At 40.6% G+C, this 108,065-nt stretch overlaps 1 protein-coding gene and 1 long non-coding RNA gene across 16 annotated transcripts; one reads left to right on the forward strand and one right to left on the reverse strand.

Moving 5' to 3' along the window:
• The first annotated feature begins 4,777 nt into the window (after positions 1–4,777).
• TRAF3 (TNF receptor associated factor 3) lies at positions 4,778–92,581 on the forward strand. Of its 15 annotated transcripts, none has more exons than XM_037900991.2 (13): positions 4,819–4,952; positions 38,554–38,667; positions 45,040–45,134; positions 46,244–46,499; positions 48,873–48,924; positions 53,370–53,474; positions 54,311–54,478; positions 60,501–60,581; positions 63,875–63,949; positions 65,846–65,938; positions 71,626–71,766; positions 83,266–83,440; positions 84,846–92,581. In XM_037900991.2, the coding sequence occupies exons 3-13, from the start codon at positions 45,131–45,133 to the stop codon at positions 85,415–85,417; spliced, it is 1,722 nt and encodes a 573-aa protein (XP_037756919.1). In that variant the 5' UTR covers positions 4,819–4,952; positions 38,554–38,667; positions 45,040–45,130; the 3' UTR covers positions 85,418–92,581. The 15 variants fall into 15 exon arrangements, with proteins under 15 accessions (XP_037756923.1, XP_037756919.1, XP_043404132.1 ...); XM_043548193.1 differs by lacking the exons at positions 4,819–4,952; positions 38,554–38,667; positions 45,040–45,134 and adding exons at positions 5,362–5,473; positions 24,949–25,011; positions 25,949–26,162; XM_043548195.1 differs by lacking the exon at positions 4,819–4,952 and adding an exon at positions 5,408–5,473.
• LOC119566471 lies at positions 78,445–94,842 on the reverse strand. The gene is made up of 3 exons (XR_005225617.1): positions 94,699–94,842; positions 78,809–78,910; positions 78,445–78,678 (listed from the first exon to the last, which is right to left on the reverse strand). It is a non-coding gene; the product is annotated as an uncharacterized LOC119566471 (long non-coding RNA).
• Between the last annotated feature and the right edge of the window lie 13,223 nt (positions 94,843–108,065).

A 108,065-nucleotide genomic window follows, 5' to 3' on the forward strand; every position in this document is an offset into this window, starting at 1 on the left:
TATGCTCCTTTCTATTTTCTTCACTAGGATTTAACTTCCACTTTTTAAAGGATGCCTTTTTGCCTTTCACTGCTTCTTTTACTTTGTTGTTTACCCACAGTGGCATTTTTTTGGTTCTCTGTGTTTTTTTAATTTGGGGTATACATTTAAATTGAGCCTCTAGTATGGTGTCTTTAAAGTTTCCATGCAGCTTGCAAGGATTTCACTTTTGGTGCTGTATCTTTTTAATTTCTGTTGAACTAATCTCCTCATTTTTGTGTAGTTCCCCTTTTTGAAATTAACTGCTACAGTGTTGGGCTGCTGTGGTGTTTCCCCTGCCACAGGGATGTTAAATTTAATTATATTATGGTGACTCTTACCAAGCAGGCCACCTTTTGGACCAGATCCTGTGCTCCACTTAGGACTAAATCAAAAATTGCCTCTCCTCTTGTGGGTTCCAGGACTAGCTGCTCCAAGAAGCAGTCATTTAAGGTGTCAAGAAACTTTATCTCTGCATCCCATCCTGAGGTGACATGTACCCAGTCAATATGGGGATAGTTGAAATCCCCCATTACTATTGAGTTTTTCATTTTAATTGCCTGTCTAATCTCCCTGAGCATTTCACAGTCACTATCACCATCCTTGTCAGGTGGCCGGTAATATATCCCTACTGCTATACTCTTATTATTAGAGCATGGAATTACTGTCCACAGAGATTGTATGGTACAGTTTGGTTCATTTAAGATTTTTACTTCATTTGGTTCTATGCTTTCTTTCACATATAGTGCCACTCCCCCAACAGCATGACCCGTTCTGTCCTTCCGATATATTTTGTACCCTGGTATTACTCTGTCCTGTTGATTATCTGTGATGCCTATTATATCAATATCCTCATTTAAAACAAGGCACTCTAGTTCACCCATCTTATTATTTAGACTTCTAGCATCGGTATATAAGCACTTTAAAAACTTGTCACTTTTTAGCTGTCTGCCATTACGTGATGTAATTGAATGGAACTTTTTTTCATTTGACGGTTTCTCATCAGATCCTACTTGTATTTTATCATCTTCCATCCTCTCCTCCTTACTAGGACACAGAAAATCTCCATTAAGAGATCCTCCCCTAAAGGATGTCGCTGTCTGAACCACATGCTCCTCCGCACCTGTTGGCTTTCCCCCAGACCTTAGTTTAAAAACTGCTCTATGACCTTTTAAATTTTAAGTGCCAGCAACCTGGTTCCATTGTGGTTTAGGTGGAGCCCATCCCTCCTGTATAGGCTCCCCCTTTCCCAAAAGTTTCCCCAGTTTCTAATAAATGTAAACCCCTCCTCCATACACCATCATCTCATCCATATATTGAGACACGGCAGTTCTGCCTGTCTAACTGGCCCTGTGCATGGAGCTAGAAGCATTTCAGAGAATGCTACCATGGAGGTCCTGGACTTCAATCTCTTACCTAGCAGCCTAAATTTGGCCTCCAGGACCTCTCTCCTATGCTTCCCATTGTCACTGGTACCTACATGTACCACAACCACCAGCTCCTCCCCAGCACTACACATAAGTCTATCTAGATGTCTCAAGAGATCCTCAACCTTTGCACCAGGCAGGAATGTCACCATGCAGTTCTCCTGGTCATAGCAAACCCAGCTATGTTTCTAATGATCAAATCCTCCATAACTATTACCTGTCTCTTCCTAATAACTGGAGTTCCCGATCCCGGAGAGGTATCCTCAGTGCGAGAGGATACCACGACATCATCTGAAATGAGAGTCCCAACTATGGGATCATTTCCCTCTGCTTCAGTTGGCTGTTCTCCTTCCCTGAGACTTTCATTCTCCTCAAGAGCACAGAGGTTGTCAGACCAGGGGTGGGACTGTTCTACTGTGCCCTGGAAAGTCTCATCTATATAGCTCTCTCTGCCCATAAGGCAGGTAATCATACATGCTGCAATGGATACAATAAACTGGATAGCCCCCACTCTGTTGCTGGATTTCTGCCTGCATTATCTTTTTACTCCTTAAGCTCATTCCTTTGTTGTTTTGTTTTTTTATCAGGGGGTGTTTGGCTTTAAGTTTAAAGAATGTTCAGTGTATCTAGCCCCCCCCTCCTCGTAAAACTTCCCTGTTAGCCACTCCTGTTCACTAGCTCCTCTGGTTACTTAGGAGCAGGCTTTTTAAAGCCCTGGTCTTCCTGAGTAGCCTCACCCCCTGGTTAAGGGTTGATGGGTGCTAAAGGGCTTAGGGATCAAAGCCTTGTTAAGAAACTCTCAGCCTTGCCTAGCAGGCCCCTAGGTTCAGCACGCACACAGTCAGCATACGGTCCCCCAAACAAACAGACCGCATGGTATATTTCAGGCAAGCAGCAAGCACACCACAAACACACACACACACACACTACAGACAACAAACTTACCCCAAGGATCACATAATCACTCCTCCTTCACCTGGAGAACTCCCTTGCAAAACCCTCCTGTTAGCCACTCCTGGTTGCTAGGACATCTATTTAATGTTCCATCTAATTAATGTTCAGCAGTTCTAAATAATGTGTCAAAACCGTTGGTGGCTAGTTTACAGCAATACTGCCACCATTTCTCTCGTTGGAGGGGCTGCACTGTTAGTAGTGAAACAGAGAGACAGTTCTCAGAAAAGTCTAGTGTAGACAAAGGCCACAGAACCTCTTCTCCATGGGCAGAGGAACAGCCAGAGCTGCTGCACAGGGGGCAAAGTACCTTAGCAGGCCCTGGGGGGTGTGCAAGTTTGAATCATTATTAAGGCTCCAGGTTTGTCATTACATGAAAAGTCACAGATAACATCTATCCGTGACTTTTTTCTATGTCCATGACTCGCCCCCCAGTGATGGCTCCTGTGAACTGTGGGGCTAGGCCTGGCAGCCTGTTCTATGCATTGCAACCTGATGTGTAGGGTCACAATGCTCCTCAGATTTGGCCCACCCGACCCTCCATCATATGAGGTTGGGTGGGCCAAACCTGAGTGGCACTGTGACCTTGCACAACATGTTGCAATGCATGGAGCACGGTGCCAGGCCCAGCTCCGTGGACACACGAACCACAGCAGCCATCATTGCAGGGTGAGAGCAGGTGCTGGGCTCAGCCTCACGGGACACAGGAGCTGTTGGAGCTGCTGCTGCAGGGTAAGTGTGGGGGAGGCTCGCTCTCCAGTTCTCTCTGCACCCCTGAGCTGAGTTGGGATTAGGGGTGGCATTGCTGTGGGAGGGGGTCCACAATAAAAACCTGCACTGGGCCTCAACTGTCTGTTCCTCTGCCACGCCGCCCCCCCCCCCCACTCACTTCCTCTCAGTTCAACGCTATGTTTTACTGACATGACAAACTATACAAAAGTTGTCCATGTGTAAAAGAGAATCTTCTATCTGTCACCAGTATATTCAGTACATAAAGCATGTGCCCAAGACAGGGTTTAACATTTTATGTTGGGGGTTAAACCCCCTGTGTTTAGTTAACATTATCGACTGCTGATTCAGTAGCAGTTTGCTCTAAATAACGTGATATTATTGCTGCCATCTCTTTCCTTTTTCCCCGTTATGTATCGTTTCCCACCCCCCCCGCTGTTTAATGTGATGTCTCTTATTTCTGATAATTGAGTAAATACATTTCTCGTACTTCCTTTTCTTTTGGACACTACAGTAGAAAATATCTTTCTCTTTCAATCTGTTCTCTGTCACAGTGGTTGCACACTCTTTCTGGGTTTGCACAGCCGTGTGACTCTGTGTTGCTACCTCTAGTTTATTGTTTACTGTCTGTATTTGGTGAGAGCAGGTTTTAGTTTTGCACTTTCCACTGCACTGAAGCAATTTGATAGTTTTGTGCAGAGAACTAGCAGTCTAGCTTGTTTTTATGATCTGTCCTAGTGATTCGTATACTGGTATTTTAGGGTTTGGTCTAGTCACTCTCTCCTGAAGCTCATTCAATTTTGGGTGGGGTTCTTTGGTCCATACTGGTTAGAAGTTTAGTACAGCTGAGGATGGAGTGATTTTATGTAAAAATGGATTGTATTTTCATTTGTGATAATCCATTTCCTTCCTTTCTATGCTTCTTCTTCCCATTCTAGTCCTCCCCATGATTTTCTCCCTCTTCACACTCCATCTCCTCTTTCCCTCACCCCCTCTTTTCACTTTTTCTTGGGACACCATTTCTGAGGGGATGGGAAAATGTGACAGCATACAGAACTTTATATGTGAGTCTATGACATCTTGTAAAGTCGGCGAGGGAGCAAAAAGTGGAAGACCTAATGGAGCAGCCAGACTTAGGAAAAATCTAAGGGCAGGGACAAAGTAAGGTCTGGGTGTGGGGGCAACTGCACCTCTTGCTCCTTCAGCCGCGCTCTCCCTGACCGTCTACTCCTGCTCGACTCCTCCAGCCGGGGCGCATGTGCATTTGTGCGGGCGGGAGCAGCCTGCGAGGGACCCCCGCGGCAACGCCGCGCGTTACAACGCCCAGCCGTCCGCGGAGGAGCTCGTGGGGCCGGCCGCTGAGCCGTGCTAGCAGCAACAGCGGCGGCCACATTGCTCGGCGCCATCGCTGCGCCTTGCGGGGCCGCCCCCGTCGCCTCCTCACCCCTCCCCTAGCTCGCCCGGGCGGCGGGTTGCTGGGCGGGCGGCGGCCCCCCCTCCTTCCCCGGCCGGGGTCTGGGCCGGGGCCCGGCAGCGAGCTCCCCCAGGGGGGCGGCGGCATCAGGTGCAGCCGGGGCGGGCTGCAGGCCTGGCCCGGCCCCCTCTCGCCTGCGCGCTAAGGCGCCCGGCTGGAGGGAGCCGCCCCTCGGTGTGCGAGGGCTCGAGGCAGGCAGAGCAGCGCGCCGCGCCGCGCCGGGGATTTCCAGCCTGGGCGGGCGGGAGAGGAAGTGCGGGGCGGGGGGAGCCGGGGCAGAGCACCAGGGACTTTCCAGCCGGGCAGCGGCCGCCTCTGCCGGGCTGCAGTGGGTCCCCCTCACACGCTGGCAGGTAGGGGCGGCGGGGGGCTCTGCGCACCCGCACGGGAAGGGGCTTCAGCGAGCCCGGCGGCGGCGGCGGCTGCCCGGGCTCAGGCTCGGTGTCAGGGGCAGGGCTGCGGCCACCCGCGCTGCTGCCCCTGCTCCCACCTAGGGACGCGCTGCGGCTCGGCTCCTGCTCTGGGTCGGGCTGCTGGGGGAAAGGCGGCGGGACTGGGACGGGCTTAGGCGGCTGCTGCTGCCTAGCTCATGTGCGGGGACACGGCTTCAGCCACCCGCCAGGGACAGACACATCGGACTCAGCCTGTTGCCCAGGAGCTGGCTGCTGCTGCCCAGGGATTGATTCAGCCTCGGGCTGCGCCTGCTGCTGCCGGGGCTCAGATTCGTACTCAGGGCTGCTGCTCAGACCTCAGACCCTGCCCAGACACATTCATACTCCGGGCTGTTGCTTGATTTTCATTTTTTTGAGGTGGGGGAGACGTACTTGTAAGGCTAAAACTCGCCTGACATCTCCCTGCCTGGAGGAGCCGATCAGTAAGTGTTCCATGTAAAAACCCCCTTCCACTTGTCGCTCTGCTAGGCGATGTGCTTAAGGGTTCTTGCATGCATTTGATGTGTTGTTTGAATGCAGAAAGCTCTCTCAATTTCTGGCTCTCTCATAGGCAGTGTGGGCGGGCCATATGCTTTTAAAGGGGCAGTGTCTGTGTGTGTTGAGCTGTTCTTTTCACTTGTGGCAAACGCTTATTTTGCTAACTTTACACCCCCAAAGACCGCTTTACTTTGTTAACAGTTAACCGTAGAATATCTGTGTTGAGCAGGTTTTTAGCAAACCGTTACCATATTGGATGTGTGTATGTGTTGTGGGCAAGGAGGGGTTCTCTAGTGAAGGATGTAAAATAAATTCAGTTTAATATGGGTTTCATCTGCCCCTCTTGGGGAATATCCTCTCTCGGTATTTAAGGAGAAATAGCTATCCATACTCACCGCAAAATGAGCTGTATTTTTGTAATGCATATGTAGTAAGGCCTTATTTTACAAGATGATCTTCCTAGTGTAAACAACAGCTGCTTTAATTTTACATGATTTTAATATTTAGTAAATGTGTGCACTATTTACTGCTTAGTGTTTTAATTGTTTCATTTGATAGTTTAGTGGAAAATAACTATTGTTTAAAAGTTTATACTGAGTCACTCTTCTGCAGATGAACCTATGACTGACTCATAATCAGAGAACTGCAGTGGCTTGTAAGATAGACAGGCAAGACATTTACATCTGTGTGATTTATTTTTATCTTCAGATAATATCAAGGGTCTAAATAAACTTCAGAAAAGCAAAAAAATCATAATTATGTCTACCATTCTAGTGTGCAGTCATGTTGTGCCACGCTATTGCTCATGTATGGTTTGGAAGATTATATAGACTCCTATATCTGGCCGCTCAGCATCTATTTGAACATTGTTGTGTCATCTCCTGTGTTTCTGTAGTAGTAAGATGTGGGTAGTGCCAAGGATATGCTTTGAAATGAGAGATCTCTTGGGGTCAGTTGTTTCTCTAGATTGTCAAGATTTATCTGAATCTTGTATATATTGTATGTTTTAATCAAAAGAAGCTTACTGAATATAGTGCTATGCATTTTGCATGATAGATCTGTTATTTAGAGAATGTATTTAGAATTGTTGTGTACTAATCTTAATTCACATTCATATGCCAGAAAAAGGTGTTTTATTTTTCAGTGTACGCTGTGACTGCATATGAGCAGTGCTAAGCCTGGGCACATCATGTATCATAATGCTGCATATTTAGTAAAAATCCATATTTAAAATACTACTGTCTATACACAGAAGCTGTATTTTAATCACTATAACAAATCTTTTTTCAAACTACAGTATATTTGGAATGACATACAATATTTTATTTTATAAAATGAGCCATTTTTAACTTACAGGAGTCTAAAAGTGTCCAAGCGTGGCAATTTATGTGCAGTTCTATTTACAGTTTGGAATGTAAAAATGGCACTGAGTGCAGAACACATTTAATGTGTTTACAGAAAGAAGGTTCCCAGCTTGAGACAAAATATTCCATGTTTCAGCCTGAGTTTTTATGGTCAGGTTGGGAAACCCCTTATAATACAGGTTGATAATGGAGACACTGACATATCATGAGCTTGGGCAGCACAAGCGGACACCAATACAATGTTATAAATGGTGTCTTGTTTTTACTTTAAAATGTAAGGTGTGTCACTGAAATGCAACCTGGTTGGAAGCTTCAGTTGGCACTGGATTTGGAACATAGAAAAGCAACTATACATGTAACAGCAAAGCAGTTAATCCTAATTAAAAGTGGGTGTTAAAGGTCTCAGTCCCTATGCTTTTCTGAAGACCTGAAATTAAGTTTGGTATTCATATTGGTTTGAAAAACAGAGTTCCAGTGCAAATAGATAGGGAAATAGACTAACAGTTTGGGTTATCTTCATAACAATATTCTAAGCATCTCTGCTATTGTTAATATCTTGAAATAATATATAAAATTTTACTAGTTCAATTCCTGTTGCTGCTATTATATCCTTTAGTATGAGTGTTGAGATTCCATAGATAGAAATAGTTGCTTTGGCTTTCAAAATGGCTTTGAAATCCTGCCGCATTTTTGATCTTCTCCTGATGGATGTGAAAATTGTGATTAAAATACTAAAAGCCAAAAATCTTAATTCACTTACTGGGTTATTGTTAAATTACCAGAGAAAATACATCCCTCTCCTCCCCCAAGCTTTGGAAATGTGAATTAAACCAATAAAACAGAGGAATGAGATAAGCTGATCCACTGTCCTTATTTGCCCTTTTGTGAATAGACGTTGCAGGTATATCAGGACATTGTGATCTCAAACATCCTATGTGATGCAATAGCTGAATTTCTCAGAGTTTTGTTGATTTATTAGAGCTTCTTAATTCAAGGTCTTGAGTCTTATGATGTCTGAAGATGACTCAGTTTTGGAGGTCAATATCCCTCTGGACACTCCTTCGGAAGAATTGCAAAGGTTTTAAATTCTTTTTCATGCCCAGGGATGGGTACTTTTTGAACTGGGTACCTATGTTTGAAACCTCCTGGCATTTTTTTGGCCTCTGAAATATAGCAACATCTCTGCTATAGTTAAGGTTGAGAACACCTTTCTATTTTAAAGGTTGATTCTTCTAAGTATTCTAAAATCCATGTTTGCTCATGTTGCTTTTGAAATTTGGTATGCTTCATGGGGATGAAGAAAAGGAGTACTTGTGGCACCTTAGAGACTAACAAATTTATTTGAGCATAAGCTTTTGTGAGCTACAGCTCACTTCAAGGTGCCACAAGTACTCCTTTTCTTTTTGCGAAGACAGATTAACACGGCTGCTACTCTGAAACCTGTCTTCATGGGGATGCGTGTCCAAGGGAGTTGCTAGCCTGCCATGACCAACAGGACCTGTGTGGCTCAAGAGGACATGTTAAGGTCGTTGAACATGTCTGAGCAGCCCCCAGGCATTGTAGATTTCAACCCCACCCTTGGCAGAAAGCTGAAGTGTAACGTATGCATGTTGCTGCAATCTGCCTTTCTCAAAGCTTTTTTTATTTTGGAGAAATGTAATCTGAGTATGGCAGAAAATTCAGAAGGTGTTCAGTTTATTTTCAGGAAGAAAATATATTACATGCTGGGAGGGGTTGAGGGAGAGGAATTTAGGGTTGCAGTGAGGGGAGGGGCATAAACGGAGATGGGTGATAGCATAGGGGAAAGGGTCTGGGGGAGAGGGTGGGGATTAGGGAGAGTGGGAGGGGAGGGGTGGGGCACTGAGGCATGACATGAAAGTGGGTGCCAGGCGAATGGGGAGGATTAGGGGTAGGGGTGCCTATCCTACTTTCTCCCATCCTCTGTGTTTGTTGATATCTGGGAGGTGGGGCACTGACCCTCTGGGGGGGGGGCATCTTAACCTCTGTCCCTGTCCCCCATGTGGGAGCTCAGATTTTGGTGGGTCCTGCCCTCAGGGGTTTCTGAGCCCCCCCCTTCCCCCCCCCCCCCCCATGTGAGAGCTGAGATTTGGAGGGCTGAGCCTCTCTCCCGGCTCCCTCATATTGGCTGGGGTCTGGAGAAGCCCTGCCCTTTTGGGTGGGGAGTTGAGAACAAGCATGCTGGTAGCATGAACCAAGAACACACTGCTGAGACTGGAGTGAGTTCACAACAGACTGTCAGTTACTGGCGGTGGGGTGAGAACACTGCCTGAGATGAATGGAGCAGTTCTCAGGCCTTAGAGCTGTTGTTTCAGACTGTATACATCTCATTGGGGTGTTCTCATTCAGTTGTGAATGAGATGAATGGGCAACTTCACATGTCTCTGTGGCTCAGTTTCCCCATCTGTACAGTGGGAATAATGATGCTTCCTTCCTTGGTGTACAGTGCTTTGAGGTCTGCTGATGAAGTGCTATGTAAGAGGTAGGTATTATTATCATTACTTGGCTACAGTAGCATCTAAGCTGCAACCCTACATAACTACAATTGCTTAAATGACCACTGTCTCCTACCAAGAACATTTCAGTGGAAAAAAACCTAGGAAATTCACTGGCAAAAAAACTTGTTAATGTAGAATTAAGGTTGCCTGGTGGTATCTCATGGTCTTCTAGAATGTTGAATTCTGCAAAACTCATCCTTAACTCAGAAGCTTCTTGTCAGTGAATATGGATAAAGAAGACGAAGAAGGGAGAGGGAAAAATGGGGATGTCAAGAGGAGAGAGAGAGAACACAAAAGTTGGAGAGTGAGAGAGAAGCCAAGAGAGAAAACTAATAAGGGAAAGTGAAGGAGGTAGAAAGAAAGGTGGAGACAGGAAGTGGGGAGAAGGAGTAGCAGAAAGGGATTAACTACAAGTAATGAAGGAGGGGACCCACAAAACAGGAAGATGATGTTGTGCTGGCCTTTAGAAGTAGGGGGGAGAGGAAAAACATGGGAAAAAGAGGAAGAGTAGAAAAAAAAAAACAGAAGGGAGAAAAAAACCGAAACAGATGACAGTATAGACAGAAAATGGAGGGAGACAAGAAAATAGAAGCAGGAAAACAAAGGCAAGAAAAGACATCTCATTATTGAGCCTGTTAATTTTTTTTTCTAAGTTCCTTAATGCCTTTGTATTTTTCTGAGAATGCATTCCACTACACTGTCAACTTGGACAGATGTGGAGGGGAGCACTGATGGTAGAATATTTTTGCACTTGTGATTTGGGTTGAATTGCTGCTTATTGTTGGATTTGTAACTAGGTTAGCAGGGCAAGTATCTTCATTTATATACCACAACAGTAGGTCCTTAATCCTCTCCACCCCTCCGCCAAAAATGGTAAGCCTTAGATTTCCATTTTGTTGTTCTTGCCTGCTGCTATACACTGTGTGTGTGCGTGTGTAGTAAAAAATGTGTATTTACTAGAATCCTTAACTCTGAAGCATAAGGATGGGAAGGAAATAATAATATCGGAAGAAATATAGTGAGTGGCAGCAAAGGAAAGGCAAAACCTTTAACATGTTTCTGGAGACCTACATTTTATATGGGAGGTATATAATTACTTTCCTCCTTTACACTGTGTCCCTGGGACATCTTTCGTGCTTTATTCTGTAACATTCATTTTACAGACCACCATACCATGAGGCTTAAAATCTTAGAAATGTAGGGCTGGAAGGGATGTCAAGAGGTCATTGAGTTCAACCCTCTGCACTAAGCCAGGACCAAGTAAACCTAATCCATCCTTGTCAAGTGTTTGTCTGACCTGTTCTTAAAAACCTCCAAAGACAGGGATTGCACAACCTCCCTTGGAAGGCTGTCCCAGCGCTTAACTACCTTTATAGTTAGAAAGTTTTTCCTAATATCTATCCTAAATCTCTCTTGCTGCAGATTACTACTTGTCCTACGTTCAGTGGATCTGGAAGAAAATTGATCACCGTTCTCTTTATAACAGCTCTTAACATATTTGAAGACTGTTATCCATCTTCTGCCCCTTCTTCTTTTCTCAAGGCTAAACATGTCCCATTTTTTAACCTTTCTTCATAGGTCAGGTTTTCTAAACTTTTTATCACTTTTGTTGCTCTCCTCTGGACTCTCTAATTTGTTCACATCTTAAAGTGGGGTGCCCAGAACTGGAAACAGTAATATAGCTGAGGTCTGAACAGTGCTGAATGGAGCAGTACAGTTACCTCTTGTGTCTTACATATACCACTCCTGATGGTACACCCCAGAATGATATTAACCATATTCAGTTTGTGAGCCACTACAACCCGTAGATCCTTTTCAGCAGTACTAGTGCCTAGGCAATTTCTGTTTGTGCATTTGATTTTTTCCATCCTAAGTATAATACTTGGCACTTGTCTTTATTTAATTTCATCTTGTTTATGTCAGACTAGTTCTCCAATTTGTCAAAGTTGTTTTGAGTTCTAATCCTGTCCTCCACAATGCTTGCAACCTCTTCAGCAGTTTGGTGTCATCCTCAAATTTTATAAGCGTACTCTCTACTCCTTTATCCAAGTCATTAATGAAGCTCTTATTTAAGTTAGAATTTTAACTTTAGTGTAATGTTTTTTTTTAGTTAATCTCATTTAAGAAACAGATTTCTTTGTAATGTATTGGGATAACCGATCCGTTAGACCACGTGCAATGAGAACAAAACTTTGATGATCCTGTGACATAGTGTATGAATTCTAAAGTGAATGGATCCATTCACGTATAATCTGCACACCAGGTGCTCCAGACCAAATACTCATGATTGCAAGCTTTATGGTTCTTTTCACTGCCGTGATGATAGCTATACTGAGACTTCTTGTCATAACCATACAAGTTCAGCGTTCAGAATCATATTGAACATGTGTCTCTTCACAGTATCTTCATTAATATGAAAAGCAAAGCATAGTGAATACTGTAAGAAAAGTAGGACATGACCAGTAGATGTGTTTTAAAATTAACATTGTTATTCTCAACAGTATTCTTAGGCAGTTAGCAAAATAGTTGCTTCGCTTTGTTCTGTCTTAACTAACATATTGTGGGCAGTATCGTAATACAAATACGTTCGTCCATGCTGCCACTTTATGCCTACAATAATTTCCTAGTTAGCATATGCAGAACTCCTTGATAATCCATCATGAGAGAAAGGAGGATCCAGTCGTTAGGGTGCTAGCCTAAAAACCTGGGAGACCAGGATTCAATTTCTTGCTCCGTTAGACCTCTGTGTGATCTTGGGCAAGTCATTTAGGCCTAAACTACACTTAACATGTTTAGGTCCACGTAGCTATGGCACGATGGGGGTGTGAAAAATCCACATGCCCGAGAGCAGAAGCAATGCTGACCTAGCCCCAGTGTAGACTCAGCTAGGTTATTAAAAAAATGTTTCTGTTGACCTACCTTCCGTTGCTCAGGGAGGAGGTGTTCTTACATCAATGGAAAAACCATTCAGTTACTGTAGGTTATGTCCACATTACAAGGTTATGCTGACATATCCACAGTGCTGTAGCTATATCTCTGTAGTCCTCATAGTATAGATGTGGCCTGAGTGTCTGTGTTTCAGTTCCCCATCTGTAAAATGGGAATAATAGAACCTCTACTTCACAGAGGTGTTATGAGGATAAATATGTTGAAGATGTGCAAGGTGCTCTGATAATATGGCGGCCATCTAAATGCCTTAGATACGTACACAGAGCTGCTTTGTTATTCATTCAGTTTATAGTAACCTCCTGCCACACTTTGTTTATGGTGCTATGCCAGACTATGCCTTGAAATGGTAAGCCCTGTGGGGCAGGAAACCTGTTGTTTGTCGCAATTCTTCTGCTGTTCTTTACAGTGAATATGCAGTGCTATATAAACAATATGTAACTGCTTGTATATGTCAAAATGCTATCTGTTTGGGCTTTTAAACTGTGAATTTTCAACTTGTTTTCTGTTTTGGACTTTAGAGTGATAATAAATTTCCTAAAATGAATTTTAACAACCCCCCCCCTCCCCCCCCCCCAAAAAAAAAAAAAAAAAGTTGGCAGCATGAAGGGTCTTGGTTTTATGCGTGCAGTCATTTGCATGGGGAAATGGGTAGTTAAGAATGCAATCATATATGATACAATGAATATTTTAATCATCGAAATTGGGTGTACCCTGTACCAAATAGTGACCCTCTGAAAACTTAGTCCTGCAGAATCTTTTCTGTCCCCTGCCATTGCAGGAGTTTCCCATACAGTAGGTTCTCTTTAATGAAGGGGCTTCTTAGATTGAGTTCTACAGCTTAATAGATCTCATCATTGGTATTTTTTTCTTGCTTTTAATCCTATGTTTTCTCTTATTTCATTCAGTTATTATTATTCTCCCTTGAACCATTTTAAATAACTTCTCTCTGGTGTAATTGTTCACGCTTTTCAGAAAAATGCATCTCCCTCATCTCCCTTAATTGTAATTTGGCCAAGCAGTATAAAGTACATCTAATTTCTCATGTTGATTCCTATACCCTTTTAAGCAATTTTTACAGATTTTTCTCTAAATTTCTGCCTATCAGTCAACATCTCTTTGGTTTTGAGGTATTAATTGTTGAATGTGGTGTTATAAGAGTAGTCAGTCTCCTCTTTACTGTCTAGAAAGAGGTCTGTGTACTACAGTACTTTGGATTGTTCTTTTCTGTCTAATTGCATGGATACTGAATTAGCTGTTCTTATCCAACATTACCCATTTGGTGTCTCTTGGCGTCACTGCTCTCCAAGTGTTTCCCTTCCATTTAATTTCTGTATATTGGCTTATTTCCCCCCGATATGCTTGCTTTTCCAGAATTATACTCATTTGTGTACCACCTGCTGATATTTCTAACCTCTAAATCCATTTTTCTCTAACCTCACTCGTATTCACAGTGGCTACTTATTTACTATCATTTTCAAAGTTAATTAACATACTTTGATCTAGCCTCTTCTAGATCATTAAACATTTAACTAAAGTCTGAATCCAGCATCAGTCCCTACTCACTCCTTGGACATTGCTCTCTAAATATTGTACACTTGCTGTCTTTCCCTCAAACACCCTTTCTTGTCTCTTTCTTCTCTTTGATGCTTATCCCAACATCCTTAGAAGAGGAGCATTTTGCCTTTATTATGCCTGCTTTGGTTGCAATTGATTAGGGTTCCCAACACTAGTCTCAGTAGGGGCCAAGAGCAAGGGTGGCTTTATCTGGGGTCCATGGGTGGAATTGCACCCGCAGAAATCAGGCCAGCTCAGGTCAAACTGAGTGGCACCACAACCTGGCGATCAGGGTCACAATGCCACTTGCTCAAATTTAGCCCGGCCATCCCTCCATCATGAGATGTGCATGTGTGTGATTGCGTGTGAATGGAGTGGTGGCTAGGCCAAATTTGAGTGATTGGTATTGTGGTCTGGTGCTCACGGTTGCAGTGACAATCAGGTTTTGTGCCTGCCATTGATTGGTCTCTTGCCCTGACAGATGTGCACTGAGGCAGGAGTAGGGTTGGGGATGCTTCTCCCACTTGTAAAGGGGCTGGAGCTCAGGGAGAGGCAGGACTACGCGTGGCCCGCTGGATACACACAGGGCAGAATCCCCACAGGAAGGACAGCAACCCCATGGGCGTGGGCTGCCCCCAGCCCTGCAGGGAGGGCAGTGACACCACAGGCTTGGGCCCTCTCTGACACCTCCTTCCTCGTTACTTCCCCTGCCTCCTGTGTCCACACCAATTGAATTGGAAGGTTACTTTTGCCCCTGCCCAAGAATAAAGAGCTTGAGTACAGGATTGCAAAATATTCTTATTCTCAAGCTGTCAGGAGTTGGGTGTTAATTCAGGGCTGTAAAGATACAGTCAGCCTTCACCTAGTTAAGTAGCTATGGCATCTTCTAACTCGCATCTGTCTCTCTAGTAGTCTCTGAACTACTGCTGCAGTAATATCTCAACAATTTGGTGTTTTTTGCACATCTCTCTAAGTCAAAGAATATCCACAGTGATTCGCGTAAAGGTTAGTAGTAGTCTTTCCATTGGCTTCTGTGTGAATTGGATCATGCTCCACCTATCTAGAGAACCTGGTTTTGCTAAACATCAGCACAGTGCCGTGTGATTGATAAAAATGCCCTGTTTTTCATTAAAGGTATGGATTTATAATGGAAATACCAATAGACCCTTTTCTGTAATTCTGCTAGTGGATGTTGCTACAATGCTGCTGTTACTATTTAGCGGTTCCTTTTATCTGTGCTACATGGACACATTATGAGGTATTTTGAACTTTTCTTTTGGAACATATGTAGAAGAATGCTCTCGGCAATCTCTGTGATAAACTCTATATTTTCCCCAATCAGCTTCTTTAGTAAATTATACATGGGGATTTATGTCAACTGTTCTTTGATATCAGGGATCTGGGACTATAAACTACCTCTGTGTGGACTTTTCCTTTTTCCAAATGCATGAAACCTTCACTTTCATTTTGAAAAGCACAGTGGAATTTATGTATTTCCCTTCCAGTATTTTACATGAGGATGTTTAAGGTAGTTTCTGGGGCTTTAATTCATTTAGTGGGCTTGAGTGTCCAAAGTTTGTTTGTTCTTCTAAATACACATACCATGTTCTTGCTGGTTTCCCTGAAGGGATTCTCTAAAATGATTAGGAAGAAAAGGAATAGGTACTCTGGGATGTGTGTGTGCCTGCACATGCACGCACAACTATATGCGTACATAACCTGAGGTTATTCTGCAGTCATTTGCAGGACTGTATATGATCTAATTTTTATAAGCACTCTGAAGTATATTGGTTGACTGTATTGAGAGCAAACCAGGTAAATATACTGTTTATGTTACAGTAGTACTAATCGGGCTTGATTGCCATTGTGCTGGGTACTGTATACAAAATAGCAGGACAATTCCTGCCCCAAAGATCTTACTGTCTCAAGTGCCAGTCCTTATGCTTGGGTGTGACTTCACTCACATGAGCATGTTCAGTGGGATAGGACTTGTGTGAGTAAAATTACCTAAGTATATGCTTAAATGTCTGTAGGATCAGGCTTAAATTTGTCACAACAATGGACGTAAAACAATAGGAACGAGCAGGGGAGGTAACGAGCAGGGGAGTGGGAAAAGCAATAGGAAAATGTGTGGAGGTAGGTCAGTTACACAATTATATGGCTTCAAACCAGGCTTGTTTGTTGTTATAAGATAAAAACATGTAAGGAAGATAGCTGACAGTGACTTCCAATAGTTCTCTTGCCACATATTGCACTGCTCTTCTTGAGAGCTTGTGTGCTGCTATTTACCTTATCTGGTATGTACTGTAGCAGGAGAGCAAATTTAAGTTATATGTTTTGTTAACTTTTTGTTTTAAGTGAAAATAAGACAGTGGTTAGTGATCTGTATTGCCATGGATAAGATCCAGGTTTCTGGATCTTCTGTTCCTGGCTGGGATTGTTACAGTTTAAAAATACTTGGACTTCAGTCAGAGGTATGAATGCCCCTCTCTGGTTGCTTGTGGAGGAGGGAGTAAGCACAATTCAAGCAACTTAACTTCGCTGTTCTTTTAAATTTGGCTTTTCTATATTTAAAACTTAAGAAAGCAGTTTCAGCTAAAGCCTCATTATTCATCTTTCATGCAAATAAATCCGCACATGAATGTAAAGTTCATGAACTATTCATAGAGAAATGTAGACTACAATCTACCATGTAGAAAGAAGAAAAGGAGTACTTGTGGCACCTTAGAAACGAACAAATTTATTTGAGCATAAGCTTTCGTGAGCTACAGCTCACTTCATCGAGCCTGCCTTGTATTAAAGAAAGATTAGCAGCAAGACATGGTGTATTGAATCAGTTATATAGAATGTTATCTGTTGCTGGTGCCTCTGCAGTAATACATTGTCACATGCAGGAGAAAAAAATTGGTGAGCTCTCCATTAGATGGTGCTGCTGGGATTAAAATAGTTGCACAAGTGAATGGAAATGGGCCACTTCCTGTGACTTTATTGGTATGTATTTATAGGCAATGGCATTTTTATGACGTACTATACTTTTATTTATTAAATAGTCTTCATAGGTAGGCAGACGTGTAAGGATTTTTGTGTCACGTTTGGAGAAAATGTTTAAAAAATGAATAGGTCGGATACTAAATAGCCAGAGTTTTTAGGAGAAATAGTAAATCAGCTGTTCCACACATGGGTGATCTTAGGTCTTAGCAGCTATAGCTAGGGCCCTACCAAATTCACGGTCCATTTTGGTGAATTTCATGGTCATAGGATTTTAAAAATCATAAATTTCATGATTTCAGCTATTTAAATCTGAAATTTCATGGTGTGGTAATTGTAGGGGTCCTGACCCAAAAAGGGGGGGGTGTGTGTGTGTGTGTGTGGGGTGTTGCAAGGTTATTGGGGCTGGTGGGTGTGTGTTGTGGTATTGCCGCCCTTACTTCTGCGCTGCTGCTGGCAGGGCGCTGCCTTCAGTGCTGGGCAGCTGGCCAACAGCCACTGCTTTCTGGCTGCCCAGCTCTGAAGGCAGCACAGAAGTAAGGGTGGAAATACTATGATTTCCCCTCCCCCCCCGCCCCCCCAAACAACCTGGCGACCTCCCTGCAACTTCTTTTTGTGTCAGAACCCCCAATTCAAGAAACGCTGATCTCCCCCGTGAAATCTGGTCTTGTGTGTGCTTTTACTCTGTACCATACAGATTTCATGGGGGTAGACCAGATTTCACTATCCATGACGCGTTTTTCATAGCCGTGAATTTGGTAGGGCCCTAGCTATAGCTCTTATCTAAATAATGATTTGGTGTGTTACTTGGATACAGTCCTATCGTGAACTTGGAAGAAGTACTGCAACATTGGAGGAGTTCCGCTGTGGATAAATCCTTGATTAAATGCCCTTAGGTAATGGTCAGTCTAGTTTATCTAAATACTTAATGCCCCATTAATGAGCCCTTGTCTAGACTACTGAAAAAAGGCATATTTAAAAAAAAAGTGTTGCCTCATTTGTTTTAACTTGCATTTTTTAAATACCACTTAGTATCTAGTGTAGTCTAGGTCTAGTACATTTTAAAACATATAACTGACCTAAACTGTCCCCTAGAGTGGACTGTGAAAACCTAATACTTTTTAAAACACTCTATCTATGCTAGTTGCGAAGTGATGCTCAAAAATATATTAATACGTGTTAGCAATACATTTGCTAAACACACCTGATTTTCCAATTCTAGATGTGAGCCCCTCTCTGTGTCTGAAGACAACAAGATGGAAGTGTCTGACTAGTAGCATCCTTGAATATTCCTAAACCATAGAGGCCCTGTTTAGAAGAGGGGGGGGGGAAAGGTGTTTTTAAAAGGTGTTTGTGTAGGAAGAAAGGATGAGGTTAGGTCAGGGATAACTAACCCTGACTGAACCATGATCTTTACCACAGTGCAGACGTTAACTGCCCTGTGGTAACTTGAAATAGTCATTGAAATGGTTATAGAATTTGTCTGTTTGGTAAATGGCTTATCAACTCCCATTTTTTGGTAGGCAAACGGTTTCAATGACTTCAGATAAATTTGGATGAAGTTGTGAAAGAGAGGTGGAGTTTAAAATCATATTGTTTAACTATTTTAAAAAAGCACCTTTTCCCCTTGTTTGTAGCCATGTAACATGTTTGGCGAGAGGTCTTGTGAAAGTGAGCTGAGACTATGACTGATAGAACTCTGGATTCAGCACCAAATGAGGACACTCCTCGGAAGCCAAATCCAGAGGCTGCATTGGATGGCTGATCTGCTAAAGTCTGTGTTTATTGTACAGGAGTGGGTGGGTGAGATTCTGTGTCCTGCAATGTACAGGAGGTCAGACGAGGTAATCACAATGGTCCCTTCTGGCTGTAAAGTATATGAGTCTACAATCTAACCAATGGCCTTTAGCGGACAAAACTTTCTGCTTAGCTGGAAATCTCTCAGCCCTTCTCAATTCTGCTGACTTTGCCAGCAATAAAGCAGGGCAGTTTCACTTGGTTTAACGAGAACTCTAAGGTGACAAACTGGTTAGAAGAATTCACCAAAATTTGCTGCAGAACTAGTTTCATCTTTGATTTTGCAAAAATATGTTGCATGCAGAATAATCAGACTGAGATTTATTGAGAGACCATCCTTGTGGATGACTTTTTTTTAACTCTCCATATTGGTATGGGCACACCACATGCAGTAAGTAAAATGATAATATCTCTCAGGAGTGGGAGCCATTTTGTTATGGCTATTAAGTAGTGTGACAAAGTCAGGCCCGACTGCTGCAAAAGGGTCCTGGAAGGCTGATATATTAGCTCTAGAATGTTAAAGGCCCTTTTTCCTACAAGTTGAGAAGGGGTTACCTCAGGTCAATTAGGGACACCTGAATCCAATTAAGCGCTGCCTGAGGCCTTTAAAAACCCCTCCTGGGGAGAGCAGGGGAGAGCGAGGTAGAAAGACAAGCTGCTGTTAGGCTAGTGGCAGCAGGGAAATAGGCTGTTCCAGGCTGAGAGGCTGTGCTCCTTAGCATAGGGGAAACAGCCAAACCTGAGTTCCTGCGAGGGGAAGGACTGACACCCCAGGGCAACCAACTGAATGACACCTTGCCCCAGGGAGGGAGGCAGCGAAAGGTACCCCTCGGGATTTTTTGTTTGAGGCTGTTTGCTTTTTGTTTGGTGGAGGATCACCCCTTAGGCCGACCCTCAGGCCTACCCTGAAAATATAACCAAGGGAGCACAGAAGTGGAAAGGCAAACCCTGCCTGAGTGGGACTGCTTACCCCAGGCCCGCCATCACTGGCGGGGGAAACGCTAAGACTGGTGAGAGAAAAGAGGTGCCCTGCCACAGAAGGAAGGAGAGGGGTTTACTCAGGTAAAACCAATGGGATTACCAATTTGTCAATATTCTCCAGAGAGCATTACCTCCTATTTCTAGAGCCATAGTTATCCAGCAGATATTCAGAAACTGATATGAACAATCTCTTACTCTATCCCCTGATGTCTGATTTTCCATTCTTGAATAGACAAATGGAGACGCTAGCGAAAAGCCACGTACATCTAACTTCCAGTCTCCTGTATCCTCCCCAACCTACTTTAGAGTGGGAATGTGGCATGGAAACAGCGGTAGCACTGTTGGAGGACCACCTCCCAGACATGGACAGCTGTGTATTCATCCTCATCCTTGATTATGTGGTGCTGCAGGTTCTCCTCTGAGATCTAGCAGACCAAGCATTGACCAGGTACTGGGATCGTTCTTTTCCTTCCTCACAAACTTGTGTACAAAGGACTGTGGAAGTGCTGCTGCCTGTTGCTCTCAGATATCGCCTGTGATATTTCACGAGCTTTCATTCTCTCCCTCATTCTGTTCACATCTGCATAAACCCCTGAAGGGATTAAATGCCAACAATATGCTGACAACACCCAGCTGTCTGTGAACTTGCCATTCCTCAGCTATCTGAGTTTGAATTCCTTACTGAGGTCGACTCTTGGATAACCACAAGGTGGAAGTGATGCTAGTGGAAGGAAGGAAATATTTAGGCCAGGTCTATCCAAAAAAAGTTAGGTCAACCCAGCTTTGTCGCTCAGGGGTTTGAAAAAGCCATACCCCTAAGCTATGTAGGTAAGCCAGCCTAACCCCCAGTGTAGGCAGCTGTATGCTGATGGAAGAATTCTTCCAACCTCCTGCCTCTCATGGAGATGAATTAATTACAGTGATGGGAGAACTCCTCCCCTCTTTGTAGTGAGTGTCCACGCTGCAGTGCTTCTAGTGAAGACATAGCCTTAGAAGTAGCCAACATCTTATCACCTTGCATTGCAAGCACTGATTGTAATGTTGTCAAAGTGGTGGTGAGAGGGTGGTAGGAGGTAGTGCTGTTTAACTCCCTGTTGTTGCTAGATACCCAATTAATAACAGTAGCAAAACCCACCCTTTTTCTTCCACCAGGGGACTATTTCCCATCCTGACAGACTGAGGCTTGGCCATATCATTTGTAGCTTCTAGGATTTATCGCTGCATTGCACTAGACTTGGCGTTTCGTCAGCTTTTTGCCAAGTGGTGCAACAGTTCAGTCTTCTGATCAAAATGGCAATGAAAGTACATCGCTCTGGTGCCCCAGCTCACTGGCCACCTGTCTAATACTGACTTTGAACTTCAGAGCTCAATGTGTTGAGCTCTGGGCTACTTATAAGGCAGCTCCTTGCTCCAAAATGAAGACCAGGTATAACACCAGTGAGTCACAGTTGCAAGGCAAGCTGCACTTCTGTCTCCTTTCTGGTGTGTTTCAGTGCACCCCTTTCAAGTGTCAGATATAGTGCTTTTGCCTATCCTGGGGTGGAATTCTGCAATTCTTTCCTCTTAGACTGGATCCTAGGCTACAATACCCTGTGTATATCAATTGGGTTTACACAGCAAGTCCATCTGGGTTTGGCGCCTGTGGTTCTTCTCTTTGAGAGTGTGAGACCAGCCATGTAGACAGCCTTCTTGAAACCAAAGTATTATTTATTTGAACAAAGCATTTAGAGAAAAGGATCTTAAAACAACACAATTGACATGTTTCTGTCTCACCTTAGGTTTACCATGCCTCGATGGTAAGTCAGACAAACATAGCTCCTTCATATACCCCAGTGGGTGCCTGTGTTTTAATGTGGCCCCTCCTGAACAGCTCCTGCTCCTCTTGAGAGAGACTTTTTAAACAACTGTCAGCCTTTTGATCTTCTGGTTCCCAAGCCTTTTCCTGTAATGACATTGTCTCTTTACAACCCCCAAGTGTTCGTGCAGAACTGTTTAGTCTTGAAACATTCTATTTCCTTCCTGTTTGATTTCCTTATATATTATTATATTATTCCTATTATACTAAACCAGTATGTTTGTACTGTAAATATTGCAATAACCAGGTCAACATATCATACTCAAATTATTACAGAGCAGCTCCACTGCCATCACACTAAGATCCTCAGTAACGATGAATAAGATTACTTTGAGCTGGAGACAGACATTTCAGTGGTTGGCCCTGGCTATCAAACTCCCTGCCACCAATGGTAAGAATGAACATGAGCCTTGGTGCTTTCAGATGGTCTGTAAGGTTCATCAGTCATAGGCCTTGTCTACACTGAAGGGAAAAGTCGATCTAAGCTACGCAATTTGAGTTATGTGAATAACGTAACTTAAATCGACATAGCTTAGATCTACTTACTGCAGGGTCCATACTTCGCGACATCTATGGGAGACGCTCTCCCCTCGACTCCCCTGGCTCTTCTCAGTCAGATGGAGTACAGGAGTTGATGGGAGAGTGATTGGCAGTCGATTTAGCGGGTCTTCACTAGACATGCTAACATGACCGCTGATGCATCGATTGCCGCAGCATCAATCCTCCGGTAAGTGTAGACAAGTCCATAGTTTCCCATAATGGTGGCAATTGTGAATTAAAAAAACAAATCAAAATCACTTCTTTTGTTTTTGGAAATTGATGGGGGAGAGAATCTACATCAGACTGATCACCCCTTTGGATTTATGTACATTTGTAAGACTCTTCATATGCTACCAGTAATGGTAATACATAAGTGGATTGAGAGGAGAGCAGACCCTGGAATATGAAATGTCTAATGGTGGAAATTCCTGTGTCAAAAATTTTAGGGCCCCAGTCTGGCCTCAGATATGCACATTGAAGTAAATGATTGTTTGAGGTGAAGAGGAAGAATTCACCCAAATACAATGAATTTTGGTGCTTATTTAAGCCCCAAAGGCTGCAAGAACATCTCCAGCTCCTTTACCCAAAAGCCGAAGTGTACGACTAGATGTGTGCTATCTGGGAATTATAGGCTAGTAGGCAGCTCCAGGCTCTCATCTGTGGCATGGAGGCTTTTGTCCATTATCTTACTCTGTCCACAGGCACAGCCGTGCATCCGGATGCTGGAAGGGGGTGGGGGAGCCTTCATTTTAGAAGAAAAGGGAATTTTTCTTTCTCCTCCTTTCACCCTCACCCCAGAGAATTAGATCAAGTGGGTGTGTCTGCTACTCTGCTCCTTCCTTAGCCTTTGCTTTGGTTTGGGCTACACCAGTGAATAGCAGCATCTCTGTTGGCGTCTGATAGGTTTCCCAAGCAGCGGAAGAGTGAAGGTGATGTGATTCTTGTCAGTTTCACTGCGGCCCAACCTTCTGAATAGCATCAGTGAGAACTGATTAGATTGGTGTGCTAATTTTCAAATATTACTTTACCTGCTTTTATATTAATAGCACTATTTGTCTGAACTTCTTAATTTTTCTTTTTGAAGACTAATTTAAAATAGAGCTCAATATTTCAGTCATTTTTGACTCTCCATGAATTCCTTCCATTTTATCACAGATCTACTTTTTTCTAGTATTCTTTTCTCCTTTTCATTTCCTGCTCTTTTTGGTGGGTTACTACTTCAAGGCCCTGTCATGGACTTAATGGAACTACTGTATTAGGCAGGAGCTACTGGTAGTCATGAAATCTGTGAAACACTTAAACCCTCTTTGGGTGGGTGAAAGTTGCTTATATGGACCGACGATGTTTTACTACAGTATCTCAGATGGTTCAGATCTTTGCAAGACCATCTTGCCAAGTGGGTGAATAAACTGTACAAGTATGATTTCTGACACTGACCAGGGAAGATCTGTGCACATCTATGTGGGTTGAGGTGCAGCTCTTGCCAGTGGCAAGTGGAAAATCCAAGGCAGCCCACACACAAATCCAATATCATACTGGCTGCAGTATTTCAAAAGGAGTGCAGTGTGCTGGTTCAGAGAAAAGAATAGGTCATTATATCCTTTGGTTGATGAAGAGTTAGTACCTTCAATGAGCAAATGGAGGCACAGTGAGACATTTTAGAACTAAGAGGAAGTGTGCTTTATTGCAGGTGGTAATCTAGATGTGATGGAGAGAGATGGTAACTGATTTTCCCCAGAGGATAGAGGAAAGCTCTGACACAATCTGCCTGTTACCCCAAAATGAATAACAGTTGTGTATTAAAGGCCATAAAACAGTTAAAAAAGGCTCTCTTGGCCCTGTTACCGGAGGGATGTTACACTCTGGAGATGCCACTGAGTTTGCTCAACCAGGAATGGTCCCTGGTTTCAGTCCTAAACCCCACTGCTGGGATAGAATGCTGATGCTTCCGTGAAATGTGTGATTGTAAGCATTTTTGGACTACTTCCAGCTGTAGAAGCAGGTTGTGTGTGTGTGTGTGGTTTTTGTTGTTGTTTTTTAAAGGGCATAGACTGTTTTACAGATGGCCAGGTGGATGCTCTTCCAGAGTGGAGGAGGCTATCACTTAAAGGATCTCGTAATAGATTTAGGATTTTTATCAGAAATCGACAGTGACCATTGAAGATGGCCAAAGATGTCTTTTATCTGTGGTGCTGTGATAATCCTTAATACAAATATAATTCATGTACATAGCAATATTGGCTTTCATTGAAAAAAGTGTAGAGCTGTGTTAACAGGCAACACAGTTAGGTAAGAATGTAAGGGTAAATAAGCTTTTATAAAGGGGATGTGGTGGGAGGAGTAAGGGGCAGCATGAACTTCACTACACCCTATAGTACCACGTGTGCTGCAGAATGTAGTCCAAATAGAGGGAGATTAGGGTGACAGGATAGGTTTAACTCTGTTTTCTTGAAATTGTGAGTGGAACCTTCTGTATATGTGTATTTTAATGCTTTAAGGTATGCTAGGAACCTCAGCTAGCACGAAAATGGTGGCAGCATTGTATTTCATTCTTCAGTATGAAAATAATTTTGGCCTATGTTCTTTTGAAACTATGCATAATAGAGTGTAGTTTCATGTTGAAACTTGACCTGATTAAAAAAATTTTAGGTTTAATTTTAAAGTTGGTTTGATTTAAGGCTCACTGCTTGAGAATTAGTGACCCACAGCATTGAGACAAAATGTATCTTCATTTCCTAGAGCTGCTATTTAAAAAAAAAAAAAAATCATCCAAATGAGCTCAATGCACAGTAAAAATAAGTATTTATTTTAGAGGAATCATTAAAATATACACTGTATCCTTAACCATCAATATTCCTAAATCCCTGTATTTGTAGCAGAAGAAGGTGACATGAGACATATCTTCATCTGGGCAAGATTCCTGTAAAATGGGGTTGCGGGTGAGCACTGAAATAAGAACATATCTTCCATTGTTTCATTTTTTCAGTTGTCTGCTTCTCACTATAATCCTAACGTGATAGTCAATCCTCTAAAAGAAATGAGGACTGACTCCGTAATTGTGTCTGTCTTATTTAGTTTGAGCTAACTGTTTTTTTCTCTAACTATGTATTACATTTTTTTTGGCTGAAGAAAAGAAATACCCCATTCAATTTCTTACTAACTATCCGTAGGGATTCATGGTTCTTTTCCTTGCTGTTTTTTTCACTGTGCTTTCTGGTAATATTGAAAAATCCATTCCATATGTTTCACTCAGACTGATGTTTTGTAAGAACAGAAATGTTAATTCAGCTACTTCAGATTTCAACGTTGTCATAGGGAAATGTCCCCATCATGCTGGCCACTATGTGCTAATACCATTTCCCAAATGCTGTTAAAATTACCTGTATTTTCAAAATTAATGTTTCCTCCCTTTGGAATTTCCTACTCTGGATAAGTTAAAGTACAGTAGCTAGTATAAAATTAGATCTGCTGTGCTATGAAACAGAGCTTCTATCACAAATAGTTTCTTTTCTTGGTCTTGGTTCAGGTTAACATTATGTATCTCTACATCTGCCATTTCTGGAAACTTAATAAGAACATTCTGAACCTTTTGGCCAATACAAATTTTCCCATTATGTAAAACATCTTACAGATTGGCTTGACTCACTAAGTGGTGGCAGGCAGGAGTCTCTTCCTGCAGGAAGTAGATCTATTTTTTTTACAAGGAAGTTTTTAGTGAATTAGTAAATCTTCATGTAGCCTGTTATATTGGTACGTTGACATGATTTAGTGCAATCTCAGTTTCCTATTGATCCTTTCTGCCTTCAGGCTTGTGAGAATTATTTAAGTATATTAATAGAAGACACTTAAAACCAGCTTCATTTGTTTGTTTCCCAGCAGGGGGACTGGAGTGCTTAGACTTCAGCAGACTCAAGACCAGCTTTCAGCAGTGGGAGATAATGTATTAATCCATTGGAAGCACAGAGTGGAGTCTTGCATATCACTTTGTGGTTTGTGTTGTGAAAGGTGTTTTTCATGTTGGCAGGTTCTAATAGAACTCTAAGTGTGCATGATGTTTTCACCTTGTGTGTATTTAGGAACCTCATGACAGGTATACCATGCTTTTATTATTATTATTTGTATCAGTTTTCTACTTTGATGCTGCTTTGCTTTTGCATTGTTGGAAATAATTTTCCTAATAGGTTTATTAAGGTTTACCATGACTCAGTTTCCACACAAGTGTTCCTTTATTAGTCCAAAGGCTGCTTTGTGTTGGTTACATCCAAAATACGCACATTCACCCTTATATTTTATACCCAAACAATAATATAGTTATAAACATTGGCCAAATGCTCACAACCAGATCAGGCCCAGGAGACACTCCCATCATGGCTGCAGTGGGGCAAGGAAAATCTTTGATGAAAACCTTGCTCTTTATACACTATAACAAACAAGTGATGTCATTTCTGGTTATTGGACCTTAGCTAATATTAACTGAAATGATTTAGGGCTGCACTCTTTCTTCAAGATTTTTCCCCTTGTCTCACTTCCCACTATTTTCCCCTAGCTATTGGACTAAACATTTTTAACTAGTTAATTACTTCACCTGGTACCCAATTAACATGATTTCTTTATTTCTATTTCTTAGCCCAAGCCTTTAAATAAGATAACATGGGTATTTTCAGGATTGCTACAAGTTTAATGCAGACAGTAGCTACTCATGATCTCATTCTTCTTGGTCACATGCTTCAGGCTTATCACTCATGTCAAGATTCAGACTCAATTTTAAACCAGAGTTCAGTGAGGCCTAATATGGGTTTATATTCCTACAAGCATGAAGCTTGATAAAATGAGATTACATGCAACTTTCTCAATTTTCTTTCCTTGCATGTAGACTGAATTATTTTAGGGATCATTAACATAATGCTCTGGCTCACAGGTTACTGAAGTTGGTGGCTTCAAAGCTCTAGCTGGGCCAATTTGTAGATCTGACCCTGTTTATTTTCCACCTAATCTTACCAGGGGTATTTAGCAAGTATATCGTCTTTCGCTTGCTTGCATTGGTTAGCAACCAAGGCTATTCCTTCCTGAAAGTAGATGGAGATATAATAGTTTTGTTTCTAAATAAACTCTTTGATGCCTTTTATCTGTGTTTTTTTTAGTTTGTTTGTCTCTTTTTAGACAGCTGAAAAGGAAAGTTAGTTTGCAGATGTGATTTTAAAGTTGGTTGTAAACATCCAAGCCATAACTAGTTTACAAAGCCATAGTGATGACCAATTTAGAAAACTATATAATACCTCAATTAGACTGCAGGAGGAGGTATGATTTTTCTGAAGGGTATGCATGGGCAGACCTGTTCATTGTAACTTCTCTCCCCTTTCTTTTCTGAGACCCTGCTTTCTTGAGTTTATTGAACAACCATTTTCTGTCTAGAGTCAGTGGTACTATTTGGCTGTTGTGAAAGTTCAAGCATAGGGTTTGACAGTGGAAGTGGAACTTTGAATCAGCATTGCTTGAGATTCCTGTCCATTTTATGCATGGTTTAAAGAGTCTCCAGGCCCTGTGCCTACCTGGATGGTAGCAGCAGGAGAGCAGACTAATTAACTTGAGGTTCCAAGGCATGAACCTCAGAAGCAGATAAAACTCTTACAAACCCAGCAGAGGAGCAGAAAAACCCTTGTAAAAAGTAATTAAAAATAAATTATATTAATTAAAGGTACTATAGCAAAAAAACTGAATCTTTTGAAAGTAGTGAACGTCTTAAAAATGCAAGATTTGGCCAGCATGCAGGATTCATACTTCTGTCATAGAAGAAGCCTTTCTGCAGATTCAAACACCTAATGTTATGCTAAGTCCTTTGGAGATCACAGTCTAGGTCTGGCATTGGAAGTGCGGGGCTGGGGGTGGCAAGCACTGTCATCTGTTGGAATGGTTAATTACTATCATGCACTATATGTTTCCTAGAGAGTGTTCAGGGGATCTTGAACTCTTCCATTTTGCTAAGCATTTTCTGAGAGTGAGATTCAATCATGGTCCCACCTTCCTTTCTACGCCCTTCTGCTTCTTTCTCAAAACGTTTGTGTGCCATTGGTGGTCCATGGGCCACAGCTTGGGAACCACTAATGTCACATATTTGCACAACTATTTTTCTGAGTCATCCATCTTTAAAGTGTCTTTTTAAAAGTCAAAACCATCATTTTAAAATAGTTTCCATGAAGTATGAAGAGCATTAGAAACAATTTTTAAAATAATTCTGTTGTTGCGTAAACATTACAGTACTGTGTTGGTGCGTGAGAACTGAGGGACCCTATTAAAAAGGAAAACACTCCAGTCCCTCCAGACTTTTAACATGTTGTTATGGGATTCGCTAGTCACCACTGTGGCACTTTCTTGCAGGATTAACTCTGAACCAGTCGGCTGCCCCTCCTTGTGTTTCTCACCCCATGGTCTCACTCTCTCTGGAGTCAGGGGGCTCCCTCTTTGTAGCTTGGCCCTCCAGCTGGATCACTGCTGTCCTTGTCTGCTCCAGATGGTCTTCCAGTCCAAGGCAGGTCCTGTGCCATTTTCCAAGTGGCCGATAGGGGAACCTAGACCCACCCATTACTCCAGGTTCCTGTCCAGGGACCCTGTGTCCATCAACCTGTGTCTCCTTGTTCCCAGACCCTGTTGCTATTTTCCTAGACTCCTTCTTAGTTCTCTGCTCTATCTTCTGGCTCCCCAACTCTCTGGGGTTACCAGCTCAAACTTCCCTCTCCCAGGGAGTAACTGCAGACTACTTAACTCTGAAACCCTAAACATGCCTTGCTTCTTCCAGGGAGTGACTGCAGACTCCCCCCAGACAAAACAAAAAGTCCTCATTGATGTTAGTGTAACACACTAGCAAAGTATGGATCATGTCTCCCTCTAATCTCTGTTTAATGGGAGGATGATAGCCTACTGGCTCTGCCAACTAGAGGGGTTACTCTTTTCGCTTAGTTGGGTAGAGGTATATGCTGAAGTGCTGGTTTTGATCCCCGTTGATGTGGTAGAGACAGGAGGGAGTTACAGTCGTATTAACTAGCTGCCAATTGACTTTTTTTACATTAGTGCTTACACTGTTGCTGACACCTGTGCACCACTGTGGAATCTAAAGAAACAAGGCTAGTGTAGGTGAGGCCTGGTAGGTGCTTAAGCTAAAACATAGTTCTCTAACATTGCTTTACCATGTGCTGTTAGGGGAAAAAACAACAACGATGTACAGTCAAGTTATATATTTTATTGTAATATTAGAATATGCATTTGCCACAGCCATGCTTCACACCCATGTTTAAGCATGATTATTTCTTTAGTGTAGGTGAGGATCTAGTTACGCAACCAGTTAGTCTACATTTTTGCATCTCCTGATTCAGACAAAATAAACAAGCATGACTAAAGAAAAGTAGATTTCACCTGAAAATCTTCTATTAATCTAAATATTAGAATAAAAAAGGATACACATTTTTAAAGACTTTTAACTTGACTAATTTTTAAAGCTTTTGTTCTGACTATTGCTTGTTTTCATTTTCAATACATGTAACTAATTTTGAAATTAGCCCCTGTGCTATTTGTGATGTTAATGTTATTCCTCAGCATGCCACTTACTGCTGCTTATTGTAATTAAAAACTATTTTGCAAACTAGATTTTGCCATTCGTGTGGTAAGAATTGCTTATGTGAAGTTTCACCATGTTTTTAGCGCAAAAAAAAAAAGTGGAAGTTTTGTAAAAACAAAAGACATTGCTATAAACAAATCAATGTGATTTCACATTTATTTATTTTAAAATAACCATTTTATGTTAAAACCTAAAACAAAACCAACAACTTTGAATTCAATCAACATTTCCCCTCCCCCTCCAAAAAAAACACTCTTAAACATGGGGGTGGAGATGTTGAGCCCTGGAAGGAAGAGGAGGAGGCAGAATCATGGAGATTCTACTGAACTTATGTGCAGCATTCCATTAAGTCATTTCTCTTTAGATGGGTCTTGAACAGAAAGTTTACTGTAACCTTGTGATTCTTTCTTGAGTTCTTTCATTTACACTCTCCGTTGTATAGCCTTCAGAAAGACTGCAGTGCAGTAATTGGTAAGGGCTGTTATTAGCAGAGAAAACCAAGCTGTGGTAATTCTTCCCCCCACCATTTACGCAATTGTTGACTGAGGTCTGCATTTTAGAGAAGGAGATAATGAAGTGATGCCTCCAGGTTCAAAGTTTCGAGGTTTGGCTGCTTACCAAAAAGAACCTAAATAGTTTTCTGTAAACTGTTGCTAGTGTGTGCATGTCATGCAGCATATCTGATGGTGCTGGGATATCCCCTTTATATGAAAACTCTTGCAATTTGTGCCTAACAATATTTTGTTTTTAATTCTCTGTGCTCAGATGGTGGAGAATAAGGTAAAGTACTATTTTTGTTTTGTACAATTTATAACAGGAATGGAAGTATGAATGCATCTGATGAAGTGAGCTGTAGCTCATGAAAGCTTATGCTCAAAAAAATTTGTTAATCTCTAAGGTGCCACAAGTACTCCTTTTCTTTTTGCGGATACAGACGAACACAGCTGCTACTCTGAAACCTGTCAGTAATGGAAGTAACTTTCAATATCTTATAACATGCTACAAAAACTTACCTTCAGTTGTTTTGTAATTACTAGCCAAAGTTTTATGTTACATACTTTGTTGCTAGTAGCCAGTTAAAATACTGGTTTAGGGAATTTAGTAGATTGAATTTCCGCTTTGACAAATCTAGCCATTTATCTCAAATATACACCAAATGTGTTTCCTTTGAGTCAGTTTCTTTAATTATCTAAGTGTATCTGAACTCCACATTTGAATGATATGTAACATTCATGTTTTATCATTTAATAAAAACTTGATAAAGAATTCTTCTTAATGAAGAATTGGTTTGGAAACCGTAAGTTTTCTTACTGTTAATCTTTATAGTCAATGATTTTATTGATTTTGTTTTCTAGCTAAAGTTTTCGCTTAGGTTAACATGGTTATATGCATATTAAGTATACAACACTGCCACAAACTCCAGCTGTTTAGCTGTCAAAGTACAGTGATTATAGCCAGAATCAAAAGTTGGAGGGTCCAGTTTTCTATGAATCAATGGGGTGGGGAGGGGGGAAACAAAATCCTGCATTAAATCCAGTTATATCGCTCAGAGTTTAAATGGACAGCAGTCTAGAAATTCTAAGTTATACATCCCACAGTGAACATGTATGACTCAGAGCTCGTCCTTGCGTTTAAACACTTTGGAATTTGGATTTCCTGCTGAGATCCTACATTAGTGTTTAGTGCAGGAAAATTCTAGTCTGGGTGAGACATTCTTAAAGCTAGTGGGGTGGTTTTTGCATGTTACTGTGGGCTAGAAAAAGATTTTTGCAAACACATGTCCTCTTAATTTTTCATTAGACTTATTTTCATAAGTTTTTCATAGAACTTTCATAAGTTTTAAATCTTAGACAGCAAGCTGGAATATCTGGCTCTTTTTAAAGATATCTCCTTCCCAGTATGAAACTGGTAATTTGCTTGCATTAGTATGTCTCTGTCTACCATACTGCATTTAACTGAGTTTGTAAACAGTTACTGGCATGACTTGTTTTAAACATGGTTCTGGTCATGGTCCACCCACTGGATTTATGGGTCTCTGTAATACAATTGGACAAATGCCTGTCAACATAAATCCTCAAGGAATCTCCAAGTGCTACAGTAATGATTTAGTCAGACTGCTTTGAGACCTTCAGGTTTTAATGCTTTAAAATAAAAATGCATTATTAAATGCCAAATTGCCATTAATGTATTAAACAAAATTGCTCTGTTCCATATTCATTTGGCAGAAAATACCATAATCTCATTAGTTTTAGTAGAAGACCTCTGTGGCTTTAGGCACAAATAAAATAAATAAAACGTTATGCCTTCTGAGGGTGGTCTTCTAATGAGGGACAAATGATTTTTCTGGGGCCTTGTCAGAATGGCTTGCTGTGCACAGCTATTCTGATATGGTTGTCTAATACGTTTCTCCCAGAAATGTACTTGGAAACCATTTTCCAACATGCTTGTTGCTAGCACAATTCTTCTGAGCATCTGTGGTGGAAATCCAGCAATCATGCTTAACATCCACCATTACAAATATGTTCTCTGGGCCCTAAAATGGAAGAACTTTATCCCATATGGATGAATTTTTACCCAAGCTGACATCAGCCAAGCCAACTATTTGGCTTCTATAGACTTTACGTAATGTTTGTTTATATATTCAGATAGTTACAAGTCATCAGAGATTTCTCAGATTTGCCTTGGGTCGCTTACTCTTACAACTGATCTTTTCTTTTGGACTATACAGCCTTCTCATACTTACTGTCTATGGCTGCTGCTACCACCACCATTATGTTTGTATTTGTTTAATCCCTTATGTGGACAGCTGGCTTATTAGAACCAAAGCCCCTTAGGAAACAGTATACACAGTCCTGAGGGTAAGAGCAGTATTTTACTCAGCTCCTTGTGGTAACTGAAAAATAAAGATTCATTGTAACATCCTGAAATCTCTCTTGTCTAGGTGCACAAGATTTTTATTATTTTTTTTATTTAATTCTATCATCATGCGTGGTCACAAGACTAAGGGAGTGGAGTAAGAATGGTCTTGTGGTTATGGCAAAGGACTGGGATCCAGGAATGAAAGGTTTTGCTTGTGACTTTGTGATCATGTACAAGTCACTTACCCTTTCTGTACTTTAGTTTCCTTTTCTGTAAAGTGGGGATAATATTTACCTCAGGGGGATGTCCTGAGGTTGAATTAATTAACGTTTGTAAAACACTTCTGAGATTTTCAAAAAGTGAAACAGAAGCCTATGAGGAAAGATTAAAAAACTGGGCATGTTTCTTCTTAAGAAGATTGAGGAGGGTCCTGATAACAGTCCTCAAATATGTTAAGGACTGGTATAAAGAGGAAAGCGATCAGTTGTCTCCATGGCCAATGAAGGTATGACAAGAAGTAATTGGCTTAATCTGGAGCAAGGGAGGTTTACTTTAGATATTAGGAAAAACTTTCTAACGATCAGGGTAGTTAAGCTCTGGAATAGACTTCCAGAGGAAGGTTTGGAATCCCTGTCATTGGAAATTTTAAAAAACAGATTGGACAAAAACCTGTCTGGGATGGTCTAGGTTTACTTGGTCTTGCCACAGCGCAGGGTGCTGGACTTGATGAGTTTTCAAGGTCCCTTCCAGCCCTACATTTCTATGATTCTATAAGAGTGTTGTTATTTTTACTTTAACTCTCCAAGTACAACATTGGAGATGAACCTTCATAGATACGAATCCTTTTGGTCCTTATCTGGTCCAAAACGAATGCTATGAGTGCTGCTGCATCTTTGGGAACACCAACAATATCTACTGATCTAAAACCTGCAAAATGACAGTTGAGGAGATCCTGGAATTACCAAGCCTTATATAGGCAATCCCATTTTGGTGGATGTGGAGGCAATATCAGCAAAGCTTTGCCTGCTTCAAGACCCAAAGAGAACGTGGGCAATGAACACAGGGCAGTCAGGCAGGGAGATTCCACATAATAAAATGCCTCTACGCAGGAAAGTGGTCACATGCGTGCACATTTCAGGACTAAGACTCTCTTTTTACTGAATCTTTGCTACTGGGAGTGTAAACAACAGTTCTTTTCCTGGGGAATTTGTATCTATCACTTGTAAAGACCTGACAACCAACACTGTGTGTTTTCAAATGTCTAAACCAAATAAAACAAAGACTTCTCTTCTTTGTGTCAGATGCTAGCAAAGATAGCAGCGAACCCCCCTCTCCCTGGGATAGTTTCTAGAATCTTCACCTTAGAAGCCATATTTTCTAATTTTAAATACAGGTTTTGGTGTTCAGGGAAGAATTTGCGATAGAGAAAATTTAAAAGAAGAAAAGAAATGGGCAGGGGGATTTCTGTTCTTGAAAGATCCACATGCAATTTAATGTTTGAATAAACCATAAGGCATTGTTTTTTCTCTTGAAAATTGCCCTTCAATAACAAAATATTATTGCTATACCAGAAGAGATGGAAAAAAAGGAGAAACTGAAACTTTATTTCAGCAAGTCTTAGGATAATAGTTTTTTTTTTCTTTTCTTCAGCCCAAGAATATATTTCAATTGGATTCTGCTAGAATACCCACAAAAGAAGTCGCAGGTTCTCTTAATACTAAAACTGGTGATAGTCAGCAGCACAGTATCAAAACTGAATTTTTGAAGACAGCACAGTCAAAAGATAAATTTAAATGTAGTGGAGCTGAGACTGGAGGTTTTGCAGGCCATATTGCTAAATTAATGAATAAAAGAAGAGTGTTTACGAAGCAGTGGTGAAAAAAGTCAGTTGACGGGACTCAGAGTATATCATGTTGGATGCAATTACATCTGTAGGACACCAGAAAAAGTGGAAACAATTATTGTGGGCCAAGTTGAAGACCTCTTGAAAATGATACAAAAACCTACCTGAAAGATAACATGGAAGGTTTAATTTAAATATTTCTTTTTGCTGGTCTTCTGTTTATAGTATTCAGTAACCAATTATTTCAAGTGGAAGACTAGAGCTATCTTAGATAATATTTCCCGGGGAGAATGGGGGTCAGTCAGCATTGTTTTCTGAGCTCTGGATATAGGTTCGAGAAGCCTTTGCTGAAGTAACCCTTGTGCAAGTCAGTGAATATGTCACTATAGGTTTTAACAAAGGTATTTCTAATATGTTACTTCATCTAAATTTTAAATTTAAACAAATTCAGATATGTAATTGAAGAATATTTGTCTCACTAATTGGCTTCCCCTACAATGTGCAATATTAAAATTTCATAGGAGGACAATTCTGTTAAACATCACCTGCATTTTTAAATTAGATTTAGTAATATTTTGGTGCACTTTGGAGGAGACAGTTTTCCTATAATTTTTCATCTCTGTAATGAGTCTGTTGTATCTCTGCAGTATTCTGTTTTTCTGTGGTCTTGCTGTATGATCTGTGGTAGTGCTGAGTTCCCTGTTTTGGATACTATGTGTGATATTTGTATTTTTAAAATATCTCTAAGTTGACAAAAGAATTCCAAGATACTACAGACTGGACTGGATTGGCTCAGCTTTTGCATCCTTCTAAGAAATTGACAGTGCAGGGATGGCTCCCTATGTATGCCACCAGGCAATATAAAGAGCAAGACATTGTTCAAGGAATTAATAATAATGATTAATAATATATTATCTCAATTACTGTTCCACTAGGCAGAATGAGAAGCCAATTAAATTTTGTTTTAGAGAACGAAAACTTAAAAACCAGTTTGCTGAACAGAAAAATAATTGTACTCACTGACTCTCAGGGAAAAAGATAATCAGACTAAGAACATCAAAGCTGGGCAGGAACTTTGGGGGTTCCTTTGCTGCAGGGAGATTTCATGGAGTTTGGTGGTATTGGTTAATCTGGTTCTGAAGGCAAGGATTTCATATAAAATCCAGGTCCAAATATATATCCTTTGTGGTACTCCAATTAATGATTTGTATGATACCTAATGAAGACAGTGATGAAAAAGTTTTAGCTTGCTTTAGGAATAGATTTATGGGATCTGACAGAGAATTGAGGAAGTATGAACGGTAACAGATAGTTTAGAACTCAGGGAAATTGTTAATTTTTTTCCTAAACTGGTGATTGTTACTTCAGTAATAGGAAACTTTTCAACTTGAAATGGTCATTAGGCTATTATGGTGCTTAGATACTTAAGGAATGCCTTTATAAATCTGTATAATGATGATCTTTTTATGTTTCACAATGGTTAAGTATTTCCCTTAGAGTGCAGGACCAGGAGATCAAACAGCTAAGTGCATTCATCCACTTCCTCAGTTATGACTCAATCATGGACTTTCCCCAGAAGAGCACGGGTAGAGATTAAAGTGCATCTAGTCCTGTGATGATCTGATCAGATTTAATTTCTCCAACTCTTTAGACAAACGTTTCAACTAAATGTCTTCTACAGTATTCTGAATTCCAACTGTGAGTTAATTTCTTAGAGACTGAGAGGCATCCTCACTCCACCTATCTGCTTTACAAACGAACACAAGTTGGAGTTCGGAACACTTAGAAAGGCAATGTCTGCCTGCTAGGACAGCATGTTTTATCCATGAGTATTTGTACCATGATCCAGACACGCAAAGCATGAGTGATCTTTGTCTGATTTTTTTTTTTAACAATGCTTTTGATTTCTTGAATGTTGAAAAACATAGCCCATTGAGATAATGTATTTATGAAATAATGATTAATAAAGATCTGTAGTTAGCAAGGGTAGCTTGAAATAGAAAAAAATTCTTTTAACCATTGCCCTAGGCAGAATCTTAATTGTTAAGGAATTCTGGCATTGCAAAAGCCACCATTTACAATAAAAATGGACAGTTTTTAAAAACTAATGTTTGAACAATATTTTAAAGTGAACTTTCCTAAATCACATTAAATTGCTTGTCCATCTACCATTGTTTTCTTCAATCCTTAAATTAAGAAAGAAACAAGAAAAAATATTTCAGTTGGCCAGGGTTGCACTTAAGTTTTTGAGAGTTGTCCAGTATTACGGTCAGTAAAGCTCTTTTATATAGTTTCTGGGTTACTGGATAATCCAGCTAGAATTAATACAAGAATTATTTATATATATTCATATTCCTACCCTTTCTTATTAACATAATTACTGGAAACGTCCATAAGAAGCTTTCTTTTATAAACAATATCAAAATGATCAGTCTTGGTTAGCATGACTATAAGTATATTGGAAATGACAGTTTCCATGGTCAACAGAAAATCCAGTTTAATAGGCTTGCCAAGAACAGCTCTTCACAATGTGATACTGTTTTATTTAATATTGTTACAAATCATTCAGCCAATCCACTTGCAGATTTGTTAGGCAATACAGAATCTCTTGTTAGCCAAGAAAATAATAAAATTCTTTGCCAAAGTTTATGTTTGTAATATTTTTTTCATGTTTAAATCTCACTTCACTTTCTACATTTCAGTCACTTTGTAATCTGAAATATGGGAATCATACAAAGTTGAAGTGTCGGTGATTCTGTTTCATTGGATGGGTGTTCCCTTGCAAGAGCATTCAGGGTCCAAACTGCTTAGTTATTCTTCTGTTTTTTCAAGTCATGGAAGAGCCTCTTGGGGCCACCCTACCCCATTCAAGGGAATAGGAGTTTTGCCATGGATTTTAATGAGTGGATTTTAATGAGTTTTTAAAAAATATCAGTATATTTTTGTCTTAAAAACTGAACTTTTGTCTTTTTCCCATTAATACTTGGAATGCAAGGGTAGAGAAAATGCCCCTTTTCATTTATTTATATGTAGTTGTTAGTTAATGTGTAAGTACATTGTCCCAACTGACACATCTAATGCAACTGTGTTGATAGCTTTGAAAAGAACATGCACTTTCAAAACTGTATGTTTAGTATGAGATTCTGGTCCACCTGATGGACAATATTTGAGGTTCTGTAAATATTATAGTAAGATAGAATGATCTCAGATTGTTTAGAAGACTGTGTGCCATGACATGGCAGTTGTTTGCTGCAGCTTGAATACTCTTACTGTTGTCCCTGGATTTAATTCCTGATTCTAATTTGTGTGTAATGTTTGCTTAAAGGTTTTTTAAACAAGAATATGACCACCTAAGTGAAGGATCCTTTGGCTTTGGAACTCTTTTCCTCTGATGTGTCCATCATCAACTAGATATATTTATGCTACAAAACAAGATTCTTACATTTTTCTCTGTCTTTTTTTCCACTAAATTGTGGGATTTCCAGTTGAATGTCATTTGGTTGATGGGTAGGAATGGTGCACGGCAGAATCTTTTATTGTGTATGTTTTGTAATGGTGGTAGGATATCCTAGGAATGGTCATCTACAGTAAGAAATCTTTATAATACAAAAATTCCTCACTTGTGATTGACGATTCTAGAGGGAAAACACTAAGCAAAACATATGTATTCTGTTGTATGTACTGAACTGATTAGAGTGGTGGAAGCATCTCTCTGAGTGAAATGTTCCTGTCACTTTGTCACTGTAATCAGTTGTCATTGATTATAATGCATATTCTGCCCTGCGAATACCTCTGTTTGTAAAATATGTAGTGTCCTATTTAGTTAGGCTTCTGAGATTGTGGGGTTCTATTTAATAAACATGTGGATGAGGTGCCCTTAAAGCCCTGTATGACAGTGAAATACAAAACAACAAAAATAACTGATAAAATAAGGAATTCTGAAATTTAAGTTAGAAATGTCTTAGCTTGCTCACGGTAACCTGATACTAAAGCAATCTAAGAGTAATTCTTAAAGACTGATATGACTGACATCTGTCAACAAAATTAAAAGGCTAGAAACATCTAGCAATCTATTTTTCAGAATACTCTCAGATGATTAGATAATCAAACACAGTAAACAACCTATTTTGATTTGAAGTTAAGCTGGTGTGTGTTCTGCTTATTTTGTAGATGAAGGGATCCACATCATTGTTTGAAGGGATACTGCTTCACTGCTCATTTTTCTGTTGTTGTCTTTTGCTCCCTGTCCAAGCTTAGATGTCCTTTTCCTGTTTGGATATACAGGTATGCTATTGTATTCTGTAGTTTTCAAACTGGGGTACATGAGCTCTTGTCAGGGTATGCAAGAAAAATCCTGTCATTGCAGATAACGCATTTTATACATGTCAAGGTTCCTTCCCCACTCTGAACTCCTAGGGTACAGATGTGGGGACCTGCATGAAAAACCCCCTAAGCTTATTTTTACCAGCTTAGGTTAAAAATTCCCCAAGGTTCAAAATATTTTATCTTTTGTCCCTGGACTTTATTGCTGCCACCACCAAGCGTCTAACAAATATAACCGGGAAAGAGCCCACTTGGAAACGTCTTTCCCCCCAAAATCCCCCCAACCCCTACACCCCCTTTCCTGGGGAAGGCTTGATAAAAATCCTCACCAATTTGCATAGGTGAACACAGACCCAAACCCTTGGATCTTAAGAACAACGAAAAAGCAATCAGGTTCTTAAAAGAAGAATTTTCATTGAAGAAAAAGTAAAAGAATCACCTCTGTAAAATCAGGATGGTAAATACCTTACAGGGTAATCAAATTTAAAACATAGAGAATCCCTCTAGGCAAAACCTTAAGTTACAAAAAGACACAAAAACAGGAATATCCATTCCATTCAGCACAACTTATTTTATCAGCCATTTAAACAGAATCTAACGCATTTCTAACTAGATTGCTTATTAACCCTTTACAGGAGTTCTGACCTGCATTCCTGCTCTGGTCCCGGCAAAAGCAACACAGACAGAGAGAATCCTTTGTTTTCCCCCCCATACTTTCCAGCTTTGAAAGTGTCTTGTCTCCTCATTGTTCATTTTGGTCAGGTGCCAGCGAAGTTATCTTTAGCTTCTTAACCCTTTACAGGTGAAAGGGTTTTTCCTCTGGCTGGGAGGGATTTAAAGGTGTTTACCCTTCACTTTATATTTATGACAATATAGTACCACTTAACATCTAATCAACAACTAGAAACTTGTCTGAGGGACTATTTTTATTCAAGACGAAAGTATATATAACAAAGTTGTTCGTTATAATAATAGTAGTATCCAGGACAACACACTCTAGGACTTGTACATTGTGTTGCATCATGTTATCCCTTACAGATCTTTTTATTTTTCTGTTTTCATATATATATTATGACCCTGTCTCAGATGGGAGTACATAGTAGTTATTTGGAAAGGGAAACTGGAACTAATAAGTTTGTGGTTTTTTTTTTAAATTTCTTCTTCTTTTGTAACCATTTACAACTGATCACAGGTTAGTTAAGAAAAAACATTCACATTTCCTTTAAATATTGGAAATATAACTATTCATATTTAGTGCAACTAATCATGGTTTCCTTACACAGTTTAATAAGATGTTTGGGCATTACATGTACCTCCTGTTACAGTTTAAAAGGACATGAGTAGTAAGACCAGGACTTTTAGATCTACATGTATCTGCAATATTTCTGTTATTCACTGCATTCTGCAAATAACTTTATTCTTATACAGTGCCTAAAACACTGGCTCTCCAATCTTTATTGAGGCCTTCAGGAGGAACTGTAATAGGATAATATTTTTGAGAGAGATTGTCAAGGTATACATTGTTACTTAAAGATTTCATGATTAAGAGGCTCTGTATATTGAGGATAAAGAAAATTATTAAAACTTAGTATTGATGTGAATGCAGAATGAATATTTTTACATTGAAAAATATTTTTAATATTGCTAGAGGTGATGCACAAACATTTTGTGTAGATTATTGCTGCATAGAAAGATTTCCGTTCAAAATCTATCAGTCTTCTGTGTTACCGAAGTATCCTATTCTACACTTGACCCTCCGCAGGATTTGGCCCCCCGAGAGGTCTGCATGTCTTAGTCTTGTTATAATTCCCAATATAGGTGGCTTAGCTCAAATGAGAATTATAGAATTGCTCATAGATATTGTTTTGTTCAAAGGTGGAAGGTAAACTTGTTTGTAAATAACTCTGCCTCCACGTTGATCATCTCTTCTGATCTTTTAAACAGATACTACTTCTATACCTTTTTAAAAAATATATATACTGTTAATATCTCTTTCGTTTTACGGGTGAGAACTGTTTTCCTTATTTTACCCATTTGTTCCTTGTTTGGGAATCCCCGTGCTTTCCAGCTCCTGGAACACACTTATGTCAGCAGATTAACTTTTGCTTCCAGTTTCTAATCACTGATGCTTATATAGGCTTGAATTAAATTATAAAAGGATATTTCTTTTGTATGTTCAGGAAGATAGTTTTGTTCTCTCCACTCATTTTCTTTTCTTTTTTTTTTTTATTTCAATAATCTGCAGTTCAACCCTTGCACAGATAAGCATGAAGTCTGTGCTAGATGTTTGCTAAGGCAGGTTCAATTTAAGGATTCTGAAGCTGGTCCTAGGATACACAGTATAGTTTTGAGCAATAAAATGGTATGCTTAGCAATTAGCTTTGAGGTAGAATCCCCCAAATTAGAACATTAAATGATTAAAAGTTACAGATTGAAAGCTGCACTCTCCTTTTTTTTGTTTTGTTTTTTTTGGAAAGCGCTGTAGTTATGGATTTATAAAATAGGAGTCAAAGTCCATTATAGCAGTGGTTCTCAACCAGGGGTCCGGGGCCTATGTGGGGCTGTGAGCAGGCTTCAGGGGGTCTGCCAAATAGGGCCAGCATTAGACTCACTGGGGCCGAAGGCGGAAAGCCAAAGCCCCGCCACATAGGTCTGAACCCAGGGCCCTGAACCTCATCCCTCAGGGTTGAAGCCGAAGCCTGAGCAATGTGGCTTCGTGGGGGTCCCCTGTGGCGTGGGGCCCTAGGAAACTGCCCTGTTTGCTATCCCCTAATGCTGGCCCTAGCTTTTATATGCAGAAAAACAGTTGTTATGGCAGGTGGGCTGGGGAGTTTTTATAGGATGTTGAGTGGAGCCTCAGAAAGAGAGAGGTTGAGAACCCCCCTGCATTATAGAATATGCCTAACTTTTGTGAGCCTTTATAGGTTGTCTACATACTTTTTAAAACCTAAGGTTAAACAACGCTAAATGTGTTAAGTTCAAGCAAGAACAGAGTCTAGTTTTTCAGCACACTGAAGACACTGTAGCCCATGTTTCATCTTCCTCCGAAGGCTTCATCTTCATGTTGAATCAGAGGAATGACAAGATAGGGCCTGGTGGAACACCGCAAAGGCGAGCCCCCAAAGAGAAAGAGCAGTCTTCCATTTCTATGAGAGGAAAAAGCTGAACTATTCTAAGGCAATTACTTCCACCTCTGCCAAATCCAGCAGAGACGTACATAGCACCTTGTAGTTGATTGTATCAAAGATTACTGAAAAATGTAACAGAGCTAGCAGAGACATCTTGTATTGCTGTTTCCATACTTGTTCTGGTCTGAAACCTGTTTGTCTGAGGTTAAAAGATTGGAAAGTTTCTCCACTACTTATCTTCTTAATTATTTTCCCCAAAAAGGGAAGTTAGAGGCTGGGTAATAGATAATGATGATACTTGTGTTAAATGGTTTATTGAACAAGAACCATAGTATTGGATCTTTGAGGTTTTGTTGGCAGTTTGCCCTCCCTTTCGGAGACACTAATGATCCCCTCCAAAACTGAGCCACCTGAGTCATCCAGCCGAGCTCAGCTATACATGCCAGACTGAGTACTTCATCTGGCATGGTGGTGGTTTTATGAATGATTTGACCTCACAATGAGTAGCATGAGTTGAAGTCTCAGGTTATTCTGTGCTGTTGTCCTAGTCAGTAACCAACAGGTCTTGGTACAAGCTACATTCACATATAAATTTTAAAATCTAGTTTGGCACCCTGGATTTATGTTGTCGTTTAAGCTCAGCTGCTCAAAGGTTGGAGTCGTGTCTGCCCAGATCTTTAATCCTGATTTAAAATTATACTTGCCCTTGTGAGTTAAGTAAGAGCCTCCCACTCCTAAAAGTTTTACTTGTACATCACATTTTCATGTTGATTTAGCTGATACTATCAAGATAGCTGCAAGTATCTGCAAAATGTAAAATCTGTGATGGGGACAAAAATGAAAATCATTAGCGTATTGAACTTGCACCAGAACTCTAGTGAGCAAAATGGGATTAGCCATAGAATGACAAGCGGCTCTGTTTTAGTTTCTGAAAAATACTGTCCACAGGCATGCTACAGTATTCCAGTTTGTGTTTTCTAATGGAGATCTGCTATTTGAGACCTTAAGGATTTGTTCCTGAAACAGCTGTCACTTCAATTGAGTGATAAGGTGCACAGGAAAACTGAGATATCAGTTAGTCTGTTGTTGCTCCTAGCTTCAGGGTTCTGTTTTCTGGAAGTCGGCTTCTTTGCATACTATGGGTGCAATAGTAACTTTCCTAGATGGAACCTTGTGCCTTAAATTTAGATCTCATTTGAAAAATTTGAAATTTGCATAGTGGGTATAACTTCTGTTAAAGTTCGCCCAAATGGAAAAAGGCACCATGATCTGTAGTGGTGTATAAACAAAAATGTAGTGCCAAATTTTCAAAAGCTGAGATCTCTGTATTACCCACATTTGTGTTTACCTCTAATTGCATATGCACTTAGTTAATGCATATGCAGGTGAAAGTATCCCCATGCATGCAGTTAGTCAGTTTGAGCACCTAATGTGAAGTATTCATATGAATTCCCTGCCCTTTTGAAATATGGCCCTTATAGTATAATAAAGTGCTTGTTGATGTGCTTTTAAATCCGTTCTGTGTTGCTTTGTGGATGGTTTCAACTGTTTTTCTTTCTAAGAATTTTCTAGTTTGGTGTGTTAGAGAAGAGAATTCTTCACCCAGTTGGCTACCAGATGCTGTAAATTTTTTTTAGCTTTTCATGTATGACACACTTTCTTGAAAAAAATAAAACAAAAAAGATCTTGCTGTCCGGAGAGTTACCGAGGAAGACACTATTAATTTTGTTTGAAGAGATGTCCAATATATGTCATTTCAGAAAGTGGAGTCCTGTGGGGCGTTGTGTAGATATATCAGTATGAAGTCTCATTTGCCAGCTGACAGTCCAACCTTCAAGCAGATTCATATCTCTATGAAACTGTCTGTCACCTGCTGCTTGTTCTATGTTCAGTATGCATTTCCGGTTGAATTTTGAGTATTATCTCTTTCCCCTCCTCCCCCCCTTGTTGTGGCTAATTGCTCAGTTCTTTGTGAAGCAAAAGTACTATTTAGGTTTTAGAACATCTTCATTTAGTTTTATTTCTTCCCTTCATTGGGATACCATTTTTTGTCCATTAAAGCCTGATTGCCTGTTCTCCATTGTTTTTCTTTGCCATTCTACTGCTCCTGTTTGTGGAGCTCTGTTCACCTGGGCCTCCTAACTGGAGGACTGCTCCTTCAGGATCAACTTTAGTGGCTCCTTTTCCCAGCTCCTTTGCGCATTCAGGTCCTTCTTTAAACAGTCTCCAGGGTTCAGCCCTCTCCTCTTTTTATCTCTTGGTGATCTCATCCTCTTGCATGGTTTCAGCAACCACCTCCGAACAGATAGGTCCTAAATTCACACTATCACCCCCCTCTGTCCAGCAGTGCATCTTCAGCTGTACTGCTCACTAATCAAAAACAGTCTCCAAAACTGAACTTCTTTCTCATCTTGAAAGCTCTTCTAACCTTCTTGTCTCAGATTCTGAACCTGTTACCTCTGACTTTCTTCTTCTTCTTCTTTTCATCCCCATAACCACCATCATGGAGTTCTGGCACTTTCCTTTTCGATATCACTACAGTCTGCTCATTCTTCATTATGCCTGCTGCTGAGACCCTTGTCCAGGCCTTGTTGATCTGTTGGCTTGATTACAGCTCTGTTTGCTGTGTTGGGCCATCCAGGTTTGCTCTCCACGGAGTTCTAGTGGCAAGTCTTCTAGTTCTCATCCAACACACACCGTCTCTCTTTCCTCCTTGATACCTCTTCAAATCATGTTTTACCAAGACACCAGGCCCTCTGATCTCTGAAGAACACTTCAGTGCAGCAGACTTCATCTGGTTTATTTTTACTCCAGTTATTCTAGAAACTAGTATTTGAATAAAAGCTCTTTCTCCTATAAGCAATCTCCTGCTTAATTCTTCAGTGAAGTTATATGTGGGTGTTTGATGCTGCACTGTTGCCATGTGACTTGTAGTCCATTTTAGAATTTACAGCCTCACAAGGAGCCTTTGTTTAATCATAAATATAAATATCATATTTAACAAAAGGAACTAGGAAATCATAAATAGCATGTGCAGCTATAAGTACATTTTGTTTTTATGGGGTTGTTTTCAGTGGGTGGTATATTTGGAATTGAAGGTATATTACTGCCATTGTAGTTGGTGGAGATACACTAGTACATAAGAGAGGAGAGTTGGGTTAGGAGATACCCATGTACTTTTACCAAATGCTCATTTATATTTCAGATACTAGTTACCCTCTGATTCTGCATGGTAGAAAGATTCCATGTTGATAACCGTGTATACGTTATTCCTGTAAATAAGCAGGTACTCTCTTATGGGTACGTATTTAATTCTAACTCCCAGTTATGCTGTTTCCTGTATTTGCCTAGGTTCTCCATTAACATCTCTTGATTTTGGTGCACAAGATAGGTTGGGAAACTATTTAAAGTATTTTTAAATTGAATAAATGTATTCTCTCTTCTGTGGTTCTGCCAGTTCTTTGTACACGGTGTACTTAAAGTATCAAAATCTCTGCCATAATAGACACGGTAATTCAGTCTTCAGCTGTGTTAATTCTTTCCTGAACAGGCCAATTGTGCCGAGTTCCGCTTCATTAACAGAGCAGTCATGTTATGTGGACCTGTTTCCTCTGGGGAGTGGATTTGTACCACCTGATCTCTTTCCCTTGGAAATGCAGGTTGAAAAACTTGAAGGTTTTTGAGATAATAAAAATATGGGGTTTCACCTGTATTCAGACAAATTCTGGCTTGCACTGTGCCAGTGCCCCAGGCCTAAAATGCAACAGAAAAGCCAGAACAGCGGAGGAGTCGACTCCACGTCCCCTGTGCTGTGTGATGCAGAGCTCTGCTGTGATCAGGTGCTGCTCATCACAGAGGAGTAATGTTGATGGGCCAAGGGTGTGGCCAGTGGTTCTATGCACATTGTGGACCCACTGTCCCTAAACTCTTAAACTGAGGGCAGAGGCAGACTGCATCTGCTGCTGCGTGCCGCAGCCGGTAGTGGTGCTTGTGGCCTAGCAGTGCAGGTACCAGGGACCTTTCTGGCAGAATGAAAGGAGGAATGTGTGTTTTTCACCACTCCCTCTGCCCAAACCCCAGCGTGTTTTCCACAGGTAATTAAGGTTTTGCTCGCAGCACCCGTATTTGGCTCTTGGCCTTTTAGAGCCCTTGAAAAAAGAACAATACTTTTACAAATTTACCATATTTTAATATATTAGGCAAAGTTAGCATATTTGCATATCTATGTTCATATGTGCACCTGCATTTTTATATTTGTGTATGTAAATTTGTATAGAGAAGCTAATCCCTTTTTTACAGCTATTGCAAATGTTTGTAGAAAGATGAAAGTGTGTTTATGCATATATGCACTGATGAGTTACTGTTAGAGCTGTAGAGCACTATGGCTTATGCTTTTTTCTCTTTCACAGAAATTACCTATTACAATATGGACACCAGTAAAAAGACAGAACCCCCTGTGTCTGTAGAAATGGTACAACAAAGGGCGAACCCTGATCACACTCCTGGATCAATTTACGTTCCAGAACAAGGTGGTTACAAAGAGAAATTTGTAAATACAGTGGAGGACAAATATAAATGTGAAAAGTGTCATCTCATACTGTGCAATCCTAAACAGACGGAATGTGGACACAGATTCTGTGAAACCTGCATTAATGCATTGTTAAGGTGTGTGTTTCTTAGTATGTTAAAAATGTTAATATGATTGAAAAATTCTGACCTTCTGAAACAGGTTAAACAAATGTCTATTTTTCCATCTTGTCTTGAGTGTAAAAAATTTTTGAGCAATTTGAAGATTATAGGGCCTGAGATGAAGAGTGCAAAATATCTAATTAATTTTCCATTAATTTATTTTTTCATAAGAATGCTGAGTTATTCAACTATTCATGGTAACATGAGAATAAAAATGCAGCTGTTCTCTTTAAAAAGTAAAAATAAATAAATAAATAAAAATCTAGCTTTTTAGTAATACCTGGCAATTTCAATACGTTTCATTTGAATCTCAGCTCTGATACATTGCTGCTGATGGTATTCGGTACACATTAGTTTGAGTTTTGAAATAACAATAAATGCATAGCACTTAGTATGTTCAAAATATTGCACAAACTTTAATCCAAGCTACACACCTGTGGGGTAGATATTTAATAATATCCTCTTTTTATTGATGGGAAACTTGCAGCAGAGGAAAGAAGTGACTTTCCCCAGACCACCTCCTTCATCAGGAACAGAGCAGAGATAGAATTTGGGAATTTTCTTCCCTCTACTTATTCCCCATAACCATTCTGGCTCTGTGTATGCAACAGACTATATTTCATTGTGGAAATATAGCATTGTTTCAGAGGTTGAGTGTGCAAGGCTAGTGGAGTTAAATATGTTTAAGTAACACATCCTTTTCTCTCTCCTGTTCAGTGCATCACATTTATAATAGGAAAAATAGAGTTGTTGTGATACGTATATTATTTTCTGATAAATTGCTGTTTATGCCAAGAAATCTAGTAATTTTTCTGAATATACATTTTTAGGAAGCAGTCGTCTGTGGTTAATAAGAGGTATTAGTTACAAATATTTCACATCCACTGTCAACATACAGCTAAGAACACATGGATTATATGCTAGTGAGCTGTGCACTCTCAGGGTCATCTGAGGAGAAACTTCAGTGAAACTATCTGCTCAGTATGCAGCAGTAGTTTAAAAGAGCAAATAGGATGCTTGAGTGCTTTCAATAAAAGCTAGAAAATGATGACATTGTATCACACAGTATACACACCCTCATGTGGAATACCGACTCCAATTTTGTTCTCTTCACCTTAAGAAAAATATTGAGGCTATTGAAGCCGTGAGGCAATGAAGATACTCGGAAGCATGTTGAGATTTACATACCATGTGCAATAACAAGGAGTAGGATTAGTTAATTGGGACGGGGTGGGATTTGATTGGAATATGCAACCTGTGAATGACAGCGACAGTTGATCAGTCATTCCTTTACAGAGACCCATAATATTAACAACAGCAATAACTTATTTATACTGTATAAATCACTTTATAAAAACAGAATAATTTACCTGTTATACAAGGGATTACAATCCAAACACAAATAAAGGCAACTAAGGGAGGGAATAGGGATTAATAATCGAGGGAAGATTAGTGGGAGTAGTGACAGGGGGAGGGATATGAGATAAACTTAGGTTTCCTTTAAATAATATTTCATGGCCTATACAATCATGGTGTAGAAATCACTGACGTAGAAGGTTGAGTCAAATAACGCCTGGATTTTTAAAAAGAGCTAGGTATATAATAGACACTAATAATCTTTTTGTGTCAGCATGCTGAAATACTGAGAGGTAACCAGAGCTGCTGGATCAGGCGTGCTGTAGAAGCTAGGAACAGATGTTATTTTTTCCGTGTAAAGCATTGAACAATTGGCTGGAAACATTATGGTGTGGGTTTTTTTTGTTTTTTTTCCCCTTCCTCTGGAATGCCAGGTACAGTCCCCAGGCTGAATGGACCAATGGTTTCATCCATTATGGCTGTTCATATTGTTCCCATAATTTATGGTGTATAAACACATCTAAATTGGTCTTTGTATTTTATGAAGAAATAAGTAGATGTTTAAAATGACTATATTCAAGACCATCACAACAAGAAAGTATTATTGCGGTGCTTTTTAAAGATGGAAAAATCCTGGCAGAGGAAGTCTGTACTTCATTTTATGCTGCTATTAAATAAGGGTTTTTTTATTAGTTAAAAATGAATTTTCCATTGTAAGTGGAATCTGAATTTAACTGTTTACTCAGTTTTCAAATTCTCTTGAAGGATTACTTTATATTTTGTTTTCTTTAATGTTAGCAGCATTTGTTGTTCCATTTGATTCTATACTAACTTTCATTGAGCCATACTTTCTTAATCATTAATCTTTTTAAATACTTCGAGCAATTATAATTAAACAAGACGCCTTTGATTTACTAGCACCAATCTAAAATCTGATAAATACAGAAGATTCAAAGTGGAATAGAAAATAATTTGTCTATTTTCTCTCTTCAGTTCTTCTAGTCCAAAGTGTACAGCGTGTCAAGAGAACATAGTTAAAGATAAGGTATTGTTGTTAAAATAGTCTCTTATTCCTAATATTCAGTTGCTATGATTTATTTAAAATGTTTTTCTGCTTTACAGAATCCTTTTTTTTTTTTTTTTTAAAGTGTTTTAATACTCTTTCTTGGGGAAAAAATGTTGTTGTACAATTTGAACCTAGTATGTCTTACAGCATGACAAAGTAGTAACCATACAGGATTGGAAGCCTTTATGCCTGTCGATCACGATCAACTGGTTGATCTTGGAGGCTCTGCCATTAGATTGCAATCTCTGGGCAGCTAAGTCTCCTCCAATCCTGACCGAATGGCCCCGAGTTCCTCCAAGCTCACCTGAGTGCCACTCCAGGTGAATCAGTCGAGGAGCTCAGTTCAATCAGGCAGGTTGCCTGTCTGCTGTGGCCCCACTCCGCTCCCAGAAGCGGCTGGCTGCTGGCATGTCTCTGTGACCCCTGGAGGGGAAAGGGGCAGTGGGTCTCTGTGCGCTGCCCACTCTTGCAAGCACCGCCCCCGCAGCTCCCATTGTCCGGGAACCAAGCTGCAGGGACAGTGCTGGGGACAACACACGGAGACCCCCCCGCCTCCCCCAGGGCCACAGAGAAATGCCAGCAGCCAGCCGCTTCCAGGAGCAGCATGGGGCCACAGCAAGCAGGCAGCCTGCCTGAGCCCCGCTGCGCCGCCTACCGGGAGCTGTTTGTGTTAAATGCCTCCCCGCCGGAGCCTGCACCTCACAGCCCCTCCCACACCCCAAGGCCCTGCCCCAGCCCGGAGCCCCCTCCTGAATCCAAACTCCCTCCTTCACCCCAACACTCTGCCACAGCTCAGAGCTCCCTCTTGCATCCGAGCTCCCTCCCAGAGCCCACACCCCTCACCCCCTCCTGCACCCCAAGCCCCTGAACCAGCCCGGAGCCCCCTTCTGCACCAAACTCCCTCCCAGAGCCCACCCCATTCACCCTCTCCTGCACCCCAACACTCTGCCCCAGGCTCAGCCAATGCATACCCCACAGTTGAGAATGTTACATTGATTTGTGACAATCCCTGAAGGATTTTGGATCTGTAAATCACAAATGACACTAATAAAAAGTAAAACTCATGAAATGTCCAGTGGATTCTGTGAGATTAGGTGCAATGTGACCATATAACCCCTGCACCCAAACTCCCTCCCAGACCTTGTATTCCTCATTCCTGCACTCCAATTCCCTGTCCCAGGCTCAGCCCGGAGCCCCCTCCCACACCCCTGCTCCAGCCCAGTGAAAGTGAATGAGGGTGGGGGACAGTGAGTGATGGAGGGAGCGAGGAATGGAGTGAATGGGACGGGGCCCTGGGGAAGGGGCGGGGTAGATCCTGGGTTGATCTTAAATTCAAAAAGTGATCTTGTGCATAAAAAGGTTGGAGACCACTCCTTTACATGCACAGTTAAGAAGGTTATTTCATTGACATCCTTTTTTCCATTTTTTTCACCCACACTTTAAACAGGGTCTTGACTATGTAATGTTTCATCAGTGTAAAGAACGTTCTTTTTATATTGTAATGACCATTTACTCAGTTCTGACACCTTGATTATCAAAGCTTTGAGATGAGTTCTATACTGATGTAGATACTCCCTTACTCTCGAGAGAGATGTTGGGTATATCAATCTCTCCGTAGCCTTTTCACAAAATTGTTCTCTTCCAGGATGCAGAGAGCTCTGTGGAGTGCTGTGTTGTAGGCAGTGTGGCTAACTATATAGGGTATCTTCCTACCACTGCGACCCCTTAGTAGAAACACATCTGTTACACTTAGGTTTAGGTCTTCCGCAGTGGCTTTCCTCCTATTTAATGACATCTATATCCAATTTTCTGTATTTATAAGTTAAATCAGATTTTTATTTTTTATTTTTAAAATAGCTTTTGTGTTAGACTCTGTTCATCTTGTTACCTCATCCCTACAGTCATTCTGTTTTGTTTATCATAGAGATTATGAGGTGTCTGGGGCAGGGATTGTCATCTGTTACTTCTCTGAACAGTGCCAAGCACAGTGGGGCTGTTCTGGGGTTCCTAGTTGCTGCTGTCAGACAGATGATTTATAATAATAATAAAAATGTCCAGCCAGGTCATCACCTTAATGTAACATTCCCCGTTACCTCTCCCGCCTAAAAAACCCCAGACAGACACACACCTGGCAATATATGCTGGGAAACCTCAAATACCTTCAACTTTTCCTACCAGCACAGGAGGAGGAAACTAAGGAGAATGTGGATTATTGAACACATACCAGACTTACTGTGCAAGTCAGTTGACTATTTTCTGTAAAACTGAAATTCCACGCTAACTTCTGCTTTTCACAAAATGGAGCAGCTCAAAGGCTTTTACAGAACTGTCGAAACACCTTGTAAAATTATTCAGAAATCTCATTCCATTATCTTTACTATGATATGCAAAACTGCAGCCTCTTTAGATTGTTTATGAATTATTTTGAAAAAAAAATTACAAAAATCCATGTTACATAGATTATTTGTGTGAGGAAGAAGTGCCAGCTCATTAAACTTAACTTGGTGTCCGAAAAGCGTACAAAACTCTTTCTGCTTCCTCTAACTACCGCAGTGAAGATTCTGTGATCAGAATTTTGCTTTAATTTTATTACTGTTGCAATAGGCAAAATAATTTTCATGCAACTACAGTAGAACCTCAGAGTTAGAAACACCTCGGGAATGGAGGTTGTTCATAACTCTGAAATGTTCAGCACTCTGAACAAAATGTTATGGTTGCCCTTTCAAAAGTTTACAACTGAACGTTGACTTAATACAGCTTTGAAACTTTACTATGCAGAAGAAAAATGCAGCTTTGGCTTTATTTTTTTTAGTAGTTGATGTTTAACACAGCTCTGTACTGTGTTTCTGCTTTTTTTTTTTTCTTTTTTTTTCGGTCTTGTCTCTGCTGCTGCTTGATTGTGTACTTCCAGTTCCAAATGAGGGGTGGGGTTGACTGATCAGTTTATAATTCTGGTGTTCGTAACTCTGAAGTTCTACTGTATGTTATCTCTGCAGTGCTGACAACATTATAAGCTTGCTTTCCCAGAAAAGTAGCCAGAGGTGTTGGCAAACTGCAACTGATTAAAAGATTGTACTCTTTTCTGTTGGACTCAGAACTAGCCATAATTATCCATGTATTCATGATCTCCAGACCTGCTTTATTGCAACTTGTATCTAGGAATGAAGCCACACCCTGTTTTCTGTTCTTTTTTAAAAATAGTCTCCATGGCATACAGTATAGCAACTTCTCTTATCAATTCAGATTGCTGTGAGCGTGTTGCTCTGATGCTTTCTTTCTGCCTTGTCTTCCAAGTGAACACAGATGTCACTTCACAGTCTCTGTGGATGTTCACAGCCCTTGATGGACTTGTTCCTGCTATCTGAGATGTCACCTCTCCCTCCATGACCCCCAACAACAGCTATGTTCCACTGGGAATATGAAACTGTTGCCCAATAAGTAGAGGCTTGCAAGTGCAAGATACTGACCTTTCACAGGAGCCAACCTAAACTGTGGAACTCATATCTCTAAAAGACTGGAAAGACCACTGACATCGCTGTGTTAAGAACTAAATGCAAAAGTCATCTCTTTAACTTTAACAAAGCCTCATATGTTCTATATATGGACACGCTAATGAAGCTATATCTTCAATAAAATAGGAAGGAAGAAAAAATAAGATTGTTTATTTGGATACTATGGTTTGGAGACACATAAATATCTAAATAGATAAGTACCTGCCAAAAAGTTTAGACATTGCTTCACAATTGTCTGATTATTGCTGTTCTTTCTCTTCAGTTTTCTACAACTCAGTTCAATCCTTTGTGGTCTTTCTAACTGGGAGCTATTTGATCACTGTCTTGGCATATCTATTTTTATTGCTGGGCATGCTGTGCTCTGATGTATGCTTTGTTACTACATATAGGAGGCTCTCTTTTATTCTGCGTTAATCACTAAGTTCTTTCCTCATTTGCAAAAATTTGTTTTACCCCTAGTCTTTCCCCCAGCCATGAGTGACTTAATTTCCCATTAAAAAAAATAGCTTCTGTAGGTGAGAGAGACAAGCTTTCAAGCTTACACAGAGCTCTTGTATCTCTCTCCAACAAAAATTGGTCCAATATGATAAATAATCAGAAAAATATTTAAAACTCAAAAAGTAGGAGTAGAGGAAGGCTTTCAGTCCTCTTTATATACCAGAAAGAATTAAAAAAAAAAAAAAAAAAAAAAGAGACAGGCCCTATTTGTTTTTTCTTTGTTAGGTCGCCTCACAGTCTGTGAATTGTGTGGTTTTTTTCTGGTTTACAGTGTCAGTCAGCTCCCTGCACTCCAAGCCTGAATGAACTAATATTGCTATTGTGGAATTGTTTTTAAAAGTATTTTTACTTTATTTGAAGTTATGTTCTTAAACTGTTTTTAAATCTCTAAAACAAAGTGGCTTCAAATTACAGGTATTTAAGGATAACTGCTGTAGGAGAGAGCTTCTTGCCCTTCAGATATATTGCAGAAATGAAAACAAAGGCTGCAATGAACTACTAACGCTGGCACAACTACTGGTAAGCACTGTGATGCCATCACAAGCTTTCTTTCAAATTAAAGAATGGGAAAATATACAGAATTCAACTTTAATCCACCTACTTCCTGATTAATCAGTGATGTGAGCTAATCTGACTGTTTATAGAAGTTATCATAAATAGTGTTTTTGAAACTCTACTTTTAATTGATCTGTCAAGAATCTTAGTCATAGACCAAAATTTTTGGTTTGGGCTGCCTAAAAATCCTTCAGCCGGAGTCCTGTGTTCTTAGTATCTATGAAAATCAGGCTACTTATTTAGGTGCCTAAACTTTAGACTCTCCGTTTGGAAAAGTTTGGCTATAATGTTCAGATTTTGTAAGAGCAAATCTCACATTCTCATTTGGAAAACCTGTAACATGCAGTAGCTTTGCGGACCTGGAAGGCTGATATGTATGTGGTTTTTCACTGTGCTATTTTTTTTGCTATTTCATATATTTTCTTTTTGAGTTTGAATTCCTTTTTGATATTTCATTGTTACCAGTTTTGGGCCTCTAATGTAAAGGTTATTCCACTTATACTTGAAATTGTGATGCTTCTGGTACTTCTGAATATCTAAGATAATCTGAAATTTTGGCTCTTCAAGACATAACATAGCAGTCATCTGAGGGTCAGATTCTAACTTCAGAAATACATATCTCAGTAAATCCATTACTGTGTAGTCATGCACAACAGCGTTAGCAGATGTTCTGAGGTACAGCATGGTGCACATCTAAGATTAGACTCTGGTCCTGAGTTTATTTTGGGAGAATTATCTTTCATGGGTATGATGAGAAGAAACATGTAAAATTTCATTAACTTGATTGTTTTATCTTACAGATGCATTTGAGAAATGACTGTCAGTTTGAAGAACTTTCATGCCACCGTGCTGATTGCAAGGAGAAAATACTGCGGAAGGACTTGCCAGACCATGTAGAAAAGACCTGTAAATATCGGGAGACTACATGTAAATACTGTAAAAGCCAAGTCCCAATGATTACATTACAGGTGCAGTGTTTTCTTCCATCACTAAAATCAGTAAATTACATGTAATGTAGAATGACCAATTTTCATGTTTCTTTTTCAGCAACCATCAGAGGTATTGGGCTTTCAGTCTTGTATAAGGCAAAATTTGCTTCAGCATTTTTGAATTCAAAAGGAAAATATTCTAACTGTCAAGATATATTTGCTGTCGAGGAAGTTGTCACAACCCAAGTGTAAATTAACAGGAAACATCTGAACACCAGAAATTAAAAAAAAACCCAAAACTGTGTTTTTCTAAAGTACAGTCTTCACATGATGCAGGGAATAACTGCTACATTACAGTAATTTTTTGGCATACATTCTTCTATTCCATCCTATTTAAATTGGTATATTGTGCAAATCTACCATCCTAACAATATACCATCAAGCAGGAGTATGTGTTTCAGAAGAATAGCACATTACCATTTTTCCTTTGTTTGGGTGCCTGTGTCATCCAGAACAGCTTTACGTCACCTTTGCAGTTGTGCCAGGGAATTAGATACTTCTTCCTTGCCAGCTTATACAAGAGTAAGAAAATGAACATAACATCAAATTCAATAATACCTACTGTCTCTGCATATCATGTACCATATGCAGTCATATTTAGAAAGCATTATTATTATTTTTGGCCCAAGAGTAGGGTGTCTGGTAAGCAGTGTGTTATAAGTGGGATAGAACTATAGGATAGAGATTGGGGCTACCATTCTGGTCAAGTGTGGCAGAATTTGTGGTGGTTCAGTGGCTTGGATTTGTATGTATGTTATCACACTCCTGCATCTTATGATATTGAGCCCCACTCTGATATATATTCACTGTATTTATTTTTAATATATTTGTGCAATGTTTCCATGTCTACAGCTCCCTGGACCTCTTAGCGAATGGCTAGAACTTTCCACTTTCTAGTACTTATGTTCTTAGCTATTACTGTTAGATGAGGACAAAGCTCACAAGGGTATATTTGTGAAAATACAAAGCAAATGTATGTATGTTAACAGGAGGCATTGGTGATTTATTTAATATGATTTGTATAGAGGCATCTTAGCCTCTAACCCTGTAGGCATTACTATACGGAGACAAATATATAAATAAAATATGGGAGAAAGGCATCAGAATCTCTATTGTGTGTATACAACATCTGCCTTTCTCCCACATGTTCGTCCAGATTTAGTAAGTGATATGAACTAGTAGATGACTTTCTGAAATACTCAGGGGTCTACCCCGCAGTGACTGCCTAGGTTCATCTTTGTTACAGCTATCTTTCCGTATCTGTCCAGTACATTTAAGGGGTTCCTGTAAGCTGTGGCAGTGCAATGGTTAAATTGCAAATCTGGAAGGGGAAAAGCCTTTTTTTTTTTTTTTTGAGTACACAATGTTTCATCTTATTTTAAACATCACTCCTTTTATTCAGAGATACTGATTGGATTGTTAAGTTTTTTTTAAAAACAAAGATAAGATAACTTAAGTGCATCATTGTAACTAAGGAGAGAGGTTACAGCAATGCTACAGTTTTGGTTATCTTATTTTTATACAACTGGTCATTCCTTCTGTTCACTCAGCTCTCAAAACTGTTAAGGGAAAACTTGAAAGTCTGATATCTTTAGGCTTGAGTTGTTGGGGATATGGCCGAATTGAGATGTCTAAAGCCATTCTGCACTTAATTTTTAGGGGTTAAGTATTGTGTCTGTAGAGTAAATCTTAGTGATTCTTTAAATATGTTCATACTGAATCCAGACTGGGTTCCTGAATATCTCATATTTTTTATTCAGGGAGCAGAAAAATTAAAAGGTCTAGTCTTATGAAAGTGAGATTTGAATAACAGAAGCAGAAGTTTCTCAGCTTCTCTTGGTGCATTTCCTGAAACAACTTAGTTATGCATTTTTGTCTATAATTATGTTATTAGACTTTAATCTTTCAAGAACTGTATTTTTATATTTTAATTCCTATCTTTAACAAGACCAACAGTTACTTTTGATTTACACATACTGTTTTCTGTAGTTCCAGGGGAAAAAAGGAAAAAAGTTTGAGCAAGTATTTTCCCAAAAACTCGATAAAATGAGAGCATTCTAAAAAGTGTAACTTCATCAGAGACCATAGTATTTTTTCAGGGCCCACAAAGGGAATGCACTTCATACTAAATAAAGTTGTATACTGAGACATCTAATTTTACATCAGTGGTTCCCAAACTTTTGTACTGGTGACCCCTTTCACATAACAAGCCTCTGAGTGCGACCTCCCTCCCCCTTGTAAATTAAAAACACTTTTAAATATATTTAACACCATTGTAAATGCTGGAGGCAAAGCGGGGTTTGGGGTGGAGGCTGACAGCTGTCGACCCCCCCCCCCATGTAATAACCTCGTGACCCCCCCGAGGGGTCCTGACCCCCAGTTTGAGAACCCCGGTTTTACATGTAGTAAAAATCTGAGGTATTAGCCAGTCCTTTTCATATTTTGCTTCTTTATAAACTTCTTAACAAGAGCAAGTTTGTAAGTACAGTTCTTCTTATGCTTGTACCAGCTGCTACTGACCTGGACATTGAGATATCCCTGAGAAGTGTCTTGTCCCCATGAGAGCCTATGGTCACTAAGGATTAGTTTCCAATTTGGTCTGATCACAGATGGTAGGACAAGCTAATTGCACAAATGGGAAAAATCTTCCCTTGCTTTTCATCCAACATTTTATTTTAACAATCTGTAGATCTCAAATTAAAACTTTAAGTGCTTATCCTGGAGAATTGAAAGGCTCTGTAAGGTTAAAGGAGAGTGACAAGAGTTTTCGGATGTAGCAAGTGGTGTTATAGATGGCAAGCAAATGCTTTGTGACTAGTGTAGGGGAAGGCAAAAACGTTTCAGTTCTGTTGAAAATTGTGGTTAAAATGAAGCACTGAAGCATAAAAAGGGGAGAGCAGGAACCTTTGTAGAGTTAGACCAATGCCTGCTTGTTGTAGGAGATCAGCAAATCAAAAGTGTTAGGTGTTCCTATATTCAAAATATTAATGAAACTAATAATTTGCAACATAGGACCAGCTTCCAATCATAGTGGTTTTGGTGTTTCAGGGGCGCAACAATAGCCACAGCATTAATATCCTGGAGGAGCAGAGATCAGCCACTGATCATGCCATAAAACAACAATGCCCACATTCTTTTAAAAACCTGGAAGAATGTAGTCTGTGACATTATACAAATGCTGATAAATTTGGGTTTATTTTGGAATATTACCTGACTATACTTGAGTACCAAGACTTAGTCTGGTTGTAACCAGACCACTCAGTTAGATGAAAGAAAGATTTGCTTTGTGCAGTCCATCTGCTCACCCTGAGCTTAAGTTCATCTCTGTTGGCCTGTGCAGACCATCAGGTTTTTAAGCACATTAATAAGTCAGGCAGGCATTTCAGGGACTTGAACAGAAAATGAAAAGCAGCACAAACATTTTTTCGAGACTGTACAGAGAAAAAAACCAAAGGTATGCAAATGGAAACAAAAATAATTTTTCTTGTTTCATGTATGGTTCATGTCTTCATAGAATCTGCCTGCCCTGCAGCGTAGGAAATCCCCTTTGTGGCTGACAGACTATTTAGATAGTGATATGGACTTGCAATTAAAATTTTAAAAAGCACAAGTATTTGTCTAGTCTATACTGCAATGCTTTATCTCTCTAGGTGAATTCATTTCTAAATGCAATTTTATTTCATTTTATTTGAAGCAAACATAAAGCTTTTGGTACAATACAACATATTCCACGGTCCAGTGTGTCTTTCTGGCAGACAAAATTGCTCATTCTTCAAAGCAAAAACAGAAGTGAAAATTGTATTTTATTATTAAAGAATCAAAGTATTATACAGAAAAAGAGAATTTTTAAAATTGTTATAAAATGGGTTTGCATGCTGCTTTTGCTATTCTGAAAACCTTGTTATCTTAGCCTAATTTAAGGCAAGATTATGTGCAACCTGCATCTCACATCATATGGAAGAGTTGAGAGCAGGTTCCATGGAGAGTGGGTGCCTAGGGATGAGGAATGAGCTCTTCTGGTCAGAATGGAAGTAGTAGTATTCTACTCCTGGAATAGGGACCAAAATCAAATGCGTGTTGAAGTCATTGGAAAGACTCCCATTGCTTTCAGGGAGCACAGATTTGGGCCATGAACCAGTAGCAGATTACTCACCTCCTGAAGCAAGGGGGGAAACCAGAGAATTGTCAATGATTTACATGGTGCCCTTTACTGTGGGCTAAGAGTAAACTTTCAGTCTATCCCTTAGTCTTTCAGACCTGTATGACCTAGTGAGAAATGGATGTAAATTAGGAGATGAACACAAAAAATGCACTGTGGTTTGATCAAAAGGAGCTTTAAATAAGCTTAAGTATTTTGATGTGTAGTGCAAGAATTCAGTATCAAATGGTAGAGACTCAAAATTAAAGGATAGTCAAAAGAGTGAATACCAGTATATGGATTTACAGGGTTCTCTGACATTCAGAAGCATAAATAAGTATAAAGCATAAAGTATTCTTGTCAGCAAGTTAAAGTATGGGCTGGATGAAAGGACTGTAGGGTGGATAGAAAGCTGTCTAGATCGTCAGGCTCAATGGGTAGTGATCAATGGCTCCATGTCTAGTTGGCAGCCGGTATCAAGCAGAGTGCCCCAAGGGTCCGTCCTGGGGATGGTTTTGTTCAATATCTTCATTAATGATCGGGAGGATGGCGTGGGCTGCACCCTCAGCAAGTTTGCAGATGACTCTAAACTGGGAGGAGAGGTGGATATGTTGGAGGGTAGGGATAGGATACAGAGGGACCTAGATAAATTAGAGGATTGGGCCAAAAGAAATCTGATGAGGTTCAACAAGGACAAGTGCAGAGTCCTGCACTTGGGACGGAAGAATCCCATGAACTACTACAGACTAGGGACCAAATGACTAGGCAGCAGTTCTGCAGAAAAGGACCTCGGAGTTACAGTGGACGAGAAGCTGGGTATGAGTCAACAGTGTGCCCTCGTTGCCAAGAAGGCAAACGGCATTTTGCGCTGAATAAGTAGGGGAATTGCCAGCAGATCGAGGGATGTGATCATTCTCCTGTATTCGACAGTACAAGAAGGATGTGGAAAAATTGGCAAGAGTCCAGCAGAGGGCAACAAAAATGATTAGGGGGCTGAAGAACATGATTTATGAGGAGAGGCTGAAGGAACTGGGATTGTTTAGTCTGCAGAAGAGAAGAATGAGGTGGGATTTGATAGCTGCTTTCAACTACCTGAAAGGGGGTTCCAAAGAGGATGGATCTAGACTGTTCTCAGTGGTAGCAGATGACAGAACAAGGAGTAATGGTCTCAAGTTGCAGTGGGGGAGGTTTAGGTTGGATATTAGGGAAAACTTTTTCACTAGGAGGGTGGTGAAGCACTGGAATGGGCACCTAGGGAGGTGGTGGAATCTCCTTCCTTAGTAGTTTTCAAGGTCAGGCTTGACAAAGCCCTGGCTGGGATGATTTAGTTGGGGACTGGTCCTGCTTTGAGCAGGGGGTTGGACTAGACGACCTCCTGAGGTCCCTTCCAACACTGATATTCTATGATAAATATCTGAAGAGCTTTCCAATGCACTGTATGGTGGTATTGGAAGGAATATCGTCTTGGCAATTATCTTTTCCAATAATGCGCACTCCCCTACCTGCTTCGTGGGATAGAGAACTTCAATTTTATTGAGGTTTTATTGATAAAGCATGATGTAAACTGCTCTTCTTTCCACAGGAAAATATGATAAATCCTTTATTTTTCTGAATCAAAAACAGTTGAGAAATATATATCAACTGAAAACGTAACATCTGTGTTTGTTCCTTCCAAACATTGTACAAACACGAAGTAGCCATGTTAACTGTACTGCTCACTGTATAGCACCATGTGAATATATATTTTTAATTACAGCATGGTAAGTTACATCTTTTTTCAGGCAAGTCCTGTTATAAAATGGTTTGTAGTTTTAAATATTGATAAAATATAAATTGTAATTTGCCTTTTTTCTTTTCTTTTAGAAACATGAAGATACAGACTGTCCCTCTGTCGCGGTTTCATGTCCTCATAAATGCAGTGTTACATCACTCTTGAGAAGGGAGGTAAGAAGTCATGCCCAGAGTTGTGCTAAAAATTAAATAAATCCCTGTTCAACAGTGTTCACCTTAGAACTTTGTTGTTAGTAAGATCTCGCAAGAATTTTGCCAGAAGCCATTTCCTTATTACGATGTGAGATCTAAAGAAAAGGCTTATCTACCACTACAGTTAAGTGTGATAATTTTTTAATAATTTTTTTAGTGATTTCTTAGGAAATTATCTTTCAGAAATTACTTCCTTAATTTTCTGTATTTATTACACATGGTTTGTCAAAAAAGATTAGCTTTTATCTCTCTTAATGAAAACTGAGTTAGAAGCACTTATCGAGGCCAGTAGAGCAGAACCTTTGGGTAGTGTTAGGCAGCATGTATTCTTCAAGTCTCAATATTCAAATAGAATGATAAATCTAAAATATAGTAGCATATACTGACATTAGACATCATATGGCATATAAGACAGAGGTACATGCTGACCTTAAATGCTGTTTTGATTTTGGTGTCCTCATCTCAGAAAAGATCATAGCAGATATTGAACAGCTGTTGTGTGGAGTTGGTCCATGCAAGAGATTAAAAATATTGTTAGGACTGTTAAATTCGCAAAGAAGGAGAATAAAGGGCCTGACACTTAGATGTCATGGTGGTATAGATGCTTTAGAAATATTTCAGTTAAACCGATTTAGCTGATGCTTAGTCAGCTAAATGCATACTCAATACAAGGACAAGAGGGCACTTTTGATTAAATTAAGAGGCACCAAGTTTAAATCGTCTAAAAGGAAACACTGTGAAACTCACTGCCACAGGATAAATGTTAAGTAAATAGTTTAATCTTATTCAAGAAAGGATTTAATATTTAGTGTCTGTATTTCATACGATTGGGATAAAATTACTGCTTTATGGTAAAATTTACCAGTAACTGAGATAAAGAAGAAATTTCCTCTTGATGTTTGCTATTGCTATAGTGTAAATGGACCATTGGTCTGTTCCAGTATGGCATTTCCTGTGATCAGGTGCAACAGACTACTAAAGCTTCTAACATATGTAGAAAATTCAGTTAATATTTTGAGCCGATAAATTTCTTTTGTATCTTGTGGTGTTTGAATGTATTCCTTTATTTGATCCAGTATTAGTAGTATCTGTAAAGGCTGATGTGCATATTTTTCTAAAAATAAATCCTTTTGTATGATCTAGAATGGGGAGCACATATTTGTCTCCAGCACTCCTTAAAATATTGTCATTTTTTTTAAACTCATTTTTGAGGTATCTTTTTTTTCACTGATAACCCAAAAAATCTAATGGAGTATGTTCTCCTGACATAGGAATACATCATTTTAGTGTTACAGTAAGTGAATAATCATATTTAGTGCCCAAAGTGTGCCAGGTACTTTCCAACTCTGTCTGCCCCAAGGAATGTGCAATCTAAAATGTATACTAGGCCTTGTGCATTATTAATAAACATTATGCTCTTGAGAAGATGATCTAGGCATCTGTCTAATAATATAAGTGGAGGGCCACCTTTGGGGCTCAATTCTGCCAGTATATATTAACCAACTGAGATCCTGATTCAGGAAAGCACTCCTTCTCATAATAACACCTATACATGTTCTTAAATCCTACTGAAGTCAATAAGAAATGCTTAATTGCTGTCCTGAGTAGTGAGGGACTTAAGAATGAAGTCCTTACTACTGTGAATTGTCCCATTAAAAACAATAGGTCAACTCACATCAATAAGCACAAGTCTTGATGCGAAGGGTTGGCGGAATTGGATTCTAAAAGTTGTTGGTAGGGTTGGATTTTAACCAGCTGCCATCTTGCCCTGCATCATTTTGTTGACTATTTCATTTTTTTCTGATGTTAAGAAAATGAAGCCCAGTTGGATAATTAGGGACAGCCATTCTAAGGTGATATAGGCAAATGCCTGCCTAACAGTTTGGCACAATACACCATTTTCTCATTCTCAATAGCGTACAAAAAGTGAACATGATATCTTATAGAATAATCGCAACTCTTAATATGTGTGAATGGTTACTGGTTGACACAGTCCTTAGTTCTGAGGAGGTGAAAGAAGCCGTGCCCCCCCCCCCCCCCCCCCGAAATCTTGTATAGCACGTGTACTTTTTCTTACCTGATTTTTATTTTTTTTTCTGAAATGTTTCTTTTGAACTTTCATTGTGAATTTCTACAGCAAGTTGTTAAAACAAAGTAGATGTTGCATATGCCGGGGGGGGATGAGTTATGCATCTCAAAATTAGATTTGAAAAGCCTTGTTTCTTTAGCACCACAGTTTCATATGCAGGCAGGATCAGTTCAGGCCTTTTTCTGGAGGTGGATGAATTGAGGACCAGAGGGCTTACTGTGTGCAGGTCTTTTTAAATATCTTGAACTCAGTCGAGCTATAAGAGTTTACACCAGGTGAGGATCTGGCCCCTAGGTCCTCTCTTCTCTGTATGGAAATAAAGATCTTAAGGCACTTGTCAGAAGAGGTGAGGTTTGTCATGGTGTCCTTTACAAAATGGCCCTTCATTCCAGCTCTTAGGCAGTTTGCATCATTCCACTGCCCTGTCCCCTAAAAATGGCTGCATTTCATTATGGCTCTGTGTATATACTTCTGTGATTTTATTTTAAAGGACAAATTATTTTCTGTGTTTATCATCATTCAGAATATTGGATCTGTGCAAAATACAGGCCTTTTCCTACTTTAAAACATTGAATCCTGTGTACTGCATTAAAATGTGACTCAACTGCACCCTGGTATAAAGTATTTGTCTGTTTCATGCAGTATTTGTTTACAGTCTTCATTGTTTAGTTTTGTTTTATTTTAAATTCTGATATTGAGAATTGCATGTCATGTTTTGACAATCTGGTCCTAATGAAACTAGAGTTAGAAAAGGCGTATGTTACTACAGTGAAACTGGTCTTAAGTGACTACCCAACAGACCAGCAAAAATCATTTGTCAAGTAAAGATTGACCTTTAATTAAAGTCAAACAAAAATGTATGGAAAGCCTTGGGTTTCTTTAAAGTGGCATTTTTTTTAATGGGGTTGCCTACAGGAATGGTCTTCAGTGGATGTTTCACTGTATATTAAATGTGTCTCTGTATATTGTATTGGCATGTGCGTGTGGTTACATGTGTATATACAGTTTATGCACTCTGAGTAAGAGTGGTGATAATACGCACACATGTACTGTATGTTTTACAAATGGCACACAATACAAATCTGATAATCTGTGCCCTTTATATGTTCTGAGCATTATCATGCAAACGTTTTCTGCCAAAACTCACATTTTTTTCCTATTGCAGTTGAATGCACATTTGTCAGAATGTATTAATGCCCCAAGTACCTGTAGTTTTAAGCGTTATGGCTGCACTTTTCAGGTCAGTATATAACAATTATACTTCCCAATTGATGAAAGTCTGCAATAAGAAAATTTAACATTTTGACGTGAAAGTTCTGGACTTCTCTACTCTTGGTTAAGAAACATTCATCCAGTTGCATGAGTGATTAAGACTATGCAGCAGGTGTTCGTTTTTGCATATATTTTTATATATATAAAATTATAAAAAGCACATACACATACTGGCAATATCTTGGGATTTCAGTTAGCCAGTTACAGATTCTGAGATCAGAAGATATTATTACATTAAGAACTTTAACTTTTCTCTTCTTTGAAATAAGAGAAAAATAGTCATTTTTTTTCTCTCCACAAGCTGTCTAGTAATTTCAGCTGTTCTATGGAAGTTATTTAATTTTTTCCCAAATTAAATTTGTTTAATTTCTTCTGTTTGCGCCTGTGAATATATACGATATGATTAAAAATAGGTTGGCCCACTTAGAATGTTTGTTTTATGTACATTCATATATACATTTGTATATATGTGTATGTGCCTATAGGTGCATAGTCAAACCACAGCATAGAATTAATAAAAATTGCAGATTAAATCCTAGAAGTCACCACAAAGTAAGAAAAAACTTTGTGTAGTTTCAACACTGTTATTTCCATATTTGCAATATCTTACTTTTCATACCATGCATCTGAGAGTGTCAGCGAATTCTGACAGTTTTACAGTAAAAATTTAAAAGCTGCTGACAGGAAAAACGGAATTTATCAAATTAAATGCCATAATTTTGAAGCTCACTGTGACCTATGAAACTAGATTTTTGTGTACATGTGCAATCTCTGTGCAACACTCCTATAAACCTTCTTTCCCATTGATATCTCAAGGCTTGTTTTAAGTCTCATTGAAGTCAGTGAGAGTCTTTTCCCATTAACGTCAAAGGACTTTTGATCAGTCCCTTAATATTCTGCCAGTGTAAAAAAGAAAGCATTCAACAATTTAAACACAGAAAGTACAGTTCCTCTCTCAACTGTAGAAATAATTAATGGTGTAGCACTGCCCACTGTTATGTCTTATGTATCACTGTTCATTCTTTTTATGTATGTATATGTGTGTATATATGTACATATATCCACATATATATTTTTGAATATTTTATATAGAGTATATACATTGAAGATCATTGAAGCTTTTCCAGTTGCTTGCAACATATCTAGCATCTAAACAGATATAAAATGCTTTGCAAAATATTTGCTGAAGTATAGTGTGAAGTAGAAGGTAACATGATCTGCATCTTATGTACTCTGTATATTATCTATGTGTGTTTTGTAAACTTACAGTGGTTATTTGTACCAACATTTGCAGATTGTGAAGGTGCAGGAAATCTGAACATCATAAAGCAACAATGGATGTGTCTTGCTAACTTTCTATAATGGCAAATTAGCCACTGTAAACTATTTTAGTTGACAGATTCTACAAAGTTGGCAGTTTCCAGTGATGATAAATGTACATTAACTGTTTTTCTTTCATATTCACATCAATGGAAACTTTACAGTAATTTATAAAATGGTTAAAGCTATTATTTGTGGAATCAGATGTTTGAGTTATGTGACTTGTTTTCTGATTTCTTTATTATAAAAGTTTCTAGGGATGGTTCTAAACAATTCATTTTGTAAATCTTTTCTCCACTTTTGTTTCCTCTGATAAATAAGTACAATGGAAATATACAGCAGTTGGATAAAACACTTGTTTTTAAATGTATCTCTCACTTCTTTCATAAGTTCCCAAGTAGATTTCCGCTCTATTTATATTTTTTATAAAGTACATCTGTGTACCAAAATATATGTAGTGCTGGTTTTATAGTCTTGTGTTATATTATTGGTTTTTTAAAAAAAGTGAAATTGGCTAAAATGTATAAATTCTTTGTTGTCACAGGGAACAAATCAGCAAATTAAAGCACATGAAGCCAGCTCAGCAGTGCAGCATGTAAATTTATTGAAAGAATGGAGTAATTCTCTAGAAAATAAGGTATATCTTCTATTCACTTTAATTTTCATTAATTTTTTTAAATTCTATAAAAATAGAGGAAAACACTTTTGTTCAGAAGCTGTTTGGAAATACAGCTAAACCACTAGTAGGCTCAAAAAGCGGTAAAATGAGTCAGTGTAACATCAATTTTATTACAATAAAAGAAGAAAATTGGCTTCACGAGTAAATATGTAATTTTTATTCACGTGTTGCTATGAATTTAGTATTTTAATATTTAAGTTATCAAACCAGCTGACATTAAATTTCTCCTTCAATTACTTTTTCTTATGAAAGAGACGGTTAGGAAAAGTACTGCAGTGTTAGGAGCTGCATCTACCTGTGTATTTTTCTGGAGATCAGATCCTGGAAAAATCCACATACTGAACCGGCTTCATTTTTATTTTAAATTTATCAAGAGCTCTCCAAGCTTCTTGGCCTGAAGAGACTTTTATTAATTGACATTCTGTGTTACTCTCAGGCAGGCTGGTTTCTGTTCTGATGCTGGATCTAACTAAGTTCTCATTGTGCAATGCTCACTTGGAACTCTTGTCTTTAAAAGAGTTTTGGGGACTTAGGGGAATTTATTGGGAGACCAGATGCGGCAGATCACCTCACTAACAGCTTCAAGTCCTTTGAATGACTTAATTTAGAGCATTTAAAGCAGGCCTTTCATAGGCTATGACTTCAAAATATGTGTCAATGCTGCTCCCAATCAATAGTGAAATGAGGCAACCCATTTTAAAATGACAGGTCTTAAGAGGGTCAGTGTTTTAAATAAAAACATTATTTTGATGGCTTAACCAAATACTGAATTACTTTTAATCCGATGGTTTCAGAGTAGCAGCCGTGTTAGTCTGTATTGGCAAAAAGAAAAGTAGTACTTGTGGCACCTTAGAGACTAACAAATTTATTTGAGCATAAGTTTTCGTGAGCTACAGCTCACTTCATCGGATGCATTCAGTGGAAAATACAGTGGGGAGATTTATATCCGTAGAAAACATGAAGCAATGGGTGTTACCGTACACACTGTAACGAGACTTAAGGTGAGATATTACCAGCAGGAGAGCATTGGAGAGGTTTTAGTTGGGGGCTGAAGATGATGGCTAGTGGCGTTCTCTTATTTTCTTCGTTGGGCCTGTCCTGTAGTAGGTGACTTTTGGGTACTCTTCTGGCTCTGTCAGTCTGTTTCTTCACTTCAGCAGGTGGGTATTGTGGTTGTAAGAATGCTTGATAGAGATCTTGTAGGTGTTTGTCTCTGTCTGAGGGGTTGGAGCAAATGCGGTTGTATCGTAGAGCTTGGCTGTAGACAATGGATCGTGTGGTGTGGTCTGGATAAAAGCTGGAGGCATGTAGGTAGGAATAGCGGTCTATTGCCCCTCTGCCATGGACAGTCTCTACGTAAAAGAATAAATAGACACAAATCAGACATCAAGAATTATAACATTCAAAAACCAGTTGGAGAACACTTCAGTCTCTTTGGTCACTTGATTACAGACCTAAAAATGTCAAAAACAGACTCCAACAAGAGACTGCTGAATTGGAATTAATTTGCAAACTGGATACAATTAACTTAGGCTTGAATAGAGACTGGGAGTGGATGGGTCATTACACAAAGTAAAACTATTTCCCCATGTTTATTCCACCCCTCCCCCCCACTGTTCCTCAGACGTTCTTGTCAACTGCTGGAAATGGCCCACCTTGATTATCACTACAAAAGGTCCCCCCTGCCCCCGCTCTCCTGTTGGTAATCTCTCACCTTAAATGATCACTCTCGATACAGTGTGTATGGTAACACCCATGGTTTCATGTTCTCTGTGTATATAAATCTCCCCACTTTATTTTCCACTGTATGCATCCGATGAAGTGAGCTGTAGCTCACGAAAGCTTATGCTCAAATAAATTTGTTAGTCTCTAAGGTGCCACAAGCACTCCCTTTTTTTTTTTTTTTTTAATCCGATGTTTCTTAACAAATTCTCCTAAACCTAAAAGTAGAAAAGTCTGGAGCCTCTTTAGCCTGCCTTTGAGTGGGAGTGAATTATGTGAAGGCATATATTAAAGTAAGAGAAAGGTGAAAGCAATCCAGATGAGAGCCCTCTGGCAAATGGATATGTAAGCCTATGACTTTAGTCAGTCTACAGAAGTTTATTTGCCAGAGTTCACTGAACTATATGGAGAGCAATTTCCCTGTTGTGCTAGCATTTTTCTTCAGAGCCCAACTAGAAATCAGTTTCTTTTGCGCAGGAGGATTCTAGTGTGCTTTGATTCAGGTATATTTCTGTGTGTAAATTTTAGTTTCACTGGAGAGGAGAACATCATCTCAGTTTACCATCACCTTCAAATCTAAGAAGAAATTCCCATAATTTAGTGGTAGTGTAGGTGCTGTAAATGTTTCAGCTTTAACAAATACAGGTTCATATTCTTATTTCCTTTTTTGCTAATTTGAGTCAAGCTATAAAATTTATTTTACATAATTAAAGAGAGCCTCTTCCCTGTGACTTACAGTATATTTTTCTTATTTTCCATACTGCACTTTAAAAGAATTGCAATTGCCCTGATATGTGCTGTATCATTTAAAAACGGTTGAGCAATTCTGTATCTTTTTCTTTTTTTAGTGGTAAGAAAATAAATGCCTCCGTGCAATTTTTTTTCAGTCTTAGGACATAATTGCTTATCACTGTTGTCTTTTTGCACTTCCTGCTTTGTAAACTTCTTCCTATACATAATAAATGAGTTGAATCACTGGAAATCCCAGGACAGTGCCAAGTTACCAGAATAGCTAACCACATATCACATGTCAGTGATTTTATTGTCGAGAGGTGTAATAAAATGGATTGTGACTTACTTTAACTGGAAGGAGAGGACACTAACTCATGGCACTGAATGCGTTAGGGCAGAGAAGGAACTTCTGCTGAAGAATATAGGTGAAATCCTGGCCTCACTGAAGCCAATGGAAGTTTAGCCACTGAGCTCAGAGAGGCCAGAATTTCATCCTATGTACTTAACTGGATTTGAATGGAAGGAAATAAAAGAAGTTAACTGCTCCCATTCAGGATGATTCTTTGATGACACAGAACACCTAAGTGGTGTACAAACTGAAAACCTTCAGGCTTGCTGTATATAGTCCCTTCCAAAGCATTTGCTAAATGATCACCTCAGTAAGTGAATATTGCTGTTGACAAAAAGTAAAGAGATTAAACAAATTTAAATCAAAAGTTTGGTAGTAGGGAATCTGAATTTCATGATCTGAGTCTTTCTTTGTAGTGGGACAAACTAGAAGCCTGAATCAGAATACCCTGGAATTTTGGGATGCTGGGAATTGTGACTCAATTCAAATTTTGTAGCTTCTCTAATAAATCGTGCTATGTATGCTTAAATACAAAAGCCATGTCATGTGATCTAAATGTGGAGATAACTAATCCAATCTTGTAAGGAATGAGAACTGTTTTCATTTCTTATTTGGGAGCGTGAATTGGTTTCCCATAATAGAATTCTGAAATAATAAAATAATACCTTAATTGATTAAATGCTTTTGGAAGACAGCAAAATAGCATGCACTGTAACATTGAAATATGACTAGTAAGTGAAGAAAATTCATGATTCTTGATTTCAGGTACAGTACGTAAAATACTGATAATAGTTTTGTTTCTTTTTGTGCTCCCTTATTTTAAAATTGATATACTCAAATTCAAAAGGCACAAGCCAAATGAAATTTGAATCCTGTATATTTATTTATCTCTGTTCATGCATGAGTTACTTTCAGATTACATTTGGTGTAATGAGAGGTTTGTCTGACTAAGGACTGCAGGATATGGCCCTGTAAACTGTATGGAAAATCTCAGTACAAGACAGGGCATATCTGTAACTTACATAAAAATGGAAATACAATACCAGCAGCACAAGTGCAACAGGCTTGTGATCAGGGGGTATGGAGAGGAAATAATGAAAGAAAGGGAATGGAAATGTCACTATTAAGTCAAGAACTCTGATTCATTAAGGAAAAGTTGGATGCACAAATTAGAGTAGCTACCCAGAAGGTCTGATTTATGTGGAAGGCAAACTTTCACATGGTTAAACTGTTCTTGAAAACTATCGCCGGTACACTGGGCATGCTTTCCTTCAGTGACTGGCAGTTTTCTCTCTCTGTAATGTAAGGAGAAAAAATCCGCTTCATGCCTTATTTCTACTAGGCCTTCTTGTGTCCTTGTAGAAATGTGGTACAGGATCTCGTTCCAACATGCATACCTGTTGGGTGGGATCTTGTCCCCTTAAGATTTCAGTGCTGTTGAGCACTGTTAATTTGTATGGGTCTTCAGCGACTGTTCCATTTTGTGGGAATGGAAATCATTTTTTCTTATCTTGCCTTGTAAAGATCTAGTTCTTGACTCTGGGCCTGGCAGTGAAGTGACAACAGCGGAAAATACTGAAACAAGGTTTTAAAACAGCAGAAGTGGTGGGGCACCAAGAGTCATGGCCACCTTATGGTATAAGTCAAGGGTGTCTGAACCTGAGAAGCACTAGAGGTTGTCTTGGGGTTTTTTAGTTTTATTGTTTGAATGCGGTGTAAAATAATTAGTCTGAAAGAGGAACTTCCACATTTATTTAATTGGATCAAAAATGGTGTTTCGTATTGTCTGTCTATCAGAAGCAATGCTGAGATGTAATGAGTCCAACATTGTCTAGATGTCAGATACTTTGTTGTACTGTTGAATAACATATAGATAATATATGCAGTGTAATTGTAGCCATGATGGTCCCAGGAATTTACCTCACCCACCTTGACTGTCTCCTATAGCTCATGCATACTTCTTGCCAGAAGGAAATTGTGTAAAAGTGTAACACATGCAAGCAACAAAAGTAGTGATGAATAGATTGCTTACACTCTTTTATACGCTCCTTGTGGCTCCTGATAGATGTTCCACATAGTATTCCAATAACATGGCTGATGGCTTAAAATGAAAACCAGTCACAAACAAATAATATTTATGAAAAGGTGTGCCCATACAGAAAAAGAATATCATCACTAACACTCTGTGCATCCTCTTTGTCTCTTTGGGTGCTAGTAGACGCTTTTGGGTTTGCTCTGGACTGCACAGATTCTATCTACAGTAATATTAGTTAAGCTGCTTTGACCACCTTTCTTTGGTACACAGCCATCCATTGCCACACAATTACCATAGTTAGTGAGCTCATTTAAATTAGGACTTAGATTGAGAGAGTAGAATTTACTAATCTTCCTCCTTCCTACATAGGCCTTTTCAGTGCTACTTTTCTTTGGCATTTCTCTTTAAGCAATATTAGTATCGCCAACCCCAGTCTGGAACTAAATAGGTTGCTTCCTCTGTATGTCTAACCACCTCCGTGTCGAGGAGTGAGGCGAAAGCCTGGACACTAACCTATTAAATAGTGACCCACATAAACAGTTGTGTTTAGAAGTAAGATTTATTGCTGCTTTTGCATATCGCCTTTTCTCATTTATTAGGCCAGGTTGTATCAGTACAGCACTGTGGGAGTGGGGAAAAAATTATTAGAAACTTCAGATTTTTCTGGTAGTATTTTAGCCATGGAGAGAGATTTTGCTAGGATCTCTCTTCTGAGCTTAAGGGGAAATCTCTAGGACAGTTTTAAAAAATGAAGTTGCAGGTATTTTTCACAAGTTTTGGCAGGAGTAATTGTAGAATTTTTTCCAGGTGGCCATGCTCCAGAATGAAAGTTTGGAAAAGAACAAGAGTATACAAACTTTACATAATCAGATTTGTAGCTTTGAAATAGAAATTGAAAGACAGAAGGAAATGCTGCGGAATAATGAATCTAAAATACTTCATTTACAGGTAAGAATTTTAGACTCTCCCCATTAAAACAACAATTACAGTAGCTTCTGTTCTGTGCCTTTACGCTTGCAAAGTGAGGTGTTCTAATTAAAAAAAAAAAAAAAAAAGTTTCACTCAAAAGGAGGCATTTACAATATTATAAAATAAAGTTTTGAAATATACCTTTTTTCCTGCTCAGTAGCTGGTTTTTCATATGTAAATCTCTTGATGGGTTTAAAAAGTTTTCACTAAAACGTTAAATTGACTACTCCACTTTAAAAAAAAAAAAAAAAAAAAAAAAAAAAAAACTGTATTGCATGAAAAGCCTAATTTTTTAAAAAAAATAGTTTAAAGCTAAATAACACTTGGTCAGAGAAGCAATTGTAATCCTAAGAATTTAATTACTTTTTGCTGCTGTGTAAATCAAAAATCTGCTTAACAGACCACTTGCCAAACTTGAAGCAAAGGCCAGTTAAATCCCTTTAAACTGTCCTATGCTCACTCTGTATTTCCTTTCTCCTTACTGGTACTTAAGAAGATATTCATCATGGGTGAAATTCACCCCTATACAGTCAGCGCAAGTCTGTGCACTGCGTTTGAGTAGATGTTTTTCTCTCATATATCTTGTGACTTCGTCCATGATCCTTTCAGAGAAAATAGTACCTTTTCACCCCCAAGGATCCCTTTATAAGCTATTGTATAAAGGCACCGTTGCAAACAACATTCTGACACATCCACCTCTAGAGTGGAACATAGCAGCTTTAACTGCACACTACAGTAGTATATATCAATTTTCAAAAGAATGTAGATAAGTGTCATATCCAGTTGATGTTCCAAGAGAAATGTAGGTATTGTAGGCAGAATGTAAATACCCAAACAAGAATATCACAGGGGTTCAGTTTTATGTCTCTTCCAAAAGTTGGCATGTCCAACAGGACAGTGCCCCTAAACCACTATGCTGGGGACATTGCTTCAGTACCATCTAGAAGTCCCATCTATTTGAAACATCAGCACTACCTCCCACAACACCTGTATCTTGGCCTCTCCTGTTCAAGTAGTGATGCTGCCTGACTCTGCTTAGGTGGTGGCCAAAGATATGGTGGCATGCTTGCAATATTGCATTCCAACACTGTGGAAGTAATTCAGGGTAGTGGCATACTTTTTCTGTATTTTTCCTATCTTGGCATTTCCTGGTGCATTGGAAAACTATTATTGTATTTCTTTGTATTGTGTCTATGGACCCCAGTCAGAGATCAGGACCCCATTGTGCAAAGCGCTGTAAAAACATATAACAAAAATATGATGCTTGCCCCCAACAAGCTTGCAATCTAACTCTAGTGCCGTGAATAAATGTGAAGAGTCGACTTATTGGTGTGCTTTAAATGTATGTGTGCCTCTGTATTCACTGCTGCATGACTGTAGCACAGTGGTTCTCAAACTGGGGGTCGGGACCCCTCAGAGGGTCATGAGATTATTACATGGGGGGGTTGTGTGCTGTCAGCCTCCACCCCAAGCCCCGCTTCACCTTCAGCATTTATAATCATGCTAAATATAAAAAAAGTGTTTTTAATTTATGGGGGGGGGGGTTGCATTCAGGGGCTAGTTCTGTGAAAGGGGTCACCAATACAAAAGTTTGAGAACCACTGCTCTAGAATGAGGTAGGTTATCTTGAAAGTGAAAGTCTTTTTACATGCAATTCTCTCTTAATGGGTAAGGATGGGAAAGGAAATATAGGAAAAGGTATAGCAATGTTTAATGAGGTCTTGGCAACTTATTGTAATTTTTCAAAGTTGCTCAAGCCATGGCACTGGTCTGGTTCTGTTTAGAAGGGGTTTGTGTTTTAAAGAAATCCATTTTAATCCAAATCAAATAGATGGCCCTTTGGAGGTAGAGGGAGATTGAAGAGTCCCCCCCCCCCCCCCCACCCCCTTTACTTGTCCTATCGCCTTCATTATTCCAAGTCAAATAGTGGCTTAATGTTACTTCAGTCTGATTTCTCCACGTGCTGAAATCCTGGTCTCCATCAAATCTGCAAGGGCAGTCTATGAATATATCCTAGTTTGATTTCCTATGAATTCTTTGGCCAGTCTCTGTCATCCAATAGGAGCTAAAAGCATTAATTACCTGTTGTGAGCTATTCTTCCAGACTGTGTTGAGCAGCCATTGAAGTACCAAAGCCACAAATACTTATAGTGTAGTACTATGCAATCTGTGTTTGGACAGGCATTAATTGTTCAGCATTTGAGTCCTACGTGTACTGATAACTTTCAGTATGATATCAGTATTAGTTGCCATTCAACCTTCCTTAGTATTGGGAACAGCTGTGTTTCATTGATTACAATTGGTATTGTTGTCTGCTCTGCAAGTCACTTTGGCAACAGCATTCTTAACAGTTCTTCTGAGCATAAAAGCATCAAAAGGCATCTGGGTGCTGGCAGGAACCTCAGCACTTAGGACCTTTTGGTTCAGTCTAATTTTCTCTGTACTGGTCTCCAAGGTAAATTTTAATACTTTCTTTGATTCGGTTTCATCAGTTTGCAAAGGAGTCACAAACAGTTTTCTCAGCCACCATTTCATGGAAGCAGCCTGTGTTTTAAATCTCCATTATCAATAGATGGTAATGCTCTAGAAAAGCCAAGTCTTTCTAGAACTTTAAACTACTTCCAGTAGTGTCCATATGGGTGTTCCACTGTAGGTGTGTCTGCGTCCCTGCACCTTTGGTCACAGATTTTAGATAACAGTGTCTGTTTGGCCCATACATGCCCTCTCCCTCCCTCGTGCTCTGCCTCAAGGCTAACTCATGCTGGAGGGGCGAACTGTCCTCGTTTCCTTCTCAACCGCGCATGGTCAGAGACAGAGCACATAGCAGTCCACTTTCTCTTTCCTCAGAGTTTTAGAGTTCACTTTCCTAGCTCCTATTAGAGTTTCCATTTCTTTTTCTTAGCGTTTAGGGTTTCTGTTAGGTTCTCCCCCCCCCCCCCCCAATTAAAAAAAATAAAATTTCTTTATCCCTGTTTTCCCCCTTTTTCCCCTGTCTGGGAATTGCCCTCAGTAAGGGGCATGCCCAGTTCTCCTGTGTTTAAGCAATGCCTCTCCTGTAGGGAGCAGTACCAGTTACAGATGGACACTATTGTGGCGTTCGGAGCCTCAGAAAGGCTCACATTCCGTAGAAGTGCACCTTCTGCCAACAATTGAAGGTTATATCCAAAAAGAACTGGGATTAAAGTTGAAACCCCTCCTCATGGACGGTGCTCTTAAATTGACATCTGACCCCAGTCCTGAATCCCTTCCATGGTAAAGGTCGTCCCCGGACTCTTCAACTTCTGAGAGAGAGACGAGGAGGAAATCTTCTGACTACCCTCGCAAAGTCTCCAGAAAGAGGGCTGCAAGCCTTCAAACTGAGCTCTTGACCAGCTAAAGGAGATCCATGGCATGATTGGTCACCTCTGCACTGGCGGCACAAACAGCTCTGAAAAACGGTACCATAGGTCAGATAGGTCCTTTGGTGCAGACACTGCCTATAAGCCTAAAGACCTGAAGGGCACAGGCTCTGAAGCAGCAGTATTGCCCGTCAAAGGCAAGAGCAAAGACCATACCATCTCTGTGATGATGGTACCAAAGTGGAAACCTACGGTGCCAACTACTTTCAAATAACCCCTGTTGGGCCGATCATCTCGCTCAAGATCTCCACCAATTTTCTCGGTACCGGCAAGTCGGCACCAGTGAGTCAACACAGACGAGCCCTGTCAGTACCAATCACACTGCGGTGCCATGGGAGTTTCCTTTTTCTAGTGATGTCATGGTGGCTGAGACTCCAGAGTCCCTGCTGCTTGGTACCAGGGCCCTGGTAGCAAGCCCATCTTGATCCCTGCAGTCACCACCAGTGATGGGGTGTTCAATTCCAGTCTCCTTGTCTACTCCGCCGCTATACAACGAGGACTCAGGTAGTGACCAAGGTGATATCCTCTCACAGCCTTCACACCGTGGGCCATCTCTGCATCAACCAGGGCACTCCCCATTATACCCTTGTTCTGAGCCTCAATTCTCCTGATATGGCTGCCCCTGGGAACCACTACCCATGCCCTTTCCATCACCCCAGTGGCCATACTGGGACCCATGGGCAGCCCACAGGCATCCTACTTCTTGGACATTTGGTGTTTCCTACCAAGAATTGATAAGACTGTCTTCTTCAGCTTCTGTATCTAGAGCCCCAGAACCTCAAGAAACTTTTGAGGAGCAAGAGGCCAGGCTAGAGGAGGAGGTTACACCACCAGTGAATATCTCCTCCTTCTCCCCAAACGAGGTGGTGATGCCTCCTCCACCATCCATGGTGGATAATTTTAAACTATTTCAAGATCCCACAAAAAGAGTGGTAGACACACTACAGATTCATAGATATTAAGGTCAGAAGGGACCATTATGATCATCTAGTCTGACCTCCTGCACAATGCAGGCCACAGAATCTCACCCACCCACTTCTGCGATAAACCTCTCACCTATGTCTGAGCTATTGAAGTCCTCAAATCATGGTTTAAAGACTTCAAGGAGCAGAGAATCCTCCAGCAAGATTCTGCTGGTGGAAGTGAAAGATACCCACTATAAGTTAGTGGATATATTGTACACCTCCTTTTCCTCCTGAAGACTTGCCCTCCCAGTCAGTGAGGCACTTCTAGATCCTGCAAAGGTCATTTGCCAAATGCCAACCTCTACCTTACAAACATGTAAAAGGGCTAATAAAAAGTGCTGTGTGTCCTCCAAGGATGCAGAATTCCTTTTTTCACACCCTCCACCTAACTCCATCATTGTGGATATTGTGAATTCCCGTGGCCAACAGCATCATACTAAATCCACTCATTATGACAGAGACTGGAAAAGAGTTGATTTATTTGGTAGGGAGGGATACTCCTCAGCAACTTTGCAATTCAGGATTGCAAATTATCAAGCTTTAATGGGGAAGTACAACCACATCAACTATGCTAAGCTTAATACATTTATTGACCATTTGCTAGACGCACAATGGAAACAGTTTCAAGCAATCATACATGAGGGTCAGTTAGTAACAAGCACAGTGCTCCAGACCACACTAGATGCTGCGGAAACAGCAGCCCGCTTGGTATCGACGGTGGTGGCGATGTGATGGGCGTCGTGGTTACACTCTCAGGACTGCCGAAAGAGGTACAAATGACGGTCGAGGAGCTCCCTTTTGTGGGCTCCAAACTTTTTAAAGACAAGACCAATGCCTCACTCCATACTCTTAAGGACTCTAGGCCACACTGCGCTCACTAGGGATCTACACACCAGGACAGAAATAGAAATTCAGTCCTCCATCATCCTATAGATCCCGACCGCCCCAATACCTGTCACCACAGCGTTACTATGAGCCACAGCGATATAGAAGCCTAGAATTCAAAGGCATAAACCATCACCACTCAATCCTTAGCATCTCAGCCCTAGACCTCAAAACACCAGTTTGAATGCCTTGGTTGAGGGCCTTAGAGACCACTCCCCACAACTTCAGCTGCAGCCTACCAAGCTTTCACATCCCTTTGGATGTCACCTCGCTCTTTTCCTCCAACACTGGGAATACTAGCTTCCAACAGATGGGTTTTGGAGATCATACGTCACCACCCTCCCTCACCATCCCTCTTCAGGGACCTTTCTCACGAGACTGTAAAGAGAGGAAATAGATCACCTACTATTCTTAGGAGCCATAGAACCCATTCCTGTATGCTTCAGAGACAAAGGCTTTTATTTCCAATATTTCCTAATTCCCAAGAGAAAAGGAGGTTGGAGAGCCATACTAGATCTAAGAACACTAAACGAGTTACCTGAAGGCACAAAAATTCAAGATGGTCACACTTGTAGTAATTATTCCATCTCTAGAGCAGGAAGACTGGTTCTTGACCCTCGACCTCTAGGACACCTACTTCCATATATTGATCCAGCCATCCATAGACGATTCCTCAGGTTTACCCTTGGTCAGGACCATTACCAGTACAGAGTACTTCCCTTCAGCCTCTCCTGCACACCTAAAGTATTCTCCAAGGTCCTTTCTGTAGTAGCGGCTCATCTATGCACCGTCGGGATCGTGATTTACCCTTACTTGGACAACTGTCCCCTCAGAGCCCGCTCCTTCAGCGTCCTATGGGCCACCTATAGGACCATGGATATATTCACACAATTGGGTTTGCAAATCTATGCAAAAGATTGATCTTGATTCCAGTACAGCAGTTGGAGTTTATAGGGACCAATCTTGATGCAGTACAAGTGAGAGCATTCCTCCTGTGACACAGATTTCACACCCTGACCACTCTCATAGAGACAGTTCAAGCCAGCCCACAAATGCAACATTGCTTTTGACAATGGACACATCCATAATAGATAGCCCATCTGAACAACCACAAGCTTCAGGGCAAATGGTCCCCCATTGAATGGACTCTCCATATCAACCTCTTAGAACTAAGAGCGGTCAGAAATGCTCATGCACACTTTCTTCCACTGATAAAGGACACTTACATGAAAATCATGACAGACAACATAGCGTGCATGTTTTATATATATAAATCAACAAGGGGGCACCAGATCATCCTCCCTGTTCATGGAAGCACTAAAGCCATGGAATTGGTGGATTTATCACAATATTTTCATTTCATCCACTTACCTGTCAGGAGTATAGAATATAACAGCGGATAGTCTCAGCTGCAAGTTCTCACATGACCACAAGTGGGAAATGAACCCAACAGTACTCCACTGCATATTTTATCACTAGGGAACCCCAACAATAGACTTGATTGCCACTTAGCTGAACAGGAAATTCCCACTCTATTGCTCCAAGGCCGGTCTCAGAAAACACTCCTTAGGAGACGCTCTTCTTTTCCCATGGGACAGAGATCTTCTATACACTTTTCCTCCATTTCCTCTGATGCTGAAAATCTTGTTTAAAAAATAGAGAGTAAAAGCAAAAGTTATACTGATTGCTCCCACCTGGCTGAGACAGATGTGGTACCAATACCTGGCACAGCTAACAATATGTCCACCAATCCCTCTTCAGCCCACTCCTTACCTCCTCTCACAGAACGATGGACAAATCCTCCATCTCAGCCTACGGTTTCTGTGGCTCAAGTCTTGGCTTCGTCATGATTCCAACACACACAAAATTGCTGCTCTAAAAAGGTGCAAAAAGTGTTATTACGCAGGAGAAAGTCAGCTACCTGCCGCACTTACCTACAAAAATGGGGGAAAATTCCAGGTTTGGTGTAATTCCAAACAAGTCATCCCAGTATCTTCCTCCCTCCCCTTTGTGCTGGACTACATACTAGGCCTCAAGAGGATGGGGCTATCTCTAAGCTACCTCACGACAGAGACAGACTAGACCCACCACCAGCCTGCCGCCAACATATAGATGGATCCTTCATTTTCGCCCATCCAGTGACAGAGATTTCTCAATGGCATAGGAAACCTATTCCCATAAACCAGGCACCCCACATGGGACCTAAATCAAAATCTAAAGAGCTTAACTAGACAGCCCTTTGAACCTGTGATCACTTGTTCTCTTACGCATCTATCAATTAAACAGCGTTCCTAGTAGCCATCACAGAGAATAGTGCAAATAGCAGCATTAATGGCATACCACCGTGTCACAATTTTCTTTAAAGATAACTAGAGCCCTGGAAGTCTGTGGATATCTGCATCCGCGGATGTGGATATCCGCAGACCGTGTTTGCGGATCATGGATTGGATGCACATAAAAATTTTGTTTCCGCGCAGGGCTCTAAAGACAATGTCAAGCTGAGGCCGCACCCAAAGTTCCTCCCCAAGTTTACCTCCTCTTTCCACGTGAACCAGTTCATTCACCTTCCCGCATTTTACCCAAAGCCTCACCGTGACAACAGGTAGGCTCTCCTGCATACACGTGATATTAGAAGAGCCTTGGCCTTTTATTTGGACAGGACAAAGGCCTTCAAGAAATCTATTGCGCTCTTCCTCTCAATTGTGGACAGGTCAAAAGGCGCAGTGATATCACTGAGACTTTCCAAATGGGTCTCATACTGTATTAATTCTTGCTATCATGCTCGCAATTTGATACCTCCATCCGGAATCCATACACATTCTGTGAATTGGTTTTGCACCTCTGTCACCTTCCTTAAGAATGTTCCCATCCCAGAAATCTGCCAGGCAGCGACTTGGGCATTTCCTCCATACTGTGGCAGAACAATATGCGATTACTAGAGACTTAGCTTCCAATGCTATCTTCGGCTCCACAGTGTTGTTATCTATAACAGTCTCGACTCCAAAACTGCAGCCTTCCATCGGGAATACTGCTTGGGATTCACCTACAGTGGAGCACCCATCGGGACACTTCTTGAAGAAGAAGTTATTCACTTTGAGCAGTAACGATGGATCCTACTTGTTCAGTACACAGGCACTACTTTATTGATTTACACCTTTCTTCTATGAGGGAATTGCTGTAGTATCTTTTAGCATAGTATGGTAGAGCTGAGAAGGAAAAGAAGAATTACCATGAAGGAACCAATTATTGCTCCTTGAGATGATTGACTGGGAGCTTAAATTTGTAACTTTGCTAGATACTAAAAATCATGGTCTTAATACAGACGCTGGATTTATGGCTTATTACAACAGTCCGTAACCCACTAATCCCACTTTTTGTCCTATAATTACCGGGGTGTTAACACGCCATTTCACCTTGAATGGTCCCTCAGAATATGTGCTAACTACTTATGCTAAACAATCTGTTGGACCTTGTAGTTAGCTGGGATGCTCTCAGTAAGGACCGTTCCCAGACCAGAGGAAGAGCTCTGTGTAGCTTGAAAGCTTCTCTCTCTTGCCAGCCGAGGTTGGTCCAATAAAAGATATTACCTCACCCACCTTGTCTGACTGAAAACATGTCTCTTTCCTCCTTCATGAAATCTGTTAAGGTCCTTTTGGAGTCCTACTGTTTAAGTTCTGAAGGATGCTTAGTTTTAGTAGCCAGGACTGGTCCAGAAATAATGTATACGATTTTTATAAATGGATAAAATATCTATAACAAATGATCTACCTACAGAAAATTAAAAATCATCAACTTCAGTATTCAGAAAAGGCATGTGTGGCTTAATGAAGGCATAGAGCTGTGTGTGCTAATAATTTGGAGAAGTTAGTGGTTGAAATAGAAAGTCATATATAGAAAATTCATATCTGCTTGAAAATTTTTGAGTACAATGTGAGACATCTGCATGCTGACTAATGACATAATTAGAGAAAATACAATTCTCCACTGCTGCATTAAATTCAGGTTTAGTTTGTCAGTATTCCCAGTGTGAAAATCCTCTGCCTGTCTGCAGGGGGAGAGGCAAAAGATCCCAGAGCCTCCTTTTCAATAGATTACAGACCTATTTCCATGTACTGTATTTGGAATTATCCTGAACAATTGTGAGGGATAAAATATAACACACTCTGGCAATAAACAAAACTCTCTTTGTAAACTTGGATGCATTGTGGTCAAGAATAGCATATTAAATATGGCTTAGTGGAGAAAAAGTTGTTCCTAAAAAAGCAATAGTTGGATAATTTTCTCCCATATTGGCACCATTGTTCCCAGGAAAAACCTTGCCTATACTTTTTTCTGTATTTTTCCCATAGTGGCACTTCCTGGTTCATCTGAAAATTATTTTTCTTTGTATTGTGCCTATTGGTGCCAGTCAGAGATCAGGGCCCCATTGTGTGAGGCACTGTACAACATATAACAAAAAGATGGCCGCTGCCCCAGTGAGCTTGCAGTCTAACTCTAGTGCCATGAATACAAGTCAAGAGTCAACTTATGGGTATACTTTAAATTTGTGTGTGCTTCTGAATCTGTGAACTCCTGGTCTGTTTGTTGATATCCTCTTATACAATTGGGTTAGGTCATCTCATGGTGTGCTCCCTTTTACAGATACAACTCAAGGCTGTTCTCTGTTTTATTCCCCTCTGTGGTCTTTTGCCCCAGAACAGAGGGTGAAATAATTTTTTTTTTGTATTTGTAGTTTGTGATTAGTATTACTACGCACAGTGACATTAATCTATTTGATGGGAGCACAAATCCACACATTTGATTTAGTACAGAGCTTTGCTTCACATAGTCATCATTTCAAGATTCATACATACTTATTTTGAAGCATCAATGTAAAAAAAAAAAGTTACGGTTATTCTTGAAACGTACTACATAGCTTAGTATTTCTTAGCTATAGCAGGAGAAAACACACCTATAGAATATAATAATTCTACTAGCTGATTGTCAAATTTGAAGCCTTCATTTAATCATTACAGATTTCCAGTATGTATTGAAACTGAGTGGTTAAAATAAACTTCCAAAAGGGGAAGTGAATGAAGTGTGGGACATTAGGGTTATCACCACAAAGAACATTGAATGCTTGGTTATCTGCCCAGAAGGTAGACACAAAATAAACTGAACTTGTCTTTATATTTAAAGTGCAAAAAAAAAAAAAAAAGTAGAAGTGAAACGTTTTGAAATTTGCTGGGGATGTTTAATAAACTCTGATAGATTATATGAAACCGTCAAGTCAGATCTGGAATTTAACTGTAGCTGGTAGCCAAAGCAGTTTCTTGTTTCAAATACTTTCAGTATCATTTGAATTCTATAATTGAATACATGGTTCTGGCTAAAATTCCTGCTGTTCTAAATTAGCCGTGACAGTATAAAACATTCCATATTTTTTGTATTAGATTTGAAGCAATCTGGTGGGTGTGCTCTTCTTTCCTTGCTTAATTTTTTTTATTAAAATAGAGTATTGAGAAATGAGATGAGTTTGCCTGCTTCAGAGATGAGAAGATTTGCTGCACTTCTCTTGAACAAAGACCTCATGGCTTTTTAAAATTATGAATAACTGTAAAAATCTGAACCAGGGAGCACCTTCAGGATTCATGGCCTGTTTAAATTTAGGAGCAAAGGGTGCTTGAGTGACCAGAAGCATGAGTTTTACTGTCTTTTGGCTCTTAAATCACTTAGATGCTTTTGAAAATCCCACCCAAATTAAACTCAGCAATGAATAAAATCTTCATTATAAGACCTTATATTGAAGCAAGCTTCTGTAATCAAAGACCAAAATACTAATTTTCTAACTTTTTCTAAATCTTATTTTTACTGGAGATCCTGACAGTACTCTAAAAATAATAATAGCACATCCAGAGGACTTTCTCATTTCAAAGTGCTGTTCAGACATTCATTTGTCACAACACCCTGGTGAATTAGTTATCTCTGTTCACGCTTGGTGGAAACTGAGAGGTTGTGTCATAACCAAAGCTACCCAGAAGATCAGTGGGGCAGAGCCAGTAGTAAAACTGTTCCTATTTTAGTCCCATCCTTGTTCCTCTAGATTATGCTACCACTAAGGTTCATTTAAGTGATGTGAGTTCATTTTAAATGGTTTTTGTCACAGACACAATCGTTGTATAACCTTCATTATTTCCAGCTTTTCCTGGTAGTTGTGTTTTCTTTTAACTAAATTTTACTGTTTCATAAAGCGAGTGATAGACAATCAAGCCGAGAAATTGAAAGAACTGGATAAAGAGATCCGCCCCTTCCGACAGAATTGGGAGGAGGCAGACATCATGAAGAGCAGTGTGGAGTCCCTCCAGAATAGAGTGAGTGAACTGGAAAGCGTTGATAAAACTGCAGGACAAGGAGCTCGAAATACAGGTGAGCGTAAGCACAATGAAGTAAAGTATTGCACAGCAGCTACTGTAAAAAAGCCAAATGAGCTATTTTGAATGTAACTCCCTTTGTGATTTTCCTTTGAAAACATTGGTAACGCTGATCCTTCAGTTTGTTGAAAAGGAAATTAGGTGTGTAATCTTTTTGTTAATGACATGACACTTTCCCTCCTAGCTATACCTTAGACTTCTTTCCTATCTTACTTTGTTCTCTTGAACATAGTATTGATTACACTGAAAGTTAATTGCAAATATTTCCTCAGCTGGTCTTAGAAAGCTAATAGATTCCAGTAGCTTCTTAATAAAACATTTTCAGTGTATTGACAAGTCTTTCTGGGGTAATATTGTCCCATTGAACAGATCAGTTATTTTTATTCACTTGAAAATATGCTTCCAGGTGTCAATGTACAGTCTTTTATGTCTAGTACAGAGGAATGTTTGATGTAAAGAAAACAATGAGATCTATTTGAATAATAAGGTCATTGCCTCACACATTGAACAAGGTGATGAAAACCACAAGTTAGCAGTACAGTGTAGACCATTCTTAAGGGTTCAGGCAATATTGTTTGGTTCAAAGACAAATTACTATGTAAAGATAATTTTAGCAAAAAACTCCCTCATGTAAGTACCTCTACTAATCCATACTGCCTATTTTTGTTACCGTTGCCAGAGTGTAAAATACAAAGGAATAGTGATGACTATTATGTTCCATGAGAGGGGAAGAAAGGACGCATTAAAAAATGAACAAACAACAAAACCTTGGGGAGGAGGGAGTACTTAGTACCATGTAATGCAGAAAACTGTTTATCCATAATAGGACATAGCTTGAATTTTCAGCTTTTACTCATAATACATTTGCTGCTGATCCCTGATGAAGGATCAGGCAAAGATGAAGATTCTGAAACAACCCAAGGTTCTTCTACATTTAAATGGAATCACATGAGTTCAGTCATCATTTTCAAAGGTTTCCACAGTGATAAATCTACAGTTAATATTATTAGACCCTTGGTAAACGGCTGATTAGGCAAAAATGTCAGATTTTGTTTTTTAGCTATGGCTGTATCGCATTGTGATTTGAACAGTATTTATGCTGGATGTTTTGAGTGCTTGACATTTCTACCAAGTGTAGTGCAGTTCCCAACTTCATCTATAATACAGTAAAATATCAGCTTTATAAAAGAGCCAATTAATATCGCTGCTTGCTGGCAGTGGAAATTATTGTATGTGGCTAAATATGAGTTGGTTCTTAACTTTATACTATTTTACTCTATACTATTATAGTATTGTGAGACTTATTTATTTTGTGCTATTGATTATTAATTCTCTATTTTTTTTTAAAAAAGTTAAATTATTCTTTTCTTCTCACAAACCCCCTCTCCATTTTCTACTAGCCGTACTAGAGACACAGCTAAGTAGGCACGATCAAATGCTGAGTGTTCATGATATTCGGTTGGCTGACATGGACCTCCGATTCCAGGTGTTAGAAACGGCCAGTTACAATGGAGTATTAATTTGGAAAATTCGAGATTATAAACGTCGGAAACAAGAAGCTGTCATGGGGAAGACTCTGTCCTTATACAGCCAGCCTTTTTATACTGGATACTTTGGCTATAAGATGTGTGCCAGAGTTTACCTTAATGGAGATGGCATGGGAAAAGGGACGCACTTGTCATTGTTTTTTGTCATAATGCGTGGAGAATATGATGCCTTACTTCCTTGGCCATTTAAACAGAAAGTGACTCTGATGCTAATGGATCAGGGACCTTCTCGACGTCACTTAGGAGATGCTTTCAAGCCAGACCCAAACAGCAGTAGTTTCAAGAAGCCTACTGGAGAAATGAACATTGCATCTGGCTGCCCAGTCTTTGTGGCTCAAACAGTTCTAGAAAATGGAACGTATATTAAAGATGATACTATTTTTATTAAAGTCATAGTGGATACTTCGGATCTACCAGACCCCTGACACACACATGGGGAGGCAGATTAAACAGAAGACAACTCCATTTGGGGGTTTTCTATCAGTTTGTCTTCAGTCAGAGGTCCTAAAGCACAAAGGACCACCTTGTGGAACAGAAGGAAGAGTTTGAAGGCATAACTTCTTAGGGTCCAATGGCGAAAGTAGCAACACATTAAGAAATCATACCATGGTATATTTTCTAATAGAACTCATAACACTTAAACTCTGAAGAATTATTAATCCCTCATGAGGATAATTATTACAGTCAGAGAGGCTTTTTTATTTAACTTATTCATCTAGTCAATTGGAGGTGAAAAGACATGTAAAGTATGTGCTGAATAAATTACCTGACTTTTCTTCATTTAGACTAGAATACAAAAAAGTTCACATGTGGATTAGCTGGAAACTGTCAGCATGTTAAGTAAAAGAAGAAATGATGAAGTAATGTTGCAACTATGATATAATTACTTTGAAAAACTAAGTGCAATCGTGTCTGAAATACAGTATATTGTCTTTCTAAGGCCTCATCTGGTCTCTGTTTTAATAATTACTTTGTCAGAAGACCTTGGAAAAATATCCAGGTCTTCTTGAAAGTATCTAAATCAGAATCATATTTTTATTTAAAGTTATATTAATAATTGTTACAGAAAACATTTTATTTTAAAGCAGTTGATAGACTGATATTTCTTGGAAGAAAAATAGAAGATATCAAACACTGGTTATCACTTGTGATAAAAAAAGAAATTATTCAACTATTGATGTTATTTCTCTTTAGAAATGTAAACCTACAATATATGTCGTAGTTAATGACACTATTTCAAAATTAAGGAAAAATCACTCATGGATGCTGTGCATCATTATCAGATTTATAATTGTTTTCACCCTAAAATAGGGCATTTGTTGAACTTTGGAGTTCTAAACGGAATCCTGTACGCTTTTAAAGTTCTGCCTCATGCTTTCCAATCAAGCTATATATATTGCTGACAGCATAAATGTGCAACACCTAATATTTTCAGTGTGGGGGAAGAGGATTAGTGCTAAAAAACAGCCAGTCATGATCCTCTAAGTTCATTCTATACTAGTGATCATTGCATCTTATTAAGGATATATGATCAGAAAGCAACGGAAAGATGATGGTGGCTTGCATGCATACATGTGCCTTAAATGTGATGTGCTGCTTATAAACCATAGCTTTGTATTTAGATTAATTATAATACCCGAAATGGTGGTTTTAACTGGACTTCAGGCAAAATGTGTAGCCTTGTCTTCAGAGCCCTTAGATAATTTGCAACATGCAGAATAGAAGCCAAAGTCCAGGTTTGGCTGCGAGAGCTTCTATGGAATCCATCATGTTCAGGTCCCAAATTTGTATGCACACTGCTCCTATGGAGCTTGGACTTTGACAGTGCCCCTAGGCTAACATGAAGGAAGAAGTCATGCTTCCTCCCAATCCTGCGTATGGAAGGTGGCAGCACTTTAAATTGACTAATCTGAGAATTCTGAATGGATATTAATGTGTACGCTAATTGTTGTCTGTTCACGGCAGACTGACAAACATCCTAACCGGGAAATACACAGGTTTCTTTGTTATCACTGCCTGAACTTCAGCAGCAAGCATTTCCCAGCCCTGAAACATGCTGATTGCAACCCACTGCGTTTATCTACTTCTGCTTGTTAGTCTGGAAGTAGAGAGTCCAATGGCATAGCTTAACTATATACCAGTCATCTGGGTGCTACTTTAAAATCTGAGTGCTGCTTAGAGCTAAGGTGAGAAGCAAATTAGTACACCTTTGTGCATATGAGAGGGAATTGTGCTGGTCCTCTTGACTGTCAGGGTTGTACCCATTCAGTTTTCCACTTTTGGGGGCGTAGCCACAATATTTACCTAGGGCTCAGTTGAATTCATGCCTTTGTAGTTCAGCTTGTCTCTGTTGCCATTGTCTTTTATGGCTGTGCCTTCACAAACTGTGCCTGCAAGAAGTACTTTCCTGTTACAAATATACAGTGCATGCTAAGTGGTCTTCATGGGTTTTCTAGGCACCTGCTAGAATACTGCCTGCTTCTTGGCATCCAAAACATTCCATAGCAATCAGTCTTCCTGTTCTTGCCTTCTACTGTCTAGGTACTATATTCCTTTTATGGTACATAGGTGACAACAGGTGCAGGCTATTGTAAGGAGGCATGTGCTAATGTTTTACTTCTGGCACAGAAGGAGGACTTCCTGCAGAAGATCTATATGGCACTTGCAGTTTTATGCAGGCAGCCTAAGTAAACCCATCACTTATGCTTTAGAGCAAAGGTTCACTCAACTTGCATACCATTCTAATAGTCATGAATGTAGGCAGCTGAGCTTTTGTGTATGTGCATCACAGAATTTTACTGAAAACAGGATTCCCAAGTGGAAATGTCCAAAGGGCTCTGCTCCCATTGCTAATATATGTATTGTGAAATTTAAATGAAAATGTATGGTCACATAAGAACAGTTTCTATCCTGTTTGACTCTGAGACTGATTTAGGTGAGAGTTGTATTATAATCAGGCCCCTGTGTGTTTTGCAATTTTGTAGTTACAGACTCCAGGTCTTGCAGCAGAATTATGCTCCTGAATTCAAGATCGTAAACAAAAAATGAAATAAGAACAAGTGTAAATTTATAGTGTAATCTTCTTGAGTCTGCATACAGCTTATAATAGTTCTAGAATGTCTGAATCACCGATTCATTTCAGTATGATGTTAACTCTGAAACCTCTTGATGAAAATTTAAATGTCAACAATAATTGTTTGCTGGTTATTTTACCAGAAACATCAACTAATGAATTTAATCCATAGTTCTCCAAACTTCATTCCATGCTTACTCAGATGCCAGAAGTCCCAGCTGCCAAAACCTCCAGCTTCATTCTGACAGCTTCTGTAATGCAGTAATGTATTGTCAATACAAAAATCTTTTGGCATTGATTTTAATATCAAGATAATCAACATGGAAGCTGATACTGACTGTATTTTCATTTTTAAAAATGATGTGAAGCTGCCACAGAATTTCCAGTTTGCTCCCCTTAATTCTGCAAAATTTAACTATGTCCTGCTGTGGAGTACATCAATTATAATATCCCCATATCTGCAGAACTCGCCAGATATCCCTGGACTGAGAGATTTTTGCTGTATATGCAAGTGGGTTCCCTCAGCTTCCCAGCCATGAAAGTATGTAGCACTTAGAGAAATAAGATCATGAAATGTAATCCAAATTTCGGACAAAGATTCCTTGTGCTTTACTGCCCTGTGGGTCTGGTAAAGTTATTAAACATTTTTTTTCCCCTGAACATTCAGGTTTTTTTTCCTCCCAGATATTTCAGAACTTTTCTGGGGACTATCTATAAAAATGACTCATAGGGCTATATTCTGCCCACAGATCACACCTTTGAAACCCCATGAGCCTCAGTAGAGTTGCATGAACGCAGTGGAGGGTCCATGGTATTTGAGTTACAGTGCTAATCATTACCATCAACAGAATTTAGCAAAAAGATTTAAGTCTACCAGAAATTGGCTGTTGTATGCTATACATACAGTATGCATGCATTTGTTTTTCAAAAAAAAAAAAAAAAAAGTCTCATTCCAAACAGGATGAAACTATTTCAGCATTTAAAGACCAATCTGTGATCCTTATACATGACCGCGTTTGCATTACTTCTCCGTTGATCTTAAAGGGATCTTGTTTAGCTGTTGTCTACATGTACGCCTTCACAACTTAAGTCAACTGCTGACTTTTTATATGCAATGTTGATTTCAGCCTTTTACTGTAAATTTGTTCTTCTCAAAGAGAATGTGCAATAGGAAAACAGAAAAGGGTAGCTTAACTTCAGTGATAATGAAATGTAATGGGTAACATGCTAGTTATCTTTTAAAAAAAAAAAAAAAAAAGATAAAATGCAGTTTAATTCCTCTTCCAAATTGGTTTTCCAACTTGGAAAAGGAAAGTTGAAGATATGAAATGTGCCTGATGAATCTCTCAAATGCAAGGTAATGGAGATCTGTGTGTGTTGTAGTTTTAAAATACTGAACCCATGAATGTTAGGGTACGATTGTACTGCTCAAGTTGCTACCAACTTGCCCTGGTTATGGCATGTTGCGACTGAGTTTAAAACCCACCTATTTGTTAACTATAGTCCATCATGCTGAATAGGCATTTCACCAACAATGCAGTTTCTAATAACATTGGTGCTCTGTGGTGCAAGACAGAAAAGCCTGTAGGCAATGGTAGAGAAGTATTCTGCACCTCCTGACTATATCAAATGTTACTGCAGTCTTGATGCCTTGATGTTTAACTATGCAAATATATTAATAGGTGGAGGGAGAAAAATAATCTTAGCTAATGAATTTTAGTTACAAACCTAGTATCTTAGTTTTCACTGTTACAATGTTATATATATTCCGGGTTTGTCATCAGGCAAAGAATTGTTTGACCATATAGAAGTTGTCAAAATAACCCCAGCCCCCAAATCAGTCTTGGTCGACTGGTGCAAATATTTTTTGCTGCTGTTAAGGGAGACTCATGGATAGTAGCAAGCCCTGGATTCCCACACTCCAGGTATGAAGACTCAGCACACTGCACACAAAATCTGCTTTGTCTCGTGGGAAGTGGGTAGCTTGCTGGATCCTTCTGAAAACTTTATATGGATGCTCCAGGGAGTGGCGTCTAGTTCACACACCCTTCCTTTCACTCAGCTAATCAGGAGATTCAGGGTTTTTTTAAAAAAAGAAATAGTTGGTGCTGGGCAGCTCAGACTGAAGAGGTGGGGCAAAAGATTGTTTTTTGTTTTTTTTTTATTCGTGAAGGTAAGAACATGGAAAAACAGCTAGTCCTCTGCCCACCTCTTCCTGGGATTCCTGCAGTTTACTTCAATCAATACCTCTCAACTTCTGTTGACCTAGAAATCATGGAAACTTCAAAAAAAAAAAAAAAAAATCTACCCTGGACTTTGGTCTATTTGATCATGATTCTTAGTGCTTACTGTATAATACGTAGTGCTTTTCATTTACAAAGCATTTTACAAACAAGAACTAATCCTCACAAGAAGCATTCACATATTATAGACAGGAAAACTGAGTTAGAGAGGTTGAATGACTTTGCCCAGAGCCACAAAAGGAACTTGTGTTGGAGCCAAGATTAGATTAGAGGTTCCTGTCTCCTAGTACTATGTTCAGACCACTGGACCTCACCTTTTCATGTGCTTATCCCTTAAAGAAACTGAAAAACAAAGTGACTTATTTTAAAGACCCACAGTCAAGACTGTAAGGGCTAGAATTAAACATACGAGCTGTCATGATTTGGGGGCATGCACATGACAGCCCACATGTCACCAAACACAGTACTTTTCAATTGTTCTTTTTATGGTGCCCTCATTTTGGGGAATAGATTTTAAGGGCTCAAGTAGGCAGGGGGACCAAAAACCGTTTAAGTGGATTTATTTTGGTTATGTCAACCTTTACTGTGACCCTTTCTCAATCAGTTTAGCTGAGCAACGAACTTGAGGGTTTCACTGTTACTTCCTGCCTTTTAATCTGAGTCTTCAAGACAGTGCCAAATGGAGGAAGGTCAAGGAGAAATTTTGGGTGCAAATTCAGAGGCATCCCTTAAATTCTGGAAGAGTTAAGAGAGACAGCACACAAGGGATCTGTTTAATCCTATTTCTCTTCTAATTTATTGGCAAGACTGTAGCGTTTGTCTTCCATCTCATGATCTTAGTGTCTATATTAGGCCATGTTTTCTCCAAGTTAGGATTAGTTCCTTAGGGTTCAAATAACATCTAAATTTCACAGAGCTACACCTGATCCAATATCCCAGGATTTATGTAAATTCAGATCTGGATCCCAACTCTGTGGTTTTGGTTCATCAACCCACTTAAGCAAGGGTTTGTTGTTCGTGGTGTTTTTTTTACCTTTTGGTCCTTTGGAACTAAACTGTTAATTTGGTTGCCAGTTCCACGAGGACTTTTTAACTTCTTAGCAATGCCAGTGTCCACTCGCACCATTGCTAGCAGTGGGATGCGCAGTGAGAAAATTTGACTCTGTCTAAGGGTTACTGAGATAAACCAGCATTGCCATACGTAAAGGTCATTCTCCTGCATAGAGTGTTCTGAGCTTTAAATTCAGTTATAGCTCATTTTTGAAAGGATACATTTTCCAACTATGACCTGTCTCACTGGCAGCGAGTTGTATAATCTGCACTTGTGGAATGGAAAGTTCAGGCTTCTATCATTGCTGATGCACCATATGATCCACACATTTATTTTCCTTGTAGCTGTTGTTTTAGGGGTTATATAACTTTTCAGTTTTATAGGGGAATAAAGTTCAGGATTTCTTATGAGATATAAAATTCCAATAATTTATTAGTGATTAGAGGATGTTAATATCCCATTCAGAAGTGATGGGTTGTAGGTAGGTCCATTCCTCTCAGACAAGTAGGATAACCTTTAAAACACACAAAACAACATACAAATTGGAAAAGCTAAAAGCTGACATTTCCAAGAAATTCTCTTAAGAAATATCTGTGGAAAATACATGAGTAATCAAGAATAGTGTACAAATTAATGTTTATAAAACTTGTGTAATTTACATTTTATCTCATACTCTTCAGTGAATGGTACACCTGTTATGTTCAGTTTTACAATCCAAAAACAAAGACCAAAGAAGGCCAACCTCATTTGATTGTGTATATTCTGCCTGTCTTAATTATCAATAGCTGTAAGGATACAGTGTAAGTGATCTGGTAACCAGTGGTATTCGTACTTTTTTTTTTAAGGGGGCGAGGGGTGGGGACAGACTTTAAAAATGTATAATTTATTGCTCAGCAATAACCATGTTGTTAATAATAATAATAATGAAGCAACATGTCTTAATTTTCCAATAGCATTATTCGATGTTGTACTTCAGTTTGTTGTATACTGTGTTTTTTGGTATTTATTTGTGTTTGGAGGTCTTGCTATGTCTTTTGTGTTTTAATGCTAATACAAGGACAGTGTGTATAAGAGTGTAGAATGCAAAACTATGAAATGCTAAACTATCTGTTATTAAAGGAAAAATAAATCTAAGTAGGAAATCGTATTTTTTTAAAACGAGATGGTGTATTGGAATTTGAATGGCTGGAGCTTACTTACAGAGTAAAAATGTAACCTTTCACCTTCTTTGTATTCATTTATGTGATGACTACTTAGGGCTCCATGCATACATACAGCTAATAGACCTGTATCATATTATTGTTACAACATTTACCTTCTTCTCCCACAAGATTCTTTGCTTTGGATTTTTATAAAATACTAACTTCCACCTGATGAGTCATAAGTAAAATAAAGTAGGAAATTAGTGTTCAGTCTGACATCAAAACAACAGCATCGTCATCAGTAGAGTAGAAGCAATTAAGATGGGTTTTCATGCATTCATATGAAACTGCCTCCCCAGGAGGTTACTGAAGGGAGAGAGTGTGGCTTGAATTTCCAAAAACTGTAAATTATTTTTCCTCCACTAAAGTTACTGCATTTTTTGAGTTCTAAAGTTGAAACCAAAAGAAAAGCAGAGAGACCCCCAGGCATGTTGGAAATATTGTAACACATTTAGATAGTCCACACAAAGTTACATGCACTCTCAAAATCATGCAAGTTATGTTGTTGCTCATTTACATTTGAGTTTCAATTGAATGATAAAGGGAATTATTGTGATTACCAACTGTGAGGGCTAAAGCATGTTTTTTTTGTCAACCATGCAAACTTCTCAAACTGCAATTAGCTCTTCTATCTCCTGACCTCCAGATTTCTCCATTCCCCTCATTCTCTGTCTTCCTCTCTTTTCCTTTTCGCTTTCTTTGGCTTATTGTATAGTCCCCACCTTGCCTCTGTGTGTAGAGATATGGGAAGAACCATACCCTACATCAGTGGTTTTCAAATTCTGGGTTGTGGAATGTAAGGCACTGGGTCACAGCGGCTCTGGTCAGCACAACTGACCAGGCTCTTGAAAGTCACATTTGTGGTGCTGCCCGGCTAAGGCAGGCTAGCCCCAACCTGTTCCGAGACAGCGCTGCGTCCTGGAAGCAGCCAGCAGCAGGTCCGGCTCCTAGGCAGAGGGACCACAGAGCTCTATGTGCTGCCCCCACCCTGAGCACTAGCTCCACACTCCCATTGGCTGCGGTGTAGCACGGTCTACAGTGCCAGCACAGGAAATCTGCCTTAGCACCCACACTGTGTCACTGACCGGGAGCCGCCCAAGGTAAGCCCACACCCCAATCCCCTGCCGCAGCCTGGAGCCCCCTGGAGACCCTGCACCCCAAACCCCTCAACCCTGGCCCCAGCCCTAAGCCCCCCCAAACCTGGTGCCCCCTCCTGCACCCTAAACTCCTTATCCGTGGCCCCAGCCTAGAGCCCTGACTCCCCTTGCAACCCAACCCCGTGCCCCAGCCCAGAGCCCCCTCATTTCTGGCCCCACCTCACAGCCTTCATCCCTCTACTCCAACCTTCTATCCCAGCCCTGAGCTCCTCCCACGCCCCAAACCCCTCATCCCCAGCTCCATTGTCGTGGGCATCAACAATTTTCTTCAACTGGGTTGCCAGAAAAAATGTTTGAAAACCACTGCCCTACGTCACACTCTCCAGTGTCTCTCTAATTACAGCTCTGGTGGCAAGGCTATGCTCTTGGCAGCATCTCTCTCTGCTTACTGCTCCTGTCCTATGAGGTGACTAGAGGTGCAGCCTGGAGAGTTTCCCCCATGACTCTAGCTCCTCCAATCCAGGAGTATGAAGTGGATTCTCAGGATCCAAACAGGTGTCACCTGAAATTGAGAGTGACCCATGCCAATCCAGCAAGCTTAATAGATCAGCATGGTTCCCCGCATGGAATGTAAGGGTGATCAGCTTCATCATCAGCATGAAGGGTATGGCTAAGTGCAGGGCGCAGTCCTGTGGACCTAGTGGGGGAAGAGTCCTTTATCAGCATAGTCTTAATCAAAACACGGTTAAAGGAAAAAGAGACACTGTTTGGGTGGATGGATGTGGGTGAAAGTGGTGACCCTTTCTGCATGCTCACAATGTGCTTAGCAAGACCGACCCTCCTTTACTGTGAGGGCTGTAGCTTTGGCATCCATGGGGCAGTGCACTTGATAATGCCACTTCAGGTACTCCGATGTTCCCTGTCCTGCACATCACATTTTCCCCTCGGACTCATACTCCCAGCGCTCTCTGCATGTGCTGCACAGGATTAAGCCCTTGGTGTGTTATCGTCTAACAAGTGTGAAGCAATTGAACACTTACATTTTACGTTTCTCGTTCACTGATGGAGCAGATCACTCTGAAGTCGAGTCCTCAACGGCTGTCCTCAAACCTCTGTGCTCTGTCTAGAAGTGACCCTTCTGAATGTTTTCTGTTTAGTGCAGCTTAGAAGTCACCTTCCAAATATTCTTGGTTTGAGTGGAGAAAAGAAAAATTACTTTCACCATGATCCCCTAACATTACTTCCTTCCCTCCCTCCCCCTCCCCCCCCTCCCCCACCCACAGTGAATCCCATTGGGAATTATGTATAAAACTCATTCTTACCTTGAATAGCATAATACAAGAAGATACTTTCTGCAAAACAGGTCACAGGAGGTAACTTACATTTATATATGGTTTCTTTCCCCAGAAGAGTATAGATTATTTCATTTGAGAGAAATACAGTCCTGTCTCAGAGAGAACATGGCAGGTGTTTAACAAATGTTAAACACTATAGTTCAGAACAGGAAATGAAGAGTGCCTCTCCATTTTTATGTACAGGGTGCACATTGTAGTTACTCCACTTGGAATTGGGCCAGGATACCATGCCCTTCTCTTGCAAGAGTTGTAGGGGAATTGTTAATAACCTAGTCAGTGGTCTTGTCCAAAAGATCTTGGGCAACATTTTCAAAAGCACTTAAATCCCTAAATCTCATCGACTTTCAGTGGGACTTGGGGCTTGACTATGTGGGGTTTTAAACCTGATCAAATCGAGTTAATCCAGTTTGAAAACAGGTACACATGGCACAAATTCATTACTGCCCATTAACTCCACATTTATCATGAACTCTGGCGTCCTCTTGCAAAGTGGACCAGGTTTGCTTCAAATTGAATGAGACTGGTCTACTCGTGTGGACACAATTGCCGACTAAGTTATTAAAAATTCCCCTACAATTCTTACAAGAGAAGGGCATGGTATCCTGGCCCAATTCCAAGTGGAGTAACTACACCATGCACCCTGTGTGTAAAAACGGAGAAGGTACTCTTCATTTCCTGTTCTGAACTGTAGCGTTTAATGTTTGTGAAACAGCTGCTACATTCTCCCTGAGAGAGAGAGGATTGTATTTCTGTCAGATGATATAATCTATACTCTTCTGGGGAAAGAAACCATATATAAATGTAAATTACCTCCTGTGACCTGTTTTGCAGAAAGTATCTTCTTGTATAAAACTCGTTCTCGCCTTCTTGCAGGCTTCTACTGGCTATCCCACAGTGCTTTGCAGTTTGACCATTACTGACTTGTCCATTTACATGTCTGCCCTCCCATGCTTTGGTGTCAAGTTCCCAAGATGACCCCTCCACCTTTAAAAGTTGGCACGGGGCCAGATTTTGCCCATTTGCTCTTGGATCACTGTGCATCGTTTTTGTAATACAACCACAATAGCACTCTAGAAGCCAGGCACCATACCTTGCACAGCCATTTGGTGATGTGCTGAGACCCTGGATCTCGTCACCATCTGGGGAGAAGTGTCAGTGCAAGAAGCTCTTGTGGCCAGCCTCTGGAATAAAGTTCTTCTTGTGGGGACTACAAAGCAGATGTTTGTGAGGAACACGGAGCAGTGTCAGACAAAGAGCAAGTTGCTCAGGAAAAAGTACATTGTCTCCTTTTGTCCTTCATTTCAATCTGGCAGGGGACACGTGACATGCCCATTTTTTTGATGAACCAGATAGGGTTCTACACAATTATAGTACCACCTGTCCCAGGCACCATTTGGATCCTGCGGCCCACACTTTTCCCCACCATCTCTCCACCCCCCTGAGGATGATCTTTTGAAAGACGAACAGAAGGCTGCCTCAGAGGAACTGTCCCCCTGAGAGACAGGATCTTTTGGGGACACAGGATCCTGATGCCGATCAGCTGGAAAGCTAGCTGCAGTCCTGCTCTGCATCAGCTGATCCTGAGTTCCAGCCAGGAACCCTGGCCAGGACTGATAAGGCAGATTCCTGGAGGCTTCGGTATGTATGTACCTAGACTTACCATTTGTGGTGATGATAATTACTGTACAGTACGGTACAGGGAACTGGGATTATTTAGTCTGCTGAAGAGAAGAATGAGGGGGGATTTGATAGCTGCCTTCAACTACCTGAAAGGGAATTGCAAAAAGGATGGATCTAGATTGTTCTCAGTGGTACCAGAAGACAGAACGAGGAGTAATGGTCTCAAGTTGCAGTGGGGGAGGTTTAGGTTGGATATTAGGAAAAAAATTTTCACTAGGAGGGTGGTGAAGCATTGGAATTGGTTAACTAGGGAGGTGGTGGAATCTCCTTCCTTAGAGGTTTTTAAGGTCAGGCTTGACAAAGCCCTGGCTGGGATGATTTAGTGGGGGACTAGTTCTGCTTTGGGCAGGGGGTTGGACTAGATGACCTCCTGACGTCCCTTCCAACCCTGATATTCTATGATTCTACTGTGGCCCTAGCTTTAGGAGTAGCTCACATCCACCTGCAATGGCTGAGGCCAGGTGCACTATGGCCCTCCTGAGTGTCCAGTCCCCACCTCGGCCAACACTGTCCATTCAGGCCTCCCAAACCTGTGTCCAAAACGGCAGCGACTCTGCCCAGGCAAGCGGCCTCTGTGATGTGCTAAATCCACAACACTCAATTGCTTTCAGAATCACCGCATAGAGGGCCCTTACCTATCCGCTTGTTTTCCTTTCCCATTCTCTGGAACGATCTGTACAGTGGGGTTGCTGAGAGCCAGTGAGCCAAACTGTAAACCCTGCACATAATGGAAACTACTTCAACCCAGGGGGTACGGCAGCACGCCTAGTTCCAGCACTTGTGCCATTCTCTCATCTCACCTAACTGGCAAACCCACCCATCCCTTTTTTTGCTGTCTCAAAATGGCAACCAGCAGTGTGGCACAGCTGAAATCTCTATGCTGCCCAACCTGCTCCCCCACCCAGCGGATCAGAATAATGAAAACATTCACCTGTGCAAAATTCAACAGTTTATTGCACCAGGGGATACAGGAAAAGAAGTGTGGTTAGTGTTCATTGTTGAAGTGTGGTATAAATTAGGGCTGTCAATTAATTGCCGTTAACTCACACTATTAACTCAAAAAAAGTAAGTGTGATTAAAAGAATTAATTGTGATTAGTAGTAGTTTTAATCACACTGTTAAACAATAATAGAATACCAATTGAAATGTATTATTTTTTAATGTTTTTCTACATTTTCAAATATTCCAGGGGTCATGCTTCCTGCCGATGATGCTTGTTAAAAGAAATAATGTGTTAATTAAATTGGTGTCTGAGCTCCTCAGGGGAGAATTGTATGTCTCCTGCTCTGTTTTACCCGCATTCTGCCATATATTTCATGTTATAGCAGTCTCGGATGATGACCCAGGATATGTTTGTGTTAAGAACACGTTCACTGCAGATTTGACAAAACGCAAAGAAGGTACCGATGTGAGATTTTAAAGGTAGCTACAGCACTCGACCCAAGGTTTAAGAATCTGAAGTGCCTTCCCAAATCTGAGAGGGACGAGGTGTGGAGCATGCTTTCAGAAGTCAGAGCAACACTCCAGTGAGGAAACTATAGAACCTGAACCATCAAAACAGAAAATCAACCTTCTGCTGGTGGCATCTGACTCAGATGATGAAAATGAACACGTCGGTCCGCACTGCTTTCAATTGTTATTGAGCAGAACCCGTCATCACCATGGATGTGTGTCTCTGGAATGGTGGTTGAAGCATGAAGGGACATATGAATCTTCAGCGCATCTGACAAGTAAATATCTTGGGACACTGGCTACAATAGTGCCATGCAAATGTCTGTTCTCACTTTCAGGTGATGTAAACAAAAAGTGGGCAGCATTATCCCCCGCAAATGTAAACAAACTTGTTTGAGCGACTGGCTGAACAACAAGTAGGACTGATTGGACTTGTAGGCACTAAAGTCTTACATTATTTTTTTTTGAGTGCAGTTATTTTTGTACATAATTCTACATTTTGTACATAATTCTACAATTTAACTTTCATGATAAAGAAATTGCACTACAGTACTTGTATTAGGTGAATTGAAAAATACTATTTCTTTTGTTTTTTACAGTGCAAATATTTGTAATAAAAATAAATATAAAGTGAGCATTGTACACTTCATATTCTGTGTTGTAATTAAGTCAATATATTTGAAAATGTAGAAAACATTCAGAAATATTTAAATAAATGGTATTCTATTATTGTTTAACAGCGTGATTAATAGCGAGTAAAATTTTTAATTGCTTGACAGCCCTAGTATAAATGTGCACTGCATGCCCCATTAAGGCACAGACAGTACTGCTCTCTGCTGAGGTACAAATGCCCTGTAACACATGTTGTAGGTCACAATCACTACACGACCCTATATATTTGTCTCTGCATGTCTGCAGGGGAGATACAGCAGAAGTTAAGACTGAGAAATCACTTGATTTTGTTTCTGACATTACAGAGAATAGCAACATGCCTCTCCACCCCCTGGCTATAGGTTGCAAGCCCCTTCCATTCCTGCTGCATTTCTGGGGTACCATCCTCTTGAATAACTTGTCTCGCTGGGCTACCCTTCACCTTTATCAATAAGACCATTCTCTGCCGCCTAGTCACCTGCCTCACCATAATGTCGTCGAGAGTCAGGACAGCCTAAAGGAGACTATTAGCCAGCTCGCCTCCCCCCTTCACCTCTCCGACCTCACAGAAACACCTCCAGCACACAAACAAAACTGCAAAAACAAACCTGAAACATAATTCCACACCCCCTACCTTGTTAACAGCGTAGTCAGCAGATAGACATTGTAATGCCTGCAGCACACTTCTCACACACAGACCACTTGCCATCTCTGAGGTGTCACCAAGGCCGGGAAGAGTCTCAAGGAGGTAAAGTCCCACATACATAATAAAAAATGCTCTGATGGCCAGTCTGGAATATGAACAATAAGTGACTGTTTTTCTTCCCACCTGCAATGGCCAGGCCTGCAAGGACAGGGCTTCTATCTACTGCTGAGAGGCTGGCCAACCAGAGGTGGTAAAAAAGAAAGACGCAGGATAAGATGTTTGCAGAACTCATGGCAGAGTCCCAGAGGAAAGCCAGGCTGGCTGAGAGGTGGAGGCAGAACCTTATGACCCAGAGGGAAAAAGAAATGCAGCTCTCCCAGCAGCTTGTGGCAGTGGCCAAGGACAGCATCACCATGGCCATGGAGAGAGTGGGAAAAGACAAGGTGATGCAGAGGTAACTCATGGATGCTATCCTGAGCCAGAATGCTCTCCTCCAAAATATACTACTGAGAGGCCAGGAGTCCCATCATTTAGGGCTCAGCCATGTCCTTCTGCCCCTGGACAATATTGGCTACTGGGCCAGCAGCAGCTCCTCCCTGCCATACCCCTGTAGTAGTGCTACGAGCAGCCATTCCCCTCTCAGAACCAACCTCCAGGCACCAAGAACACTGGCTGCTGGGAGCCCAGCAGTTCCGAGCCCTTCAGCGCCTCTGACAATTTTGAGCTGTGGCACTTAACCCTAGAGACCATATGGGCAAGAGGAGGCAGAGAGAAGGTGCATACCTGCCTATCACTGCCACCCCCCCCCAAAAATAATTGTTCTGTTTCCACTGTTAGTACTGTTGCATTTCCAGTTGTGTTTGCATGGTTTTAATGACAGGTTTGTTTACCATCGGTTAGGAGTAGATTGTTAAGTTCAATGTACTTTCAAATACAAAAATATTTTTGTATTTTTTCCATTGGTTCACTTACAATTTTGGTTTTTGTTATTGGTCTTTATTAATAAAAACCATGTTAACTCCATCAATTATGAGGCAGCACTGCATTTAACTCAGGAAATCCTTTACATAAATCTGCAATAATTCATAGGGTTTTATAGAATTACAGAGAGAATGTTCCACCATCCAGACACGAAACCCCAGTGTTTGCAATGTCTGTCCCAACATGCCCTCACAAGCTAACAACTGCACACGTTCAGACATGAGACTCAAAATAGGACCAATAGGTAGCCTGACAATATCCCCACAGGTGTTAGCGTTTTCTATGGGATGCCTTGCTGGCTGCTTGATCCACAGAAGACTCCCCCCCATCGTTATGGCTTTCTGCCTCTCATAAACATGGTGCAGAACACAATGTGCAGAAACGTTGTTTTTTTCTGCTACTTCCAACCTCTTCCATAAGCAGCGCCAACTGCCTTTCAAACAACCAAACACAAGCTCGACTACTACTACCAGTTAAAATGTTCCTTCCATGTGTCCAAGTGGCCTGTATATGGCTTCTTTAACCAGGGCATCAGAGGATAAGATGGGTCTACCAGAATAACTGGGCCAACCTCCATGACATTAATATCTACACTGGTCCTGGGGCAAAAAGTCCTTCCTCCATTAATTTAAATAAAACTGAGTTCCGAAAGGTCCTAGCATGGTAGATACGTCCAAACCACCCTGCATTTATATCTGTAAATCTGCTGCAGGGGTCAACCAGTCCTAGAAGCACCAGCAAGATATACTCCTTTTCTGTTTATAAATTCTGCACCCTGATGAGGGAGCGCAAATGATAGGCACATGGGTTCCATCAGTTGTCTCAATACAGTTTGGGGACCCAATGCGTGCAAAGCCATCAATTGTCTCCTGAGCATTCCACAGCTTCAGGATCTGGTTAGACAGTACTTCGTCACTGGATAGCTGATCTGAATGAGCATGGCCCTAACAGTTGATCTCCCAGTGCTGAATTGGTTGGCGACAGACCAACGTGCCAGGGTGGCCAGATTCCAGATTGCAATGCCGATCCATTTCTCCACGGGTATGGGGAACTGCATGTTGGTAGGTTCTGCCTAAAGCTCTGGGGTCAGTTCTGCAGAGATCTCAAAAACGGTAGCCCTCCCCATCCTGAAGTCCTCTTGCTACAGCAGTCGTCCCATGTCTGCAGAACAACCCTCTCCCACCAATCCACGCTGGTTTCTCAGGCCCAGAAATGGCCCTGAATGCTACGTAGCTGATCCAGGAACTGGTTCTCTAGTTCAGGGGTTCTCAAACCTTTTCCTTCTGAGCTGCCTGCCGCGCCCCCCCCCCCCAACATGATATAAAAACTCCACAGCCCACCTGTGCCACAACAACTGCTTTTCTGCTTATAAAAGCCAGAGCCGGTGCTAGGGAGTAGCAAGCAGGGCAATTGCCCAGGGCCCCATGCCACAGGGGGCCCTGCCAAGCTTAGTTGCTCAGGCTTCGGCTTCAGCCCTGGGTGACAGGACTTGGAGCCCTGGGCTTCAGCTCCATGTGGTGGGGCTTTGGCTTTCTGCTCTGGGCCCCAGCAGGTCTAATGCTAGCCCTGCTTGGCGGATCCCCTGAAACCTGTTTGCAGCCCCCCAGTGGGCCCTGGACCCCAGGTTGGGAACCACTGTTCTAGTTCCAACAGCTCAGCATCATCCTCTACCTGGTCGTCCTGCTGCCACCTCTTCCAAGTGTTCTCCTGCTGCTGGGGGGAGCTGCTGTTGCTGTAGAATATTCACCTGCTCCCACATCATCTGCTCGGTAGTGCAATGGGCAAAGTCCAGGGCCAAATTCATCCAGTTTTGATTGCTGTAGAATCCTAGGACTGGAAAGGACCTTGAAAGGTCTTCTAATCCTGTCCCCGGCACTCAGGGCAGGACTAAGTATTATCTAGGCCATCCCCGACAGGTGTTTGTCTCACCCGCGCTTAAAAATCTCCAATGAAGGAACTTCCCTAGATAATTTATTCCAGTGCTTAACCACCCTGACAATTAGGAAGTTTTTCCTAATGTTCAGCCTAAACCTTCCTTGCTGCAATTTAAGCCCATTGCTTCTTGTCCTAACCTCAGAGGTTAAGGAGAAGAATTTGTCTCCCTCCTCCTTGAAACAATCTTTTATGTACTTGAAAACTGTTATCATGTTCCCCCCCCCCCCCCCACCCCAGTCTTCTCCTTTCCAGCCTAAACAAACCCAGTTTTTTCAATCCTCCCTCATTGGTCATGTCTTCTAAACTGTTAATAATTTTTGTTGCTTTTCTCTGGACTTTCTCCAATTTGTCCACATCTTTCCTGAATGTGGCCCCCAGACCTGGACACAATACTCCAGTTGAGGCCTAATCAGCATGGAGTAGAGTGGAAGAATTACTTCTCGTGTCTTGCTTACAACACTTCTGCTAATACATCCCAGAATGATGTTTGCTTTTTTTGCAATAGTGTTACACTGTTGCCTCATATTTAGCTTGTGAGCCACTATAACCCCCCAGATCATACAGCCCAAGCAGCCTGGGTGTATTCGTGCGTATCACAATAGCAGCACAGAGCAAGGTTGGCTCCATGCTGCCTGACAGCAATATGAAAATGGCATAAGCCCACTCAGAAAGAAGTATGGTGTTGAGACAGTGGAAGCATAGAATTTAAAAAAAAAAATTGAACCAACATGGCTTCTCACAGTCACTGTGAAAATAATTGCAGGATGCAGCTGCTAAACAGCAAAGCAAAAGACCGTGGAGTAACCCCAAGAATGCTTCTCCATCAGTTTGCAGCAAACCGGTGTCATGTATTCACACAATGCAAATTGAAAATGGAACAGATGTGCTGTGTGCACGCTATTGATTGCATCATGCGAGATACCTGACCGGCATCAAAAAGCATCAGATTAACACCTCCCCCGCCCCACCCCCAAGGTGTAAACGTACTTTTAGCTCCCAAGTCACTAAAGTGTTTTTGAAAAATTCAGGATCTCATCACCACAACACAGTTCCCCTTTAGCTCTGATAAAGTCTCAGCACAGTTATATGGTAAGCAAGGTGTAATCTCTGCTGGTCAAAAGAGAGCGAGAAGCAACACACGGATGGTTTTTCAAAAAATGTTTTTCAACTTGAGTCAATTGTGCATTTCATTTCTGCCCCACTGGGTGGTGCTCTGATGGCTGTCATTGAACTCAGCCGTGTCCAGTTCATTCTTGCACATATGTGGAACTTCGTCTGTTTGACTGAATAAGCTAAGATAGCCTACAAGGACACGGGAGGGGGAGACCAGGTTTTCCTTTTACCTAACTTCTGGTCTTTGAAAAGCTTGCTTTGATTGCAAGAGTAGGAATGGTTTGGAGACTTGTTCTGTACAATTTGCTATTTTGAATGATACCTCGCCAGTTACCTTTTAAAAAATTGTACATGGAAAAAAAAATCAGAGCAGTTTAGCAGGTTTACAAATCCCCTTAATCAAGAAGGCTATCGGCCCTGTAAAAGCAGCCATGCTAGTGCCCCAAAGGCGAACCTTTCTCCTGGAGAGATACGAAACGTCAAAGCTCATACGAGCTATTGTATCTGAAGAGGGCCCCAAATAGCCAGCTTCTACTGCTCCAACTCCATCCGCAGCTCTAGCAATTTCTAACGCCTGCTGTGAGATGTCTGATGAGCTGCCAGCCATCCCACAAGAATGAGGTGGAAGCGTAAATGCTTGTGTGGTGCTCTTGGGAATTGTGACTGCAGTGTGTCCAGGCACAGCCCTGAAGACTGAAGGGAGACTGAGTGAAACTGGGCAGTTGTTTGAGTTTTGTTCTTTCCCCCCCCCCCCCTTCAAGGTGGCCACCAGAGTCTTGGGACTGTTTGCGCTGGTGCCTCAGTTAATCTCTATGGTCTGGGGATCTCTGGCCCAAACCATATATGTTATAGATCAACATAGACTTTTTTGGTGGGGGCAGACAAAGGGCTAAATTCGGAGGTGATATGACAGTTAGATTCCCCTAGGTCATATTTACCCAGTTACCAAAGGGTGAGAGGGTCGAAGGCAATAACATATACCCTATGACATCGTCCTACACCTCATGTTAGGACTGGTTGACACATACATTTTGCCAGCAGAGCTATGTCGGTCAGGGCTCTGACTTTTTCGCCAAGAGAGCTGGGCCAGCAAAAGCTCTAGTGTTTATACGGCAAAAAGTGCTTACGGAAAAAAAACTTATTTCACTCAGAGGCACAAAACGTGTTCAGTCTCCACTGCCCACCCGACAACAAGGGAACTAACCAACTGCCCTAAGCCCCACCGGCCAAAGGACGTCTTTGTGGGAGTGCTGATTTAACTCCATCTTCACAAGGAGGGTTTGCCAGTGTCGCTTTACTGGGATAGCTATACCAGCAAACCCTTTTAAGTGGAGACAAGGCCTTAGTTGCTTTTCTTGCTTGCTCTCTGCTGGTCCTTTGGGAATGTGAATTAAACCACCTTATGCTCCTTTGCTCAGTGGGCAAAATTCAGAGGGGAAGCTTAAGGGAAGGGTGTAAGTTACAAGCTGGTGAGGGACTGTCAGTCATACGTTAACAGAAAGGAGTCCAATCCAAATGGGGGTGCCTAAATAAGTGGGATGATTTTTGATTGGGACAAGCACTCAACAGTTCTCATGGATGTCAGGGCTCAGCACTTGACAATCAGGCCACTGTTTTAGGCACCTAAATTTGGATTTAGGATCTAACTTTAGTTGCCCTGTTTTGAAAATATTGGCCAAACAAATCTAAGTTGTGAAGGGGAGTCAGGAGAAGGGAAAAGTCTGAGACTTTTCTCTGAATAGTCATAGATTCAAGGAATGTGAGTTCAGAAGGAACCATTAGAGCATCTAATCTGATCTGTATAACACAGGCCCTAAAATTTACTCCTGCCTTGAGCCCAGTAATTTGTGTTTGGCTAATGCATATCTTCCAGAAAGGCACCCAGTCTTGGTTTGGAGACATCAAGAGATGTCGAATCCACCACTACCCTTGGTAGTTTGTTCCAGTGGTTAATCACTCCCACTGTTAAAAATGTGTGCCTTATTTCTCATTTGAATTGGTCTGACTTCATCTTCCACCCACTGGGTCTTGTTATGCTATTTCCCACTAGCTTAAAGAGCCCTTTAGTAGTGAAGGGAGGGAGTGTTGTACTGTTATCTGGTCAACTGTCAATGTTCTAACTTGTTCCAAAATAATCTACTTTTAAGTGCTCACCCTGTCCACATGGTTTTCATGATCCCGCTGAAGTCCATGGAAGTGCTGCACTCCTGGAAATACGTATTGGGCCGGGGCATGCCTGACAGTCAAATTACTGAGTCCCTCTCTCTCTTCCAAAGTGCCTCAGCTGTGGCTCCCAGTGCCTTTCTTACAGGTGAGTCATCCTCGGAGCTGAAGAAATGTCTTGTCCAACCTCCAATTTAATGGTTCTCAGACTGTAGTTCATGGAGCTACTCACATGTTGCTGGCTCTTTCTTGTTTCCAGCTGCTAAATGTCATTAAAGGAAGCTGAAAACACACAAATCCTTTTCTAGTGTTACTCCCCCATCTACGTGACTGCTGTAGTTGCCACAGGCACATTCTGTCATACAATTTCTAAGAAGTGAGCCAAGTCATTGAGTGAGCACGTTTTTAGTATTGCCTGGGGGAAAACCCCCTCTGATTGGCTGCTTTCCCCCCATGCCTGCCTCCTGGCATAGAGCAGCCAATCAGAGCTGCTGCAGGAAGCAGGCAGAGCTCTTTTCTTGAGAGCTGACACCATTCTCCAAGGAGGGAGTAGAAAGTGCCCAGCAGCTCAAGGCATCTCTGCTCCTTCCCCTCTCCTGTGAGGAACAGGGCAGCTCCTCTCCCCTCCCTCCCTGCAACACCCAGCCTGGGAAAGGAGATCCCAGTGCAGCCCCCACCCTGGCCTGAGTTAGGGTGACAAGCCTCTGGAGGTGAGGCTGAGGTGTGTGGGAGGGAGGGCAGTTAGGGGGATTAATTGGGGGGTAAAATTGGTTGCTGAGTAGAGGAATGGGCAGACACAGGGGGAATGGGCCCCCCCCCACTGTTTTTTAGGTCACTTTAAGCACTGCCACACAGGAGTAGCTTTAGCAAGAGCTAGAGGAAAACTCCACCAGAGACAGGGAAACCTCCCCTTCTTATCTCTCCACAAATAAGGCAGAGACTTATCATAGAATCATAGACTATTAGGGTTGGAAGAGACCTCAGAAGGTCATCTAGTCCTCAAAGCTCAAAGCAGGACCAACACCAACTAAATCATCCCAGCCAAGGCTTTGTCAAGCCGGGCCTTAAAAACCTCTAAGGATGGAGATTCCACCTCCTCCCTAGGTAACCCATTCCAGTGCTTCACCACCCTCCTAGTGGTACCTCTTTACCATTAGAAAAGGTTGTTTATAGAGTAAGCTGACCTGGGACTTTTGAGAAAATATAGAAGTCCTTCTTGGGGCTTTAATTACCTTGAGGCTTCAACCTGCGAGGGGCTGAACAGGTCTACACTACAGACCTATATCGGGATAACTACATTGCTCAGGGGTGTGAAAACTGAGCAGGTTACACCAACCTACCCCCCACGTAAACAGTGCTGTGTCCATGGGAGTGTGTCTCCCGCTGACACAGCTACTGCCTCTCAGGGAGGCAGATTAACTATGCCGACGGGAGAAATCGGTGCAGCTGTGCTGCTGTAGTGCCATACGTGAAGACAAGCCCCTACTCTTTTTCCATTTGGGTTAAGTTTGAGAGAACGGGGCTGGAACTCCCCAGTAACACCCGTCAGCTATCAACACTAGTTTGGGAAAAGCAGAATCTTTAACCCTGAAGGGACAGGTCAGACTGATGTTTGCTTCCAAGAAGAATGTCGAGCTTTTAAACTCAACTTTGGGGCAAGCCGGGGACTTAATAGCAGCAGCCTTTGAGCTGAGAAAATAATTCCCAGGGAATAGTTCACTCAATGAGCTTAGCCTCTGTGAGCAGAGGGGCGAGTCCTTCAAATAGACTCATCATTAGACAAATCCCTTAGAATGTTTTACACCCCTGATTGATGCAAATACTTGAAATTCATGCTTCCAGCATTGAGGCTTGAACATGCAAATATAACATTTGTTATTATGCCCGTAACTTCAACATTCACTTAAACATAGGAATTTCCATACTGGACCAAACCAGGGGTCTATCTAGTCCAGGACCCTATCACTGTGCTAGTGGCCAGTATCAGCGGCTTCAGAGGAAGGTGCAAGAAACCCTGCAGGCAGCATTTATTAGATACCTGCCCCAAAGCTCAATCAGTTAGGTCTTGGGGAATGAGTTTCATGGGCTAATAGTAGGGGCGGGGGAGAGAGGAGGGAGGAGTAGTTGAAGAGGAGAATAGTTTTACTAGTTTTGAACTTGCTACCTTTGAATGTCCCTGGGTATTTTGTATTTCTGAGACAAGTTGACTAATTCTACCTTCCCTGTGCCTGTCAGTCTTGTGTATGCCTTTACTGTGACCCCTCTCAATCACCTCTGCTCTTGGGTAAGCTGCCCCAGTCCTTTCATCCTCTCACTGTAGATGAATTTTTCTGTGCCCTTAACCACTCTCCACCAATATCCTTAGTAGGGAAACGCGTTTGCTTGAATGTTCCCAGAGAGGGACTGCAAACCGGCATGGACATGCCTGAAA

This window comes from Chelonia mydas, chromosome 6 (genome assembly GCF_015237465.2).
Source record: "Chelonia mydas isolate rCheMyd1 chromosome 6, rCheMyd1.pri.v2, whole genome shotgun sequence".
NCBI classification, from domain to species: Eukaryota; Metazoa; Chordata; order Testudines; family Cheloniidae; genus Chelonia; species Chelonia mydas.

Bases quoted from the DNA above. Each gene is read 5' to 3' on its own strand.
- TRAF3 (XM_043548193.1), top strand. From the start codon at position 26,087: ATGTTGGCAGGTTCTAATAGAACTCTAAGTGTGCATGATGTTTTCACC. The intron at 53,475-54,310 runs GTAAGCACTGTG...TTTATCTTACAG, and splicing joins TAACGCTGGCACAACTACTG to ATGCATTTGAGAAATGACTG. The intron at 60,582-63,874 runs GTAAGAAGTCAT...TTCCTATTGCAG, and splicing joins CATCACTCTTGAGAAGGGAG to TTGAATGCACATTTGTCAGA.